The 144179-nt window shown below is 41.7% G+C and overlaps 7 protein-coding genes across 7 annotated transcripts; 2 read left to right on the top strand and 5 right to left on the bottom strand.

Annotated features, from left to right (window-relative positions):
* Positions 1 to 63294: 63294 nt before the first annotated feature.
* Positions 63295 to 69393, bottom strand: wnt11 (wingless-type MMTV integration site family, member 11; the record flags this gene model as incomplete). The annotated part of the gene is made up of 5 exons (XM_083910256.1): positions 63295 to 63469; positions 65058 to 65350; positions 65815 to 66092; positions 67396 to 67640; positions 69311 to 69393. 5 exons carry the CDS (start codon positions 69391 to 69393, stop codon positions 63295 to 63297), a joined length of 1074 nt encoding a protein of 357 aa, XP_083766382.1.
* Positions 69394 to 93778: 24385 nt separating this feature from the next.
* LOC310944743 (52 kDa repressor of the inhibitor of the protein kinase-like) lies at positions 93779 to 97425 on the bottom strand (the record flags this gene model as incomplete). Its single annotated transcript, XM_083910552.1, has 5 exons — positions 97330 to 97425; positions 96523 to 96640; positions 96232 to 96330; positions 96102 to 96138; positions 93779 to 95598 (listed from the first exon to the last, which is right to left on the bottom strand). Exons 1-5 carry the CDS (start codon positions 97413 to 97415, stop codon positions 93779 to 93781), a joined length of 2160 nt encoding a protein of 719 aa, XP_083766678.1. The 5' UTR covers positions 97416 to 97425.
* A 1654-nt stretch (positions 97426 to 99079) lies between these two features.
* Positions 99080 to 101400, top strand: LOC310944742 (uncharacterized protein; the record flags this gene model as incomplete). The annotated part of the gene is made up of 6 exons (XM_083910551.1): positions 99080 to 99121; positions 99200 to 99990; positions 100091 to 100412; positions 100500 to 100560; positions 100687 to 100942; positions 101044 to 101400. 6 exons carry the CDS (start codon positions 99080 to 99082, stop codon positions 101300 to 101302), a joined length of 1731 nt encoding a protein of 576 aa, XP_083766677.1. The 3' UTR covers positions 101303 to 101400.
* An 813-nt stretch (positions 101401 to 102213) lies between these two features.
* On the bottom strand, positions 102214 to 110420 carry stt3a (STT3 oligosaccharyltransferase complex catalytic subunit A). Its single transcript, XM_083910833.1, has 18 exons — positions 110359 to 110420; positions 109292 to 109412; positions 109144 to 109204; positions 108928 to 109049; positions 108667 to 108812; positions 107284 to 107374; positions 107083 to 107189; positions 106841 to 107005; positions 106518 to 106698; positions 106288 to 106443; positions 106104 to 106195; positions 105863 to 106018; positions 105051 to 105239; positions 104817 to 104933; positions 104639 to 104741; positions 103845 to 104033; positions 103430 to 103545; positions 102214 to 102747 (listed from the first exon to the last, which is right to left on the bottom strand). Exons 2-18 carry the CDS (start codon positions 109377 to 109379, stop codon positions 102709 to 102711), a joined length of 2118 nt encoding a protein of 705 aa, XP_083766959.1. The 5' UTR covers positions 109380 to 109412; positions 110359 to 110420; the 3' UTR covers positions 102214 to 102708.
* A 328-nt stretch (positions 110421 to 110748) lies between these two features.
* Positions 110749 to 116646, bottom strand: ei24 (EI24 autophagy associated transmembrane protein). The gene is made up of 11 exons (XM_083909875.1): positions 116535 to 116646; positions 115045 to 115181; positions 114040 to 114185; positions 113522 to 113582; positions 113323 to 113389; positions 113101 to 113225; positions 112863 to 112982; positions 112654 to 112765; positions 112449 to 112560; positions 112059 to 112133; positions 110749 to 111975 (listed from the first exon to the last, which is right to left on the bottom strand). Exons 2-11 carry the CDS (start codon positions 115084 to 115086, stop codon positions 111810 to 111812), a joined length of 1026 nt encoding a protein of 341 aa, XP_083766001.1. The 5' UTR covers positions 115087 to 115181; positions 116535 to 116646; the 3' UTR covers positions 110749 to 111809.
* Positions 116647 to 118710: 2064 nt separating this feature from the next.
* LOC310944139 (beta-galactosidase-1-like protein 2) lies at positions 118711 to 125301 on the top strand (the record flags this gene model as incomplete). Its single annotated transcript, XM_083909834.1, has 19 exons — positions 118711 to 118805; positions 119088 to 119273; positions 119358 to 119426; positions 119846 to 119941; positions 120570 to 120678; positions 120764 to 120856; positions 120938 to 121019; positions 121089 to 121153; positions 121261 to 121345; positions 121551 to 121688; positions 121858 to 121938; positions 122016 to 122125; positions 122206 to 122352; positions 123740 to 123811; positions 123925 to 124003; positions 124107 to 124194; positions 124285 to 124396; positions 124466 to 124582; positions 124691 to 125301. 19 exons carry the CDS (start codon positions 118711 to 118713, stop codon positions 124775 to 124777), a joined length of 1911 nt encoding a protein of 636 aa, XP_083765960.1. The 3' UTR covers positions 124778 to 125301.
* A 118-nt stretch (positions 125302 to 125419) lies between these two features.
* Positions 125420 to 142202, bottom strand: b3gat1b (beta-1,3-glucuronyltransferase 1 (glucuronosyltransferase P) b). Its single transcript, XM_083909835.1, has 7 exons — positions 142007 to 142202; positions 134554 to 134770; positions 130932 to 131040; positions 128740 to 128878; positions 128131 to 128642; positions 127371 to 127667; positions 125420 to 127180 (listed from the first exon to the last, which is right to left on the bottom strand). Exons 4-7 carry the CDS (start codon positions 128849 to 128851, stop codon positions 127094 to 127096), a joined length of 1008 nt encoding a protein of 335 aa, XP_083765961.1. The 5' UTR covers positions 128852 to 128878; positions 130932 to 131040; positions 134554 to 134770; positions 142007 to 142202; the 3' UTR covers positions 125420 to 127093.
* Positions 142203 to 144179: the final 1977 nt, after the last annotated feature.

Here is a 144179-nt window from a genome sequence, read left to right as displayed (position 1 = left end):
ATTCTCTTGGGAAAGGTCCAGCGCATAAGAATTAGTGACATCCACTGGTGAGACTGCGACAAATGACAGACTTTTTTTTTCATTTGGGCCGTGCAGTTCTACTTCAGAATGTCAAATTTCGGTTGAACTCGATGCTGTAGAAACATGGAGGAAAGTAGGTGGTTCCTACATGAAGCCAGGCCTTGTCTTAAGTACTATGAAAGGTTTATTCTCAAACTTATTATGCACTTATACGAACATAGTTGTGGGTTTTCTATTCATTTCCTGCCAATGTTACACACTGGACAGCTGAAACAGGTTGGCGTAATACAAAAAGTGCCCAGAAAAGGTTTTTTGCCAGTCAATTTTGGGAAGATTGGCTTCAGACGAACATTGGGTGTCACTCACTGTTGAATTATCAAGTGCTCGTGTTCTCGCAACGGGCTCATTGGGACATTATTGGAGAGTTTGACTACACAGATGTTCTGGAAAATGTCCTTTGCGTCTTTTACATCGACATTTACATTCCATTTCCTCCAGACAAGTCTGTAGTTAAGTGCATGTCTAAAGGCACCTCGTGTAACAACAGCAAGAAAAATTGGATTTGATTGCCGTGACAGAGGCAGAAAGGAGGACAGGATTCAAGTATCAGCTCTCAACTCACAATGTGCTTTCTCATTCATTATTCAGCTGAGACCTCATACAGCATCTATAACCCTTTACTGCTCGATTTACTGACTTATTCCCTTTACATGCTCTAGTTGCACAATCTAATGAAACGCAGTGCTGTCCGGCTGATTTCATTGCCACAATATCAATAATACGATTAATGTACTGTGAGTGCAGAATTATGGGTAAAAAAAAAGCACAATGCCGTGACGGTTTTATTATGAACCTCGTGAAAGTAAAACCAATTTCTAAAAACTGATGTCATCGTGTTCATTCAAGGATTTCACGGCAAATTCGTGCTCGGGGACATTGTGGTTTTCTATAATTACCTTTAGAAGGTTTGAATGACGTAACTGACACCTGACATACTGTACACACGAAGAGGGAATACTCCCCAAACACACAATGAGCCTCAACAACAGCTAACAATGGGAAAGAAAGGGCACGTCACGGCAACAAGGGAAAGATTAGATTTTTGCCGGATGATCATTTTTGCCCTCGTGCTGTATATGATGTACATGTTTTGAAGTAGATGTACGACATCATGTTTTTGCCTCTCTAATTTCTCAGATTGATTCCGTCTCTGTTTGTGCCCTTTGGGGGTGACCTCATGACAAATAGACAACAAACAACGATAACGCCTCGCTGAGACAAGGATTACACACCATTACATGGAGAAAGTGCACAGATTTAGCAGAAATATAGTTGTTTGCAGATATTAAAGTGTTGTTGATTGAAAAAAAGTGCTTGAAAAAAATGCTTACTATCTTTAGTTAAGAAAATGGAACCATTGCCACAAGGAGTCCACCATTCGGTAGATTCTCTTAATGGTGTTTAGTTTGCTATCAAAACCTAACATGAGCAACAGACAGTGAGGTCAGACAGCTGCACTGACTTTGTTCCCATAGAAACAAACACAAGTCACATGCACTCCATACACTTCTCTACTACATCTGTGTGTCGTCAACAGGACTGTCCACACCACTTGATTAGAAGCTATGAATAACATATGCTTTGTTCGATGTATGAAAAGTAACTGTTTTGGACAATAATAACAATTTCACCTTCTGCAATTTGGCTTCGACACCAGACGTTTACAGACATCAACTGCAACCAGGCTGATGTCGGACGATGTCAGCTCAGGTGTGCACTCATTATGTGCCGTGATTTATCGTCTATTTTCCTCTAAATGAGAAAGTGATTTACAAACATGACATCATGTTCCATTGAAGAAGACCTGAAACTAGCATTTGAGACCATTAACTCTTCAGGAAAATTTTATATTTACCCATAGACTTCCATTCAATATAGTCTTACTTCCAGGTTGTCTTCATCCAGCAAACATCTCGGCTTGACTCGACTCTGCATTTTTGCTTTTCCATTAGGTACAGCTACCTGGTACCTGTTGCTTTTTTTTGGCACCTGCTGAGTGATGTGATGTCATCAGACTGCCAGCCACCGATTAGTCAGAGGAGTGTCGTCACTGGAAGGGTCATGAGCGCGTGAGGACCCTGCCCACGTTGAAGAGGTACTATAGTAATAGACGTGTCTGATACCGAGTAGAGGAGAGACGAGTAGTGCTCAAACTGTGTTATGGAAAAGTGCCATACGTCCACTTTTATCATATGGCTGATTTGACCATTCAGGCTCCTGTAGAAACATGGTGGTTCAAGGTGGCATTTAGCAAACGTTTAAGTCCTGTGCCTTAAGAACTTCAAAAAAAATGGAATAAATCAAACAGATTTTATATTGAAATGATTATACACTTGTACAATCTTATGGGTAGTATATATACTAAAAACATCATCCCTTAACAAATCCACATATCCTTTAAATGTGCACCATGCAGCCTGGAAAAGAAAAATTCTGTTTTGATTTTCGACCAAAGCCACGTCTTTGTTGCGCAACCTCATCGTCTGGTAATGGGACACACATGGACCACTGTCACTGATAATCACTGCGTTATTGGTATTTTACGAGGAAATCCTCAAGGTTGTTCAATTGACACAATGTTCTTCTTCTCGCTAATTACCTCGTCATGCGTGTAATTCTCCTGTCCTATAGATCACAGGTGCATCCAGGCCTTTAATCCGGGCTGCAATTACGCACATCTGATGCTCATTGTCTACCAGTGAGAACAGTTACACAAAAGAGTGAGAGGAAGTGAAAGAGGGAATGAAAAGTGTGTGCTTTGCATGCAAGGAGAGCCACTTAAGTGCTAAGGAGTGGAGGTGAGATTCTCAGGAAGGGGTTTGAGGCCAAATGCTCTTTTCTAAGAATCCCCTCTGCAGGTATAGGACACTCCTGCCTAAGGATTTACTAAAGCTTGGCTGTCTGTGTCCAGGAATGAAGGACCTCTTTAGTGGAAGAAGAAGAATGTCCTCCTGGCTGCTGCAGCAGCTTTAATGCACCTGAAAAGTGTGACTGATTTGCCCAGAACAGTCTGAGATCTTTTTCTTCCTGCCTGGCTGCTTTACACTCAATTACACGCTCTGAAATGTTAAATCTGTGTTCACAGACAATATTATCCGCCATTTATCCCACCTCCATCACTTCCCAAAGCTGAGAGCTGCTGGTCTAAGATGTGTATCTGGCTGTTCATCAAACCATTCGTCAACTTTGTCAAGTTAATTTTTTGACAAATTGTCTCTGATCTCGCTCTCAGGCTTGCCAAAGCTTTTGTGTGGAAACACGCTGCAGTGTTTTAAGTCATCGTGGGAGAGCTCAGTATTTCACCTTGGCCTGGAAACTCCTCCAAGAGTTCAGGGAGCAAGTAGGGAATATAAATACCTACTGGTGATGAATCTTTATCACCAGAGCCAAAACTGCTGAACGCCCTCTCCACATTTTCACTGCGCTCAAAGGCATTCGAGCTCTGTTTACTTCACTGTTCATTTATAGCTCACAGTCAGTGGAAAATGATCATTGTGCACCAAAAGGGTTGTTTTTATCAGCTCGGTTCACTTTATATCTGTTGTTTATAATGCTCTTCTCATAATTCCCATTGTCAGATAGCAGATGCTTCCCCTTTGTAGAGGCCATGTGTTCACCAGTTTGGAAAGGAATTTGCCGTATGAGTGAAAAATCATAATTTAAATCTTAAGTATTCTGAGAGGGAACTAGACTTCTGCGACTCCTGGTACGTGACAAGAGAAATTAACCCATCACTGAGGGGGGAAAAGGTCACTGTACTGTCCCAGCATTAGCAGCAACTACCTACCTTTACTCTTAGAAATAAGGGTTCCAAAAGGGTTCTTCTACAAGGACTGAGGTTCTACCTGGAACCATTTGCTTCTGGTTTTTCAAGGGTTCTTGATAAAGCTAATGGTTCCAGTAAGAACCATTTTGATCCAGAGAACCCTTTAAACCCCTTTCCTGAATAAAGGGTTTAAAAAGGGTTCTTGGTTCTCCTATGAGGACAAGCCGAAGAACCTTATATGGTTCTACTTTTATTTCTAAGAGTGCACACTGTAAAGAAACCTAACAAACACATTTGGCAGAGCTTTTTTAGAAATGGAGAGATTGCCTCAGGTCATCTTTCACATATAAACCAAGTGTTTGTCTGTGTTTATTTGGTAGGAGGAGCTCAGTAAAGAGAGCTGTGATCCAAAAAAGTGATGATTTTAACGACCTGGGGACAGTCCTACTTACTGCAGCTTTAGGCATTATTGCTGCGTTTTAAATTTTGCTGTCATTACCAATAGAAAAATGGCAAAAAAAAACTTTTGGAAAATCTTTTGCAATTACATAAATGTCATGAGCTTTTTCAGATTCATTGTGTGCCAAAACAAGAGTTTGTACGAAAATCATTTTCCTGGGTTTAAGCAGAGAACAGGTTTCACATCGTGGGTTAGAATAACATCAGTCCCCCATCATGCAACAGTCTCCAGCAGCCACAGTTTGACCGACCCAGAGAAACATGCTGCTAATTGATGCCATTGGCCAACTCCTGTTGTGCTCAGCCTCTCGTTGGCCTGCTTCACATCCGTCTTGGCATTCCCCTCGCTCCCCATTTGTCATGTTAGAGGTGGATTCAGTCTGCTTATTTTCTCCCTCTGAAAATTTCGCTTCACTTTTAATGAATGCATAAAAAATCTTGGAACCAATTTGGATTCTATAAAGACATCAGAAAAAGTGCCACAGACTATTCATTTTACATAGTTAGAGGGGGAAATACATTACACAAAGTGTTCCAGATGAATCATTTGGTTTCGAGTGAAATGAATAACGATAAATCACAAGTTTGCGTTTTTGCAGACAATAAAACAGACTGTCGTGTTTCATGACTCTACAAGTTTGTCTGTTTGGGTATATAATGGAATAAGTCTCATTATTCTCTCGCATTAGTTCAGCAAACAGTAAAATCACTCTGCTTAAATTGTTTCTCACAAACACACAATTTTACAGCCCAGTCAAGCAGTGCGGCGTCTGCTGCCAGCTTCACTTTCGCTTAATTGCGCTGATAAGTTTCAGGAGATTTGGGAATCGTTCCATCACCTGTCGCCCTCGGGCGCACATCTCTACCTCAGCGCTCCCATGCTCCCACAGTCAGATGTAGAAAACTTGGCATGGTTACAGTGCACATATGTGTGTGTGTGTGTGTGTACCCACTGCTGCACCAAACACACACACAGTATATGCCGTGTCCAAGATATCAAAGTAATGTCAAACCCAGCCCGTAAATTTTTTTTTTTTGTAATTCCACGACTTTGACGACAAGCTCCGTCCAAATCTTGAGTTTCCCGTGCAGCCCTGTAAGTGGTCACTTTCATACATGTGTTACGTATTAATATAAGGTATATGAAACATGAACGGTCTCCTCACAAAACAATGCAGTCTGTGAAAGATCACTTCGAACAGTAAGGAGCTACACTCTCCATACCTTCTCACGCACTGGAACAAAAAACACCTTACTGTAGATGCATTCTGAATTTGAAGCTCCAGTGTGTAACATTTAAAAGAGTTTATTGGCAGAAATTGAAGGTTTTACCCATGTGTTTGTTGTCGAAGTGTATAATCTCTTGCTTTTTGTAGCTTTAATCGCCCAATGTCACCTGAGATAGGAACAGCACCCCCCGCGACCCTCTGGTGGAGGATAAAGCGGTAGATAATGGATGTATGGATGGACCTATTACGTGTCCATTAGGCGAGGGTCTTGCTTTACAGAGGCTGCCATTTTACACCACCATGTTTCTACAGCAGAAACTACAGCGTTAATAAGAAAGAGAAGAGACGACATATGGTCAAATTTCACGAAACCATTTTTAAACCATACGGAGCCAAACTCGAAGGAAAAACACAACAAACCTGAAGCCACATTTTGATATTTGGATCCAGAAATCCATGCAAAGGTTCTATCTTATGAGCTCAGCCGTTGTGTGGTCGCTGAAGTTAAAGTGTTGTATTTTAGTCTATGACTAAAACCAAATCAAAATTTGCTGTCAATATTAACACTTCTTCCTCAGATGGTTGGTGAGACGAGACAAAACAGTGACATTGTTGTATTAGTTGCTCCTCTTTGTCTGCAGACAAACGGTGGCTGCAGGCGACTGCAAGTTTACACCTTTTGGCAAAAATCCAGCTTGTGTCTTCAAAACATTATTTTCTAACGAGCATTACACAATGTTCACATCGTGAATGCAGTGACACAAGTGCAGCTCCTGCTCTGACACACTTTTACCTTAAACCCTAACCCTTAAAACCAGATCTTAACTTTGAAAAAGCCTTTACACACTCACGATCCATGTCCACAATCAACGTTTCATGTTTCAATAACGTCATTTTAACTCGTCCTACTTTAATGTTGACTTCAACATCACGTCCAGCAACATCATGTAACTGATACTGGATGTACAGTATAGTCACAATGAAGATGCACATACACTATGTAGAAGTGTTTTTGCTTCGATTTGCTTTGACTTGCCCTCAACCTTTCATTACAAACAAATAAAAGCCTTACAAACAGTGCCACATGCTTTGCAACTTTCTGGGAAAGCCGCCACGAAATCAGGCATTTTTGATTGCAACAATCACAACAATCACATCCTGGACGGCCAGATTAGATGTCATTAAATCTCACTGGTGGGAACATTTTGGGATTATGATGTGAGATAAAGTGTTATATACAGTTTATTATTAACTGTATATCTACCTATTGTCTACCACTTTATCCTCCACATGAGGGTTGTGGGGCTGCTAATGCCAATCCCAGCTGACGTAAATGAAAGGCAAACCATTCACTCACACTTACGGGCAATTTAGAGAGTCCAATTAACCTCGGCATGTTTTTGGACATGTGGGAGGTAACAAAGAACCTGGAGAAAACCCACGCACACACACAGAGAACATGGACACCTGATGTTCGTGCTGTGAATGTACTGTATATATTAAACAACAGGAAGTATACCATCTGGGTTCACAATCAAAACCAATACAAAACAATAAAAAACACAAATAACAGAAACATTATACCCTCCAATAACGTACAGTACAATACAATATAGACTTGTGTATTACGCCAAAGGAACGACAAATGTGTTTCATGTGCTCTAGATCCTTTAAAGCTTCTGTCAGTGATGTTGTTTTTTGGTTAACGTCCTGCGAGTGTTGGTTTCCAGCCGTCGACTGTGGGAGCTGTGGTGTTGTGCATTAGTGACGCACGTCCTCCTGTCTGTTTTGGGTCAGTCGTGTTCACTGTACTCAAGCCCAGAAGACAAAGAACACTGTTCTTGCTAAACAATGAGGGTTCACCACAGGGGCAAGTATGACTGTAAGTTTAACAAGGCGGGAAAGTCCTCTGTGGGGCAATAAAGTTACCGGGGGCGGAGTCACGGCATGTACGTCATGGGGCGTTTTATGTTAATTGGAGAGTTTGTGCCGCTACATATGAACAGAACTAAAGGTGGAACAGTTGGAGGAAGGACAACAATCTGAATCTCCTGGTTCCTTTCAGACAATAAGCATATTTTCATTCAACATCAACAGCAGGTTACTGAAGTCACCGCTGCTCTTTTGTTCCAGGGCCAGTTGCTTGTTTTAATCACCCAAATATGTTATATTTTCTTTGTGGGCTGGCTTCCATGAAAGTAATGAAAATATAATCCAGACAATGGCGACCTTCCAAAAACCTGATGGCAACATTAGTCAATGACTGTTTTCTCACTTACATTTTCACTTCTTGATTAGTTAAACTAAAAGTGTTTGTCACTGTGCTGAGAGATGCATTGGTTTCTGCTCCACGTCTTATTGATTAATGTCATAAAAGGAGAGAACCTTGAAACTGGGGGTAGATTAACAGCCCAGCATATCATAGACACGCAAGAATACCACAAGGACAAACCATCTGTTCTGCTTATTTAAGTATTTCTTAACGAGAGTTACTGCCCGGGAGTTGAACGCCTCCACTGACCAACACTTTCTGTCAACACCGTTTCTCCAGACTCGCATGACAATGTCCATGTTGCCTTGAAAGGATTTTAATGTTTTACGCTTTGACCTTTTGGCCACGAGAAATCTAAGCTGTTATCCTGTGAGTCCACAGTACACATTTTTGCCACTTTTGAAAGATTCCCTCAAGATGATCTTGACGTATTGCAGTCGTAAAAAGCAGAAAGACGGACGCACAACTCAAACATGTAATGTTTGCAGCGGCATAAGAATGTCGGTGTTTGTGTGTTACTAACATTACGTTGCATCACATTGTTGTACATGGTTACAATTAGAGTTCATGCACATTTATCAGCCTGCAGGACAATAGGACACTGTGCCTGGTGCCTTTATTCACCTCAGCATGGTCTCAGTTACCTCCTCACATGTGATAAATGCAGCAGAAGTCACGATTGCCAGGAAGGTAAATGCGCAGCTTGGTATGTCTGCTTACTAAAAACCTGCGTCCTTGTTGTTTTATGATAAAGAGGGCAGCGTTCTTATCAATCAGCACATTTTTCTGAGCTGCTCTGGAAACAAAATCCACATACTCCCCTATTGTGTGATATGGGGAGGATTATTTTTGCTCCAGGCAATCCCTGTTATTTCAGAGGGCCTCATGGTCTAGTTTTTCAATTTCAACGGGGGGAAAGAAACATGGCAGACCTCTGTTTTGAAGACACCTCCAGAAATGTGTTCCAGGGCCACGGCTCAGCAGCCACACTGACAAACAGCCGTAACCACCCTGACCTTCCCCACCAACTTCCCCTGGAGAGGAACCCAAACAAATGTTGTTATTCAAAGAGCTAATAATATTCTGGTATAAATAGGGAAAAAGCCGGTTTGCGTCAGGGGAATGACTCAATCTCGGTAATTCGGAATAAAACGAAGACCAAAGAGAAGCAGTGGAACTGTACAGCACCTAATAAGTCAACTTGGATTCTTAAAGCACGAGGATGAAACCACAAATGCCACAGTTTTTTTTATTTTTAATCAAATCCTTTCTTTTTGCACATATGACTTAATTTTTTACTTAAATGAAGCGGTTAATTCAAGGAATTTCCTCGGAAACTCGAACTAATATGGCTGTCATTAAACTCAAATATTATATTACTATACTCAATTTTTCTACATCATACCAGATTTTATTTCCTGTGAATTTCCTGGGAATTGTAGCCTTGCCAAAATGTCTAGGAAATAAATTCTGCTGCAGAAATACAGCAGACGTTAATATGTTTATGTTAAAAGCGCTCGTTTCAATGCACCAAGTCTAGTTGGTCTATTAGTGATCAGACTAAAAAAAAGACCCACCATGTTTTCAGCTTCAGAACGGCTGCGATCTCCACTTTAACTTTCCAGAGAAAACACAAAAGGTCAAGACGCAAGTGGTCGCAGGTCCGACACTAAATTGGATTTTATTCTTCTAATCTTGACAAGAATCAGAATACCTCCCACGTTTCTGGCAGCCCACGCTGTGTTTAGATGCTCGTCGGCCAAAAATATCTCATAAAATATAAAGGTTGAACAAATGTAATAGCTTCAGATGGACCATAATTTAGTCCAAGACATTTCCAAACCACCCTGCGCACAAGTTCACCGTGCTGTGAAAACCCAAAAGAGAATAATGTATGACTCAGCACGGACAGTTAGAGAAGACAGAATAGTGAATCTTCATCACACACAGCAGAGCAAAGAGCTCAAACCTGTTTCAAATTCCTATCAAGCCTGCGCAGGACCACAATGCATGTGGATCGTCTTTAACCGTGGAACAGCACTGTTTTATTTTTCTATTACAGACCGCAGCGGTCAGTACTGTGTATTGATTGTTCAGTGGCTGCATATGCATGTGTTGTGTTTGTAAAACGAGATCCAGAACATTCCACAGTTTCTTCTGTCACACCAGTAGTCCATTAGCGGCCTCCTGAAATGGAGCCTGAGCATAATACACCACCACCATAAGAAGGTGGTGCATTACGCCATTAACATAACTCTTGTTACTGTTTCGACACTGAAATCAAAGTCTCCCGCAAGGTGAAGAATGATGGACAATATCATCCTGACTCTGAGGTCATAACAAGTCCTTTTAGGGTGCTATTATGTTGTTGTCGTTAAAGATGTCTGATAGTGGTTCTTTAATCTGCGCGATAATCTGATCCTCAGGGGGAACGCAATGTATTTTTTGGACACTGCTGTGTTCTGGAAATGTTTTGCATTTACCCCGTGGTGTTTGTTATTGTTGGCTCTGTCCTTTGACAACGTAGAGTTTTGTTCAAGTCGATTAGGAGTTTGGTTTCCAGTGTCTGGCTGGATAACCCTTGCTTGTAGCCTGGTTATTATAGGCCAGAAATCATCCACATCAGCCACAGCTCTACTTAAGTTTAGCAGGCACAAGTGTTTCTATGAATTTGTGTCCATTCATTCTGTAGAGCATTTATGAGGTCAGACACCGTTGTTGGACGAGAAGACCTGGCTCACAATCTCTGTTCCTGTTCATCTCAAAGTTGCTCGACGGGGTTGAGGTCAGGTCTCTGTGTGGGCCAATCAAGTTCTTCCACATCAAACTCGTCAAACCATGTCTTTATAGTCCTTGCTTTGCATGATGGAATAGAAAAGGGCCTTCCTCAAACTGTTGCCACAAAGTTGGAAGCATAGCATTGTCCAAAATGTCTTGGTATGCTGAAGTGCTAAGATTGTTCGTTGGAGATAAGGGGCCTTTAATTTAAACCTCTGAATTCAATACTTAACAGGTGTACTGTCCACTGTACTTTTGTCCATATTGTGTATATACATAGATACTGCATTGACTGCTGGAGAATGTGTCATTGTCATCGCTATCTTGGGAGTGGCATTGACAGTGAGAAGGATGCATTAGACGTGTGCTACTTTGGGCTGCTTTTTTACAATGGAATGTTATTCTACTATAAAATAACGTTCTATAATAACGGTCATGGAGTATGAAATGAATATAAGTCAGGAAATATAAAAACAATTGATCAAAGACAGTTAAATGTCAACGTGTCAAATGACTAGTCTGGTCATTCAGGGTAACCCAGGTCCATTTTACCTGGGGTTTTACCTCCCCTATAGTCCCTTACAAATTTTAAGGGCACGCTACTATTCTCTTTTTGTGAGCATGTTGGCTAAAGTTAGCATTTAGCTCAGGACTCCATGAGCTTCGAGCATGGCTGTGGATACACATGGCGCTGAAATGGGTGAAGTAATGCAACATGCATATGCATCTCTTTGTCATGATTAATATGCATTTTAAATCTTTTATATCATGAGCTCCAAATATAGGAAAGAAGTCTTTCTTTTTCCACATTCTAATTTCATATAACTATGGTGAACATAAACACACTGAGAGACATTAGAGCTTTGATAAGGGACCTTCTGAGGAGCATGTGAAAACACGATTAGTATTGTCGCTTGGCTTACACACTACTGTTTTAATAGAATGATGCAGAACAGAGCAGACTGGTACGTTGCCAATCACCGGCAGCAGGGAGGGAAGGAGGTGGAGATAAACTGCGTGAGGAAATGCCAACAGGCAGTATTGTACTTTCGGTGTAGCTGGCTTCTGTATCAGGAATTTCCAACACAATATCGAGTCTGAACCCCAAGAAAAGCAGAGATGATAGCGGACTTTAACCAGCAGCATATGCCCAGACAGCGTGTGTCGACGAATGGGTACATTTAACAGACAGCGTGCGACGTCAGAAAGTGCGCTGAGAAAACATGCGTTGCCTGTGGCTAACCCAAAGGTATACTTTTCAGTTATAAATGTCCAGATCAGAAATAGTGCACAGCGTGCCATGCAGCTGTTACAAAGCTCTTATTCAGTGGTGATGAACTGGAGTTCATGTAACACGTAGTGAACGAGCTGGCAGACGGATAACATTTTGCAAAGCTTGACATTCACTCATACTCCCCCATAAATATTCTAAGCATCTTATTCCAGTGACACAAAGGTCGGTTCCAGTGATACGCTGGATAAACGTCACTGTAATTTGTCCCAGCAGTGCAGTATGAATTCACTCCACATCAGACCTCCTAATAGAGATTGATACATTTAATCAAATGTTCCCTCAGCCTTTGCCATCTCAAAGATTTTTGTCCTGGTTATCATAACAATAACGTCTAATGACGCTGAAATGGCGAGCAGCAGAGCAAGGAGTGAAATCGCTCCAATCTATCAAGACAACATTAAAGTGAGTGTACGCTGATTAAGTGACTAGTCGCAAATAAGTCACACATGCACTGTAAAACAACACTGAGCCATATTAAAGTCTGATTGGAGTCTAATGAGGAGAGCGATTCGAGCGGTTGGGTGCAGATCGCTCATACGTTAGTCTACGTTCTGCACAGTTCACAGAGTGTTCGTGGTTTAGTAGCTGCATGACAAGTATACCACAGACACACAGTAATGCCGCAGTAACATTAGCACATGCATTTATTTGACGCTGCACAAGGTAACTCATTTTAGATTAAAGGAATAGTTAGGTCATTTCCAACTTCATTTCCATACGCCACAGTTACTGTACAGACGGATCGTGTTCCAGTAGATTTTTGGTGGATTGTTGCAGCCAGCTGTTGCTTGTTCACTTCTGCTCTCCACTGACATATTCTGACATCAGTGGACGGCAGAGTCATTACAATAAATGCGCTTCGATTAGGAAGTACAACAGGGAGCCTCGGGCAGCTGCTTTGACAGTGAAGAAGTGATGGCAGCTGGGATGATAACGGAATCCACAGAAGCCAACTTCACGTTCGACCAAGATAAAATCCTTTCTTGTACATTTTTTAAAATTATTTTGATTAAATATATCTGCCCCAGTTCAAAATGTATGATTTAACCCAGTTGCCACATAGGTTGCCATTGCATGTTTCTCAGATGTAGGCCTATCACATTTCTGAGCCAAAAGTACTTATTTAGTTACTTTGTTGCATGTCTACAGACTTCGATATCAATATGATAAAACAACCTGTGGTGCTTTTGGTCATAGGAAATAAAGGTGATGATGACCATTTTCTAGTTATGAATTTGGGCATAGTGATTAACCTGAAGTTAGACACAAAAAGCAGCAGGTTAGGCTAGAAAAAGTTCATTTTTCTCTTAATACTCATCAACTACCCGTCATGTATTGGTATGGTCTTTGGTGATCAGACCTTATATGACTCGGTATGTTCCAGTATCCAGGTGTAGACGATGGTTATCCTTTGCGTTACCGTGCCTCTTGAGAAGGTCTTCCTTCTCCACAGTGAAACCTTGACTGATGGTGCAGAACGTGGCAGCACACGTCAGGCCGCTGCTTCTCGACCTTCACACATAATTCCCACAATCAGATCTTGTAACTGAAGTGACTTATGTGTCTGCTACAACCTGCTCAATCATACTGGCTTGTGATCCTTCACAGCCACTGCATTCCTCCAAGAAACATTGCCTGTCATTGCTGCTTGTCAATGCTTGAAGAGTCACCACATACCTCTTGTGTTGTGTTTCCATCATGGTATGGTTCAGTTTGGTTTGGGATGGTTAAGCAATACAGGGGCCGCCTACTTCAAAGCATGTGGTCGACAAAAGTTTGGTGCTAACAACGAGCACCTGCGTTTGTTCATGTAGCACGGAGAGGCTGAATCGAAATGTCTGTTTTCTTCTTTGGTGTTTTGCGGCAGCGGACATCTGTGATATTGCATTACTGCCTTTGTTTCCCTTATATCCTTATGTCCTTGTGTTTGTGACAGTCTGCTCTGCCAAGATTTCTCCATCGGGTAACCGATTTTTTTTTGTGTTTGTTTGATCGTTTTAAAAATGTTTGATGTTCGCTACTCAGTTGCGTTGAAGCCAAGTACTTCTATGTCGTGAATTGTTGGTTCCCATTATCTCCTTTCAAAACATTTATCTCCAGAACGGATTGAATCCGTTTTGTCGGAGCTATGTTGCAGCGTCGTAACATCATCATCCTTCAAATGTAACCTCGGAAGGAAGCGGCCCCTGAATTGAGACACAGCTGTTGTGTTGCCCTTGCTCAAGCCTTTAACAGCACCGTATGTTTGTGATGTTTATGTTTGTGAGTCTCATTAAGTCTCGCAACAACATTTAAAGAACTACACCTTAAGCATAACCCAAAATGACAACCATAAGCACTGTGTCATTGCATGCTACAAGAAACCAGGAGTGTTTTTAAGGCTTAGAAGCAGTAGCTTTAATGGATTGCACAGACAAACTGGACACTCTGGACGTCCATAAGTTCAACTGTGAAATTTTATTTTCATTCGATGTTATTGCACATAAAACTGTTGCAGAGCAAGTGATTTTTCCAATGTCGTGACAAGATTTATGACAAAAGTCAGGTTTCTCTACCGACTTAATGTATGAAAGTGTTCAGTAGAAATGCTTTTTTCAAAACTTTCTATGCACTTCTTCACATTTCGAGACGTTGATATCATTTTAAATATTTATTCTAATGTTGCATATTTCGTTGACTACTGTAATTATATAAGCCAAAAACCTTTCCAACACTGTTTAAATCCATAGTAATTCATATTTCTCCTCAAGGTAATGGACCGCTTCATTATGGTTGCCTTCTGATGACGTCATAATGCTTTAAAATCCAGGACAAAGCCCCGATGAATTGTAAGTTAACCATTTTGTTGTCTTTTGTTTTTCCTTTTATTGTTTGTATTTGTCATCAATGGCTCACGAGCACAGCTCTCGCCGTAAAAGCATCATCAAAGTCGATGTTTTGTTTTGATGAAGATTAACTGTACGGCTGACTTAGTGTTTCAGCTATAATCAATACCTTGGATCTCAAAGTTTATGCGTTGCCAGTTTTTTCCATCATGATGTTAATGTGTTCCCCCCCTCCGCCCTGCCCTCCCCTCACCAATTGAGTTAAGCTGTCAGTAACAGTGCAGACAAGATGAAAGCTTCCGTCTTAGGTTTCACAGTGTGTCATCCATCAGCTGAGGTAAGTTATTTGTTGTTTGTGGACTGAATGGGGTTTGGCAGGAGTGGGGGGAGAAAAGGTGGTATTTGGATTCCTGAGCAGACAGCTGGCTGAGCGGGAGCAGCCTCACAGCACTGGGTGCAGATGAGATGGATGAGATAGAGGGCTGGAGTGCAGGCACAGTTAAAGAGAGGAGGGGATGAGGGTGGGGCAGGGTAGCAGGGTCCCGTTTGAAAGCCCTAAGGGCTGTAGCACTGATCTAGAGATGTCTCCTTCAAAGTCCTCATATCTCCTATCTGACTAATATTCACTTTACCAGATTTATATCTGCCTTCTGATGTTTTGTCAGTCCCAGTAATGTCAACTTTAACCTCTGTTTCCCACAACTTCTTATTGGAGGCATATGTGGATACATTATCAGTATTGGTATTCCTCCCTCATAGGAAGCAATGCAGCTGTTTTGGTTGTTTTCTTTGCCAGTTAATGTCAGCGTGAAGAAACAGGACATTGTGTTAAATGGTGCTTTAAATGAGCTGAAATTTTACCTGAATTTCTGTAATGTAAATTCAACAAGATCTGAGTAAAGACTCATTAGTTTACAAAGTTTATCCTTTGCATGTCCATATAAAGCGAAAACATGTCCTTTAACATACACCTAAGTTTCAACACTGTACATGCATTATAGACTGCAAAAAACTGTCATAATAAAGGCAGATTTGGCAATATAGAGCAAAAATGAAATACTCAATGTACTATAGAACTATTACACTACACGGACTTTACTGCACCGTCTTTGACAAAAACAGGAAGGATGAATGCCTCACTTGTTTGTTGGATGGAAGGATTATATTTCAGGTGAACAAATACACAGACAGTCCAGATGGCGTGCGGTGAGGGACACAGGGTCAAATTGCTCTGGCATATGTAAATATTCCACGTGATGAGGATCAGCGCAGTGAGGTAACACAGGGTTTGATTGACAGACTTGTGCTTTGCTTGCTGGATTTCCCACACTCCTTGTTAACGTTGCAAGGATTCTCCTCATCTGTTGTGTATACAACTTGGTGGGGTGTGCGACTTTGTGTGACAGCTGTCATTAAAAGAAAGTGGTGCAGTTTCACACTCACATTTACAGTTGACTTTTGAGTTTGCATATTATATGTACGTAGTAATTTGCTGTAGAGTGTTTTGGTGTTTCATGACTCTCCTCCATAAATGTGATATAGTTGGGCGGTAACTGAGAGGCTGTTATTGTGTTTTAAGTGCTAACTGACTCAAGCATCGTAAAAAACATGTTTCACGTTACCGTGGAATTAAAGCAGAAATCTCCAAGTCCAGGTGCACATACATACAGTACACAGTGTGTGTTTCTGTGTTTTCGTTGTTGGCCAGCAGCTTTGTATTGGATGTTCCGTAAAACACAGTGATCATCACATGATTACTGAGTTTTCCATGTTGAACTGACGTGTTTCTAGCAGCCCAGATCCAAACAGTGATTTCATATTTTCGATGTTGCGCTGTAATGTAACACGGTGGTGACATCACCATCTGGGTGAACTCCTGTTTTCAAGCCACGAGTTTAGTATTTTGGCCAGGAAACATGTTGGAGTTTTGACACCTGTGAGCTTGTCCACTGCACATCCACCTATACCTGCAACCAGGAACCTAGTGGATGGAACTAGCTGTAAATCGGTGTTCATGCTCCAGTACATGACATGCTTTCTGGTCTATTTGACTCCAAATGTGACTGAACTTTGCACATTAATAAAAAAAAAGTGGTGATGTGCATTTCATTCCCTTTCATCATTTTGCTTAAAGAAATAAATATGGCTTTGGGTTTCCTGATAAACTCTTTGCATGAAAACTATGAGCTAATGTTCATGTTTATTTTGAGCTAAGTCCCAGTTGTTTAAAGTTGAACTGTTCAAACACCACCCACCATTGTGAGCGAGCTTCTTCAAACCTAAATGTCACCTTACACCACTGCACAGACTCTGTGTAAAGACGACTGTAACTTGCCCCGGCTGATCTGGCTGTCCTCTAGCGACAGATGCTGTAACTGCTGTAAGAGCAACAATAGACAACAAGTCACCGTAATCCCAGCAACAATGGAGCTAAGAATAGAAGACAAGTGGATACAGGAGATGGGGAGGAATAATGGTGAAGGAGGGTGAAAATACTCCCTTCAATAGGAACAATGGTGTATTTTAAGCCTCGACAAGGCTCTGACATCCTGATTGCTAGCTTTTGCTGTTCACCTTCATGTAATGGCTTTTGCAGCTTTCAGGTTCTTATGTGATGTGACTGTGATGTGGCTCCTTGTTTTTAGTGTTAATATGGTTGTTTTGCATGTTCTGCCTGGGTGCTGGAATGGCTGTTAGGCTTGACAGCATGCCAGCTGTTGGCACTAGATTTGAACCCTCTTGATTGTAAAGCAGCAACACAAAGACCCTCTCAATGTTCAACGTGTACACCTACTGAGAAGTAAGCTTCGGTCTGCAGACCTGGTTGATTGTAGGGTCAAAAATTCTTCCTGACTGTGGTGGACCTTTAACAAATGACTCCCAAGACATCGGGGGGCAGCACTCATATCCGATGTGCAGCTCTGTCCATGCGAGACACATGTGCTACAACTTAAGTAAAAGGAATAAATCATCCTGTATGAGGGGAATAAGGAGGATTTCACATTAACCCCTGAATGCCTTGTACTCACGTGGGATCTCCCTCTGGCTACGGGGATAAATAACATCCAGGGAGCCCTATAAACTCTTCTACAGTCCAGTCCAAGATTTATTCTTCTTGAATTCCGCCTGTTGAATGGTAACGAGATCAGCCGTTTTTTTGCAGGGTATGAGGTGTAGGTATGAATGTCAGGTGACGTCAGTGCTGCAGCACAACAATGAAAACTGCGAGGGCCTGTGCTGTAACACCACGCTCCCGGCCACTCTCCAGTGCCGCACACATCCGTCAGTGTGGGATTCCCTTTTTCACACAGTGGATATAAATCATCTGTCAGGGTGGCAGCTCGGCGGTGTCAGATATTAGGAGGAGGAAGGAAGAAACAAAAGGGAGAGACAAATGGAGAGAGAGCAAGTGTGGCCAGTTCAAAACCCACGCAATGTGGTACAAGTACAATGTGGGAAAGCTATCCCACCCCTGGTTGCCCAGGAAGTGTTTGAATGGAAGATATATGTGACCTCCTGCTTATGCTGCTGCTGCTGCTGCACAAAGGCTGGGGACACGTTTCAAGTAGCCCTACACTACAGAGGCCCTGAAAAGCCTCTGTAGTGCTTTTCCATCTGCTGCTGTAACTTTAACTGTGTCCCATCAACAACAGCGCTCAGCAGCCTGTCACTGCACAAGGCAGGCAGGCAGCGTTTAAAGGCCGTCACACTGTGTCCACGGAGCTCAGGGTGCAACTGTAGTTCTGCTGTCGCTCTGTCAGACAAGTACAAGGACACGAAGCAAGTTAAGCTGTCTGAGACGCTCTGCAGGGAGGACTGAAGATGGAGAGAATAGACATAAGCAAATGTGGAAAGGAAGAAGAAAAAGAGTTAGAAAAATAGAATGGGGGGTTAAAATGTATAGAAGGAGGGGACATTTGGAAAGAAGTGGGTCATTAAGAGGGAGAAGAATTATTGAAGGATGGCAGAAAGAATGTATGAGAGAAAAACCATCAGAGAGAAAATGTGATAAAAGTTAAGATTTAATAAAAACAAAACTGGGGAAGCCAGGTGAAAGAAGGAAACTAGGAAGCTAAACATACAATATAGTGGGGGAAAAAGAAGGTATGAAAGAAAGGGGGATAAGAGCGTGCGAAGAGGGAATGAAGAACAGTTGTAGAAAGAATGGATGATTAAAAGAGAGAGGGAAACTTTGTCAGAAAGCGAGTATATCGCTGCGTTACCGAGCTCTGTTTACTTTTATCCATTTAATCAGCTTTTGGTCAATCAATCGCCTGCAGTCATGTCTGTTCTCTCCTGTGACTGCCGGTCTGACCGCAGCACTTCCTTGTTTAGAAAAGGCCTCTTCTTCCCTCCCTCCCGTTTAACTGGAGCGAGTGAGCGCTGCTGCTCAGACTAACAGCTTCTGGCATCTCCAGACAGGAATTCATTCTTGCCCTGTGATCGCAGCAGGCTGGGATTTCCACGCGGAGGGAGCTGCAAAGAAGCATGTTATTATTATTTTTGTGGACGCAGAGTTCTGGGCCTCCACATCCCCTCATCCCTCTGTGCAGCAGTTTAGGGCTGTACGCACAATATTTGACATTTCTCAGCCTTGTGCACCTTAGCGTCAAAGCGTCCAGCGAGTAAAAACGCACAGTACCAGCGTTAGGGGGGATCAACTATCCGAGCTCTTTATCCCTCCCTGTTGGAGCTTTACAGGTCATCTCTTCTGACCGCTAACACCAGATCCCAGCCGACTCTTCCTGTGCCTCTGACTGTAATCCATACAGCGGACGATGAAACCATGGGACATAAACATTGAAGCCACGTATGAGGTGTGTGTGGCCTGGCTCGCTTTCACACCCCACCCAGCCATCACTGGCTGCTAAGCCGGGAAGGTGACCATGAACTAATAACAGCATTCGCCCTCATGCAAACATACGCGCACACATTCATCCCAGGTGGGTCACAGCTGTTGAAGGAAACGCTCCACGTTTGCTCTAAAAATACCAGCCGTTGACATGGGGAGAAAAACAACAAAAAAAGCAAATTAATGAAGCCCCCTTCTGTCTTGATTTAGTGCTGCCAGCCTCCGCTGGACTTCTCACAGATTTAATTTCAGGAATATCTCACATTCTTTATTTAATTTTTTCCTCTCCTAAATCATTTCTGAACATTATGAGCTGAGGTTCTCCTGCTGAGAACAATAAGACGAAGCCCTCCTGTGCCGTGGCTCATATAGCAGCAGAACATCATCCACACTGTTTGTATCTCACCGTCCCAGAGAGTTCACACCGCTTTTTTATGAACATCAGGATATTGTGTGAGAATGAGAGCGAGAGAGTAAGAGAGAGTGAGAGGAGGGAGGTGGAATTAATGGTTTTTCAGCCATACCTTGAGAACAGCAGGATTTTCCACTGTGGGAACACATGGTGGGCTTAGTTGTAATACACTGTAATGAGATCTGAGCAGGACCCTTGAGTGTGAAGGGGCTGTCCACACTGCAGGCTGCATTTATGGGCTGATAGAAAGACGGGATCATGCTGGTACTGCAGGTCAGCGAGAGGATGGAGTGTGTGTGTGTGTGTGTGTGTGTGTGTGTGTGTGTGTGTGTGTGTGTGTGTGTGTGTGTGTGTGTGTGTGTGTGTGTGCACCCACAGCCAGTGTGTGGGAGGGCAAAACGCCATGTCTTCAGTTAAAATTGTGCTTTCACCTTTTTGATTACAGGTGGGAAAATGTTTTTCCCCCTCAATAATGCAGCCTTTAACTTTCATGTGCTGCTGTACACACACACACTTCGTGTTAGGCCACTGTGTTGACTGCCATTCATTTGGACAGCTGACCCAAAGATTTATTCCTAACCATACATCAAGAAATATAAAGATCTTACAAAGAATTTAAAACCTCGCATAGAGTATTGCAAACCAAACCAAGCCCTTAAACTCAGTCTTAAACCTTACATGACCGTTTGAGGTTTGGACTAGTGCGTTTCCATGCACAGTAAAGTAGCTTAAACATGCTGTTTAACTGGACAGTGCCCCCTTTCAGCTTGTTAGTATTTGTATTGTCCGGGTGACCTGTTTTATTGCATACTGTAATAGACAAACCCGACTTTTGCTATTGTCTTCTTCTGTGTAACGACGTCTTCTATTGTATCTGGGTCAAAGCACCAGTTAAAGTCCGACTTAACGTAAACATGCAACAGTAATTTGACTCCGAGTTGCATTATCCGAGTGCGTTAGTCTGACTTTGACAAATTTAGCACCATTTCAGTCGGACTTATATGTTTACATGTATTTGAAATGTACTCTTTCAGTTGGACGGACACTATCGTTGTTTTTTACTCTGACGTCATGTTAGGATTAGGTTGTCAAAGTTAGCTTGTCAATCTTGGCTGTATTAATCTCAAAAGATAGTAGCTGAAGTTGGAGAGAGGTGAGGGATTGTTGGGCGGAAGGTTTCATTTTAAGAAACTGAGCGACGGAACCATTGGTAAAGCATAAATTTAGCTGGGCGTCACTACACAATTTATTGACAATGACTTGAAGTTGCAATCCTTTGCCTTGACTGTCAAATAATTGCTGAGACCTGCGCAGAGGAATTCCTCGACATCGCCAACGAGTGGAAAGAAAGTGGCTAACTAACCACTCTAGGCACAGATAGTGTCCGTAATTTGCTGGCAGCTGCCTGGAGACTTCTATTTGGACACCTACCCTGCATGGCTGACTGTGCTAGATATAATTAAACAATGGTGTCTCCTTAATTAAGTCATTAGAAGATAAGCAAACTTTTAATTGTGTTTGATCTAGATCAGGGGTCACCAATGTGGTGCCCGCGGGCACCTGGTAGCCCGCGGGCAGCCAATACGGTGCCCGCGGGCTCACTTCACTTCACCTCACTTGCATGTATCCGTATGATCGCTCAGTAAAATATCTTTGATATTGTTTATAAAAAAAAAACTGGTAATCGTTGGAATGAATGTGTATGCAGTTGAATGCATAATATTAATCATTTAAATGGTAAACAAACAAAAAAATATTATATGGTAGCCCTCCATATTATTTTTTACCCTTAAGGTAGCTCTCTGTCTCAAAAAGGTTGGTGACCCCTGATCTAGATTAACAGATTTCTTAGTTAGGGCTGAATGACGACTTGCCAGAATGTCCCAGAACATCGTCACTACTTAAAGATTACTAATCAAACCAGTCACAAAGATAGAGTATTTATACAGACACACACACAAAGACATGCAAATGACGAATAAGCATGCGCACACACTCTCAAACACAAACAGCCAACAGCAGTGTTCCTTGATCATAATTGCCACTACATGCTGCAGGGTATTTACTCGGTAATGGAGAGAGTTGGAACACACACACACATATAAACACACACCCACTCACAAGGACATTAAAGCCTGCAGCCCGGCGATAATTAGAGGTCATTCCAGCGACAGCTGGCACAGGGAATGCCACAGGGTTGAAGCTCGAGGATGGGGATCAAACAAAAGTCTGAATGCAGAGAATGCTTCGAAAAGTAAGCACCTCGCCTTAACAAATGGCTTTCTAAACAGGACCCATGCTGTAAAACCCTCCTGTCACTATGCAACTTCATTTGAAAGGGTCCGGTGAGGGAGATGAACATTCCTCGATGCCTATCTGGGAGCTGGCTATCGCATTATTGTCTGGGTGTATTTGAACATGGAGGCTTTTGTCTGTGGGGATGTTCAAGTTCAAACACAGAATACTTAGAATAGAAATTACCTCTCATAGACAAGTTATTAAGAGCTGCTCCAAATCCACTAATGTTGATCATTAATTACACAAAGTATGAGCAGACTTTACTCAGCTCATCAAGGGGAGAAAAACAAAAGCCCTCTAAGTGGATTGTCAAAGCCTAAAAAAAGGTGAATGCCTTTTTGAACAGGTCATCCTTTGGCGTAATATTTTATAGTCTTCTTCCTGTTACGCATTTTCACAGTTTCTCTGCTGAAGCTTCCTTCTATTTAGTCCACTCAGCGAGGAAATGCGACGCCTCGCAGACCTGCTCAGGATTTGTGACGCATGCTGGGATTAGCAATATATTTAGATACTTTTAAGTGCGAGCGAGGGAAATGGAATATCCAGACTTTTGACCATCTGTGTGAACGCGCGCTGAACGCATGAAATACATATTGAGCAATAAAAATATCACAATAAAACCTGAGTTGCAGACTTTACATATTGTGAAGCTTTAATAACCAATTTTATATAATAAATCCATTTCTGGACGCTTTTACTCACAACTCAGAAAGTTTGTTTTCCTGTGGCAGTTTCCTCACATTTTTACCTCAGGTCCCACGACCCTTGTAAAATAAACAAGATTAATACGTCGTTAATGTAACATAAAAGAGTCATTCACGATCATCGTTTGCAAGCATAACGCGGCCGTTTGTCGCACGTCACATACTGGACAACACTGTCTGCGACTCAATTTGGCGTTGTGGTGTTGCTCCGTGTTAGTGTGTTTAAAGCTGCAGGCAGTTTAAGGGGGTTATAAAGGAATCCATTTCAGATGATTTGATTTTACTGTGGGATGATGACCCTTTTTTATTGAAAATATAAATTCCTATAGTCTCATTATTTTAGGTTTGACAAATAGCTATTTTTTTGGACAGGAAGGCCTCTGATCTGAAGCCTTTATACTGTCTTACTCAGTCAATGTGGGGATATATTTCCTTTCACTGTTAGAACTGAACTTAGTACCTCAAAGCAAGGCATTTTATCCGACTGCAGCTACGACTGCAGATGTATCGCTGTATGAATGTATGATGCATGTTCTCCCCGTGTTTGTGTGCGCGAGGAATTCCTCCGGATTCTACGGCTTCCTCCCACAGTCCAAAAACATGCAATATGGGGATTAGGTAAATTGGACACTAAAATTGACCGTAGGTAAGAGAGACTGGCGAGCTGTCCAGGGTGTGTCTCCGCCTATCGCCCTATGTCTGCTTAGATTGACGCAGCACCCCCCAGCCACCCTCATGGGGAGGATAAAGCGGTAGAAGATGGATGGATGAGCGTATGAATCGAGCCTCATTCTTTAGAAATGGGGGCAACGCGAATAAAGAGACTTCTTTCCAACTCCCAATAATCCCCCTGCAACACAGAAAACAAACAACTTTAAAGGTGATTTGCGACTGGTTCATGGGAAAGTTTACTGTAGCTGATAGAGTTTGGCTATTGTTCCGGGAGCGTCCGTTTGTTTACGACCATTTAGCTCCAAGGATCCACCTTAAACACTCGCACACACACAAATATGCACATCTGCATGTCGTAACAGGGAAAGATGAGTGTTCTTTAACACTTTCCCCTGATGTTGCACACCTGTACCTCTGTTATTTGTTAGATACGTTGCCCACCTGCTTTTCTCTCGCGCTTGTTTTCCTTAAAGTAGAACTAGAACAGTCGGAGTTGCAAAATCTCTTCCTTTTCAGCAATTTTCACAGCACGTTTGCAGCTAGAATAGTCGTTTACCACATTAACAATTTAAAGAGTGTTTTTTCCTTCTTTATTTCTGATTAATTTAATATTATATTCATTGGAAAAAAGTGCCTTTCTTTCAAAAAATAAGGACATTTCTAAGTAATCCCAAACTTTTGAATAGTAGTGTATACAGTAGATAGAATTAAACACAAGCATATAATGATTTAGTGTAAGCAGAAGAGCCGACTGAAAGATAATGTATTGTTACCATAGAGACGACTGAAAACATCATGTATAAAGATCAGAAGCAGGTTCAGGTCTTACCCAAACATACAAGCTGCCACTTTATTAATCTCGGTGCCTGAGATACATGAGAACATGCCATAGAAAGGTTAAAAAATGCATAGAAAAACATTTATACACTAAAAAATAAGAGCCAGGCATTTTCCACTTTTAAGCATCTCTGTTTTTTAATATAGTCCCACTGAGGCTTTCCCCGCCTCCCCACCACCACTTTTTGCATTTGTCTTTTCCTCTTCAGCAGAAAGAGGTATCAACTAACGCCTGACATGGTGTTTGGGAGAGCAGCACCAGGAAAGAGGAGAGGTCATGTCTGAATGTGACCTGCAGCAGTGGCTGAGATAGACCAGGTCTGCTGTTGTAGAGTCAGAGAGGGGTGTGGTGTCTCTCGCTCTCTTTGAAAACCCCTGGTGATTTCTGCATCGAGACGAGAAGTATGGAATGTTCAAGGTAGTGATGAAATCTGCCTCATATATCCCCTCGGTTATTAAAGTCCCCCTCCAGACATTTAAAGTTGCTCACCTGGCATTGATTAAACCCCTTAAACTCCCTCATCTCTCTCCCCCTCAAAATTCCATATTTAGACTTTTTCCTTCATGGCCTTGAGACGTCCTTACATGTAACTCTACACCTTTGGCTCAGTTAATATTCGCCGATTTGCGAAGATGTTAATTAGCCTAACCTCAATCTGCACCTCCTTAGCTACTGCTGCTTTTCTACTGTACACTACACAGTAACAAACGTGTAATTTACATATGCATAAAACAGACTCTGATAAGGTTTCCTATTACAGTAGGATCACCTGTTACTGTTACGGGACTCCATGTTATTATATTTGTAATGTGTACATTGTGTTCTTCTCTGTTTTTGGTGGCGCGTTCCAGTGCAGTTTGCAGTCATACATATACCGCAGTGTGCTGAGTCGTTTATCTCTGTCCCCTGTCCCCTCTAATGTGCTCATTTCTAGTTGTGTTCACTCTCGGCGTAAATCCCAGCATCTTCAGCTCCACCTCCTGTCTTTGAGACTTTGAGCCACTGTCTCCAAGCCATATATCACTCTCAGGTCTCACTACTGTCTTGTAGACCTTCCCTTTCACTTTTGCTGCTCTCCTTCTGTCACATATCACCCCCCCCCGACACTCGTCTCCACCCACTCCACCCTGCTCTTCTTTACCTCTCTTGTCCAGTGCTTTCATTTCTTCCCGCAATATCCTTCCACTGGAAAGCACTATATAAATACATTGCTTTGGATGGTTGACCTCTTCAAAAACTCCTCTTTGAAGAATATCAAGCATTAATTAAAACAATTTTGCATTTTTTTTCCATTGGCAAAGAAACATAAATCCTCAAAATAAATCTCATGAGGTGATGAAAGCTGAACCTCGTTCAGGAAAACGACAGCAGTTTGTCAAAGAAATGAAGAGGGAGAAAAAGGAAAAGCTATAACACAAATAGAGATTACCGGCAAGGACTGGTTGCGAAATATAAATGTTCAGTGCACGACCCGTGGACTTAAAAGCGACCCAAACTAAGCCCGGACACATGCGTCATCGTTTCCCATGACACTTCTGAAATTCATCTTTGTGGTTGAGACATATTAGTCAGCGGTTCCTCTTGGTGGAAAAATGTGAAATGTGTGACCCACATGGTCACTCGTGTGGCGTGAACTCACAGCAACTGGCTTTGGGTTTGACATTTTTGTTATTGTTCTGAGCCACTTTTGAAGATTTATACACCATTATCGAAAACCACCGACTTCCTGTCCAACTGTTTCCAGAGCGAAAAAAACCAACCCTTTTCAATCGTTTTAAATTTAGTTTCAGGCAAATCATTTTGTTAATTCGTCGCCGCCAAGTCAATACATTTCACTGTGAAATTTGGAATTAATGAGATTATTATTTCCATCCTTCCATCCACCCTAAATAGAGAAACATATATAAATATGAAAGATAGAATGCTCAGATATTAATATATAGAGAGTATAAGTATTAGAGATTAAGTTATCAACAGTTTTCTGTTGTACTGCCATACTAATACCACCACTGACCAGTAGAAGCATGATCATTTTTATTTAAAAGAACAATAATAGATAACAGTTGTTTTTTATGAGGTTATTTGAGTGAGTAGGCTTTGACCTGCTCAACAACATTTCACTTTCCAGATCAGTTCCTCATGTTTCAAGTCTTATGATGCATTCCGAATGATTACAACGAGCAAGATGCCAGATATTGTTCCCACTTAACCTTGAAACCAATGACTGTCGAGTCTATCAACACCATTAAGGTCATTTTGTTCAGTTTTTCTGTAGAGATGTTGAGATTCAACTGCAAGTGCATGTGTAACCTCTCTTCACAGCTATATATTTAGACAGGAATTGCAGGTAAATGTCCAGGGATTTGGCTCCCGGAGTTCTCAGGAGTTTGTCGTTGGACTTTGACTAACGCAGAGGGACAGTCTGGGTGAAATGCCTTCACGACATCGGGAGAATTTCCGGAGAATCCAGGCCAGTGTGTGTGTGTGGCTCCTGGCACTGGAGCATGCGGGAAGCAGAAGCAGTTCACTTGATGTGGATCCCGATTCTCTTGTGCCGTGTTGTCACATGGATTTCTGGAGTGAGCTCTGCAGATATCTGCGGTCACACATTCTCTCCAGAGTTTAGTGCATATCTGAACGCGGCTTTAAACATACTGGTCTTTATAACCTTCATAAAAGAGGATGTACTCCAGGAAGATAAACACCCTGAGCTTTAATTAATTATTTTGCATAGCCAGACTGATGTCACTCTCATATTTGTCTGTGAAATGTGAAGTTACAGCCATGGGGATGAGATAAGATGAGCTGAACATTTGAATCAGGTGTGTTGGAGCAAGGAAACCTCTAAAATATGCAGCACAGTGGGTCCTCAGGACCACGATTGAACAACCCTGCTTTAAATGATTTGTCCATAATAGATTAAAGTAATGGAGGCATTGGTTCACCTGTAAAATCAATCACTTTTGTTGGTTTCAGAGCAGACTGTAGCTGTTTTTTGGATAAGAGCTTTAGAAATTGTCCAGACACAGGAGATTGTCTGGGTCAGGTGTGGTCACAACAGCAGGGGAAAAGACACTCACCCACTCCCTTTCTTACTGTATTCTCACTCGCACATGTTTTAAAAATGTGTTCCTGGTGCCTTGTTCTGGAAAAATGTGTGACATTTGTGCTGCGTTGCCCCTCTGGACAGTTTCAGGAAAATATAACCGGATTTCAGTGCTTGTTTGAAAGCAGCTTCCTCTGTCCATATGCTGGAGTCACAAGAGTAAACTCATTTATACAGTATGTCATACTGACAGAATTAGTCAACATAAACACGGAACATTGGCACATAACATGAGCATTTGTTAGTCCAACAGGACACAACATGTCACATCTCATGTATGTTGTGTGACAGGAATGGTGACGGGGGTTTCTTCTCTTTCAGGAGGAAGCGGTGTGAGCTGCTCTCGGAGTCTGGGAGCTTTTAATCCCAGGAGGTTTTCTGGACTGTGCTGTGTGGTGCTGTGCTGTGTCGTCCTCCAGAGCAGACCAGGTACATTTGGACTAAGATGAATCAGACGTTGATTAATTATCCAGCTCGCAGGCTGGTGGCGCCATAAATAACCATCGACTGACAGACTGATTTTAACCGGAAAAACAGGCAGGGTTTGGGGTTGGGTGGGGAAACGGTGTGAACTTAATCAGAGGTGGATGTCAGGAAAGTGAGCTGCGAGACAAAATAAACGTCTTGTCCTGGGTTTTCAACTTTTTTTTTGTTGTTTAAACTGTGTGTTTATTTTCCATGTGGTTAAAAAAAAAAAAAAAACACTCCATACATCAGTAAATGGAAACATATATTTAAACATTTTTCCATTACTCATGATTTCAAAACTTCCACTTTAATTCAAATCTCAGGGCTGCATTTTATGGGGTCACTGCAAGTACACTGGAATACAGCGCTCTTTCAATATAGTTAAAAATACCAAACCACACCATTTACTGGTTATTATACATAAATGAAGGACTGTTTGTTTTGATATTTTTTTTTTTTTTTCCTTTTTTTAACCAGGAATTTGTGGCTGCCAGTGTGATCATACCCAATCCTGTGATTTTTAAAAAATTATGCATCAAAATATACCGGCTAAAAAGCACCCGTGAAATTTGATGACTAACAACGTCTTAGGGTTGTTGTTCCAAACCACGTTTGGGCTCGCTCTGGTTTTGTTTTTTCCACCTACCTAAGGCTAAGAGAAGGTGTGTGTGTGTGACATCAAAGCATCGAGATGCCTCCAGGGCCATCGGAGGCCGAAGAATATCTGAGCTCAGGCAACATTTCACTTTCTGTCCAGCTCTCCCAACTAAAGCCTTCACAAAAAATGATTGACATGACTGTGAGGTCAATGCATCCATATAGCATGAGGGTATTAGCTATAGTAACGGTATTCGAGTGCGCTACACAGTGAGATGCAAATAAACCCAGATATCCATTTGTTGACTTAGTTCAGGCCTGCTTATGGTTGCCACAAGTCAAATATGAGGTCAGTATATTTTCAATCTCCAACCTCCGTTTCAATCGCCCCTGAGCCGTGACACGGCTTTCCGCTGCACATTAAGAGCTCGCAGTCAAACAAACAAATAATTTCATCCCTTTTGCCTCAAGGTGCTCATCATTATACATATTTAGTGCTGGACGATTACAGGCGAAACAAGCATGAGAGGAGGAAAGCCTGCTGGCCTCCCTGTGTCAAAACATTTGTACAGCATGCAAAAAAAGGAGCCATGGTTTGAGCAGCGGTCGGTGGAGAAAGAGTTGACTTTTATTTCAGGCTTGAGCCACACTGCCTCAGTCCTTCCTCTGACAGAGCACAGTGGTGGCATTTAGTGGAGGAGCCTCATGGCTCAGTCATATGTCTGGTTGCATGCGTGTGTGTGGTGAGATGATTCATGCTTAGGTAGAGAGAAGATGAAACACCTGCACAATGTCATCCTTGTACCGTCTCACTCGCTGATAGTTTAACTCACTGTGTGCGTGTGCAGGTCAAGGTTGGTTAAAGTAGAGTAAAACTATATTTTTAGCTCAGATAGTTATGGAGAAAAGGTGACTTATGAAAAGATATTGGCAGCAGAATATTCTGCTGTTGTCTTTGCAGGGTTTGTGACCCCGTGAGTCTTTCTGGATGGACTCAGGGTTCTCTGGCTTCCCACAGTCTAAAAACATGCAGAGGTTAATTGGTCACTCTAAACTGACTGTATGTGTGAATGTGAGAGTGAATGGTTGTCTGTCTCTGTGTGGCCCTGTGATGGACTGAAGGCTGTACGCTGCCTTTCACCTTATGTCAGCTGCACAGGTTAAAATAAAAAACGTAGCTTGTTTAAAATTTACTCAGAGTAAAAGTTACTTAGTTACTTATTTTAACAATGTCGGGGTCGTGCAAAAAGGACAAGGAAGCACAAATCTCACATTAATTGTTTTAAATTAAAGTGCAGACAAAATAAAACATGTAAACACATAATGTATCAGTTAACATGGGTCAAAGGTCACAAATGCTTGAGCTTTTCTCACTCAGGGACCTTAATTAATGCTAATTCACCTTTCCTCATCGTTCACATGTCCTCATCATTCACATGTCCTCATCGTTCACCCGTCCTCATCATTCTCCTGTCCTCAATATTCACCTATCCTCATCGTTCACCTGTCCTCATCGTTCACCTGTCCTCATCGTTCTCCAGTCCTCATCGCTCACCTGTCCTCATCGTTCTCCAGTCCTCATCGCTCACCTGTCTTCATCATTCTCCTGTCCTCATCATTCTCCTGTCCTCATCATTCACCTGTCCTCATCATTCTCCTGTCCTCAACATTCACCTGTCCTCATCGTTCACCTGCCCTTATAGTTCACCTGTCCTCATCAGTCACCTGTCCTCATCATTCACTCACCTGTCCTCATCATTCACGTGTCCTCATCATTCACTCACCTGTCCTCATCGTTCACCTGTCTTCATCTTTCACCTGTCCTCATCATTCACCTGTCCTCATCATTCACCTGTCCTCACCGTTCACCTGTCCGCATCGGCCCTCATGTGGAGAATAAAGACGGTGAATGATGGATATTATTCTTATATCCACTTCTACTTGTGGTTATCTCTTTCTGAAACCATAAAGTCCTTCGAGAGACTTTTTTTCTTTCCTTTTCAAGTTTTTAACGATGGACCCAGTTTCATCAGTGTGTGACCATAGTCCAAGTATCCCATTGTTAGCAGAGTGTTGTGCTCTAAATCATGTGCTTTAATCTTGTCCCAGATCAGCCATTCCCAAACTGTTGAGGACCACTTTGAAATCTGAAAATCCTCTGATGTCCACTCAAACCTTCAATCACAACACTAGGATCATATATATATGTTATTGTTTTCATGTGGGATATGTAAATTCAGTGCAGAATAATAATCAGTCCACTTCATCATCTTTGAGCACATGCATGTGGTTATGATTTAGCTTTCAATGAGCAGAATTTAGGAATTAAAATTAACGAATTAGGCTGATTTCAGTTCGTTTTATTTCTTTTGGTTTCCCATTTGTCAGTTACCGTCACCTGTGTTCACTTCCGTTCCCACTCCTGCAGCAGGGATCGCATGCCACTCCCCAATTAGTTCCACCTGTTCCTCATTATCCCTCATCTCACAGTATTTACTCTCCACTCTGCCTTCTCATCCTGCCAGATCTTCTTGCTGTACCTGTAAGCTTTCCAGCCTTCTCCCTCGTGTTTTTCAACTGTGTTTCTCGACCATTTCCTGTAAGTGCTTAACTCTCTGTCTCTAACTCAGTGATTTCGGTACTTAAGCCTTTTTTTGAGAACCAAAACCCTGTATTGTTGCTGTTAATTTGGTGATTTCTGTGGTTTGCAAAAATCGGCAACATGCAGTATTACGTTCCTGGTGACTGTTTTGGAAATCAAGAGGTTGCTCACTCGTAGAAATCCACTTCTGAAACACACTTAAAGACAGTGTTAAGCTGTTTTCAGACATGAGGACTGGAGATTTGCGTCTGAGCATTGTTAAAACATTTGCCAATATTTATGACGTCATAGCGATGAGAAGGGTTCACAACAGAATCTCTGTCGGATTCAGACCCCTGGGTTGTAGAGGTTGTAATCACGATACCAATACTACAAAGATTCTGTGATAATCAATATATTGCAAGACAATCATACAGCGATACATCCGATATCTGACTAGCTGAAGAAAACAAAACGTTAATGTAAAAAGTTAAAAGTGCAGGATTTCTGTATTTATTCACAAGATGGAGAACACATTTTGCATGGAGCATCTCTTCACGTAGCTTTCTCCACCATTATCCCGCTGTAAACACCTAAGGTAACTTACCCCCAAGTTTCCCTTGCACAGCGAGTGGAACTGACAGGGCCTTTTAATTTTTAGAGAACCATAATTTGTTAATTTAAATACCAGTATTTGCCCTGGTGAATAGATTATCGTTTCGCTCAAGGAAGGACGGCGATATACTGTTTCACCAAATCAATATTTTGACCCATGCCGAGAGTTTCTCTCGCTGTGTTCTCACATGAACTAAAAATGGTCCTAGTGCAAGTCTGAAACTTTAATTTTATATTATTTTATCTGTTTCCTCCTGAATTAACTTTTGGCTTCCTCAGTCCTGTCGTGTTTCACCGTGTAAACACAGAAAACGAGCCTGTGATTATTACCTCTGTCCTAAATGATGTGTTCCTGATCAATGATCTGATCAGGCCGTGATGGGGAAAGGATACAGCCTCTTGTTTGAAGTAGGCTGAGCCACTAATTTGCACATTTGCACTTGTTGCACATTTGATTGACAGCTGTTTACAGGATGCAAACTCTACCCAAATTAGATTAGCTGTGTTCCAGCTGAGTGTGAAGTGCGCTACAGAACAGTCCTTTTGTGGGTTGGATCAAGCTAATTATGGAAGCCCTTGTTTAAACAGTGATCCATCAGTAGCCTGACAGCTCGTGCATACGTTTTTTGGACTAATGTTGAGTAGAGCTGGCAGCTTAATTGACAGTAAATGAAGACAAGATTGTTTTCATTGTGAAGTTGAGCTACAAGTTCTATTCATGCATCATTATTTCTTCAAAAAATCTAATACAGCGTCTCTGGAGATGCCTTTTCTTTTAAATAACTGTAATACGATGCACTGAGACAGTTCTGGAACCTTTGAGACGAAACGTATCCAAACAAAGATGTCGTGGCTGCTTTGGCAAAGTAAAGTTAAGATGGATGGCGTGGCAGACAAAGAACACACAAGCTCCGCTCTGGCGACCATTAGCCGAGGAGCGAGAACCGTTCACTCTGACAGGCTTTTATTTTAGTCGGCCAGAGAAAAGACAATGAGCATTGTCTGGAATTTAGCAGCACATGGAAGACGTGAATATGAACAGATAACAGGGACAGTTGGTTAATATACTGGTTGATATACCATTGCGACAGTCACCTCTTGAAAGTGTTGCATTTGTACATTTTGTCGAAGAAATACATGTTTAAAATGAATATTATGCCATGTCGACAATTTTTTATATAAAATATAAATCCAAATATCATCATGGGACAACCAGTCAGTGGACCAGTTTGAGACCAAACATGTTTAATGCCATTATGAGGACACTTGAGGACATCCTGGTGTTTTTAAACTGCTGTGACACGAGGAAAAAACACCCGTGACTGTTTCCTTACCCCATCGAGGTGATGTTTGCGCTCGAACAGGTCACCCACTTTACATAATCCCAAACACATTCGTAACCAGGATATGGTTATCATTACCATAATTTCCTTATTTTTGCACTTTTTTTCTGCCAAAAAGCATCACAAACAGTTTAAACTATATCCGAAGATAGAAAACATGCAAAAAAAAATAAGAAAGCAACAAAATTTTGGTTTTTAGAATAGTGAGGTCACGTGTATCTGAGGTTTGAGGAAACATAACGGCAACACATGAGCCTGGCAACTAGGTTGTGTGATTTGGCACAACAGGAATTAAATTAAATCCAATTGAACGCATGTGTGAAATGTCTAGTCCAGGACAAAGGGAAGTAGAATAGATAAAACCTTTTACCTTAACAATTGTGCATTTTTTATAGTCTTTGATTCATGGGACTGAACACTGACACCTCACTCGAGCAGATGAGCATTTGATCAGAGTTTATAATTTTAATGTCTGTTCTTCAAAGAGCTGACATCGCGGTATCACACACAGCATATTTTAAGCTTTTATTAGACTGTCTATGTCTTCATTGTGAGAGTCTTCGCTCTATAGATTAAAAACAGAGTCATAGGTTCAGGCCAAGAAGAAGATGTCAGAGCCAAATGTGCAGAAACGTCAGATTCAAGGCCGCAGAAAATCTGTGTTCGCTGCCATTTCGGGTTAAACTCCGAACCTGTCATAGTATGTAATAATCTTTAAAGTCTACATTTTTGTAATGCTAACAATTTCATATTTGGAAACCTACCAAAGGGAAAGCACAGAGATGTTAGTGGAGCTGTCTCCTCTTTGTCCACAGTTTGTTTAAATGTTTTCCAGCTGTGAGCAGCCCTTCCATTTCTGTTGCGCATTGCATTGTGGGACAAATCGGCGAACCGCTGAACCAACAATACTGGGATAATAAGTGAATTCAGAAAGCTTACTGACATCTTCCAGGATACTCGTTGTTTTTGTTGTCTATATTGTTTTATTTGTGCCATTTCCACATTCTCCCACAGTTTTATAGTTTCATTCTGATTTAGCACTTTAAAATTTTTTGTTTTTAACTTTTTTGTTTAGAGACAGATACGCATCAGAAACTGCTTTGTGAACATTATGAAATACGACTCCAGATGGGAGAGCGTGGGCACGCTCGCAGACTTCTCAGCTCGGCATGAGGCAGTGTATTTATTTTCCAACAATATGTGTTACTCATTCCAATGAGCCCCTGTATAAGTCATCTTCAAAGGAGACAATGAAAGCAGTTGAAGTGCTTTGCTTTGCTCCACTTTCACAGAACATCAAATCAAAGCCCCAATCATTGCAGTTAATCTGTTTCCTGTAAAGTCGCAGAATGAATAACACTTCACGGAGGTATGTCTCACTGAGAGCTTACAAACAACTACTGAATTTGGCCAGATAATCCCATGCAGCTCTCTCACTTGGCTTCATTGGAACCTATTGTGAAGACGCCTCTCTGGACTCTGCCTGTGAACGGCAGGGGATGTTTAACAGCAGCATGGGGGCACACAGGCAGACAGGAGTGGCTGCAAATGTAATCCACAGTAGTTGAGAGGCCCAGATTGAGTCTAAGCTGATAAGAGTGGCTTGGGGCTAACGACAGGCCACAGCAGGTACCTGACCCATCCATTTCCCTGCAGTAAAGCCCAATTTACAGCCCGATCCCCCGAGGCTTCAAAGAAAGAGTTGGCCCAAACCTTGACAACTACTGCCGAGGGTCACAGCCAGTCAGTACGTTTCCATGTACGGTTGAGTCGAGCTAGGGCTGTAGCTTGATTCAATTTAAATCAGGGGTTCCTGAGTGTCTAGTCTGGTCAGTAGAGACCGATGTAGTGGAAAAAGTGGAAAAAAACAACATAATATATAGCAACAATGATACTTGAGATGATATTTCATAGAATTTCAAAATAAAAGGGTTTGTTTTGATATGGAACAATGATTAGTTTACAATAAAACATGCATTAATGATGCAAAATGAATCTGTAACTTGTAAGGGACTTAAATGGAGAGCCGCAAGAAATTGATTGGGCTGCAAGTGGCCCTCAGGCCTCATGTTTAAGACCTCTGGTTTAAATGGACTACTGTCCTTGTCCTAGTATACAAGCACTAGAGCATGGATACTTGACCTGAGCCTGTCAAGACTATTGGATTGGACTAATTTCAAGGTCTTTTAATTAAATGTAGAGTAAAATAGGGTGAATTTAAATGTTTTTTTTTTAAATTGCAATCATTAAGTAGAAACAAACAAAAAAAGAATGTGTTTCTGCTTAGTACCAGGGTTAGCACTCAATGCAACAACTGAAAATAAACCACAATGGTTGGATTATGTACAGTTTTATCAGCAGTTACATTTCAACAGGAGTTAATAAAGAGGAATCGATCACGGTTGATGGCGAGCATAAAATTTTATTATACTCATTAGGGCTGGTGATAAATCATAAGGTGTGTGGCTTCCTCCTTGATGCAACGATAACTTCTGCTGTAACCATAAATAGCGGGCTGCACCCACTTATGTCATACACGTCAGCTTAAAAATCTGGGATATGTGTCTGGTTAAGGTCTAGTTCAGACAGGCAAGCTCAAGCTGCACTATGACAACGTCGAGTTAGAGGATCGATTTATTGAATGAAGAAGTCTGTCCGCCTCCTCAATAATGTCCCCTTTAAATTTGTTAGCCTTAGGCGGTATTTAGTCCGGCTAGCAGCTAGTTGTAAACATGTCAAACGCCATTCCGAGTCTTACTGCCCTGGATTTTGCCATGTTTTTCTCACTGTGGCCCTTGAGTCTGACTGAACGTAGTCATTTGACTCCCAATGATATTATCAGGGTCTGTGCTTTTCCGTTATGCAGTTTTTGCACGACTCTGTTTGACTCGACTCTGAGCGCGACGTCTGACACAGGAATGAAACTGAACAATGCCGAACTGCATAAATCACTTGAGCCTGTGTGTGTCAGCGATGACTGAGAGGGAGCAAAGTTGCAATCTGCGGAGATGTCCGCGTGTCTGGTCGTCTCTTTATCTCCCTGTGAATGACACCTGTAACATTCGCGGGCTTTGTTGGGTCACGTGACACTGATGGCCAAGGTACAGAGGAGACACGAGGTGCTCCAGAGGTCAAGAAGGGAGGTCAGGAAGGCTGTATTGATGTAGCTGGCCTCTGACCTCAGGTCTCTACAGGAGGGTGGGTTGCCATTCACCTCCTGGCAGCATGCGTCCACAGTCTGACCTGAAACCCAAGTCCTGCAAAGGCCCAAAGGTCTTCACCAGTGCATACAAGGACGGGGAGTCTCCTGATCGGGTTCCTTAGAACACGACTCCACATGGAACATGAATTAACAGCTCATCTGTAACAAAGCAAAGTAACAAATAGGGATAAGACCAGGGGCAGCTGGGAGAGAAAATACCAGAGACAATTTGCCGAAAATTAGCCGTTACCTCAGGAAGGTTCAGCCTTGTCTTTTCTAAAATATTTGTAAAGTAAATTATTCTCTTGCTGACTACTCTGTAACATTCAATCTCTCCCGTTGGGCTAAAATAAATCACAAAGTTGAAGCTTACATACATACAAATTATGATTTGTAGATGATAAGTAGGAGCAATGTTTCCAAGAAATATACACACACCATCACACTCCACACACGGAGTCCACTCAAAGCTTCTGCCGCTCTGAGACAGACCACATTCTCACTGAGGTGTGATTTATCACACTTCATTTATAGTGCACAATTAGGACCTGTTAATTAGCTCATAATACACATGGCTGACACTGTTGCCTCACAGCAAGGAGGTTTCAGATTTGCATCCCGGTTGTCTCCAGGTTCTGCGGTTTCTCCCTACATTCATCCACAAAAAACATTCATCATATGTCAGCTGGAATTTGCACCGGCAGCCTCACGACCCTCATGTGGAGGATAAAGCATGTACACGATGTATGGATACACTAAGTGCTTGTATCTCTGTGCAGTTTTGGTGACGCGGCCGAACCTCAGGGCAGCAGATCTCCCACAGAGACACTGGATCACACATCAGACCACAACGGCACTGCAGCCTCCCTGCTCCATCCATCAGGAGGATCAAGTCACAAATAGCTCCGGGGGTTTAGAGTCGCACTCGCCGTCTGAGGGAACGTCCGCTTCAGCGTTGCACAAGTGTCAGCCGAGCGAGCAAGTACAGCTCGCTAAGTTTGGATTTTTGCTATGATGGGAAACCAATTACTCATATTTTACGATTTCGGTTCATACTGGTTTGCAAGCATCTGTGATATTCATCCACAGGAGACCAGTAAAGTCTCTTTGTAAAAACTCCCACAGTTTATGTAGCCTAAATTCTAGTGGTCTCCCCTGACCAGGGAGGCCTCCTCCTCCTCTGTTTTTCCCAGACTCTACGTACAGTACACCTTGTATTGTAGAACATTAGATATGAGACGGATCCCAGTTCAGGTCTGAGTGCTTTCTTAGTTCTGATCACAGAAACCACAATCGGAGGTGGTTTGAGGACACATGTGACCGCATTCCTGAAAGCAATCGGAGAGACGGCCTCCTCAGCCAATTTCAGTTTTTCTGCACTTATCAGTTCTCAAACTAGAGCTGAAACTAACTATCAACTATTGTGATAATTGGTTTGAAGCTTTTTTAGCTTCTTAAAGAAGTTTTAACTTCTTAAATGTGAATATTTTCTTCATTTCTTTGCTCCACATAACAAAGAAATCATTAAAACTGAATCATTTTGGTTTGTGGACAAAACAAGACATCCAGGTTTTCTGACATTTTATGTACCAAACGATTAATCGAGAAAATAATCCACAGATTAATCGATTACAAAAATAAGCGTTAGTTGCAAATCCATTACCTTCATTTATTTGCTGCCACAGTCTCAACACTGATCGGCATATGGCGTAAAGGAGTAGAGGTTTGATTTGTCTGCTTTCTCTCTCTCTGTCACACAAACACACACACACTCTCACACGATACAATCAAACATGTAGAAAACATCATTTTGTTCGTGCAAACAGTTCTGATGTGTGTATTTGAATAAAGGATGTGGGAAACCAGATCTTATCTCATGTGGTCACAGGAGACACATCCAGGACACATGGTAATGCCAGGTGTAAACAGTTTCACTCCATGTGCGATCACATCACTCAGGACAGATGTTAATACCACTGTGATAGATACCTCCACATAAAAGTGCCAAAAAAGTAGGATGGAAAAGTTATTTTACAAGTTTTGATGGTTGAAATGCAAACAATTTTGTAACACACCAAACTAAACTGAAATGGACTGGTGAAACTGGGACACATACACCGTGTTGAATTGGGCGGATTTTGATTTGCCAGTTTGGCAACTTGAAGAAAACACAAACACACGAATGAAGAACAATGCGGAGGATGAAAGCTCGGTGAAATGTTTGAGCTTTCTTGTCTGATGTAGTTAAACACCTGCTGCTGAACTCGGTCCTGTGGCACATGCTTACAGCTCTAGTGCGTCGGACGGCGTGTGGTGAATGAAGGATCGCCGCCATGTGACCCTTCCCTCTGATTAGCCCAAGCTAAACAAATCATCTTTAAGCGTCAGCTCTATTTGTTCTGGCTCTCGAGGACCAACACCTTTCTCACTAATAAGTTATGTAACTGATGAAAAGTCATGAGAAGACTGAAAGCCACTTATTAAAGTTTTTGCAAGCTATGTGTTGAGATGAATTTATGATGTGGAAGTGGACATGTGCGTTAGGGATGTGATGTTAGGCGTGCACACTTCCATCTCCGCTCACTGACCGTGTCCAAATGAGCGAGAAATGGATCTCTGCAGGTGCTGCTCTTTTGTCTCTTGTCCTGTGAGCCGTGGTTATTATTGCTCATGCTAACTACACACTTCCTCTTATGGTTTTTTTCTTTTTCCTATAGAAAAATCTGCTGTTACAGCTGCGACTGGGAAAGTAAAACATCAATTCCTGTGAACCGTGGGAGCGTTTCCAGCGAAGACGGCGGCTCCAGCGCGTTTGACAGAACAAATGTGAAATGTGAGTTTGTGCTCGAGCCTCAACAGCTCTCTCCATCAGGATAAAAGAATCTCTAGAGGGATTTCTTAGATTTGCACACACACCATTCATTCATTCATTAATTAATTCATTCATTCATTCATTCATTCATTGTCTACGTCTTTATCCTCTAAATGAGGGTCAGAGGGTCTCTGGTGCCAATCCAAGCCAATATAGGGCGAAAGGCGGGGTACACACTGGATTTTTCATTAGTTTTGGTGTTTATTTAGTTTTAAAATGTGTTCGTTTTAATTCGTTTTTTTAGAGCAGCTTTGCTAGTTTTTATTAGTTTTTTTGCCAGATGCAAGATGCAAAAAGGTCATAATAAGTATTGTGTCTTAAAAACCCAACAAAAGATGCCATTTTAAGAACAACCATCTCTGAATCTAATATAAGCGTCTACAAGAAATTAACCTGAAGTGCTAAATGTGCATCATACTGCTGAGGTTGGATGCAGTTAGTGTGAAAAGGTAAAAAATCAAATAGCAAACAGAACTAAAGACACACCTGAACATAACATAAATAATATTAAATAACCCTCATGAGTCTAAATCTCTCAATCTGAGGAAACACATGAGCAGAATTTAAAAACCCGACAAACCCAATAAAAGACGAGAGGTTTGATTCACTTCAATGAACCAACTCAAGCAAATTAACTGCAGAAATTAATGTTAACATGGCCTTATGTCCAATACGGAAGCGTATTGCATTCACTTGAAAAAAAAAAAAAAAATCCAGTTTTTCTCACTAATTAATTTTCGGTTTGATTTGTTGAATAATCTTTTTTTTTTTTTCTGAGTAATATTTTTTTCCCCTGTTTTTCTGTCTAATTATTTTCCTGTTTTTCGGAGTAATTTTTTTTCTGTTTTACGGAGTAATTTTTTTCTGAGTTTAGAGAGCATTTGAAATAATAAACACATTCACTCCTTTATTGAGAGTTCGATTTATAACAACATGGATGGCTTGTTTAGTTTAATCAAGTTTTACTTTGATCTGGGTTTAAGACACTGGGAGATAGTCCTGTCTTTAAGTCACATAGATGGTATTATCATTAGTTTGTCGACTAGAGTATCATAGCCTGTGTGTAACTAATTACACGCCTAACCTTAATTGACCCGCTACGGTAGATCATTTATGAGGCATGTATGTGCGGGAAGGAGTCACCATATGTGTATGCATGGATGTATATCCATGGGTGTATGGGAGTCACTTGCAGGTTGGAGGTTCTCGCGAGAGTTCTCGATAATTCAGAAAAAAAATTACTCTGAAAAACAGGGAAAAAAGATTTGCACGAAAAACAGAAAAAAAAATTACTCCGAAAAACAGAAAAAAAATTACTCCGAAAAACAGAAAAAAAATTACTCCGAAAAACAGGAAAATAATTAGACAGAAAAACAGGGGGAAAAAACATTACTCAGAAAAACAGAAAAAAGATTATTCAAAAAATCAAACCGAAAATTAATTAGTGAGAAAAAATTTTTTTTTTTTTTTTTCAAGTGAATGCAATACGCTTCCGTAGTCCAACAATGTAAACTAAAACAAATTGAAAGCATTTTATTGTGAATTAATTGTCTCAAATACAGTCTTTCAAAATTGCCAGCAGAGTAAAAATAAAAAAAGGCTTATGTATGAAATTAATTTACAAAGATGAAACTCTTTTTTGAGATGAAAATTTTTTCTTTTTATTTCAGTTAATGAAAGTGGTTTTTTTTTGTTTTTTTTTAAATGTTAGGTTTCATTGACAATAATAACCTTGGTTGCCAGTTCCTCATAGGAGAGAACATACCGACCACAAACTCCATACCTTGTTCAGACTGGATCACCAACCTGGGTGTTTTTGCTGCAAGGCGACAGCGCTAACCACTACACTGCCCTGTGGCCACACACACACACCAATTAGTGATAATGAATTTTACTTCAGCATTCCACTCGTCCTGATGACTTACCTGTTACTCTGGGCCACCTCAGACCTCATCTGACCCGGAATTTAAACCAGTAACCCTATGGTTACAAGCCCAGTTGAACAGTGTGCACATTTTGAGCACAGAGAGATTCAATTTGTTAATTATTTAACTTTATTACTTTAATTCTTGTCTTTTTATAGTGTTCATATTTAAGGTTGCAGCTCAGTCGACTGATCATTTTCATGATTGATTAATCATCTTACATAGATCCTGTATTTTGTCGAGCTATTCTGTGCTTTAATCTAATGTCATAAAATGATTCCCAGAGCTTAATTACGTTAAGTTTCTCATTTATTAGATCATTTAAATCAATTTATGTTGATTTGTTTCTACTGCATGGGCACAAGTTATTTTCTTAAATTAATTCTCTAAATGCAGCTATGATCTTAGTTACACCACATGTCGTTTCATATACAGTTAAATCACCACTACATCCAACAATGGACTCAAAAAGACACAGTTATACACGGTGAAAGTGTTTTATTAACTAAGTTGTTCTCACAAAATACTGAAAACATGTATGCAGTTTTAAAATAACTGCATTTTCAGGAGAGAAAAAGTTTCTACAGGTTAAAGTAATGTTACTTGTAAAACCTGTGTTTGTAACTTCTGTTTTATGTCTGAATATCTGCACCAGGTTAATTCAAGACATACCCTAAGACCTTTGCACAGTACTACATGTATGTATATATATTTTATGGAAATATGCCCCTGATTTATTGCACATTCACCTGGATTCAGAGAGAAAGTCATATTTGCACGATGAACTCATATTCGCAAAGATGAAATATGTCTCGTGCAATCAACTCAGACCCGAAGCCGTAAAACAAGTCTCTGCTGACTCACTATAAATTCTCAACGCTCAACACTGTTATTTCACCTTTCCTGGGTTTTTTTTTTTTTGTTTTGTTTTTTTGTAGTTTTGCACAGCTCGCAGGTAGAAGAGTCAGTAATCACACCCTCTCATCGCCGATGTATGAAATAGTTTGTGATTACAGAGAATGGTCGCTCCTCCTGTCTGAGAGGCGGTGGGTTTGTTTGTTTCTGTGTTGCTATGTAGATAGATGAATACCAGAGGCCTGACCTTATCAGCTGCATAGTTTGGGAGACAACATGCTACAACCCTCTAATTAGCGCTGTCGTCTTCTGGAGGCACTTTGAAAACACTGAGAGGAGTTTGATTTGCGGCATGAATTATGATATTTGTCCCCCCCCCCCCCACTTTAAGGACGACGTGCAATCGTGCAACGATCCTCTGGATGTCAGACCTCTGAATCAGCCGTGAAAGAAACTCTCGTGTGGACCATCATTAGTCTGAAAACAAGAGCAATCAGCAAGCTCATGCTGGGTTAGACTATTACACCACACACGACTAAATACAGGGGGGGAAAAGGCCTTAGATGCTGCCAAAGCCTCTCTGTTAATGATTCTCCAGTTGAATCTGTTTACATCGATTGGATATCTCAGTGTGTGAGACAGGAGAGGCCACCAACAGAACAATGGAGAGAGTAAATATTTGATCCATCTTTCTTCTCTGCTGGGTCAAGCTGTCATTACGAATGGAGGATGACATGCGGAGGGTTTGCACGGCTCCAGCGCATAATGACTCATAAACAGCTTGTGCGTGAAATGAAATATGGTTTTAATTGATGTGTAAATGTTTATGGCCGTGTGCGAAGAATCAAAGCCCAGCGTCTGAAGCTCTGTGTATCGCTGCGGCCGCTATCAGAGACTGCTAATAATGTTTACCCGAGCCGTTGACCCGATTGTCATCCTTGTCTTTTTCTTTTCAAGCAAACAAACACGTCTTTTTGAACGTCCGTCTGTCACTGAAGATCATCACAACATCCACTTCTCATTATTCAGGCCAGTTTCCATGCGAGGGGAGTGGGGGGGGGAATACAATTAGAGAATCCAAGATGGCAGCTGACCTCAAGCCACAACCTCAGAGAAACACATTCACTGAAAGCAACAGTCAGCAGCAACGGTTTCAGGCCCCAACTCGCTGAATGTTTGCATCGAAACTCAGCAAAGCAGGGGAAAAACATGTCTGCAACATCACAAAAGGCCTTTTTGTTCTCGCCCTTTATTGGATATGACAAAATCTAAATTTTTAAGTCGCTATTTTCTTTTAAATATTGACTAATCATCTCAAACAGAGTTAATTTCTAATGTGTTTCTCTTTTGGATTTGAGTATTAGAGTCAGAGTCAGATTTAAAGAATAAAGTCTTCATTTTATGAGAATAAACTTGTAATATTAAAAAGTCATAATATTACAAGAATAAAGTTGTAATATTTTGAGAATAAAGTCATTATTAATCAAGCAAAGATGATCAGCTGCAACCTTCGACAAACATGAGAAGCGTGGAGTAATATAATTAAAGAATTCTATGAAATAATGAAAGAAAATCTCATAATATTACGACTTTATTCTCAAAATATTAGATTTTTTTTGGCCCTAATCGTAGTCGTAGTTTCGTGTCATATTAAATTTAAAAATATTTATTTGTTGTGCTGGTGTGAATATTAATCCCAAGCAGCAGATCGGTAGTAATGTAATCATTTGTAGGAATATTATCAATGAATCTGTAAAAAAAGTAAATACCATAGGGAAACACCAAGCTCCTATTTTTCCTGATTAAATTGTCCATTATTATTATTATTATTATTATTATTATTATTATTATTATTGTTATTGTTATTATTATTATTATTATTATTATTATTATTATTATTAATAATAATAATAATAATAATAATAATAATAACAACAACAATAATACAAATAATAATGATTCAGTGACCTACCCATTGAAATAACCATGACATATAAAGTAACAAATTTTGAATAATAAATGTATTTGCTGGGTTATAGATTATTTTACACATGAGGCCGTTTCCAGAATATTACAATATAACCACTTACATTTTTAGTCGTCACAAAAACATGGCAGGTTCCAAGATTTTATTAACGCCTATATGTAAATATAAAGAGCTTTGAACCTCCCACTCACCTCACTATCAAGACAAATGACATGATATTATCCAAAGAGACACATCTAAGCAGACACACACACATGTGCGGACACTGCGTCCAGATGTCAGCAGCTTCTTTGCATATGTATTCGTAGCTGTGTAGCTTCTGGCATGTACCAAACATGTTCCCAGAAGTGCCGAGGTTATTTCCATGAGTGAGTGGGGAACTGTGCGAACCACAGCAGCGCTCGGATTACTGTCAGTAATAACATCACAATTTGTTACTGCTTTTAATGGGAAATGTTAAAAGTGGCACGAAAGAAAGAAATTGTATTCTCACTTGTTTTTGTCCGAGTGTATATATATACATATATATGAGTCTGTCGTTTTTAAGACTCAAAATACACAATAGGTTATAGCCAGACTCCCTGTTTCTGTTGTCTCTCATTTAAACTCTTCTAATTTAGTTTTTTTAATTCAAGTGGGACTGTGACTCAGTAACTTTAGCTGGACTTAAATGATAAAACTGTGTTTTTCTGAGGAACTATAGTTAGGTTTAGGGCTAAGATTTGAATTATGGTTAATGTTAGGGTTAGACATTAACTGGTTATGTTCAAGATTAGGGATAAGGCTTTGTTCAGACCGTCCAAATGAATGGAAATCAATTCAGTCTCCTGAGAAGAAACGTGTGTGTGTGTGTGTGTGTGTGTTTGTGTGTGTGAGAGAGAGATATTGAGGTGTAGTCCACGGTTACTCTACAAACACAAGGTTCCAGAGTCGTAGGAAAAGTCTTTCAGACCATTTTTCCTTGACCTCAATGGAAAACATCATGATGTCATGGGAAAGATACACAGGCCACTCGAGTTATATCAAATGCATAAGTTCTCTTAATGCAGCAAAGTCATTTAGTGTTTAGTGTTGTAAGTACGTTTTCTCTATCGCTACTTTGACATGAGTATTAACAGGCATTTCCTCACGTTCAGTTAACTTCATTTGATCACTTGCCACGATGTTGTTGTTGCCTTTCACCTGTGTGAACTAGATCACCTCGCTCGTGTTGTCTCATCACCAGAGTTGCCAGGTTGTGCAAAAAGCATAAATCCAGTTTACTTTAAGCACTTATTTAACCAACGTCCTGCAATGGCCTTTTGTAATTGGACAATGTTTTACCATAAGTAAATGTTGTTCTGTTACCATGGAGACCAAGTCACTGATGCACAAATTTCACATGTTTTCCTCCAGCCTGCCAACATGACGTTCATTTAGTGTTTATAACGGTACACAGATCCACAACATTAAAAGTAGTTGTAAATGAACTTAAGGTATAGAGGATATGCTGAAATAAGATATGGGTTATTACACCACAGGTAAACATGTTGAAAATTATGCTTTACAGCAAAAAGAAAACTTGAACTGGAACTATTTACGCTCCAAATCTGTCCGAGATCCGTCACTGTCTTGGTTCTTGACACTTGTGTAAAAAAGACTCAACAAATTCAACTCATCAGTTCAATTCTGCAGGAAAAACCTCCTGCTGCTCACATGATTCTTATTGTTTTTGTCTTATGAACACAAAGACGGCAAAAAGCTCTTAAAAAGCCAGTATCATCATCATCATCATCATCCCCTCCGTTCCTGTCCAGGAACAATGTTTGGCAACGTAAAAGCTCCACTGATCTGTCAGATGTTGTGATCGTCAACTAATGCTCTATATATTAGAGACAGTAAAAAACAATTCACTGCAAACATTTTGACACAGTAAAGCAGGGGGTTTAGCAACTCCTTGTATTAAAGGAATTCATTTAGTGAAGTGAAGAAGTGTCATTTTCCATCATGCATGATCAGCAACAGACTAACTATCAGACTCCTATAATGTTTCTTCTTTTTCATCTTTTGCTAGTTTTTCATGGACAACGTCACCTGTTTTGTGTCTGCAGTCAACCCGAAACATACAACTGACTCATTCATTTTATTTACTCACATTTAATTGCACAGAATCAAAGACATGATTGTTCCCCAGTTGTTTATGGTTTTATTTAATTCTTGGAGATAAATGAAATATAAAAGATGTGCAATAATTTCCCCCTTTCTAAATGTAATCTTTACCACTTGTGACAGGCCACAGCCACAGGGACCACAGCCCACTGTCATCAAGTAAAAGGGGCAGGAAGTGATTTTTGCCCCGTGGAGGAAAGTCAGAGGCCAGGGCCGCTGGTTCAGCTGCTGCAGCCGAGTATGTGCAAGGTCAGTACACAGTTCGCAGAAAGAGAGAGGCTGAGCACAAAGAGCCAAAAGAGGAACAAGTCAGGGAGGCCCAACACGTGGAGAGAGGAAAAGAAGCGGAGAAAAGAAAACACTAATGTAAAAATACATAACCTCCCGAAACACACACACACACAAGAGCTTAAATGGCCAAGTGAACCATGTTGAGTTCTTATATTTACAGCGACTGGTTGGGATTTTGATTTGTTAGATCACTTTTTTCCCTCCTAAGGGCTGCACAGAGTCAGGCAGGGAGAGATCCATGCATAGATGCTCATAAATCATATGTCCACTGGTGACGGCTGCTCAAACACATTGCTCAGGCATGTGGAGAAGGAGGAAGTATGCTGGTTTGATTCCACGGCGCGCCGCTCCATGTAGAACCAAAGGTGTTTTCTGGCTCGTTGAGTTTGCATTGAAGGATGGTTAATTGATTCTGGCAGAAGAGCCCCGACATATTTAATGTAAACAAGTGCAACGCAGCTCATGTAGAGTTCCGTTTATGACCTGATACAGCGATTAGAAGGTTCAGTGCCAACCCAATCAGTGGAAATCAAGAGATGCTCTCCAGATCTGAGTCTCAACAGATCCAGTTACAGTTCTCTCATTTGATCACATCCAGACAGATGTAAGGAGGTGGCAGAAGAACTGACCAGCTGCAAGAATACCATCATCTATGAAAACAAAAGTGGAACAAAAAACCAAGAAAAGATGCAGCTTGAGACCCTAAAAACACAGACATGGAATGGTTTCCTCCCAGTCACGACTCGTGCTGATCAAAGCAAGAAGTCAGGCAGGGTCTTTCATGTTGGGACCATCTTCTGTGCCCTTCCTGCTTTCAAGGCCAAAACATTTCTTTCTTCTGACTCGCGGCAGCGCAGACAGATAATTTCTTCCGTTACACCCTCCAACCAACAGTCAAGACCAAAAGTGTCATTGCAAATAATTACTCTCCTTATGTTCCGGTGTTCGGCACGACTGAAACACCTTTAGTAACCCGACAGAAGGACAAATCTGAGATCAATTAAGGCTCTTTTAGAGAATTAGAACACATGAGAAAACTTCCTCTTTATGACTCGCTGTGAAGGAAGATTGCTTCCTTTACGGAGGGCAGATGTTTCAATTTTACAAATTGTAACAAACATGTATTGACATCACCACATCTGAGCGAGTAAAACAGAAGAATTCCAAATGAATAATAAAAACTTTGCTAAATTCATAAGGACGACATAATAGAGAGGCAGCATTGTGCATGAGTGGAGAGCAGGATTCCCAGTCTTTCTCTGGCATTTCAAATAGTCTCGTCCATATGTCCTCTGCTCATCAGCCTCTATTAAGGCCTTTTAAGGGGCATGTGTTCACTGACCTTCACCGCAATAGAAAGCAGCTGATTCAAAGTGTGTGCATGTGTAAGTGTGCATTCGTGTTCTTATATACGTTACCTCTTTAGGACTTTATCTGACATAAACACTGACTTTGTCAGGACCAGTAGTAGACCCAAACCTGGTCCTCATGAGGTAGAACCTTGTTTCTGAGGAACTGTTTAAAGCTCCCATAGAGCGGAAGTTCCAATTAACACTGTTTTTTGGTGTGTATCTGCACCATTACCTACTTTATGAAGCCCTAGTTTCGAAACAGTTCAGCCACTGCTGAGAACGCTGGGTTTTATTGTATTCTCTGGATCTTCAAGCGCTCTGAAAAAGCCTGGAATCGTTACGTAAGGATCCCGTCTCCTGAACAGCAGATCCTCCTGCTCCGGGCACATCCGGTTGCGTACATTGAACCGCAGGAGAAGAATAACGTCCGTTGTGGAGGTGTTTCAGGAGCGACAGTGTCTTCTGACTCTGTGTCTGACTCCGGGTCAAAGTCGTAAAAGGGACTGTGGCGGGGAGTCGTGACAAAGCCATTTTTAAACATTATTAAAACAATGTTTTGATAATGAGTAGCAGTGCATCCAACGTTCCAGAGGGGGAGCTGCACTGCTGAGAGCTGGCGTGCTAATTACGTCACTTCCAGGTACCTGGCCAATCAAAAGACAGTTGGGAAAGCTCTGGTTGGCTGGCCAATCACAGCACAGCTCTGTCTTCTGGTGGTGAGTTTTTCAGTCTGAAACAGCGCGGCTGAAGAGAGCTTCAATGAGGAGAGATTTCGAACGGCTGGTTTGCAGCAACAAGGAGGTTTTTGACCATAAAAACAAGTTAATGTATGTAAGTAGACCTCCATAACTCACATATATGTGCGATAGGACCACTCTACGTGAGCTTTAAATGGTTATGGTTTGGTATAATGCTTTGTTTAAGCTGTCTAAATGAATGGAGGACAAAGCAGTGTCCTAAGAAAAGCTATGCGAACCTGTGCATATGTGTGTATGTGTGTGTGAATGTTTAACATTTCTTTCAAACGCCTCTTACGCCACCGCACACCCAGAGTGCTGCCAAGGTCAGGCTGCAACGATTCAAAGTCTGACTTAAGTCACTGTGATAGGACCAGAGGCAAATCCAAGACATTCAGGCTCATACCACACTCCTCATCAAAGCCTCCTCACGCTGCCGAGCCAAAATAGAGCCGGACACGCAGCTGCACTTCGTTGAGGAGCCCGGGTCGATTTAATGTGTATTAAACATGATCTAATTTAAAGCTAATAAGGCCCCTGTGTGGTCGAAGTGCAGCACAACTTCAGACTATCAAACTGATAAGGAGAAGTGACCTCTGCTGGGAAAGACAACATTCTGCAGGCTCTTCAAGGCCTGTCAGCTCCTCTCTGCGCTCCGTGATAGGTCGTTAACCTGGCAGTTGCAGGTGCAAGCCTGTTTTCTCTGCTTGTCTGTTCAGATTTGTTGAGTCTTTGGCACTCTTGTGTAAACCAAATCCAATAAAACTAATTGTAAGCAAGCACTGAGTAAACAGCGTATAAAAGCTGTGTTTCCACCGAGCAAAACCAGTGCACTTCAGCTTGCCAGTGTACAGTTTGGAATAGTAAATCCTGATCTTATGGTGTGGGTTGGACAAATGGCGATAGCCACGTTAGTTATGAAATCATACCAGTGCAACACAATGTAGCGCTATCAGAAATAGTGTTTCTATTTTCGTACCCATTGTAGCCCAGAAGTGATAATTCTTTATCAACCAATAAATGGACTATGTGTCTACTTCCATCCATAGACCATATAAGTAAGAATATATCTTGTAGCTGTTTGCAAAAAGAACTCCATGTGAATCGAAGTGAAGTCTATGGTTCCACTTCTTACTTGATTTACACGTCAGTCAACATTTTCCTGAGGATTTAATGGCCTCAATCACTAGCTTTAGAATAGCACATGATATAGACACCAGTGTGAGTGGACGGGTCGTATTTCCTGGTTGAACTTTCAGTTGTAAAACCTCAACATGAGCTGGCCAAATCATGAATATTGAGGCTTCAGAATGACAATTCAGACTTTAATGGGTCACTTCATGTTGCCACTTGGCTCCACCCTTTTTGGGGCTAGCTACCCCAAAAAGAAGGGTGCCAAAAAGTGGGACTATACAGATCAGTTATTTTGGTACTATTCCCAACTTTTGACAATCAAAACCCAAATAATTGTGTAACGTATCAAACCGAGCCGAACTGTTCCACTTGGTGGAAACAGAGCTAAAGTGGAACCTTGAAACCAGAGCCAGGTGTCTGCTGGTATACACCCCCTATGTCCACCTGTCATATCCAGTGATTGTTGAGCAGCAGTAATAGTTCCACGCTGGCATGAAAGCCCACAGGAAATCCCTCCAACAAAGCACCCTCCAGGCCTGGAATGTTGGCACCAAGCTGGTACTCGAATCTCGGCCCAGGGCAGCACCGGCCTCGTAGACCATGTGACACAGCGAGGAATGCTGGAGGCCAACACTGGGTCAGAGGAGGGGGGTTTGGGTGGGAGGGTCAGCGGTTGTGAGGACAGTGGTGGGGAACCGTCGAGGTTAGTGGAGGATTTGGGGAAGGGATTTGGGGCCAGCAGCCGAGGCTGTAGCGCTAATCCCCAGTTGGCACGCTGAGGAGAAGTGTGAGGGACTGTGTGCTCTGGAGGCCATCTGTCACTGTGAAGTGCTCTGCATCCCTTCTGTCAAACACACTTAAAGTGGCAGGGTTGTTTCTGCCTTTAGACATGAGCACAACAAGATGCTGAAACTGATGGAGAGGTTCGGATGAATTTCATTTCATTTTGGATTCGCCGCTGAAATTTGCAGATGAAAAGAAACCCCAGAAAAGTGCCACGTTTTTGTGACATTACAACATAGATAATTGCACCTCCGGAAAGTTTCTTCTTTTACTTTTACTGTGGCAAGTACGTAACTATAAAAAACATTTTGGTGACACTTTAGATTAGGGAACACATAGTCACCATTAACTAGGTGCTTAATGATTACTAATAAAGGGCGAGTATGCTACTTATATGTTAGTAAGCACCTAGTTAATGGTGAATATGTGTTCCCTAATCTAAAGTGTCACCAAAATGTTTGACTTTTATACTCAGTGTGTTTACCTGACATTAGAAAAAAGTCATTATTCTGTTAGTTGGACCAAAACTGGACTTTTAAAATACATGTAAACTTGTTAGTTAATTGCACATATACAGTTTATACTATATTGAATTTCTCAAAGTCAGACTAACACACATAGTCAGACTCAAGCTGGCTTTTGTCACAGCAGTGCAGCCTAGAACTGTATAATGGAAAAGTGCCATAAATCGATTCTCCACCAGTGCTTATATACTGGGCAGTTGTCAAATTAAATGTCACAATCAAACTACAACATATAGCTCATCTTAACCGATTCTTATCCATAAAAACTACCATCAGGCGTCTGATCAATCACAAATACATTTTATAGCACAACAACAACAACCAAAAACACAAAGAGTCATCAGAATCATAGCTGCTGAACCAGATTAGCTGTCACTTGTGGTACACAGTTGAATGAAGATTGAGATGGAAATTCTCCAGGAAACATATTCACATAGGAATGCAATGTTATCTAACCGCCCGCTCAATAATCTGGTGCAGAGAGGGGAGAAAGTGGCACAGAGAGAGAGAGAGAGAGGGGAAGATCGAGATATGGAATGGAAAACGAGAGGAAGCGATCTTTCATTATACGTCGACATCTTAATTTGTTAAATGGCCTGTTGGGAGGAGGAAGTGCAAACTGCAATAATAAACACTACATGTGACAAGAAGACTGTACACCATTTATGACGAGTATGGACACTGACGTAAACACCCTCCGACTGAGAGGCGGCGTTGATCGGATGCCTCCGCACCACTCTCCTCTGCAGACGGTTGTTGTGTTCGCTGTATTTGTTCATAAGACGCCGGTGCTGACAGAGAGAAAAAAGTTTCCTTCATCATTTACTCTGCGTCGGATAAACTCCACCGCTGACCCGGCTCCACGCGGCGGTTGTGAAATTTCAATTCAGTTTAATGTTATTGTCATTCAACTGTGGAAAAAAGGTCATGATACAAACTTTACTGATACTAAATTAGCAGCAGCTCCCTCCCCCCCCCCCCAACACACACACACAAGACTGGTCCTGTCAGTCTTTGGCCACACCCCTCCACAAAGTCACACAAGGACCTGAAAGGACAAATGTTTGTTTCCCCCAGCAGAATTAATGAGGGCATCAGTTCCTTCCACCAACAGACTGCGAGCGGCTCCCACTCCCCTTACACAGGCTTGAAAGCGAGAAGTAAATATTAGGACTCGACTATTTAGAAAGAGCTGGAAATGTGCAGCCCACAGCAGGGCCATGAGGGGGGCAGCGGGACAAATGAGGAGTGAGCGGGTCCACTGGCAGAACATCTGAAAGCTGCTCCTCAGCAGGATGTGACAGAGAAGTGCACTAATTGCTTTAACCCTTTGCACCTACTTGCTCCTTGTAATGGCCCTGCAGTTATCCCTCTTCAAACAGGGATGGCTCTGGCCTCACTTGCACACAAATGTTGTTCGTTTCAGTTTAATAAGAATGTAATAGGGCAACGCTGCAAACTGAAAGGTAATGAGGGTCTTCTCATTACATCTGTTTAGACTCAAACAATTATAGACTATCTTACAGTGCACTGTAAATGCAGATTAAAGTTAGTTTAAAGGGCACATATTATGCTAAATCAATTTTTTTTATCATTTTAATACTTATATTTGGGACTCTGGAGGCCCTATGAGTCGGCAAAGTGTGAAAATAGATGACTCACTCATGCTTTTGTGGTAAGTACAGGAGATAAAACGCGATGTTGACTTCGAATGAATATTAGTGCAATGGAAATTCTTTGTGAATTTCTCTTCAATAAGAAAAACCAGTCATTTCCAAGCTTTTCTACTAAAAAAAAAGTAAAGTAAAACACATTTAGCAAATGTATTTAGTGAAATCTCTCGTGTTCCTTTTGTGGTGACTGCTTTAAAGATGTAACATCCAGCAGTGTTTATTTGAAGAAATTGAATATTCTACCCCTAAGTATGATTGTATAAGTAGTGTAATTTCTTCCAAATAAAAATAAATGAGCAGAATAAACCATGTACTTTAGACAAGGGCCTTGTTTATTAAGGCGGCACCACCGTGCCTGCGTTGTGTGTTTTGTTTTGAGGCAGAAGCTTACACACGCAAACGAAAGAACGTCTCTGCCGACACAAACCCGATACATACACCAACAAAAGAAGAATGAGGGAACGGCGGATGAAGTGTTTACATCCTTTTCTGGTATGTGAGTCTCAGTGTGTGAGACAGATCATGTGCAAATGTAAAGCAGGGCTTTTAAAGTGCGTAAGTAAAAAAGTAAAAAGTCGTGGATCTGCGTTGGGATTTTTTGATTGTGGCTTTTGGCAAAACATTTCTCTTCACACAGATGACATATGTGTGTCTAATGTGGGCAGGAAATCCTTTATGCCTCCAAGCTGCCGTAACAGTCTTTTGTGTCCATGCATGACCGACTTCACGTGTGATTTGTGGGGGCAAAATTCTCCCTGCATCTTGAATGTGTTCACACCTGTATTTTACCACCTCTGCGCGCTTGTCACCGTACACGGCCGCTGTTGCGTCGCTGTTGGTGCACGTTGTAAAAGACGGCCTCTCCAGGGGCGGGGTTTATTGATCGGTGCAGCAGGTTAGTGTGCAGGCAAGGTGGACGTATATGTGCACCACAGTGACTGCTCCCCTCCTGGCTACATAAATGCGTGGATTTTACAGCCCAGTCGAGGGCTGAGTCCATTCCAGCTCTAATACAGACCAGTAAATCAGGCTGGTGTCAGGCTGCAGGTATAATATAGTGGACCTATGGCTGAGGACTCTGGGTCAGACGCAGCATGGCAGATTTTTGTGTTCCTCAGAGCTCCACCTACTAGAAGTTGACAGTGGAGTCACATATACTGTATGTTATTATGTTTGTTTAGTCACTCAGTATGTTGAGTTATGTTTGGAGTTCAGCTGTGCAGTTCAGTTTTAGTAGTTTCGGCCCTTGTACCAGTACACAAGCACTGGTTTGGAATTGATTTATTGAAAGACGGGTGTCCACACTCTTAGAAATAAAAGTGCTAAGTAGAACCGTATAAGGTTCTTCGGCTTGTCCTCATAAGAGAACCCTTTTTGGCTCCAGGTAGAAGCTTTTTATAATACTCTTTTGGAGGGTTCCACCAAGAACCCTTTTAAAACCCTTTATTCTGGAAAGGGTTTTTCAGAAGTAAATAGTTCCAGGTAGAACCTCAGCCCTTGTAGAAGGACCCTATTGGAACCCTTATTTCTAAGAGTGCATCTTGAGGACACCTCACCCCCTTTCAACGGTTTCCCATTAAGCATGCGACAACCAACCATTGTTGAAAACTTGAAACTATCCAGTTCTTTAAAAGGCCACTTCACCCAAAAAATATACAGTTATGTATTCATTTCCAGAGATAAATGTGTTATTAGATCATCGGACAGTGGATCTGAGACACATGTCGGGAGGGATTGAAAAAAAAAAGAAAGAATGAAAGCTGATTTTCATTTTTGTAAGCCCCTCCCACCTACAATATTCCCAGAAGTGTTTTCAGACGTAAATTTTCACCAGGTCTGATGCAGTTGCAGAAATCCATGAGTTTTGGGATATGGGAAAGGCCTCAAAAACCTGATAAATTTGAGAGAAAAATAAGAAGAAGAATAACTACTTCAGTTTCAATAGCTATGCACCCTCGGTGCTCAAACCCTAATAAATTTGACAAAAAGTCGATGTCAAAGTCACTTCCTTCAAAGAAAAAAAAGTTGTACACTGTCAAGTTTTAAAGATCTGAAAAAATAACATAAATTAAAAAAGATCAGGTAAAAAGCATCAAAATTATTTAAAGTTTAATCTTCATTTGACCAATTGAGGGGAAAAATGGGTGAAACTGCCTTTTAAGCTGGCAGAGCATAACATTGCTCTTCCATCGTTTTTGTCACTGTTGTGTATCAGCGTCTTCGTTTAATTCCAGGGTTTAGCTTTAGCTTTAGCTTTCAGAGTGGGAACAGTGCCACATGTGCAGAGAACCCAGACTGTGTTAGTCCAACCCCTGGTCTGACTGAAGTTAAACATGCAGCAGTAGCTTGACTGCATTATCCGGATGTGTTAGTCCAGCTTTGAGAAATTTGATTCACAGTACAGCTTCACATGTTTTTTTGTTGACATGTCTGGTTTAAGTCAGACTAACACAGTCATTTGTTTTTGTTTTTCATCTTCTAACGCCGTGTAAAAAATGTTAAAACAATATTAGGAATATTACATTTAAGAAAATGGTTTCCAGTGTGGATTCTTTGATGCTGCATTACAACAGCATTTCTGTATAATATCATCAAACTGTCCTCAGTTTTAACAGTTTTATCCTGCCTTGTGTCTTTTATTGTCACAATAAACGTGTTCAGCAGTTAACCTGGAGAAGACTGATACCAGTCATAGTTTGTTATAAATGTTATTACATTTAACTAAACTAAATCAGATCAATTTCAAAGGTGCTACAGCCAGAATTTCCAGAAACAAATCTGCAAAATATTAATTCCAGCATTTTGGAATGGAAGCTTCTCTCCTCTTATTCAATAAGTGCTGACAGACACTTCTTTTATATATGACAGATGACCCTAAGCTATTTCTTCACGTCTGAAACACTTAGACAATATTGACCAAAGTTTTTATTTAAGGTTACTTTGAAGTAGACATTTGTTATCAATGCTGGAAGAGCAACCTTTCCTCTAAAGAGAGCTGTATGCAGATCAGATAAAGTGGCCACTACAGGTGACCTCTCGCTCTGTAAACTGCCCTGGGGTTTGTTCAAAGGCCAGATTTCACCATAACTGAACATGGAGTGCAGGAGATAACTTCATTTCCTGGTCCACCTTTAATTAAAAGTTAAATTACCTTACCTTATTCCAGGCCATCGCTGAGTATCACAAGACTGATGTCGGACGGATTTGAGACTTTGACAAGAAAACAGAAGCTGCTCTGATTGGCCGACATGCGTCTTTTAAAATTGGTGAAGCTCTTAATATTTCATCACCTGTTTCGCTTTCAGTAGCTGGCGATGATTCATGACTTTCCAGTTCTTGTGTGTGTATGTATTTTTTTTTTTACTCTTTTTCCACCAATCAGACAAGTCACAAATCAAATCAGTGCATCAAACCGTGCAAATCACACATAATGACTTTGCTCATTGTCCGTCTCACTCAGGCTCTGTTCGCCGAATAAACGCTGTTACCTCATTCAGGCTGAGAAATATGGAAGCAATTAAAGAGGGGTGAGGGGTAATCTGGCGACCAATCAAAATGACCTCTTTGTTAGAAAAAACGGCTGAGACAAATATGCATGTGCATAAAGTTGATTCCGTCTTACCCCTCCCCTGTAAAAAACAAAAATTGCTCTTTTAAATTAGAGCTGCAGTTGAAAGATTTGCGAGCGCGAGAGATTGATTTACTGCGCTGCGCTCGAGTTGCAGCGAAAAGGAGAAATGTCTGAATTCTGCGCCTCAGCCGTTCATTTCATCTGGATGACTTGAGGGAGCAGCAGCGTTTAAGCAGATCATGGATGATTTGAGCCGTGCACTGAGCTCATACGCCTGTGTCTGTTTCATCCACTCAGCGACTGCGGCTGTGTCTGTCAAAGGAAGCAGAGGAGCAATTTCAGCACTTAGGCCTGTCCTCGTGTTCTCGTGTTCAGCCTGAGCCTCGTGAAACAAAAACCTCAAAGAACAAGGCTTTTCACGTTCAACCTTTAGGCCACAATTGACTGTGACTGTGGATTATTTTTATTTTTTTTCTGGAGAAATAAACATCTGTTTTCAATGTGTCGCTATATAACAAACAAAGCCGTCCTCCTACAACATCCACTTGTGCACTGACTTTGTAAAAACGGACAATGAACCAAAAGAATGCGTTCGCTCCTCCGTGTTTCAAACAACGATCCACAAATCAGCGCGGCGCTGGACACTTTTATTGTTCTCTTCCAAAATGTCGCGGAATACTTTCTGATTTAACAGCGATCGAATAAAAACCCCTCCTCCGTCCCTTGCTTCACAGAAATATTTAAAATAGAATTAATGATTTAACCATGAACATCTGCAACGCATAAAAAAATCTGTAAATCTGGCGCAGGCTTCGAAAAAGTGCAAAAAAAAGTGAAACAACCTCCCTCGATGAAAAAGGAAAAGTCTTCCATGTTTGAACAGTAATAATCCTACGTCAAAGGCTTTGTTCGCCTGCTTTTTCTTCCTTTATCGTCGGCCATTAAGCAGCTGTCTTTGATGTGTGTGTGATGCGTGACACCAGAGCACCGGGCAGCTCGTGGCAGCTGACTGTGAGATCACGACGTTCAGAGTGAAAAGAACACTTCACGCAGAGTGATGAAATGCAAAAAGGCAATTGGCCTGACGCCTTAACTCATCTGCGGTCGGCGTGGGGGGGCCGGGGTCACTCCGTTTATCGGATCATCACAGCTGATCTTAATGCCTCTGGCGAGGTGAATGTTTTCCATCATTGGCCTTTTTTCACTCAGGCCTCCGACAGTGGGGAGGTTTCACGTCAGCGAATAAAATAGTCTCTCCCCAAATTCCTCACAAAACACACACAATGAGCAGAACCGAGTCTGCACCGTGACTGAAGTCGCTTTCACATTTCTGACCTGATTTCTTCTGAATTACATGGTGAAGTTGACTCAGTTTAACTCAGCCAGACAGCAGGCAAACATGGCGGTGTGTGCACTAATCTTCATGTGAATGAAGCCGTGCTGTTTCCCCTCTTTAACCCCTCTCAGTGATGGGAGTTAGTTAGCTATTTTTTCCCCTGGGTTTGTTGACTCCTTGACTGAGGGCGCAGCCTGCTCTGTCGGGCCCTTTTCGCTCGCAGATTTACTGTGATTACATGGAGCAGTGTTTGCTTTTCCCAGAGTGCTTAGCTCGCTGCATCTTTGATCCGTATTAATACGCTCTCACTCTTTTTTCATGCGTCTTTGCCTTTGAGAGTTAAACTGACGCTGCAGATAGGCGTCCATAGTGTTTAAAATGTGTTTTCTATATCACAAACAACATGACATTTTTAATTTTAAAACTTTAAAACTTGCTTTGTATTAAATCACAGATCTGTTATAATTACCTCGTGAGCCTCATCATGAATCATGACAGAAAAATAAAAATTGTATAGCTCCTATTTCAAATGGCTGATCCACTATTATATTATTATATAAATATACACTATCGTTCAAAAGTTTGGGGTCACCTATAAAAAAAATTTGTGTGTTTTCCATTAAAAGTCACACTTTTATTCATCAAAATAGTGGCAAAATAATTCGAAAATATAGTCAAGACATTGACAAGATTGTAAATAATGATTTTTGTTCAAAATAAAGAACCAGCAAAACTGTTTTCAGCTGTGCTAACATAATAGCACAATGGTTTTCAAGGGTTTTCTAATCATCCAATAGCCTTTTAACGCCATTAGCAAACACAATGTACCATTAGAACACTGGAAATGGGCCTCTATACACCTATTCCATTAAAAACCAGACGTTTACAGCTAGACTAGTAATTTACCACATTCTGATTCATTTAATATTATATTCATTGAAAAAAAAGTGCTTTTCCTTCAAAAATAAGAACATTTCTAAGTGAGCCCAAACTTTTGAATGGTAGTGTATATCTTACAAGTTTGCACAATTCTGCTCTCCCTTATATTTATTTTAAAAAATACATCAGATATAAGTGATTATTTCTTCTCTTTTATATCAGTATATTCAGTATTTTTTGTGATCTAAAACACTCACGTTGAGTTTTTCCAGTCGTTACCGACCGACCAACACGCATACAAACAATTTAGCCAAAACGAAAGACACATGGATCTGGATATGCTGGGACGAAAAGAATTACACAAGGAGAACGAAAAACAGAGCTATTAATAGCATAAAACCCAGTCAAGATGTCGGTTTAAAAAAATGAATAAAATAAGGATGGTGCATAATAAAAGCAGTGAAATCTTTGTATCATAAATCTTGATTTGAAATCACCTCAAGTAGTTTCCATCTAAACACCATAAAAAAAAACTCCCTGAGGTGTCACTGCTTGCTTTGTCTTTATCGGTGGCAGAGCTGCATGCTTTGCATGATCTGCTGTCTCCCAGCGACATGCACACACACACACACACACACATGAATACAGAAAATTGCCTTTAACAGCACGTACTGCTGGGTCCCTATTTAAAGGCCGGAGGGTGACGGTGGGGGTGAGGGTGAGGTTCACAAAAGTCGATTTACTGTACGGGTCAGTACATCTGAAAGCCTTTACCACTCCTGCCAAATTCTTTGTCTCGCTCGTTCACAGCCAGTTACCCTGACTGTGGCCTACGACAAAGGCAATTGGCTTTATATTGTCCCGACTGACATTAACCCCTGATATTTTCACTGCTCTCCATTAATATCCTCTTTTCCTTCTCTATTACTGGGCCAATTCCCACAGAGCGAGAGGTCACGGCGACCGCGGAGAGTTACTTAGACACTTTGTGACAAAGAGCAAAAGAAACAAACTGCAGAGGCGATTAGTTCCGTTTTCTTTGTTGCTGTTGACACAATTGGTCGTGAACAGCCTGAATGAAGGCCGCTCTAAAGCTTTTTTTTTTTTTTACCTGATCCTGTTCAAAATGGCAGCCCACACAGCGACTGCTCTGCTCCATGTGCCACAGCAGTTTTGTGTTGACAGAAGAATGTGGAGGAAATTCATGTTAACAGCAGTTTCGTGTCACTGGCGCATTCCTGGCGTAACGTCCTCGCGGCGCGTCCTAAGCGAGGGTTAGACGGGGGTCAGCTGAATAGTCGCACGGCTTAATGATAACAGTGGCCAGGTTCGCCATTTCCAGACTAAACAGGTCAAACTGAAGGCCATTTCTAATCTGCAGAGGCATGATGAAATTACAACTAATGTCATTATTTTGGTTTGGGTTTTAATGTGTGTGTGTGTTCCAGTGTGTTTCTCAATTTTAATTAAATATTAACCTTGGGAAAATGTTGTAACTTCAGTGAATTCCTGGCTGATTGAATTGAAAGAAGATGAAAAGTGTGATAATTCTGTGAGACACAGCACCGAGAGTTCAACTGACTCCTTTATTATCATTATTATTATTATTTAAAACAGCATTTTGATTTGTACATGATGACGTGATGAATACACTTATTCATCACGTCATCTGCTTCTAAGACAGTCGATAGGTTTACATGACGTTTGAAAAATAAAATAATGTAATACATTACTGTTCAAAAGTTTGGGGTCACCAATGCAATTTTGTTTGTGTTTTCCATTAAAAGTCACACTTTTATTATTATAAAATTAATAGAAAATATAGTCAACACATTAACAAGATTGGAAATAATGATTTTTATTCAAAATAATAATTTTGCCCTTCTGGCAAAACAGTTTTCAGCTGTGCTAACATCATTGCACAAGGGTTTTCAAGGTTTTTCTAATCATCCAATAGCCTTCCAAAGCAATTAGCAAACACAATGTACCATAAGAACACTGGAAATGGGCCTCTATACACCTGTGTACATATTCCATTAAAAACCAGACTTTTGCAGCTAGAATAGTTGTTTACCACATTAACAATGTATAGAGTGTATTTCTGATTCATTTAATGTTATATTCATTGAAAAAAAATGAGCCTAAACCTTTGAACGGTAGTGTATAAACATGTTCATGACGTGGACATAAAAGACCAAACCAGTAGAAAGGAAAAGACGACGACAACGAGGGAAAAACAGGGCGAAAATATAGACCGGAGCATTTTTGGAACCGAAAAGAAGGGCAACCGGGAAACACCGAATACTCATTCAGTCTATTTCCCTGTTAGTGTTTGTATACTGAGACGAGGACAGGAGTCCAACGAAACGGCAAAGTCGAGCTATAACCACAGCATGGCCTGACCACGCATGGAAACGTACTGACTATGCATGTTCTAAGTCGGCGAGGAGGCTTCTTGTGTCTTGTCGCAGTGAACTCAGTGACAGACAGCAGTGGGTGGACTGACTCACTCACACACATACAGACACTATTGTTGTCCTCAACTGCCACGCTGAGGAATGCCAGCGACTGAGGAATCCTTGAGGCTGTCGACGGACAGGGCCGTGTGCAGACAGAGCAGACCCCCTCTCACCTGCACTCTGTGTGCTTTTAAACTGATAGTAACGGTGCCATCACATGAACGGGGGAAGCTTTCCACACGCCGAGCGTGCTTGGTTGGCGTTCAGACTGTAATATCATGTCGTGAGAGCGCCGTTACCATGCGAGGAATGAAGGCAGACGCAAACAGAGTGTGTGGGGAAACGTTGCGTGAGACAGATTAAACAATATGTGGAGTCTGTATAAGTAGTCGTCAAACTGACAAATGAATTCTCGACTCTCAAAACCTCGGCAAAAAACTAAACAAACTCATGAAACCGGAACGCACAGAAAGTATCCATGTAGGCTAACAGATATGGAAATATGGACTATAAGCAACAATAACAACGACAACACTTCCCTTTTTTTCTTTTTATTTAGTTACTCCTCAAAAATCATCCATCCTTGATTCTAAGAACATTAAAGATTGTTTTTTTTAATATTCACCATCATTTTTGTAATGCATAAAGTGAATTAACTCTTCCTAACTTACATGTTTGTCCAAAAACTGTGAAATCAGCCTCATAAAATGTCTGCTCACATTTCCCTCAGCCCTGTTTTAGTATTGGCAGTTGTTTTGGTAGATTGTGCGTTTCTCTGTGTGTGTGTGTGTGTGTGTGTGTGTGTGTGTGTGTGTGTGTGTGTGTGTGTGTGTGTGTGTGTGTGTGTGTGTGTGTGTGTGTGTGTGTGTGTGTGTGTGTGTGTGTGTGTGTGTGTGTGTGTGTGTGTGTGTGTGTGTGTGTGTGTGTGTGTGTGTGCAGCTTTGGCATCATGTGAGCTCACAGCACGGGCGCTTATATCTCCCACAGCTATTTCTGTCGGCGTAAAATCATGAGAACCACTTTAGCCGACACAAGGCTGGTCAGAGGGTAAAAATCTGGGTTCCTCACAGTACCAGGTCTGTTCCCTGCTGACAGAACTACTCTCGCTTTATGTTCTAAATAAATTAGATTTTGGACCCCCTTTTTTTCTCTCTTTTTCTATTTCAATATTTGTTCATTGGAGGTCTGGCTCTGAGACAGATGAATGTTTGAGTGTTAAAGCTGGGGTAGGAGTGACAAAAACCCCTTTGTAATGGCCTTTGTGAGGAGGTGGAATGGCCAAACAAACACTTTCCCAGGGTTGGAGTGATTCACAGAGTGAACCTTACAACTGACATACAGTCACACTGAGCTAAAAGTAGTATTAAACTGTTATTTTTATCTTTATTTTTATTCTAAATAGCAAATTTTGGACAAAATTGTTATTAACAGAGCGGCACAAGGAGGACAAAACATGCAACATCCAATGTAAAGATCATGGTGAAGATCATTTAATTATTTTATAAATACTTCTTTCTTTATTTCAGTATACAAAATAGCAGTATGTACATCCACACAAAAGTGGTTTACAAAAATCAATGAGTTCAGCTCATATGCTCTAAAAAATAAAATATATATTTTTTGAACTGTCTGCACATAACGATAGAGATAATGCACCATTTCACCAAGCTCATTATTGTCCTCTGTCCAATCCACAGGGATGCAGGCACGTCGTGATCCACGCTGGACCCGTGGTGAGAGTCCAAAAAACATCAACCACAAAAAAATGTTTCCATGATTGAAAAGTACTTGAAGTTCCCTTTGTGTTCCCTTTTCCTCTATCATCCGTTGTCCCGCGCAGGAAAAAAGTTTCAATAGTACCTGAAAAAAGTACCACACGGTTCCGTTAGAACCCTTTAAATCCCGTGGAATAAAGTAATATGTAAAAGTCTCAAAAATCCTCTCCTCCAGCATAAAATCCAATATTATTTCTTTTTTAATAGACATATAATAAAATAGACTTTGAAAATCCCCGCTGTGGGGATTTTATAATCATTAAAATGACAAAGAAAAAAGAACCCATGAGGACGGCGGTCTTCTCATAAGACGACTGGAGCTGTTGTCCCGCGCTCCACATCCAGGTTTGTGACGCAAAATAACAGAAGCCTGACTGGCAGCACAGAGATTTGTTACAAAAAAAAAAAAAAATGATAGTGATACAAGGAAAAGACCACTTCTTCGTTGAGATACACATGCTAAAGCTTCAGGCGAGATTAAGCCTTCTTTGTACTGTAGTGCTTTGGTTAATCTGGAGCCTCGGGTTAGGCTGAGTACATGAAGAGAGCTGCTGATGTGGCCGGGAGCAGCAGCGGGCGGGCGGTTAGGTCGGGGGAGCACTCATTTGCACACGTATCTCTCGACAATCCGCTCGCACTTCTTGCAGGTGACGTAGCAGCACCAGTGGTACTTGCAGTGGCAGCGCTCCACCAGCTTCTCGGTGTACGGGTTGTAGCCGCGGCTGCAGCACATCAGCTCACAGCTGTCGCTGCCCAGGGACGTTTTGTTGCATTGCCTGAAAAGAAAACAAACAAACAAAAAAAAGATATTAAGTCAGACGGTCCGAGATGTGGAGGCTAACACATATTTCCGCTCTGGTTTCCTGCCGGACACAATGAAGTTTACGGCCTCATTCTGAAACATTTTCTCTCCATCTCGCCGCCTTAAAGAAAGGCCACAATAGTCCTTTAAAAGTGCTTGACCGACCGGTGTGCTTTAACCTTTTGTGCACTCCTTCTTCCAAACATGTTTTTCATTCATTCGCTTTTTTGTTTGGCCGTCTTTGGGCAGTGGATGCTTTCGGAGCCTCTCATTTCAGAAGCCCCGAGGCGTCTTGAATAGCCCCGTCATAAATCTGGCTGAATACACAGTGCTGCCCTCCCTCTCTTTAGCTCTGCCCTCTTCACATAATTGCATTGTTTTATGATGGCGGAGTGTTAATGACCAGTATGCTGAGAGCGATGCTGAGCCGATGGCTCCTCTGGGAGTGAAAGAGGAGGAGGGACTGAGTGTAAGACAGGTTTATTACATCGCTGAGAGCTGGGAAATAGACAGAAACCCCCACACAGTCGAGGGTTGTCAGGGGCGAGATCTTGTTCTATCACTGCTCTGCTCTGAGCCGAGCGAGAGGACAGCGCCGTACAATCTGCGGTTCACATCTGCAGCTTTAGGCACGAATGCAATAATGCAATTTCAGACAAAAGGACAGACTTAAGCAGTGTGTCTCTTCCCAAGGCCATGACAAGTGATAACACTTAGAGCCTTAGAAGCTGCTGCCAAAAGTCACTTTCCCTGCTGAACTGACTCCAGAAGGTTTCAAAACAGTCACATATTGCGCTAGTTCACATCACAATGGAAATAAAGTGGATCGCCACATCATTTGGCCTTATTAACGTTGCTGCTTCTGCATTATCAGGCACAGCGTCGGGCACAGTGAGTGTCTCTTGACATTGGGGACATGTCCTCTGCATATGTCTGCAAGAGTGGCATAAATACAAGCTGTAGCCACTCACACAGTGTGTGGCATTTAACAAAAACACCATGTCCATCATGAGCTTTTAGGCTTCGACGTGGCAGCAAATTCCACGAAGAGACTGGATGAAATTCTACATCATGGCATAGAAATCTGCCACCGCCTTCTTGTGCTACACAACTATACGTGCATGGGCTTACAGTGAGCATAACTCAGGCTTAACTTCTCACAGACCACACACTAGATCTGAGTCGCAGAAGTATGCGCACTTTATCTTTGGGGACCATTAACTATTTCCCCATTTGTGTGGCCCTCTTCAATCAATATCAGCTCCGGTGCACTCAGTCCCAAGAATAACTGCATTAGTCATTGTTTCAGATAGCAGAACAAACGCTCCAGTCACGGAGGGGCCTGTCCAGCGACACATGCTCAGACAAGCCACAGACAGAGCGCTCTCAGGGCCACTCGCTCTTATCAGCTCGGTCTCCAAAACCAAACGGTGCCAACACCTCCTGAGAGTCAACATCCTGGTTGAGCACACATCCATTTCCTGTTTGTCAGCTGTTTTGTCTGCCACTCACTCCAAACAACAGAGATCTATCATTAGCAAACACAGTCGTGACCCTCTCACCTGCCCTGTGTGCCGGCAGATCCCTGCTTTTCATTCTTGGCACAAAAGTCCGGGGAGCTCTGCAGGTAGACCAGCTCGTTCTCCCTCACAGGCCTGATGTCAATATCCTTAGGTACCAGCTGCTTACGTGTCCCCATGGGTCTGTGAACCACCTTAGTGGCAGACAAGTACTTAGTCTTCAGGTCCATGGCGATGTCCCTGAGGTCTTGCAGTCCTCTCCAGCAAGTTCTTATAGAGCAGGAGCCGGAGACGCCGTGACATTTACATTTCATCACCATCGCATTTCTCAGAGCCTGGGCATGAAGAGAGGAGACACTGAGGTTAGGAAGAGCTCAGAACATGCATGAAGCCTTATGTATCCAGGTTCAAACCCACAAGTTAAATTAAATAAAACTCTCCCAAGTGGTAAATAAAAGATTCACATGGCTCACAGCTATGGTAACAAAGCAGAGCATGAATGCACGTGGAAGCTTTGTGCCTGAAATGATGCCAGACTTTGCACTGCTGTCAGAAACGAAGCAGACGAAGAATAAATTAGCGTTAGTGTTCACCCAGGACCTGCGTTCTCACTAATGACAACTAGAGATGATGCCAACAAAAACATGTGTGAATCGCAGAGTCAGTCAACCTGGGACTGAATGCTGATTAAATACATTCCCGCTGGTCAAAAACCAGTGGGAATGTATGCTCAATGTGCTGTATTAAATACAGCTTTTTTACCCTTATAGGATAAGTGAAACATGTCCGTATGTCTTACCTGTCTGCCCACTTCACTGTTGTGCAGGTGCATGAGTTTGTTAGCGTGGGAGCCCGCGCGTTTCATCTTCATGGCGGCGTCAGAGAACTTTGAGCCCATGATCAAACCGTAGTGCAGGTTGTCAGCGCAGCCGCCCCACCGATACCCAGGCTCCGGGATCTCCGCCGGGATCGGACCACAGGAGCACAGGCGCAGGTCTCCAGAGGTGCACGCCCGCGCTATGGTGTGGCTGATGGTCGCGGCCGAGAGAGCGTAGACGAACGCAGACTCCCTCGTCCCTGTAAGGAGAATAGAAAGTGAAATTATGAAGCTGCAAAAGGGGAAGTTAAGAAGACAAGAAAATCATATTCAGTGCTGACTGTGGTTATTAGAGCTTTGTGGTTCGTAGTGCAAACATCTGGTCAGTATTGTTCAGTATTGGCCGTCACGTGAGCCAATCACAGTTGAATGGAGTTTCATTTCTTGGAAGGTGGACGTGAGGCCACAGAGGTAAAGTTGTAACAAAAAAATCCTCGCAATTTAGCAGCAGGAACTATGTTTGGAAGTGTTTTCAAAGAGAATTGACTGATAGTGTTGATTATATTTTTGTTGGATGGACTGGAGCCAAAAGGGGTTCTCCTGTGAGGACAAGCCGAAGAACCGAAGAAGAGTGTAGTTTCAGCACTACAGGCAGTAGAATATCTATAGATTTTTATGGTTATGACATTTTATTTCCTCAGTTCTGTGTGCACAAAATCAGTCAGTCCATCACTGAGGCCGCTATAATGCAGAGTGAGCGCTGATGTAATTGGCGGTGACGCTCATACACTGATAGCGCATATGTTAAAGGCCACAGAGTAACTGAGAGTAAGGGAACAAAATCCCGAATGACCGAGGGCTGCTTAGATCAAAGCTATGCCTGGACAGAGATGAGCCATTTCCTGTTCACTGCAAACTGTTCATTTGGCAGCGTCTTTCCGAGGGAGCTGTGCAAACCCTCTCTGTCCAACCCCCCTCCCCCAACCCCTGCCAAAAACGCAACTGCAACAGTCTCTGGCTGATTCAAAGACCTTCAGGCAAAAGAATCAGACTGCAGAGCAAACACATATGTGGTCGGACACAGTGCGACTGTAGAGTTCAGAAAAAAACAAGCCAATTATTAAATCATACAGAATATACACAGGCTGCGAAAGGAGGTATTCTCAAATTACAGCTTCAGCCTCAGCCTCCCACAATTGAATCGTTTGGCCGAGAGTTTAAAAGATGGAAAGATGAGGCCACATGTCATCATAAAACCAGGAACAATTTCTGAAAAGGAAATGATTCCGCAGGTATCGCTGTTCTCTAAAAATTCGTCATGTACATAGATTCTCAAAAATTTATAGTGGCATCCGAGCAAAGACACCATTAAAGGCCAGAAGATCATTTCACCAGTTACTGTAAACTGAACCACAGCACATGCACGACTCTGTGACCCCGCGTTTTTTGGATATTCATTGACAATAAACATTAGACTCTTGTGGGTTTAAAAAAAAAGTAGAAGAAGAAGTTTGGAGCGGCTCCTTGGAATCAACAGAGTCCAAACTTTTTTTATGACCGTACCTCGGTCGAGGTCTGGACGATACTTGGGGGAGTCGACGGGGATGTCGATGGACGAGCAGTTCCAGCGCATGTCGGCGAACGTCTTCTGACACGTCTTCTTGACCTCGCGGGCCGCCTGGATGATGGTCTGCATGAGCTCCAGGTTGCTGCGGCACAGCTGAGCCTGCGAGGACACCAGGCCGGGCAGCAGCTTACAGTGGTGGGTCTGGTTGACGTGTAGGGACGTGGGGACGTGGGACAGCGCTCTGCGAGAGGGGACAGAGAAAAATCATTTAATATATGCACTTAGAAATATGGGTTCCAAAAGGGTTCTTCTACAAGGGCTGAGGTTCTACCTGGAACCATTTGCTTCTGAAAAACCCTTTCCCAAAGAAATGGTTTTTCAAGGGTTCTTCATTTTGATCCAGGTTCTTGTGTCGCCACCACTGTTGTTAGCTCGTGTTTGAGATAAAGAAATGACCATTGCATCCTTCTCCTTAAATGGTAGGATATCACTGTAGCATTAACTTTTCATAGGGATATTCTTGTCAAACATCCCTAACTTTATATATTTTATTAGTAGCAGTGATATTGCCGACAATTGTGATAATTGTATGTTTCTTTTCACATTTTTTATGTGTTTGTGGACAACACAAAAGCAAAAGCATGCTCTTCAGTTTTTCTGGCTTTTATTCGCGGTTTTATTCCAAGCCTGTGCGACGCATCAGCTTTGAACTGAGCTGTTTGCAAAAGTCGAAACAGATAACGCTTCAGGCCGGGGAAATATTTTGGCCCGTGTCGCTGAATAGAACCATCTTATCAAAGTGAAAATCCCGGGAGGAGAAAGAGGGTCAGCTGTGGATTCATAAAGCACAAGTGACACGTTCTTGGCTTCCGAGGCTTTCTTTTGTTTAAAACACAGAAGTGGCCTTGACGTAAATAAATAAATAAGTCAATAAATACAATAAAAAACACGATCTGCTGTGTATTTGCAGCATCTTCCTCTGTGGCCTCAGTTCAACCTTTTACGCCCGACTAAAAGCTTTGAGTTGATTCAAACTGTTAAAATTGATTGAGGGTTAAATTGATCGAGAAACCACAGGCTGAGTTGGTCAGTTCGTGAGAACCGGTGCACCTTGGCCTGTTCTGCATTAGGGGGGGCCAAGGGGGGGCCCCGTCACTCTGTGCCCGGGCCATAGACTGTGACTGCGCTCGTCTTGAGGTAACCCAGCACTCGCAGGTGTTTACGGCCGCATCTGTTTCGCGTTGCCGTTTGCCGTTTTATCAACGCCGTGCGGCGTCTCGCTCAGATTTAGCACATGCCATCTCGCCGCCGCTCTCATGGCACATCTGCTTTAGTCATCTGATGTGACTCTGGTGACGAGGCGTTAAAAAAACCCAGATTACGAAATAAACAAAACTTCCAAAAAGAATATATACCGAACAGTCAGTTAAGACATAACATATATTGTCTGGGAATTTTCCAAAATTATTCATAAAAGCCTAGTTTACTTTAACAGTGCCATAAAAACAATGTGGTGTTCAGTATGAACCATCAACAGTGGCTGTGTTTAAACTGACGAGACTGCACACAGAGGGCAGTGGCGCTGTCTGCGGCGCCGTGACACCTCATCGTCTTATTTCCTGTTCTTATCGCGTTGTGTTTGTACAGCAGGAGTTACGGGAGTCGCCGCTTCAAGCTAAAACATGTCGTCTGCTTTCAGGGGAATAAACCAAAGAGGTTTCCATTCAGAACTGCCAGCTAATCCATGGACTCCTCCATCACACACACGTGGACAAGACACACTTGAGCAGGGGCTGCCTCAGGAATGCTGAGGCCCTGTTCAAAGCTGCTGTGGGGCCCTCGACGCCATAAAACACGCAGCAAAGAACCAACGTGGAAACAAACATTGTTGTCGATTGCGAGAATACTTACAGCCATTTGATGCCAGAGCAGACCTGAGACAGCAGCAGAGCCGTGAGCACACTGAGAGGAAGGACACGCGAGCTTCTCCTCATGGTTGGACTTCAGTGGTTCCGCTTCACACAGGACAACAGACACGAAGGAGCGTTGGAGCGGGTTTTTTTTGTTTGGGTTCAAACTCAGAAGTCGGTGCCTCCTCCTTCTAAATTCTGCAATCGACACAATAAACAACATCAGTGCCAAAAACGGACCGCCTCCGATTCTCCATATTCTTGTTGGATAGAGACTGTGTGCGAGAGCTGGGGTTTTTTCATTTCTTATACCGAAATATAGCACCAGGAAAACTCGTACTGTGTAAATGAAAAATATTGTTCAGTAGTTTGACAGTTTCAGTCGTTTAAAGTGAAATAAACACAAGAAACAAGTCGGTGAATGACACACGCTGAGATGTCACGTATATTACAGCTGAATTATAAATGGATATTACTATATCTATATATTCTATATAGAATCACACTTTTGAGACATTTGAATGAATGGTATGGCACCCTTATTTTAATGTATTCTCTTGTATTAGAATTAGAAGTCACCTCTGCTCCACTCAGGGAAAAAACTGTAAAGAACATGGGACAAGAGAGTGAAAGCAGAGGGACATCAGCTCAGATCAGACTTTTCGCTGAGCAACGGAAAGAAAAGGAGCGACAATGCTGATGCCAACATCCGTTAAAAAACACCAAAGAAGTAAAGTAAAGAAGTGGGACAGATGGGTCTGGGAGGATCAGTCAGATGAATGATAAGGAGATAAGTGAGAAGACAGATAAGAGGACAGATCGGGGTTTAGAAGACGGACAGACTGGGGGACAGGGCTGAAGACGGATGGGGGGGGGGGGGCACATTATTAGTCAGAAGACAAGAGATGAGTGAAATGACAGATGAGATGGACAGGACTTTATCAGATGTCCTCAGTGTTTGAAGCTAAATCTGTTAATTGGTCCCTTTTCAGAAAGTGTGTGAAATCACTGTTTGTCCTTATTTAAATGAGCTCAGTGAAACTTCTGTGTGTGTGTGTGTGTGTGTGTGTGTGTGTGTGTGTGTGTGTGTGTGTGTGTGTGTGTGTGTGTGTGTGTGTGTGTGTGTGTGTGTGTGTTGACACTCATTGACCAGTATCAGTGCTCTCTGGCCAGCGGGGGCTGTAAATAATAATAAAGTCATTATCATATCGACTTTCTGACTATTTTACAGTGTTTGCTCGCTGCTCGGGGAGTCTGATCTGTTTGACTAAGTCACGGTCGTGGATGTTTAAAAGTACATTTGGTCACGAGTGTTTATAGACTATAAACGGCAGATCTACTTTTCCCTGAAGAGGCCGAACACACACGGACTGACCAATGTGTGTGTGCGTATGGGTGGGTGCGCGCGTAAAGATAAAGTGGCCAACAATGGTTAGATTTGGTGATCATTGGAAAATACTAACAACTAATAATAATTTAATACAAACATATATAAATACACTTTTAATTCATTTTAAATAGATTCTTTCTGAGGTGAATTATCTGTCACCCTTTCTTTAAAAAAAAAAAAAAAAACGAGTGGAAAATCTAATTTAAACGCACTTTATTCACTCTTATCTCAGCTCGATCTGCACTTCTTTACAAATGCATGTCGCGCCTCGACATCCACACCGTGTCCTCGGACAAAGCAATCAGCTTTGCATTCACTGCGTAAAACCGCACTCTAAATTTATCCATTTTTACGCACGAATACGCACCGCGACACAACGACACAATACACACGCATAACATCACTGCAGCACCAGAGCCACTGGAGGAGCTGCAGCAGCAGATTGGAACCTTCTTCCTCCAGCTTAACAAGTTGAAACTCACCTTCACAGCAGCAGCAGCAGCAGGAGCGCCGGTCACTTTTCACCACAGGATCAAGTAAGGAAGAAAAAACAGAAGAAAAGTATTTCAAGTATCCTTTCAGAGTGTTGTCTCTGTGTTAAATCTTCATTGGTAAAATCCAGCACTGGGTGGTAGAGAGTAGCTCCGCGCAGGTACGCATGGTGTGTGTCACAGACAGAGAGAGAGTGAGTGTGTGTGTGTGAGTGTGTGTGTGTGCAGCTGTGAGCTGAGCCCGGTGAGTGAGAGAGAGAGTGTGAGTGTGAGTGGGGGCAGTCTCGGCTCTAAGTACCCCTGCCCTTCTTTGATCTCACTGCTGATGTCAGACCTGCATTTACATAAGAAAGCTCAGCCACTCGGAAACAGCCTATAATAATAATAATACATCAATAAATAAATAAAAAGTTGAGGGATTGATGGCTTTTGTCAAGGTGTTTTGGAAAAGGGATCTGAAGTGAGTTAGTGCTGCTGGTGATGAATAATGACCTTATTTTAAAGGAAATCAATGTTTTTTCTGCTATTATTATATTATTATTATTATTATTATTGATCTATAGATCACACTACAACAGGTTGCTCATCCCATGTGCAAGATACTGTAATTTTACAAATGTTTAATACAGAAGATCCTATATATATTATATATAATACAACTTTTTTATAGTCTTTTTACTGTCTTTGCTGCCGTGATAATGTACATTTCCCCACTGCAGGACAAATACAGGACTTGTCTTATTTTATCTTAGACTATAAAATGATCATTTAAATTAAGATGATACAAATCATCTTAATTTTAATTTTTAATGCAAACACCTTTGTTACATAAATCCTCTTTTTTACTGTATTTTTACACAATGTGTTGCTTCAACATTTAATCTAAAACAAAAACAAGAACACAAGTTGCACTTTAATTTAATAAATGTGGATTGGATTGAATTCAATTGATTTGTCATTGCACAGGAATACAACGAAATTCAAAGTAATGTGATCAAATATTAACCATAAATAATGTGCATGTTGCTTGTAAATGAGACATAGAGTAATTTAACATAAAAATTGATCGATTGTGTTTTAAACGCAAAACTGAAGCGGCTGAAAACCGGCTGAGGAACAAAAATGTGACACAAGGGTGAAACGTACAGTTTCTGCATCGACTCAAATGTAAATCAATGTCAGATTTGAGATGATACAAAGATAACACATTTGTGACATAAATCCTCAGCATTTTAATTGGTCTATCTGTTGTTTTATTTATTTTTTATCTTCATTTTCGTTTTTACACCATGTATTGTTCAAACTTTTCATGGTGTCTTAAAATGAATACGTTCTTTGTCACAGTAAAAAAAAACACTCAAAATAGTCAAACAAGTCGCGTCCAGACCAACTTATATTTTGTCACATTGTTTTAATTTGTTATCTCTGTGCACGCGAGGAAAACTCAAAGAAGAAATGCCAACTCTGAAAAGCTGTGGTGAATCTCTGCACAGCAAACTCACTCATCTACGCACACATTCCTTCCATAACGGAAAAAGCAAGGGCACGTTTCATGTCGTGAAATATGAATATGTTTAACTGGGAAATAGACTATTTGAAAGGTTAATGATTCTCTGGAATTACTCAAAAACACACATAACCTGGATACATTGTAGAACACACATAGAAATACTACATATATTCTTTAAAAATTATGATTTTTAAAGAACTGGCTGATTTCCTCACATTTGAACCACAGTGTAAGTGATATGTTAGAGAGGCAAGAGTGAGCTGTTGTCCAGACCTTGACCTTGTAACTGGTATAACATGGTGCAATGTAGCAGCAGCAGGTCAGGAGTTGTCATGTCGTCCCTGGAGCAACAGACACATTTACACATTATGACTTTTTTGACCAATTTTGGACGACATGCTAAATTATGACTTATTTGGTCAAATTTAGGACGACATGCTATTGTATGATTTTTTGAAATTTTGGATGACATGCTATAGAACTCTCTATGCATGCTATGACTTCTCTGACCATTTTTTGGACAACATAGCAAATAGCTCATGGGACTAAGAGAATGACTCAAGTTCCTGAGGCTCCTGTGGCCAAAGGGTCGACTCTTGGTTGGAGTGGCTTTTTAAGTACAATATTCAACCAAAAATAGTAAATAGGTGTTCGAAAACTGAAAGGAGAGTGTGGAGTTAGCTCAACTGGTTAAAGAATAGGCATCACAATGCTCAAGTCCAGAGGTTGAGAGTTCAATTCCCTTATACTGCAACTTTTTAAGGTCCCACATCCAAAGTGAACACTGAAAAGCACCAAGAGCTCCCAAATCTCCCAGGGATGTGTGATGTGGTGGATTTGTTCACAACTGCAAAGTTGTGCCAGTCCGATGGTGGCAGGTTCGGTTCCACTCGTGCTCCCAACAGATCACTCGGTGGTGCGGAACGGCAATCAAGTGGTGGAAGGGTGAACGAAACCACTACGCCACACATCCCTGAGAGATCTAGGAGCTCTTGGTGCTTTTCAGTGTTCACTTTGGATGTGGAAACTTAAATGTTGGAGTATAAGGGAGTTGAACCCACAACCTCAAGATCCTGATGACTGCTCCTTAACCAGTTGAGCTAACTCCACACTCTTCTTTCAATTTTCGAACTCTTATTTACTTTTTGTGGTTGACTATTGTCTTCAAAAATCAGCCCATTTAAGTTTCAAACTCCTGCTCACAGGAACCAAGGGTTGAACCCATAACCTGAGGGTCCTGATGACTGCTCCTTAACCAGTTGAGCTAAGTCTACACTCTTTCTTTCAATTTTCGAACTCTTATTTACTCTTTTTGGTTGAATATTATATTTAAAAGTCAGCCCATGCAAGATTTGAACCCATGCTCACAGGAACCTCAGGAACTTGAGTCATTCTCTTAGTCCCATGAGCCAGTCGTGTGATTTCGCCTAATATTTGGAAGCCTTTCAATAATAGAACCCATGACTTCAACGTACTGAAGTACTTGTTCACGTCCGGTACACACAGCCAAACAGTCAGTGTAATGGTTTACACACTTGTTTCTGAAGCAGGAGACTTTGGGTGTCCACATGTGTGGAAGGTCTGAATGGCCAACAGGAAGTGGATGATTCCAAATAGATTCATCTAAACTGCCCTCCGGTAGACAAACGAGATATTACACGTTGGTCAGCAAGAGGTTATGTCTGGTTGGTTGGTTTGAGCAACCACAAAGGGCTGTTCAGACACTCGCTTCTGGTTGGGAACATAGCCTCCATTCTCTGAGAGCTTTTGACTGTTTACTTTGAACATTGCCATCTGTAAGTCTTGGCTCCCTCTAGTGGATGGGTTGTGTTCCATACAAGTATTGAACGTGGACCTTAAGATCTCTGTTGACACCGTCGCACCTGACACACACGGCTCCCAAAAAAAGGTCATACTAAAGTATGTCGTCCAAAGTTGACCAAAACGTCATAGTATAGTATGTCAAAAAACATCATAGTATTGTATGTTGTACAAAAACGGGCAACAGATGCCCCAGAAACTGAAGGGACAGCACTGAACAACTGAACAACCACACAGTGCTGGAACAGAACTTTCCACCTTGCTTTTCTGACACTACTTCCTGGTTGGGAACATCACCACCAAGGCCACCTTCAGCTAGTAAGCAAGTAAAACGCGAAAGTCGCCACCATACAACAACACCTGAAATCTGTTTGCCAAACAGGGTTCACTGCAGTCTCCACACAAAGGTATGTACGTGTGTCTTATTTCCAGTGGGGCCGTGACCCTGCTTCCAGAGAGACTCCATGTGTTTTACATGGCAGTCAACTGTGAACGGGCACAGGTCGGCGCGTGTGTGGGAGTTGAGGAGCTTCCAGCAGGACCGGGCCCGTCTGCAGACAGAGTTTTCTCCAATCCCGAGCCAGGATCAACAGCCCCTTCATCCTCACGTCTCACCGTCTGAGCAACATGAAAAAAAGGGAGTTCATGATAATGAAATAACTCATGTCACACAAGAGCAGAATCACAGCTGAGGTATGATAGATCATCCACATGTAGGATCAAAAACAGCTTGACGTAGATACTGTTACACTGTCGCTGTAATCAGCTTTTCACATCATGGTGTTTTTATGGCTCAAAAAGCTACGAAAGACAACCTACTATATTTATTTGGAGAAAAATTATATTTTATATTTGGGAATTTCAAGAGCGTCACACTTTATTGTTCAGCCATAATCGAGTAGTTTTTGATCATTTTAAAATCCAAAATTAACATGTGGCAAGTTCTAAATCATCAATTATTCTGTATGTTGCAAAAAATACAACTTTTCCAAACTATCTCGGCTGTGTTCATATTTGGGAGGAGCGAGTCCTCGGGCTCGGAGCACAGGGCCATTGTTCTTCCAATCTCAAGGGGATTGAGCCATTATCATGGCGTGGAGGGGGGATAGGGACACTCAACTTTCACCCATGAGGATCAGAGGCTGAATGGGTGCAGGGTTACTATTATGCCCCTGGAAATTTATCCCATGGTCCGAGCAGGGTGCTGATAAACCCAGACGAGCACTGCTCCAGCGTACTCTGATGATCGTGTACATTTTTATGACTAGTTTGAACCTTTTGGGGTGATTTAAAAGAGAAATATAACACAATGAAGTACATGGTACGCTTTAAACCTTCGCCTCACAACTAGAAACATCATGGAAGAAATGTGAAATCCACAATTCATAAAAGGTTGAGTCCCTCATGGAATGTGTTTATTTCGGGCTGTTGGGCCTGTTCTCTATTACCAACTCGAGTCACTTGACCATAGATAATGCCCCCAATTGAAATTAAAACCAGGGCTTTGATTAGCAGCCATCATACATGCCATAAAGCAAGGACTTGAAAGGACACTTTTGAACGGAATCAATCACAGAACCTTATCCGTAACGGCGTGGTTCCATTTTGCCTCTTATCTGGGACTCTCACTGCCAGAGGATTATTGACAAATAACAAGAACATGATGTTGATCATAAACAGTATTCCAGCAGCAGGACTCAGAGCCGACAGGTTAGACAAGCAGAAGGACAGAGTCAGCTCTCGGAGGAGACATGTGAAAATCCCATCACCCTCTGATGTCTGCCTTGGCCGTAGCTCACAGCGGGGATCGACGCAGAAACAACAAGCTCCGTCCCGTGTTTTGTGCACCATTTGTTTATCGCCGCTGTCTCTATTGTGCTTGGAAGACTGAACTCTTTTAAGTGGCAGATGGGTGGCACCTTTGAACACGTCTTGTGGTCCAGGAGCCTCCACCATGAGGTTAAAACGCACCGCTCTCAAAGGGTCAACTCTTCACAGAAACACAATCTGAGTGCTTGGGGGTGAATTCTGGTCATGAAATGGACTAAGCACAATAAATTAACCATTAATGCCCATGATAAATTGCAGTGGGAATAATACGCAACTCCTTATATGGACATCCTGTGTGTGCGTTTATAGGTCACATATTCAGGCTTTACAAGAAGTGTGTTTTTTTGTCTTATGTGTTGTTGAGTCAAAGATATGATTCATTTTAAAGTTGTGACATAAAGTAGTGACTTCTGTGCAGAATAACTGTGCAAAAGTCACAAAATAAACTGTTTTTCTTTTCTTTTTGTTCAGAAGAACCAACTTTGAACTGTGAAGTGTTTCCAAATGTCCCGAATTAAATCTGATTTCAAACATTTTGAGCACTTTTTGTTCTGGTGTATCTCTGGAAGGGATATAATACACTCTATATTGCATGGTTTTCACGTTGCAGGCTGCTGTACAAACATGGCTCTGTAAACCACTGTTCTTGGCCAAAGTCCACATTAAAGGCTTATTCTAAAGCTACAAAAACACATGATCATTTTTTATTTTAAAGCAATGATTAAGGGTGGTCATAGTATGTCGTCCAAAAATGGTAAAAAATGTCATAGTATAGTATGTCGTCCAAAAACTTCATAGTGTAGTATTTCGTCCAAAAATGGTCAAAAACGTCATAGTATAGTATGTCGTCAAAAATGGTTAAAAACGTCATAATATAGCATGTTGTCCAAAAATGGTTAAACTAGTCATAGTATAGTATGTCGTCCAAAAATTGTTAATTTCTGCAGAGAAATCCTGACTGTAGTGACACCCCATAGGAATATTAGAAATTGAAGACACTGACTGATAATGTAATCAGGTGACAGATTCATTAGTAAATGGAGTAATTTCTTAGACTTGAGTTGTATTTGAATGCAGAGCAGCATTTTCTCTATGTCTGCGAATTAGATCATGTTTTTTATAATCCACTAAACTGTCCTGAGATTTGTTGTGTTATTTACTGTCCATGAAGCAGCTGCAGGACATCATCACTCTTTACTCTTTCAGCCAGACTAACACTGAGCTATAGATCATAGCTTTTTTTTTTCTTGTGTTTCTTGTGATTTCCTTTTGGATTTTCCCCCGTGGCATCACCATGGCGGCGATGGAGGTGGGGGAGCATCACACCACTTGGGTGGGGAGATGTCGATGGAGGCCATTGGTGATCCAGTTCTTCACAGGCTTCCCTCCATCCTCTCCGGTAAGCACTGAGGCTGAGGGAATGTATAGGAGTCACATGGTCAGGCAACAGCCCAGCTGCAGGCTTTTAAACACATACAATAGATAAAGTGTGCTCGATACATCTGGACCTCATGAATCCAGGTCTTTTTAGATTTTGGTTGGCAGAGGCGTGAGAGCACCAAAGCATCCTTAGAAATGATTAAAGCTCCCGTCTTTAAGGATTACAAAGGTATTTTTGAATGCGTGACCACGCTTGTGTGAAAGTGCAGGCCCAAAAACTGCAGTGCACCAAGATACATGTAAATACATTTGATTCATAAACACCTCACGTGTGGTTCTGGTTCATGTCTTTCACTTTTAAATTCAGAAGCTTTACAGTGTTGTTTTTAAGGCTACAATCAACAAGCTGACATCTAAATAATTCAAAGCGTACATACAGAGAGGATCTTAATTCAGGCCCTGAAAGCAAACCTTGAAATAAAATCCTCCTAAGCCCTCGGTCTTCCCCTCCAGAGTGTCGTTAAACTCTCGCTGTGTATGGACATGATTACTGAGTGCCACAGGTTTTACATCAGTGCACAACCTCCACTTCCAGCAGGAAACCTGCTGCACGGGTCAATTGGATCCATACCTCGTTTTTGCTTTAAGGCGGTGGATGTTGTCTGTGACGGCGCACCTGAGAGTCCAACTGTACCAGCCTCCAACGTCTCTGCAAGTGTAAATAAATAAAACACAGCGTTGTAGGAAGTTGTGTTAGTCTTGGCAGAGAGTTTTTTTTTCTTTTTTTCTGTGAGTCAGTGTTTTTGCATGTAGCCATGGCGAGGGGGGGGGGGGCCTGTGTGATGCCTATGGCCCACACAGCGGAGACAGATCCGTTTGCTCAGCAGCTGAGCGGGGACACGGAGATGCTCCTTTCACAGTGAGCTGAGCACCGACAATCGGGGGCTTTGTCATGCAGGCATCTGCTGTTACAGCTCACAGGAAGAATACATGTCTCTTTAAAAAAAGAAAAAAGAGAAAAAAGTGCACTCACACAGTGGGGTTATCAGTGTTAAAGATCAGGTGGCTTCAGATCGACAGGCACAATGTGCATGTACACGCTTTAGTGGCAACGTATGTTTTTGGGTTATTTAGTGCAAACAGGCACAAAAACTATACTAGAGAAGGCGTTTAAAGGGGCCATATTATACCCTATTTCCCTGGTGACCTAATGAACATGTCTGTGACAAAATACCATAAGGATGAAGCACCACAACAGTTCAATCACCCTGTCAAAACAGCCCTGTTCAGAACGCTCTGTTTAGTAGTATCTCTTTAGGTCCACCTTAAAGATCCACCTTAAAAAAAAAGGTAAGGGACATATATTGCTGTCATATATAACATGTATCCACTGGACAGATAAATCCTCTGAGGCTTGAAGTTTGTGTAGAACTCTGTGCTGCACTGTGGAGCCAAGAATACAACCTTTCGCGGACTTCGCAAACTTCCGGTTTTCAGATACCGTCGCCCTCGCCAGCATTCTCGCGTGTTTTACGGACAAATGTGTCAGTAGACTTTCAGTCACAACCAGTTTTACCAATTAGCTCCAGAGGAGAGTTGTAATAAAGCAGCAGGGATTCAAACGCACTTCTGTGTGCATTTTTAAAGTATCCACTTTAGTACATGCTTTAAAAGCAATACTATGTTAAACAAACTCCAGGTCAGCTATAAACAATTGGGCTTTATGATTTGCCAGCACAGTAGCTCTGTCTGTTATTGAAATTCCTTGTCATTCACCCGATTAAAATTCATGGCAAATGATTGACAAGAAAGTCAGACGCTATTCATCAGCACACACACAGAAAAAAACACTGAGAAATTACATATTAACCTCACCACATCAGAAACAATGGAAACCACCAAATGATTTAGCATCAGTGGCAAATACCAAGTCAAACCAGTCCATTCTCATATGGCAGTCAGGCAAAAAGGTATTGTAAAATAAATATTAATCTGGTGACCTCATATAAAGTGCTTTTCTAAACGACACCCTTGTTGCTCAGTGAGTGAATCGTGAAAGGAATTTTTCATCTCAAGCACAGAAGGTGAAATGAGTTAATAATCATTAACACAGGCAGCCTTTTGGAGAAAGTATGTCACAGTTCGTATGAAAAAATCTCCAATATCATGAAAATGTATCTACACACTTTGAGTAAGAGTATGTAAATACTGTATTTATAACTAATGCTAAACAACAGTGATTCAAAACGACCAGTGTACAAATTTTCAATTTTAGACGATCACTTCCCCATTCCTGGTCCACCCTCAAAGACAATTCACAGCCTCACTGCGCCATCTTGTGTTAACTCGCTGAAATGACCACACTCTTCCCAACACATATGTAGGAAAACAAAGAAAATCAAATCAAAAGCCAGGAGGGTTATTTTTGGAGCATTTTTATTACTTTTCTGACAAATATATACGAAGGGTTTCCTATGAAGGAAACATTCTTTCAAAGATACGTTTACAGCAAATTCATTCCTGCAAAGAGACAGGTAACGTGGGAAATCATCAGAGGACATGATTTTAACTAACTATTTCTATTTGTGCCCAGGAAAGATTAAGGGGGGGGTGTTTGTTTTTATGATTATAATGAAGTCATTTTTCAGAATGGTAAAAATATAGTTGTTTCACACGCCAATGGGACATCTTTCAACATATGTATTACCATAATACATGGGGTGAATTGTTAGTTTTTGCATCAAGGCACGCAAAGCATTGATAACCGTCAGTGGAGCATTGCTTTTGTTTTTGTTGCCAAGATATTGGTCCCACTGGGCAATTCAACTGTACAAACTACAGAGTAAACAAAAACCATTATATATAGGGATTGGTTTGCAAGGAAAACAAGAAAAGCAAATTTCAAAGATTTTTAGATCATAATGTACACAGAAATATTAAGTTCAGAACGTGGGATCTCAATCAGGGCTGAGACGGTCGTTCTTATGTATGGTGGCGATGACATCTCAAAGGCGTAACTCAAACTTGCTAACTGTGACGGAAGACCTTCAACTCTTACAGTGCGTGGAGCTCAGAGAGGGACTTCTTTCCTAGAACCATGAACTCCTGTAAGCTTCGTCTTCCTTGCCTGAAGCTGCTCTCTCTTCTCGAAAATGGCAAGATGACCTGGAGTCTGAGGAGAGTCTCAATGTTGATAAAACTTCTTATCTGCGACGTCTTCAGGGTATCGAGCACGGTCGTCGGAAGGTAGCCAGCCAGCGGATCAGACCACTTCTCCTTCCATGACTTTATCTCAGAGTGAAGGGAGGGCTGATCTGGCAAGTCCTCCTTGTACAGGCGGAACACAAGACCACTAAGAATGCTGGTTTCTACTTTGGACATTGCGTAAGGCACAATCTCCAGACACCTCAAAGTGTCCACTACCTTTTCTGAGAAGAGGTCGTCGATGTCTGCTATCGAGTGCTCGACCACTTTCATGCTCACGGACTCTTTGTAGAACTCGCTCAATGGCTCTAGAAGCACGGAATGCAACAACGGGACGTGAAGTCTGGAAGCCAGCGCGACCGCTTCGTCAAACCAGACCTTGTGATGCGTGTCAATATCACTCTTCAGTTTGCTGAGAGAAGCTTTGACATCGGGCATTTTTTTCACGGCGAGTAACAAATCCAAGGGTTTGCCCTGAAGAGACTGACTAAGCTCTTTAGTGACGACGAGGATGTTTTTCTGCACGACCGTTACCAGGATGAACTCAAACTTCCTGGCCTCGTTTAAGAACTGTGATGCTTGCTGCTGGTTTGAATCACTCCCCTCTCCTTTCAGCTCATTCAGGCAGAGTACGACTGCTTCTAAAATCTCCACCGTCACTTCATGCATGTCGTGACTTCTCTCCCAGTTCTTGATGAGTTTGTCGCGCAGCTCATTGCCCTTTCCTTCATCGTCCTGGAACACATGAAGGATCATGTCTTCCAGTTTGTTCTGGCGTTCTACATCCTCAGTAAGCCAGTGCAATATTTTTCCTATGAGAAGTGCTCCATCAGCTGCTTCTGGAGTGGGGGACGATTTAGCAAGCCATACATTAAGAGATAAAGCAGAGCTGACAGTTCTTACAGCCTGGGGATATTTTGTAGCTATAGCTAAACTCACAGCCCTCATCTGAGCTCCCACTTCACCAACACTTAGTGAGGCCTGTCCTCTGCAGTACTCCATATTGAGCCCCCACTTTTCAGACAGGATAGTCTCAATAGTTTCTGCAAGGGTAACTGCATCTTCAACAAAAGGGATGAACGCGAGCGTCTCCTCACTCTGGATGTCCTTTTTGTGTAGGTACCTGATACACAAGGGGATGTAGAGCTCTCCGTCGATTTCAACATCTCGCTCAGTTATAATTGTGAAGAACTGAGAGTCCCAGAGTTCCTTTATGATTTGTTCGCGTAGCTGCGGCTCATAGAAAGACACGGCGTTTCTTGGCCCGACAGGAACGACCTCCAGTATCACTTCAGTGTCGGCCAAATTTGCCTCCCCATCAGCAGGCCCGTCTTCTCCACTGGCAGCTTCTGATGGTTCATCTGCTTTTACCTCAAAGGCTCCTGATTTAAAGAAATTAATAAAATGTCAGACACACACAAACCTTCATACGCACACATAATTTGTTGCCTTTTTATAATCGCAGTTAAATCAAGATAAACTTACGTTTGTCTAACTTCAGTTCCTGCAAAGTTCCCATCACCTACAAAATATGTGAAAGAAATGCAATTATCTGTCAAAATGGCTTAATATTTACCAGAAAAACAATCAATTACAATTTGGTGGCGAATTTTCTGTTGGCGTAAAAACCAAAACATTATCATTACCTGGGACAGACACGGACTGCTCTCTGGATCCACCTCCACACACCTCTCAATCACCTCTGGTAGCCTCTGCAGCGTTGTGCAGTGAGAGAGGAGCATCACGTGATCGATTCTACTGCCTTTGCATAGCGTGGTTTTCAACAAATCCCTCATGGCGTTCAGCGTGGTCTTCATCAGGTCCCACTCCATACTGACACTGGGCAGAACGGCGACGAGCCTGAGCAGTAAGGTAACAGTTGGATGGCTCTTTGACTCTGGGTGAACTAACGTTTCAGCGATGGAAGTTGGAGGAGAAGAATCCTGATCCTTTTCTCTCCACGCAGCAGCCCACACATTGATTTCCTGCTCAGCTGCTTCTGGCTCGGGAAGGTCTGTAAGGTAGAGGCTGAATGGCTTTTCTGTGGTCTCCGACAGAATTGGCTGTGGGTTGCAGGATGGCAGCAGTGACAGGACTGACAGGGCCTTTAAGTGGCTGTCTGAGAAGCAGTACTTCATCTCATCAACGAGACTTCGGAGGAGAGGAACGCTCAGGTTTTCTCTGTAATACACCTCAGGCGATTCGTAGCTGTTGGCCTCCTCTGAAAAGCACACTTGCTCAGGAGCGACCTTGTTTGCTAGCTGGAAGGCCTGCTCAAACCAAGTGGAGTGCACGCTGCTCACGTTTTCCAACATCTTGTTAAGAGTCTCAATGATTGAAGGGATCTTTTCCACTTCGCAGAGAATATCAGCAGGGTTTCCACAGCGGAAGACAGTGCTACAGTTTCGGAGAGGCGCACAGGCATTCTTCAGAATCACAAGGGTGACGATGAAATCCACATTTCTGAGAGCAGTAGAGAGAACTTGCGCATGCATCGACTTGGCTCCTGTGGCACTTGAGCTAACAGCATCGAGACAGCTGAGGATACCCTCCAACGTGTCAGCAAGTATGTCAAAGAAGTCCTCTCTCTTTCTCCACCTCGAGCAACATGTTTCTGGGATTTCCTCCAGGGCCTCTCTTGGCATATTTAAAAGCCCATCAACGGCCTGCGCCATCTGACCCTCGAGACAAGGAGATTCATCGAAGAACAGCAGCAAGTCTTCTGTGATGTCCAACATTTTAGCGACTGAAGGGCAAGGCACACTTCCTGCCAGCCAATGGGCAAGGCCGCAAGACTCACTTGGCGTGACGACAGAGAGTGGATAACTCGTCAGAAAATCCAAAGACATTTTCTTCAGACTTTGGTAACCTGAGCCCAAGTGCATAAACGCTTGTCCGCGACACTGAGACATGGGCAGGCCCCAGTCTTCAGTAAGAATCTTTGCAAGGTTATTTGCTTGCGTGTCAACGTGACAGTTTTCGTCAAACGGTAAGAAACCCATGAGCTCAACTTTTGGGGCAGACTCTCCAACATACCTGACAAAAACAGGTAGATGTGTCTTGTCCGCGATTTTGACTGGTTTGTCTGTGATGAGTGAGAAGAAGGGAGATTCCTGTATTTCCTTGAGAATGGCATCTCTGATTGCATTTATGAGCAGGTTCACCATTTCGCCATCACCTATCGAGGGTATGCATTTATTCTCTCTTCCAAACCAGTGGCACATGGTGAGCTCCTGGGTGAAAAGCTCTCTATCTTCTTCTGAAAGATCAGACAGACCGCTATTCTTTTTCCCCAGTAGTGCAGCCATTTTGAATACTGTGGCCAAACTTTGGCGATTATCTCCTGCGTGCCCATTTTCATCTGCTGGTTTCATTTCCTGATCCTCAATCTTGTCAGGACATTGCTCAAGTTTGGGCTCAGCTTCCTCCTTGACAGGGTCAACTGGGATAGGGAGAATAAACAACAGCACTTTAATGCAAACACTCAATAAATAACATTAAATTGAATAGAATTTTCAATTTAGTGAAAATATGTAATCGAATACTGCCATTACCTTCCATGTTGTTTTCAGCGTTCCTGTTGAAACTTTTGGCTTCCTTGTCCTGTTGGGGATATAAAGGTAAAATAACATTATGTTAATTAATGAACAATAGCGAATACATTAAGAAACTTTAAATGAAAATGAATGCGCACCAGACAGATGCCCTCCAAGGCTTGTGGGGTAACCTTCAAACACTGGGTCACCATTCGGTCCAGGTCTCTGCTGAAGTCTGTGCTCACCTGCAGCATAGCCAAGCACGAGGACCTGTCTTGAGCGTTTGTATTTCTAACGTACTCTTGGAACTTTTTGTGGCGCATGACGGCGCCACAGTCTTCCAGCGCCGTGCTGGGCAGCACAGACATAATCCTCAGCAGTGCATTGATGTTCCCGAAGTACTGCATGAGTGGCAGGCGTAACGTGTGAAATATGGAGCCCGGGATGGTCACGGACGCCACTTTGGTCTTCCAGGTTACTCTCCAACAGCACAGCTCGGTGAAGAAATTTTCAGCGTCGGGGAGATCACTGCTGTAGAGAGGTGGCTTTGATTTCAATCTCTCAAACATGTAACTGACGGTGACTGAGCATGGGACCAGGGAGAGGAAGTTCAGAGCTTCGATGTGGTCCTCTGAAAAATGGTCCTTCACTGCATTGATTAGGTTATCTACCAGGGGCACACTTAAGCCATCTTTGTAAAACCCTATTGGCTTTATCATGCCATCCTTTGGCAAAGCGTTTTCAGGCACTTCAACCTGCACTCTTAGACTCTGTGCCACTGCACAGGCCTCATCAAACCAGTTCTGGTGAAACACCTTCATATTGGTCTTTACTCTGTTCAGAGATGCCATAATACCACTGATTTGGTAAAGCTGGGACGCAGCGCTAAAGTGGTCCTTCTGGAGACCTGCACTCAGCTCTCTGGTAAAAGAGGACGCATTCTTTAAGACCACCATGGCAATGATGAAATCAAAGTCCATTAACTTGCCGAGCAGGGCCCCAGCTTGCTCAGATAGAAAGGATGTCCATCTCTGTGGGTTGGTTTTGATCTTCTCTAGACATTCAACTAAGGGCTCCAGTATCTGCACAAACACTTCATACGAATCATGCTTCTCTTGCCAGAGGGTGCAGAACTTCCCTTGTAACTCTTGGGCCTTTTCATAGCTTTCTCTGAGACCAAAGGCTACGACATGGTCCAGCTGTTTTTCCAAAGTAACGCTGCTACCAAAAAACATCAGAACCTCTTCAAAAGTATCCAGAGCTCTTTTAACAGCAGGTACTGGGATGGATTTCGACCACCATGTGTTGAACGAGTAGGAAGAGCAGTGTGTGCTTATAGCAAGAGGATATTTCTCCTGCACTTTGCAGGCAAAGGCTTTCAGCTTGTATGAGACGTCGCCAGAGCCTAAGTATGCTTGACCTCTACAGTTACTCAAATCAAGACGCCACTCAACTGTAACCATTTCCAAGAGGCGCTGAACCATGGTATCACAACCAAGATCTGCCTCAAGGAATCCCATCAACTCCAACCGCATGACATCGAAACTGTCCACAAATCTAAGGAAAAGTGGGAGATAGTCTTTTTCCCCAAGTTTCACAACACGATCAATGAACAAGGAAAAGAACGAAGTCCCCACTTCTGTGAGGATTCCCTCCCTGACTGCTTTCTCACACACCGAGAGAACTTCTTTCATTTCAGACTTGGTCACGTACTCGACCTCTCCATCCTGAGCAGAAGTGTCATTGTTTACCCTGCTGTGACTGCTGTATGCAGCTGTCACTGCAGACTGCAGAGCAGCCTTAAGAGATTCTCTATCAGTCTCTGCACACTTCAACTCCACAAGCCTCTCCGCATCCATCTCAAGGTTTAAGATTTGCAATTCCTCTTCGGTGTCCTTTTCAGCATGGTTTCCACGGGGTGCCACTAAAATGACAAGTGGGAATAATTATGTAAATGAAGATAACTTCATCTTATTAGTTAGTGGGGGAGACAGTAATAAAAAAACAATCAAGAGTGTATACACTGACAATTGCGTTTCCAATATAATGAAATATGGCAGTAACAGAGGGACACAGAAAGTTCAATCTCATGCACAACATAGCTTAAGTGACAAGTACAAAAACAAGAGTGTCTGCATTGTCTGTAATAACGTAAACAATGAGAGTAGGGCTACAACAATTAATTCACCAACTATTTTCATCAATTTCTTTAAAAAAATAATTACAACAAACCCGATTTTTCAGCTTCTAAAATGTGAATATTTTCAGTTTATTTGCCCTATATAACAAAGAAATCATTAAGTACTATGATTTCATATAATTAACATTTGAAAAACAGAATTTTGTGGTTTGAGAACCACTCATGGATCAACCAAATAATTGCTAATCAGGAAAACAATCAACAGATTGTTGTTGCAGCCGTTTTTGATAGCACGCATCGGAGCATGCATCTGCATAATAGCACACACAGAGGAGCAAGCATGAGGTAAACAAGAACACTGGACATGTATCTAAAATGAAGCAACAGAGCAGAACAAGTAATTTTTCTATTGAATTAGTTAAATGTGAAAGAAATAAGGGCTGTACACAGCCTCACTGTTAATACATGTAAATGGCAAAACTGTTGTTTCATTATGAAAGTGGTATTAAACTATTAAATTCACTTGCCTTTGGGAAGTTTCTCTTTTGTGTCATCATCCTATAAACACACAGATACACAGGTTCAGACTCATACAAAAACAAATACACTGACAGTTTTACCATGAAATGGCAGAATTGAGCTTATGAAAGTCTACACACCGTTTGCAGCATCTGCAGGATGTCTGGATGCTTTTGGACGTAAGAATCCACCATTTGTTCGACACTGAAGTGCACATCTTGGTTAACATATATATATGCCATGCTGCACTGCCTTTGGTCCAGTGGTGTGGCCTTTAGGTACGAGTGGCACCGCTCCAGTACCATATGGTACTGGCCATACACATCTGCCTCAGCGTTTACACATGGAACTGTGCCCAACACTCGCAGCAAGCTCTGCACATTCGGGTAAAACCCAATATCGGGAATCTTGAGTGTAGCAAACACCGTCGTTGGCAGGATTCTGCGCTTGCTTGCGTGCCTCCATTTCACTTCCCAGCAACCCAGCTCTTCATAGAACGTGTCAGGCCTTGCGAGGTTGTTCAAGTTGGCGTCTGCTACTTTTTCTCTGCGAATGCTGAAATTGTGATCCGCCATATAAGACGGGACGAGCGAGAGCCATCGCAGAATCCTCACCATCTCAATGCTGAACACTCTCTTCACTTCTGCAACAAGATACTGCAAGATGGGTCGGCTCAGAGTTTCCCTGTAAAAGTCCTCCAGTGTTGTTTCACTTGCGTCTGCTTGGTCCATCTCTGGTCTAACGACTTCCACTCCCAGCTTCTTAGCTCGGCCGACTGCATCCGAAATCCATTTCCTGTGGAATATTGCAAGCTCCTGTTGGTATTTGTTTACCAGCTTTAAGGCATTGGAAATGGTGTACTGCAAGGTACTGCTGATGCTAACGATTCCCCTGAGACTTGAGTTGAGTATGCTCACACAGCAGAGCGTGTTCTTCAGAACAACAAGTGTAATAATGAAATTGAAATTCTTCAAAACTGGCTTGAGCTTGGCCATCTGCTCTGCAGCATCTTCATCTACCTTGGAAATCATCTCGTTGATGCAGTTCAGGAATGGCTCCAGAATTTCTAACATGGTCTGGTAGGCATCGGTGCTATGTTCCCAGTTCCCACTGACAGCTGTTTTGACCCTGTACGCCTCCCCTTTTATATGCCCATAGGTCGTCTGGATCTTTTCTTCCAATCTTTTGGACAGCTCTGGTGTTCTCCTGAGTAATGAGGCCACTTCCTCTACAGTATCTGCAGTCTTCTGGATGGAGGGCATGGGCATGCAGCGAATAATCCATATGTTGAAGGCATATGGGTCACTCGGTGAGAGAACCACTTGTGGAAACTCCTGGAGAATCTTACAGGTAAGGTCCCGCATTTTCTGACATATACTGCCTGTAACCAGATACGTGAGTCCTCTGCAGTGCTCCATCCTCAGCCCCCACTTGTTTCTCAACTCAGAAAGAAGCATGTAAAACAGATTCTCTGCATCAAGGTCACACGGCAGGAACCCAACGAGGTGCTTCTGCGGGAAACCGGTTATAGTGACCGACCTGATGAAAAGTGGGATTTGATCGGTTCCCTCGATGCTCGTCACATCCTGAAGCAGAATGGAGAAGAACCGTGCCTGTGTGAGGCTGTTCTGGATCTCCTCCCGCATGAGGTCTTCACTGAACTTCAGGATTTCTTGCTTGTCGATCTTCTCCACACAGATGGGGTTGAGACCTTGCTGACCCCGAGCACCTCCGATTGGTTCGTCGGTGTTGACGTTTGCATCGTTGATGCTGAATCCCGTCAGTGCCAGAATTTCTTTAAAATGCACTTTCAGAGTGTCTTTTGCTCTGGAGGTGGCCACATCCTCGTTAGATTCGTTTTGCAGGTCGGGCGTTTCACTGTTTTCACCGGGAAATTCTTTTGTCTCCTCTGTCAATTCTGTTGCTTCTGTGTCTTCTGGTAGAGAAGACAAAAAAATGTATTGAAAGGGGAGATGGTAGTAAAAGTGGCAATTATGTATGGGTGGACATTGTGTATCAAGGCCTGAATAAGAATCTTAACGCATTAACTTTACCTTTTGTCTTCTTAACAGACGTGGGCTGCTCTTCCGCCTAAAAGGATGAAAATGAAACTCATAAGTCTACACTTTTCCCAAGTGATCAAAAAAATGCCGTTATGTTAAACACAGAACACGTACAGGATCTCTATTTCGTTTCCTGTTGCAGGCAGGTTGATTATTCTCAGGTGCCATGGAGCCAAATATTGTTGGAACAGCATCTTCGCTTAAGACACAACCAGAGGCGCTCTGAAAAACAACAAGGAAGATCCCACTTTACTGTATAACTGTTATCTACAGTATCCTTTCTGACAGTTGAATGGGTTCATAGACATACTTTGATTCCAGGTCTCTTTCCTTAGTTTGGATTTTTAAACACCAAACATTTGCAGAACATTAATTAGGTGATGCGAACGTAAAAAGTCACTAACAAAATAATGGTTAAAAGGGTTTATTTGTCTTCTTCAACATAATATATTCTTCTTACCTGTTCAGAGATCAGAGAGGGCTCGAAATGCTTTGCACAGAGTTTGTAAAGCTTGTGCAGCTCTTCAGGAGGCTCCGATAACAAATCTTCACGATGACAGTTGATCAGCCATTGTTTGCAGCTGGAAAACACAGTGAATACACAAAGATTAAACCAATGAGTATATGTCACAATTGTGGTTTTCAATAATTGTCTTTCCCAAAATAAATTTAAATAATAGTAACAAAAAAAAGCATTTTGAGGACACTAAATTATTTAAGTAATCATTATTATTAGTAGCAATTATGCCTAAACTAAATTAACTGTCTAACTATTTTGAGAAATTATTCATCAGTTGTGTGATTTTTTTCTCAATAATGAAAAAACTTGTTTGTTTTACTTCAGCTTCTTAAATGTGAATATTTTCTGGTTTCTTAGCATCATATAACAAATTATTAAAACTGACTCATTTTGTGGCCAAACAAGACATTCAGGATGATCATCATGTCAAGGTTTGGTTAACACCCATCAACATTTTACACCTACCCGAATTACCTGATTAATCAAGAAAATAATAGACATATTAATCGATTATGAAAATAATCGTTAGTTGCAGCTCTTGTAGTAAATGAATAAAGACTATTTTTTTCATATTCCTGATTAATCAATTTGTTGTTTGGTCCACAAAATGTCAGAAAAATGTTGACTGATGTTTCCCAAACTTGGAAACAATGACAATCTCAAATGTCTTGGTTTGTCCACAAACCATAGATATTTTTAAAGATTTCTTTGTTATATGAAGCAAAGAAAACAGAACATGTTCAGATTAATGAAGCTGAAATTTTTGAGAATCAAACCAAACACTCAAATTATAAAAATAGATGGCAATTAATTTAGTAATTGATTAACATGTAATCAATTAGTCATTGCAGTCCTTGGTTGCATTGTTTGGATGCACTGAATATGTTTTATTTATATAGCAATAAACATGTCCACTTCAAAAAAAAAATCATAATTTTATGCATGGACTGAGCCAGGATCAAAAATGATCTTAATTCATAAATGGTGTTTTATAAACTCTGTGGAGCACCCAGGAGGCAGGAAGTCCCAAGAATGAATCAATGCAGGACCTAAAAATCAATGTGAATGTGAACGGAGAAGCCAAGTCACTCATAATTTCATTAAAATTGTGTGGAAGTAAGACAAACAAGAAGAAACAATGGAGATGACTTAAGACAAAATCCAACATCTATTTTGACCCTGGGCCAACTCATTTAGTAGATAATTATGAAAACATCACCAACTGATAAAGTGTGCCACCTAGAGGCCAAGAGTGTGGATGGGATTAGCAAGTCAACCATAAACAAACACTTTAAGGAAGGAAGGAGAAATAAAAGCTTATTATGACACATTAAATGAGAGATGCCTTCAGTGCATGTTGCGCAAGTTTTGTCAACTACAGTTGCATGGATTTGGCAGATGCACTTTGGTTAGTTGTATTTTTAACACAAAGAAATAATAAGAAATAAAGGACAAAATTGCAGATAAATGCTGGCGAACACCTTCACCCTTTACATCACTCATTTGCTTTCATTTCTGCCTGCATTGCCTCGCTCTCACAACTTATTTTAATAATCCACGTGGAGTATAGAGGTCCATGTAATGAACATTTTAGACAATATTAAGCAGGTGCTTTTTTAAAAGGGAGCACATGAAGAAGCAGAGGACAGAGCATTCAGTGACAGAGTCAGTGATGTATTCAGTAGATAGTCTTTCCTCTGACTCAGAGGTTTTGTTTCCTGTGAGTCAGGCTGCTGAGCTGCAGGTGACATTCAACTGTACATCTTTACATTATGTAGACTCGATTGAATATATTAAAATAAATATCACAACTATGTACAAGTGTATACATCTACCGCGATCTCGCGTTAGTTACAAGGTATCAACGAGATTAGGGGAGGCGTTTGATGTTTATTTATCCCTACGTACATCACCAATTAAAACGGCGTAAATACCAGATTCACTGTGAGATACACTACGACATGACTGTGTCTTTCTTTAAATGTTATTATTTTGTAAGTGCAATCAGAACAAACTCTAATTATTAATAATTGGTTTCCTTGAGCTGCAGCCAGCTCTACGAATGTTACACCACTGAGGCGATCGGTGTCGTGTACCGATGGCGATTTAAATAACAGCACAAAAAAGTTTCTAACTACGGTTTCCAGACGTCTGCGTAGCCACTGAACACAAACACATAATAATAGCACTTTCCGCGACCATTCGCACAAGTGAAATGAATGAACGGAGTGAATTTCATACATTTTCTTTTCTTTCAAGAGTAACTAGTCTGCGCCATTTTCCACAGAGTTGTGTCACTGTTAGCCAACATGCTGCTAAGCTAACGGCAATGCTAACGGTGGGTGGCCAACACTTTCATTGTGCACGCTCGCGGCTTATTATATATAACCGGAGTTACTGAAATAAACACAGCTCTTACCGATCTGGGTCTACGGGGAAGCTGAAGAGGGCAGTGGTCGAATCCCCTGGCTGGTAATCACAGCTCGCCGCGGCGCAGCAGTCAGTCATTTTGAACTGCAATAGCAAGCTAGTAAGTTAGCTAGCTTAGCAGGCGGTTGCAAGCTGGCTAGCCTACTCTGAGCAAACCTGCAGGAGAGTCTAAGGACTCATGCCGCGGGCACAACCTGCACCGGGCACAGTTGGGCTTCGGTCGTATGTTCGCTTAATGTCTCTTTGGAAAACTAAGAACCTTGTAATTCCATGCTTGGAAAAGTTGATATTGCGTGGTGAGGCAGGAGTCTCCGAAAGCGTGTTATGCCCTGAACCAGGAACTACAGCAAACAGTGCCGCATGTGAGCCAGCAGAGGGCAGAGTGGCTCCGCCAGGCCTGGCCACAAGAGTTAACCTGTGGTAACTACAGAACAAAGCTATGACCAAGGGCGTGCACAGACATTTGGAAGAGCAGGTGGGGGAAATGAAAAGGGCACCTACTGTGAAAAATTAAAAAGGCAGTTTGAATTACAATCTGAACTTGGGTCCCTACATCAACTGACATCAAACTAAAGGCCTGTAAGTACTCTGCAAGTTTCAGTTTAGATACATTCAAAAGTATAATTTTACAAATATTTGATATATAACAACGATAAGACCATTTTTGGTTGTGTGAAACTTCACCTTTAATTTTATTTTTTATTTAAAAAAAAAAAGAAAGAAATATATATTGTAATAGTGACACACTACACATAAACATATATTAGGCACTATTAGTTATTGTAATATTAGCAATTTATAAAATAGTAAATATTGTTAGTTATTTTATAACCTAAATCCCTATCTCACTAAAATTGTCCTTTATTTTTATTCTTATTTATCCAAAACCTAATCCCCTTGGAGGAAGCAATACATTGTGGCATAAAGTACCAGCTGAACTTTGGAGTACACTGTATATGGATTAGAACGGACAGACTGGCTCAAATATCTTTTTTTTAATTCAGGCAGTTCATTGTAATGCAAACATTGTACATGGATCAAGTGATGCGAGTCTTCGATCGCATCAGATTTAATCAAAACAAAGCACCACACTGGAAATCTGACCTTCAGAGCAGCTTGTGACTCAGCTGTTTACCCACAGGGCCCCACGCTGCATTCACAGATGCAGCTGCCAAAGAGAAAGATGGATGGTGAGACGCAGGGCAGTGGTGAAAAATTCAGGGCTATTTATTTACAGGAGAATTTCAGTGTCATGCTGCTTTACACTAGCATTAGCTTTGCACCAGCTACAGTTTTTGGATCTGAATGTAAACATTTGTTAGGATTATAACTTGTTTTAGAACAGGGTCGATTACAATCATGATAAAAGAGAGATTCATGGTCGATCTGTTCCCCCTTACCCGCTTTATTACATACTATTAAATGTCAGGAAATCCAAAGGTGATGCATACATGCACACACATTTTAAAATGTACACAATTTGTTTGAATGGAAACACAATAAACATTTTTGGTCCAGTTGTTAATTCATTTAGGGTCGACATTTTATCAAAGAAAATCAACATAATGACAAAAGACATACACAATCTGTACATTATGAGCAAAGACGTGGATTATCTATCCAGAAATTACAACATCACACCTGATTTTCTTCTCCTTCGGGGTATGCTTTCATGTAGCTCTCAACCATTGAATCCAGATCAAACTCGACATCATAGTTCATGTTCAAAAGTGCGAGACTTTTCGATTTAAATTGGTCAGGGGTGTTCTCCATGTACGTTTTGAAGCGCTTATATGCCACATTGCGGCCGTCCTGCAGAGCTAAGGTTGGCAGAATGCCGATTAGTCTCAGGACTGCAAGCATGTTCGGAAAGAACTTCACATCCGCCAGCTGCAGCGTTTCGTGAAGATTGGAAGGCATTGTTTCACCTTTGACCTTTTTGCTCCATTTAACCCACCAACAGTGGAGCTCAGCAGAGAGGGTTGCTGCATTTGGGATGTAATTTTTAAACTCCTGTATGCTCTCCTCTTCAGGTTCACTGGACTTTTGTTGCTCAATGAGGGCGGGGACGAGTGACAGACCTCTCAGGAACTTCAGGTGGTCCTCACTGAAGAGCTCATTGACTTCTTGGATGATGTGGTTCACCACCGGAACAGACAGGTGATTCTTGTAGTAAATATCGGGTTGGGTGGTTCCAAAGTCTGATGGATGCTTTCTCAAGTGTGACCGAGGAAGCTTTACTGGGATTTCCATGGCAGTCGCGAGATTAACTGCCTCGTCATTCCAGAACTCATGATATACATCGATGTTGTCTGACACCTCCTTCAGCGAGTGCAGCACCGCTTTTAAACTGGTCGCAGCGAAATGGACATCTGATTCTTTCCCTTGCATATTCTTCCCAAACGCCAGAGTCAGTGTCATTGTGTTTTTGAGCACGACCAGCGCCATGACAAACTCAAAATCAGTCAGTGCTTTCGAAATCTCGAGGGCGTCGTGTGCGACTAGATCGCTCCACTTTATGTCTTCGTTGTCATGCACGCTTTCCACGCAGAGCAGCAGTGCCTCGAGGATGTCCACGGCCACCTCAAATGCATCATGTTGCCTGGTCCAACTGGTACGACAGATCTCCTTCAGTTCATTGGCTCTGTCCTCTTTGTCCTGGTATAACATTGAAATGGCGTTTTCCAACTCTAGTTGAAGCAACTGGGACTGACTGAAGAACGACTCGATCTTCTTCAAGGTGGACATGACGAGCTGAACCCCTGACAAAGGCATACCATCGGCAAGTGACATGTTCAGTAAACTAGTAGATCTCAGTGTAAGTACTGCCATTGGATACTTCTCAATCAGTTTGGCTGAAAATGCTTTTATCTTTCTAGAATGTATCCCAGTGTAGGAATGGGCTTGGCCTCTGCACTGTTCCATATCCAGGCCCCATTTTTCAGTAATTTCAGACACAAGTGTCTCTGCCAGGGTATCTCCATCACCTTCAAAGCTCAGGAATCCAAAAAACCTCTCCCACTGGCAGTTGGACTGGTCCATAAACCGGACAAACACAGGGAGGTACCAGTCTCCTGAGATCTTCACCAAATCATCAGTAATGAATGAGAAACAGCCATGTTGCTTAACTTCTTCCACCAGCTTGCTGTGGATCCATTTCTCACTCACCTCAATCACCTGATTCAGCTGAGCTGGGGAGCAGCACTCCTTATTCTCCTCGTACTTCTTCTTGAGGACATCGTCCCCGCACGTCATGCGATATTCTAACAATGCCTGAAAGTTGCTCGACTTAAGACCATCCTGCTTTACGTCGCCAGGCCCCGAAGGAGGAATGTTTTGCTCTCCCAACAGAACAAGAACTTCAAATAATGACTTGAGATACTCTCTGTTTTTCTCTTCCTCTGAAACAGTCGGGACATCTTCCTTATCGGCGTCTGCTTGGGATTTCTTCACTTCTACAAGAAAAAAACAGTTGTAGGACAGGAAACGGCTCAATCATTCATCAGTTTACAAATGTGGCTGTGGGACTCATCTTTTTTTCATATTTATCTTGTCAATAAATACGTGTAATGGTGAATTTCCACTATACAGTCGTACCATGGCCCAACTCTACATGGTTGCACAAAAGGCTGTGATGTTGATTTATGCGTGACATACTAGACACACAAACTAGTGGCAAATAAAGCAGTTGATTTAATTAGAAGTTCAGTCAAAGGATTAGTTCAGTATTTCCTGCATTAACGGAGCGCAGGCTCCATCTGACACAGTCACTCATTTAAAATACTTCTATTAAATATTGAGATTTTAGAAATTTGGTGGAGATTTTTTGTGATTTTTACGTCTTTTAAACTGATGGCAGAGGACATTTTGCTAAAAAGTACCAGGTGCTATCACTAATGGAAAAGCAAAACTGTATAGTGGAAAAACGCCATAAACGTTTAGTAATATTGCAACATACTTTTTCTCCCCTTGACCTCCGTTTCATCGTTGTTGGTCTATAAAAATAAAGAGACACAAGATACAAATTAATAGTATGACTAAATCAAATTGTGCAAATAATTTTTCACGTTCGAAACCGTTTCACCCACCTTCTCTTTGGTGCGCTTCATCTGACCGGTTTGAGGTTGGCTCGCCACATTGAAGACAGTTGGTATGGCATCGTCCTTTAACGTTTTACTCTGAGCATCCTGAAAACAGCACAGCCCCAACAAAGATTCTTTAAACAGAACATATACACAGACTAAATCAAGCATAATGCCAAGCCTTATTATAATGTTAATTCAATTTGATTAAATAATTTGCTCTGCAAAAATGTACAAATTTAACTTGACAGATTATGTTTATTAAATCACATTATTATCTGAACAAACGTAACTCACACTGTCAATCAGAGATGAGTCGAAATGTTTCCCACACAGTCTGTAGTATCTGTGCAGCTGCTCTGGTGATTTGTCTATGAGGTCTTTCCTCTGACATTTCTCAGCCCATGTCTTGGACCTGAAACAGGTGTTCAAATCAAGTTCATAAAGGTCAAAGGTCACAGGAGATTTTAGTTTTGAGGTTCACAGAGGATGCACAATCCACTGCATGAGATGCATCTAGTGTGTGATCATTAAATGTGTGTATGCATGTCGCAATAGAGAACAAACTGAGCCATAAGTGAATAACACATCTATTAAAATGGCAGAGATTTCTCTCTACAACATGTATTTTTATAATACTTATGTAATATAATATATAAATACATGTTAATACTGTTTTATAAAACATAAATATTAGACAAAATAATTGCATTTTTATATTTTATATTTGAATAATAATGCATATCGTGTAGTTCTACAATTTCTCTAGTATATTTTACATTTAATTTCAAAAATATGTGCTTAAAAAAAATATCAAACACTTGCCTGATCATAATTTTCCATAAATCGTTCAGCTATGGTGTGTACATTTTGAAAACAGCCCTGTGAAGCTGTCAAACCTTTGAGTAACCAGCTTTAAATGGACTTGCAACATCTTGAATAAATGTGTAGATCGGTTATTACAATTCTCTTGAACCATATATGATACTTAAGTAAAGTGCAGCCTTGTTTACAAACACATACCGTGTACGCGCTACAATATCAACCACTCCGAGTGTGTAGCTACCAGTTTAGCTGTTTTAGCATTGCGTTAACATTAGTTACCTTTCTGCGTCACGAGGAAACCTGAAGAGTGGCTCAGGGTCGGACTTCCCATTAGTACATTTCGGTGCAGCACAGTGATTCTGCATTATAACTTCGTATCATATACTTTTATAAAACGGTGAGGTTTGTCTGAGAATGGCAAAGTGCTAACGTTAGCTATTAGCTACCAAGCTACTTGCCATTAGAAAAAAATGACTTCCGCTCCTGGATTTCAAAATAAAAAGAAATGTCCGAACGGGTTTCAGTGAGGATTGTAGGATGTGGAAGATGAAAACTATTGTTATTCATATCACATTTATCAGTAGATATTCTAACAAGACCCCGGTCCCTTTTAAGAATTATTACGTTATTACGTCTACAGCATATTCAGACATCCTGTCCATTAAAACCAATGTTAAAGGATTCCTGTCACTTCTGTTTTTCCTAAAATATATCTGTGTACACTCGAGTGAAAACAAATATTGCAGTGCTTACTTTAAGTGATAGTGTAAAACAGTCATTTTGTATTTTTATTTTGAAAGCAAACGGGTTTGCTTGGTCAATTTTGAAAAACGCGTTGTGCTCAACAGCCAATGTGTAAGCGCGCACTTAACATAACGTGCAACACTGACGGAAGCGCGCGCTCCGATTTGTTCCCATAATCCTTAGCGGCTTCTTCAAATCCTCCTGGAAACATGCCCTGACTAATTCCAGAACCCACATCACATACTGTATATAAAATATAATACAGAATTAATAGCAGCAGTAACAACAACAGAAATAATAATAGTAATAATAATGTTTATTCTGCATTGTGATTGAAGGATGTATTGTTTCTTCACAAATTTTATACAGTTCAATGAGGAAGTAAAGTTCTATTTCTAGATTATATCTATATTTATTTATCTATATATCTGAGATAGAAGCTACACAAACACTGACTGTGTGCAGTCAACCCATGATGTTACCTATACATTATATACATATATATGTGTTAATTTTTTTTTTTTTCATATATTAGTATTATTTCATATGAATATTAAATAAAACATTATTAAAAAAACAAACAAAACGATGAACATCATCTGTGTGTGTGTGAGTATGAACTTTGTGCAGCTGGGAATGTTTTGGGCGTAACTCCTCTGGGGAGGAGAACCGGTAATAGTGGAATTCATGAAGTTTCAAACGTTCCTAACAGAAAGAATGAATATTTCCCGGGATCATAATAAGAGAGCTGGTGTTCTCCAAGTCTCGTTGTTCATTTGAAGACACTCTATTGGTCATCCCTGTTCTCTCGCGATACTATCTCGACCAATTGGAGCTCAACAGCGCCAAGTCAAATTGAATGCAGTTTTCCGCAGTCACACAGAGGAGAGGCTTGTTTTTGCTACAGAGCTTCGGTCCTGAGGAGTTTCTGCCCGTGTTGTCATATAAACGTCTCCAGTCGGTAAGTCTGTAGTTTATACTTTACTTAAGATGTAAAAACAACGCTTAGCTTCGTCAAACCGCCAACATTAGTTAACCCGTATCCCAGTTAATCCTCCATTTTAGCTAACGTGAATGAACACGTTTATTTTTTTCCCCCACTTTCTAAATCGGTTAAATATGAAACTTGAAGATGGGAAAACACAAGTATTAATAATATTTGACTATGTTGCATCTATAACTGTAACGGGATCAATGATCGAGACACAGTTTCTTCATATTTGTCGTTATTTTTGTGCTTCTTCTAGAAAACTCAACTTGGTCAAGTGGGTTTTGACACGACACAATGGACAACGTCGCAGTTTTAAAACGAAATCGCACCAATAAAGTAAGTATTTAGCTGAATGTTACCATAGAGTTGAATATAAAGCAACATTAACACTAAACTGTTCATATTATGTTTCAGGTAAACAAGGAGAATGCCCAGCCTGCATATGGATGCAAGTCCTTTATTAAAAGAGATGTAAAATCTGTTCCATTCCATCTGAAAAGGAACGAAAAAGACACCGGGGCAAAGAATGGTTCTCTTAAAGCCAAGTTCAAAGAGACGGCAGGACGGTCCACGTCCAGTGAGCCTCCAAAAAAGGTCAAAACTGCCCAGAAAATTGAAAAAGGAGTTTCTGCCACAGCACAACGGACTCATAGTCAGGCCTTGATTGCAAAACAGGCCATCACGCAAAAGAAGATGGCTGCAGAAGCTCCAAAGCCACCAGCTGCTGTGCCGTCATCCAAGGCGGCCCCTGGTATGTACAAAGGCAAGATTGTCCAGTCCAAAATAGGATCCATTTGGAAGTCGAGCACCAGTTTGGACAGGCCAGATCCCAAAACAGAAAACCAAAGAGCTGGAAATGTTTCCAAACAAAGGTCCAAATCTGTTGACCTGCCTCCGTGTGGCACAAGAAGACCTGCACCCTCAATGTTAAAGTCTGCATCCAGTAGACCAGCTCAGGTAGCCAAGCCTGCTGTCACCAGTCTCCCTCCTGCCATATTCTACTCCGCTCGTCCTCCTGCTCGGACCGTGTCTGCAACACTAACCGGCATCAGCTCCAGAAACCGTGCTGTGGCTGTCACCAAGGGAAGTGGGACTTTGACCACAAAGCCAAAGGTTCCAGTGACGGACAAAAGGGTCAACAAGCCTCCTGTCACAAGCTCCCTCAGTCAGTACAGATTAACCATGGAGACTGAAGAGGAAAAAAGGTAACATTTTTTAACAGTTTTTCACTGACACATTCACTCACTGTTGACTGTGTACATCGGGAAAGTCCAAATATATTGTTTGTGTGTGTTTTGTCTGCAGAAAAAAACTGGCTGATTGGTTGGCTGCTAAGGGCAAGACGAGGAAGAGGCCAGCCATGACGGCAGCAGCACCTGCAAACACCAGAGTCTCTAAGCCTAGAGCTGATCTCAGATCTCAGTCTCGTGCCGAGGCTCTGCCCGCTTTGCAGTCCAAACCTGAACCAGAACCCAGACAGGAAGCATGCAAGGCTGAAGACTGTGCAGATACACAGGAAGCAGTATTAACAACAGGCATTCAAACTCCAGTGTTTAACAACACTACAGTAGAGCTGCTTGAAAGCTCTGGAGATGTGTTTGGTGATGACGAGGGCGGAGTGGATGATGTAAGTAAACTGGCAGAGTTTCTCTTGTTCATAAATCCATCACTGTCCAAATGTAAACACTGGGTTCTTTTCTTTGTTTTTTGACAGATTGTTGTGAACTTGTGTCAAGTTTTGGAGGCAATGGCGACGCCGTCCAATTGCAGCGACGGTAAGTTTAGCTTCGCTTGTTCTACAACTAACACGTTTTACTTGATTATTCAGGTATTGGTTAACTTGAAAATGGCACTTTTCTCAGATTTATAAGCTTACACATGTACTTTTTTTGGTCCTCAAGAAGTTACACAGGAGCCAGATGAGTGCAATGGTGTTGAAATGGAGGACAGCAAACCAAATGAAGTACAGAAAAAAGAGGAGGTGGCGAGTGACGCAGAGGAGAGTGATGAAAATGTGATGGAGTCGGATGATGATGATGAAAAAGAAAATGATGAGGAAGAAGAAAATGACAGTGATGATGTCACGGAGATCACACCAGAGGTGGATGACGCTTCGGTCGTGAAATACAGTGTGAAAACGACTCCATATCTGCAAAGGTGAGGACACTTGCCGGATTATTCTATTCCAAAATTCTGCCAAAATGTATTACTTTTCAAATTAAACTGTTTTTTTTATTCTTTAAATATTTTGCATTTAGCGTCAAGAAGACGATGGAAGGTGAAGTCAGCACGTCAAGGAGGAAGAGCAAAATCAAAGACCTGAAGTTTCTGACACCGGTGCGTCGCTCCACGCGCATCCACCGCAAATCGTCCCGTATGCCGACGATGCTGGTCGACCACGACCCGTGCGTGTCGTCGCTGGCCGAGCTGGTGAAGCTGGACGACGACCCCAACGCCTATATTTACAGAAAAAACCTGGCGCTTCTGGAAGATCTGCCGGATGAGCCGCGAGTGTAAGGAGCTCTGAATATCGGGTCATGTAAATAAATGAATAAATAACGGCTTCAGTGATACAAGCCGGAGGCTATTGGACACTTTACACAAAGATTAGATGTTTTTACTAATCTGCACCTCCTTAAATATTAACAATCATTTAAATGTTTGTTCTGGGGTGAAAATAAGTCTTGTCTGTTCTGAATGTATTTTAATGTTCCGTTCTGTATGTATTGACTTTTATGCGTTGTGAACATGTATTGCCTAATGCACTACAATAAAAGAAGGTTCTGATCTTAGATGATTGTGTTATTGGAGTCAATTATTTGAGTGTCGACTATATATGGTGCATATTAAATAAGTCAAAAAAAAAAAATCTGATTTCATACAGCAGCTGACAGTACCGACAGTATAAAATCCTTTATTTGCCACAAACTGCCGGTAGAATGTAAGTTGACCTTGATTTTTCTATAGTTTTTGACTGCAGATTTTATAATGTCCTCAGGGATTTAACAGGGTCTTATAGTCTCAATTTTAGGCCAAGTCTTAAACATTGAAATATTAAAATGTTTGGTAGCATGGGTAGTTTAAAAAATTAAAATAATAAATCTGATGTTATTGAATCACCCAGATATAAGCACACTGCTATAAACCTACAAATATGGAACTGACAACTGATCCCGCAACAGCCCAGTCACAGTTTACTGCAGCACACTGCTGGCTGTGGAAAACACAGTATGAAACTGCATCTGTAATTTTCAGTTTTGTGGACGTTTAAGTCATGACCTGATAAAAATAGAAGCTCATATCAGACTTGATATTGTTCCTACCAAATCTTCAAAATAAAGCTGGAATTAAAAACTAATGTGATTGCACCGATTGCACAGTTTAATGGTGATTTCAAGAAAAAAAAGACACCATCTACATTTGAGCATTGCTTTGATTTATAGTACAAAGGAACTCCATTATTTCATTTCCATAACAAAGAACAGGAAATCGATTGTATTTTCCACAAAGGGAATTGGATTATGACAACACAGCACTGGTTCTGACAGAGCCGCAGAATGAGAAGAAAAACAACTCACCATTTTCTTCCCGTTTCTTCCCACTTTATTTGAACAGACTGTAAAAATCTTCACTTCTCAAATGAACACTGGATTCTTTTGACCACCATGGAAAACTCCGGACATCAGACTGGATGTTTAGACACTTGCTTCCTCTGATCCCAGATGAGACATTTCATTATAACAAAATAAAAAAAGAAAATCATCCACAAAAAAAAAAAAATCTCTTTGATGCAACTTTCTTCCCCCCAAAACAAAAAGTATAAAAAGTACTCTTTTTTTTCCTTTCTCACTCATCTGCAGACCACAGGGGAAGGTGTTCAGTGCTGTGCGCTAAAAGGCTCTCGTTCACTGTCATCTGACCATTTATGTTCTTGAAAGACCTCGGTTATCCAGATCTTTCACCTGCAATGTGAAAGGAAGAAGTTAGAAAAGTCCAGAGATCTTTTTTTTAATGGAAGAATGTTTTTACAGATCCCAGCACTAGTTTGTGTCGGGTTGAAAATAACGTCACGGTAGTTTCATGCAGGTGTGATATGACGACGCAGACAACATTCGGAGCTTCTATAGTCATGAAAAACGAAGTGATACCAAACCGAGTAGAGAAGAGCCAAGTCCAGCTCGAACTGATATTGGAAAAGCGCCAAAAGCCTGAAGTAAGTCTGGATATGTGATCTCAAAACAGAAAACTCTAAGTCCGCCTTGATATTCTGTACATGACCGCAGAGAACGGGTGTACATGCTCGGCTACTTTATAAAATACGTATATTTATTCAGCCACTCTATATTTAGACACTTCCACCCGCTCCTTAATAGCTTTGAGATCTAAAAGCTGACCGCCATTTGTCAAAGTCAGTTTGTTAAGGAGGATCTTTTGTTGATAAATCCTGTGTATAGCATGAAATGCTGCCTACAACTGATGTTTTCTTTTGCCAAGATGTGCACATATGCGTTTTATCATCATTCATATATATATATATATATATATATATATATATACACACATTCATGTTTTTATATATATATATAAACATGAATGTTATTTCTATTGAATGAAAAACATTTGCCCCAAAACAATAGGGTTTACCTTGTATATCCTGACCAGCCAGTGCTCTGTTGTGTAGGCCTCCTCCAACACATCCAGCTCAAAGTCTTTGTTGCCAATCTCAGCATTTCTCACTCTGTCATAACCAGGTGGACGCTCTGCACAGAACAATTACAACACAGAATTGAGACTCACTTCAATAAAGGTCCATCATATAACATTTAGGCAGGTATTTTGCCAAATATAAAACCCTTATAAGTATGTCAGTATAATTATTAAAGAATTCAAATAAAAATTGTTTTTCATAGCCCTAAAAATTACTAATTTATGCGCACTTAATGCAAAGGCCTTAGGAGAGCCTGATGTATAACAAGCTGGCTAAAAGCAGATATTTGTGTCATTCTCTATAAATCTTAGACTTTGAGGAGAAAAAAAAAACCTGGTTCCAGTTACTTACTGGCCTCTGTGTAGACCTGGCCGAAGCGGTAGTAGCACATCTTGTACATGAGGCAGTTGAGCAGCACAGGGGAGCCTTCGCGATCCACTCTGAACTCCCCGGTGGGAGTGTAGTAGTCGTGCTCCTTGATGTGTTTGCCCGTGTCTGTGCTCCCTCCGATACGAACCATCCACAAAAACTTATTGATGTCTGCGATGAACAGAGATCGATTAAGGTTCTTTTGTGAAGAATTAAGGTAATAACAGTTTGGTCAACTTGCTTCTAAAGGAACAAAATCATTTGTAAGATGAATACATAGCAAGGTATATCAACAGAGTGGCAGAAATAATACACATTAGGCTTGGGCCAACAGTAGACATTATTGTGTATCGCAATAGTTGCTGTTATTTGTTTAATAACCTATATTGTATAGCTGCCACACATTTTATTTTGATTGAAAATCCATGTGGAACTGGATCACACACACAGAGACATGGTGGAGAAACTGTATTTAAGTATTTAAAGAAGGCCGTATGTCGCCATTAGAGTCTATAACCCAGCACAGTTTGCTCAACTCGACTCCGCATCATCTTGGGAGGCCACAGGTCATCACCAGCCAACAATTATATGAGCATCCCCAGCATGTTCAATAAAATAAGACAGGACAGCTCACAGTTCTTCTCACTCAACCGATTTATGAATTTTTTGACATTTTGACCAACACGTGCTCAAACTACTGGAACATTCAAGATAATGGTAGCAGATACCTGGTTTTAATATTATGGCTCTCTGACCTAATTACACTTGGTACTTACCATCTGAGGAATAACCCGTCAGACCTCCGAAGATAACCAGGACATAACTCACGTCCAGCTCCCTCATGATCTCATAGGCCCGCTCTTCTGTTGACGCCATGGCCTAAACAAACAGTTCTGTCAACACTGCCGCTATCACTTTATAAAATGCAAGTACCTTGAATGTTGCGCAGCTCACCTGTCCAACTCTGGAGATGTGAGTGTTGTTCCACGTGTTGTTGTCCACTAGAATGGTTCGATTGGCCATGGCTGTTATCTGATACCCATAATCCCACCATGACATGACTTTGGCATCCTGGGAACATAAAAACAGACTCGGGTAACTAAATGGAAGCAAACCCTAACCTACTAGCCCATAACTTTTGTAAATCATGACACAATTTAGTCCTTTGTTTGTGTGGCCATGACTGACCTCAGGTGTGTTGTGGCGGAGCCAGTAGTAAGCCTCTCTGAAGTCGTCGAAGATGATGCGGCTGCCGTCACCGCCACGGGCAGACAAGACGATTGAGGGAGAGGAGTAGGCCTCGCTGGTTACCCAGGTAGAGTGGAAGGTGTATGTGATGAGGAAAAAGGCCATGACCAGAATCATCCCACTGGCAACCTGGAGAGTACAGAACACAAGAAGTTATAAAAGTTAGGTCTGTCTGGCTCTTACAACGCAGAGGTAAAAGAAAAAGAGGACCAAATGAATATTTTTCATTTATTTTGTCAAATATATTCAGTCTGGGTGAAATTAGGGTTTATTTAAGTGTTCTGTTCTGTTATTTATTTGTTTTTTTGTGTGCCTTTAAGCCCTTAAGAAAGACTCTTTTCTTGATTATTGTTCAAGTTTTTTTTCCATAGTATTGCAAAAATGTTATTTGCAAAGATGTTATTTACTGACAGCAATAAAGACTAAATCTTTAATTATTTCTTCAATGTCTCCTGCCACCCAGTGGTCAAAAGATTAAGTGCTTCACTACGAGTATATTCAAAACTAATTACTTCTAGAAACAAGAGTTAATTTGTTGTTAAATTGTTAAATTAATATTGCACAGTAATATGTAATATAATATAATAAAATATAATGTAAATCCTGACTTGATACCATAAAAAAGAACAAGTAAAACACAGTGTAATACAGCTGTATTATTATCTCCTTGGCTAAATAGTAACATGAACACTGCATTCATCTTATACACAATCAATACACAAAAGTAAGAACCCGCCTCTTTGACCGCTTACCTCATTCTTGATGGGGTAGGTGGAGTCCTGCTGTTTCTTGCTCTTCTTGTCTGGTCGGCTCACGTCCAGATTCTTCATGTACGTGGTTAGTACCTGGGACACACCGATGCCTGACAGGATGCACATGACTGGGGCCAGCACCAACATCAGACGCACCTGACGAGGTGGGAAAAAAAATAAATAAATAAACAAATGTTCTCTGAGAAGCAATTTCACATATGCCATGTAATAAAGAACATACCATGACAGCTGAGAAGTACATGCTGGTCACTCCATACATGATGATAAAGATCCTGGCGTCAGATAAGTTGTTAAAACAGTAGTAGAGGCCAACTATATGGGGGAAAAAATGATGTGAATCAAAACCCAACAAGTATACAATAATATAAATGTGTATATAGTGTTTATGTGGAGTGCATGCTTGCCTGGGAACATGAAGACGAGCAGCTGGAGGTCAAAGTAGTACGAGGACCAGGTGGTGGGCTGATGCTCAGAGACGGAAGCAATAATGGGGATGTTGTTCTTGGCATAGGAGGGGTCCAGCAGGGAGTAGAAACGGCCAGTCCAGGGAGAGATCTTACCTGAGTGAACAGAGTTTGGGTCATCAGACACAGTCCAAAGCAAAAAAAATGAAATTCCTCGTTTCTCCTCTTACCTGTCAACATGAGAACAGTTCCCACAGACAGCAGGACGAAGCCCACCAGGGATATGACGCTCTTGAACAACACCTCAAACTGCTGGGCATTGAGTTTGCTGCGCAGGTAGTCCACAAAGGCATGAATCTGGCACAGGCCAAACATACCAAAGGCTGCCATGTGCTCTGATGACTGCACTGGCTAATGGACGAGAGGAGAGAAAGAGAGGCGAGCCGTCACGTGACAATGACATTCCTTTTCATTTCTTTGGGCTTGATGATGTTTAATTCAGGAATTTGTTCTGCAAGCTAAGGCACAAGAACCAAGCTAACTGGGAACTTACCTGGAAACCAACAAAAGAGATCTGCATGGAGAGGATGGTGCCCAGGCAATAGACTGTGCAGTAAGCTACATATATGCGGTGAGAGAATCGGCCTGTGAGCATCAACACCAGGACATGGAGAGGGATGAGGTTGATCAGGAAAACGTAGCCACCCCAAGAGGAAACCTACACACACACAAACACTTGGTCATTACCCTTCCTAACTCTGCATATTAAATAAGAAAACATGTTGGTGTCCTCACCATGTAGAAGTATGCCAGAGCACACATGGACGACCAGTAGACGGAGCCTGTTTTCACAGCCTTGATCCACATGTAATAGGTCAACAGCATGCAGAAGATGGCAATACCTAAGTAGGACAGCATCAACGGATTAGATTAAGACTCCTTGCCAGACATTTTCTATGAATAGCGTTGTTATGCACACCATGTATTTATGTGTACCTTCATTATCATATGAGCCAGCGACAGATCGAGAGATGTAACCAGGAACCACAGCGATCATGGCAGCAGCCAGGAGCCCAGCACCCGCATCCTACAGAGACAAACAACTACTGAGTACAAGCTCATTTGGAAACTAGCTGACATATGATGTCGTATAACATGTGCATCAGGTTTTTTGAAGCAAATCTGTGTAGCATTTGAGGGATGTAGTCAAGAGCCTGGTGTAAGACATTACTGAGTGGCATTGTGGGAATTTAAGGATTCAAATGAATGAGTCCAAACTGCTCCTGAACGCAAACCAACATCAGATCAAATTATATTATTTTGCAGTATATTTTGAAACACCTTGAGGTAACAATATATGATGGGATATTTTCTCTTGGGTATGTACATTTGCGCACTTCAGAGTTCTTTCTCCCCTTGCTCACGGACCTGGGCATACAACCTTTGATTAAGAGATTTAATCGTGGCCAGAATTACACTTCTATCCCCTAAATTTTAAGGGTTGGAAACCACGGTTGGAAACAAGTACAAGTCGAAGGTAAATGTTTGTCTTAATTTGAAATACAAATGTAAACACACATGTATATTAAATGGTGAAATTGCTTCCCTGATTAGATAATAAACAGGGGAAAACCTGACCATTTTCGCATACAGGGCAGCATAGAAATGCATAATAAGCTAAATGAAAGGCAATTTCAAGTCAGACCTTATTCAATAACTCTGTTTAAAATGTGAAACGACTATACTACAATGGTGTAGTACGGTCTAGTCGAGTGAGTATATTGTCTGTCAGTCACCCCACCTGCAATAGTGCAAACCGAGTCACTCATTGCAGAAAAATACTATGACATCGTTCTGAGCATTATCAATTAATAGTCTAATTTGCTGTGTGTGAAGAAAAGGGTCAAACAAATCAGCAGTTAGTCCGTGTGTGTGTGCGTGTGTGTGTGTGTGTGTGTGTGTGTGTGAGAGAGAGCTGCAGTTTCGGTGTGCTTTGTTGTGTCCCTCAATGTGGCGCTCTTTGCCCTTGAATCGCCCCTTGAGGATATAGAAAATCACTCTAGAAATGTAATTATTATTATTATTATTATTATTATTAATAATAATAATAATAATAATAATAATAATAAATAAAGTTTTCTGAATCAGGGATATAAATGAACGGAACAATATGTTGCGTTTCAAAAATTTTAGGTCTCAATTGCCATGCACTTGCTAACCTCAGCCATGAAAAAACCTTGCACCTTTAGTCTGGATGCAAGTGAAGGACGTCAACACACATTATTGTGTGGTTGGCCACTATAATAACTGCCCACCCCTATATTATGTTATATTATATTGAATAATATTGTACATGGAGGATTGCAAGCTGTGCTTTACCTTCAGCTCCTTGGTGAAGTGGTAGGTAACTAAGGCAGTGAAGGAGGAGAACAAAGGAGCCAGGAAGACGCAAACGTTACGGATGTCGATGGTGATGTGAAAAAAATGTAGGACATGATACAGGACGGCAGATGTGATCATCAGTCCTGGTGAGGGAAAAAATACAAATACATATGAGTATGCAGACTTTAAAAGGCCTATTGAATTGTCACATTTTTAACCAAATGTAACAACCATTACAAAAGTTCTTTAGATTCTTACCTGGATAGATGGTGCCACCAATGATCCTCCCCAGAGGATACCATGCCCTATCATCAAACCAGTTGTGAAACTTATAAAATCCTTCCTCTGCCAGGAAGCGGGTGGTACGGTAGTTGAAGTATCTGGAGATGAGACAAATGGCAAAATTAAAACATAACTTTGTGGATGGAAATCATCCAATATACTGTAGGTTATCGAGACTAGTGCAACACTTACGGATCAAACTCATGGATGACACTTTCAAACCTCAAGACAGAGAACAGTCGGGTGGAGAATGCTGAAAAAAATAAATCAAGGTGTTACATTTACTCTTATGAACCAGTTAGGATATACAGGTGTGTGTCATATGCAGAGATACACTTACAGAGGACAGCAGCCATGGACAGGATGAGCAGCTTCAGCAGCGTGTCCTGTTTCTCATAGGACAGCCGCAAAAAGCCCAGCTTGGTCATTTTGGTAAGGTTAGGGACAGCTCACCGTACTACCTGAAGAGAGGGAGAGAGACACTGAAGCTCCAATACATGCTTATATGCCCTTTAAAAACTATTTATGTTACCCACAAGATACAAAATAAGAAAATAATTTGGCCAACCATTGTGTGTGTGTTTTTTTGCTTTATGATTTTTTTTTGGACAAAAAAAATATAAGTGAATAATGATCAATATTTTATGGACCAAACAAGTACTTGATTAATCCAGAAAATAATAGATTCATCGATTATGAAGTTGCAGCCCTGCAACAGTTCGTTTTTTTTGGTGCATTTCTTAATTACATTGTCCCCTTTTCAACATGCTAAATTTGCAGAAGACAAACTAAAGCATTTCAGATCTGAAGAGTCAACTTCCATGTCCAGCCCAACCAGATAAGGCCACGCACTATGAAGTGGCGTCAGGAACCAGGAAGCTCCTACTACAGATAACTCCTGCATGGACCTGAGCCAGTCATCTTCAGTTTTAACCATTAAAAAAGTGTTTGCTCATTGAAAACAAAACCACTATATCTCGACACAGCCCACCACAACTCATTTGAATGCAGCACCTTTTAAGAGCGAACACTGACAGTATCAGCTTTGGTGTTTTTCCAACACCACAGAGCCAGAAAACAGCAGCTAGTTTATGTTAGCTATATACGACTTGACACACCACAGTTTACACAAAACACATTGTTCCACAGATTCAACAGCAGCATCTTTTAGCTCGTCAGCACCAGGCCGGTTTGTGGTGATGCTGCTTCCATCCAGCTAGAAGTGTGTAAGTAGCTAGTGAGGCTAACCTGCTAGCTGCTGTACAATGAACACCCTCGTCCCCGGCGTATTTTGTAAATACCGGTGTTAATTTAACACTCGCCGGCAGAACAACATCCCAAAATACAAAACCCGCTTGTTTCTGAGTACAAGCACATGTTTAAATGTTAATGTTCATTAAGACTCACCCGCTCTTCTCCTGTTAGTCATACACTTTTCACACACAACCTTCACCGTCAGCTAGTCCCGCCCCTGTCGCGCCAGCGCGCGCGTTTATTGGTCGAGCTTCAGTCAACAGCGACGCTACACAAATCTGATTGGTTCATTGGCTGCTCCTCAAATGTGGTCGTCTACCTTGCTGCTGTGGTGTAGTGACGTGTCCTTAGTGAGGAAGGAAAGCGTGTCGCCCCCTGTCGGTTGAAAACTCTCACTCCCAAGAAAAGTGCTTTGAGAAGCCCATTTCTGGCGGCTACGCAGCGCCACCAGCTGGACATCTCGTCAACTGGACTGGAAAGACTGTGTTAATGAAATAGTTGCAAATCCCTGAACACAGCCAAAAGCCAAGTCTCGATTACAGATCAACTTTATTGAAATTAGACGCATAACTTTTACAAAACCTCACTCACAAATATCAGTCTGCACAAACACTGTGTTTCTCATAGAATAATTGCACACCATTTCAAACTTAAGATCCCTCCCCTCCGATGAGTGAGTGAGTAAAAACTTGCTAAGTGGGCTGACACATAGTGGAGGGTTTCTGCTTCATTCAGAACGTTTGTGTTTATTTATCGACTACACATCTTAGCATTGCAAATGTTGAAGTGAACATAACAAAACATAAATATTGCAGTTTGGCAGTGTTATCTCACCTATCCCTTTCTAAAACACTGTTGCAGCTTGAACTTTGCTGGGTGTCACCTTGTCCTTTACAAAATGCACATCTCCTCAGACAGTGGAGCGACATCTGAATTTGGGACGAGGCACCAGACAAACCTTCCGTCAACACACAAACGGGTGGAACATTTGATTTCTAATACTAATGTCATCTGTCTGTATGATAGCAGCTCCTAAATATAAAAATAAAATAAACCCCCCTCCTCTTTATAACCATTTAAGATCATTCCTGGAACTGCTGGGGCACCGTCATTTATGAGAGACACCCATTAGGACACATGAGGAGGGGATATGACTTGTCAAGAAAAGAAATCATGTATTATGGGTAAAACAAGTGTGCGATGCTTTGGAAAGCAAAGAAAGCACATCGAAATCCTTTAGTCACAAGTTTGTCGAAGCATAATAAACCTCAACGATTTATTGTGCTGTGATTTACTAAAGGAGATCCACTCAAATGGCACATTGTCCAAGAAATAATGAACGTAAACCCACAGGACAAAAAAGCCTAGAGCTGAGTATATAATGTGTTTTTTGAGTGTGAGGCACAGGGCAGTCATTTTTTATTTTTTTTTTACAAATGAATGACCAGAGGGCCATAGATCAGATAAAAACACAGAGACCCTTCGTCCTAAGCCACATCGTCGTCTTCATTAAGGGGAATCCTTCTGGAAGAATCACTTCCTTTTCTTTTTTTTTCTTTCCACGTTGAGTGAAGCTACTCCTCATCTCCTTGGACGTGGATCCGTTACTGGGTGGGCACGAGGAGTCTCTGGCGGGTGGGGGATGTGTGGGGGGAGGAGAGCCTCTCTGAGGAGGTAGATGACGACAGCGAGGACTGCAGGTGGACCGTTTTATGGAAAAGCTTGTTGCTGATCAGCACGACCAGGGAGAAGAGACGCAGCTGGAAGTGGCTGCAGGAGTGAACGTGATAATCAGTGACTCGTGTGCTAAAATGACAGATTAAAAAATATGTATATCGTTTTGTTATACTCACTACAGCTTAGTTGGTGTCTTAGCCTCATTAGCGCTAATGATGAATAGAGGAAAGAGGATGGAGAACAAGCAGCCACTACACAAAAAAGGAAGATAAACAGGAGACGTAAGACGTTGTTAAAGGTGTATTTGTGTTGTGTGGTCATCTCTATTCAGTGGGGTTCTCTCACTTGTCAGATTTTGTTCTTTTAGCAGAAAATACTAATTATTGTCACAGACACATTTTATTTTAACAGAAAACTGTTATTAAATGGAAATATAGTAGTTTTGCTGTAGTCCGAAAAGTATTCCCGTTTCAAGGTTCTGAATATTGCTGCAACTAATGTTCCCTTATGATGTCAAATAACCGGACAGTGAAGTATTAGATGAGTGGAGATTATAACGGTGTTACCTGATGAAGTATGAGGAGGGCAGAGCGGTGAGCAGAGCCATTGGTAAACCAAAACCGAAGTAATAGGGCCAGTTCCTCTCAATGTTAGACAGCCGTTGGTGCATCTCGATTCCTTTAAAAACAACAGACAGACACTTTTTGTTGGCCTTGACCGTTCAATCCAGATTATTTATTTTGGGTTTAAGGTATAATGTCAGTGTCTCACCGTGGTTGAACCAGCGATACTCAAAGCAGTAGAGGGAGTAGAGCAGAGACATGTGCAGGAGGCTAACCATCTGTCCAATGGCATCAATGGGAAAGAGGCTAACAATCATACCCTGGAAGACCACAAGAATACATGCATTTAATTTAATTTACTTTGCTTATTTTCCTCTAAACAAATAACAGTGATCTTCTGGTCTTGTATGAATGTACCTGAATGAGAAAGAGTGCCTGGAGGAGGAGGTTAAAGAGCATGTCCGCAATGATCTTACTGACGCTGGGGAACGGCTGAGCTTTACAGCCGGACACTTCAAATGCTAGGTCGGCAATGTCCTGCAACACAGCAAAGCACACGAAAACATGATCAAATTGCATTTTGCTTTGCATTATAAGGACAGACTGTGTGTTTTAAGTCATTAAAACGCATCAGCATAGCAGAAGAGGGCCTAACCTGGAACCAGATGGCGTTGACTATCTTGCTGAGGACAAACAAAGGGAGAACCCAGAGAGCGCTGAAGACGGAGGTGAGGATGAACTCTAACCAGGACCACACACTGCCATGGAGGGAGGGGTCACCTGGACAAAAAAAAAAACACAGCTGATTTTCTGAATGCTTCCTACTACTAGAGAGAAAGAGAGAATCCACCCAAGGTTCAAGAGCATCAACACATACCGATGATCTTTGCTGTGAGAGTCTGCAGCAATGGGATAAACACTCGGTAGAAGAGAAACAGACTGAGCTGGAAAGCAGAAAGGGGCATAATACAAGGCATGAAAAACCAGTCATTACTGAAATTTAGCACACAGCTATATAGTTTTATATACTGTGAGAGAGATAAGGTTTTGCTTTAATAATAGGTTTAATATATCACCCAGAACACTCCTCCATTCCAGGCACAGCACTGAACAATCCTGCTGGCTACTTTGGGCTCACTGATGGAGGAAAAAAAGACAGTCACCATCGCTGTAGATTACTAAAGGAAAAGTGTGGTTTCACTTTAGTTTTACCTCATATATCTGCCCACACTCAAGCTATTTCACATTGTGAATATTAGTGGTATCGGCTACCAATTAGGTCTTTCAAATGTTCATGTCCTCGCACAAACTATGACTATGACTACAACAATATATTGTATTTTCCAAATGTATACAGTTTTCATCATCATATGATCTTCTGAAATGCAAACTTGACTGGTTAGTCAGAAACAAAAATATCCCTTATGTACCAATTGATACGCACACATCGAACAGAGAGTTTCTGGGACAGAAAGTTCTACCTGTGAGATTCGTATAAAGCCCTTCAGAAGACATTACTCTTAACAGTATACTATATGGACAATAAATATCAACATCACAACCAAAATATAGAGCTTGTTATTTTCAGGCATACTTGTCTGGTTTGCGCTCCTCGCTCTGCGCTCTTCTCTGAGCCAGAGCCCCGCTCGCCCTTCTCCTCCGCTGCTCTTCCCTTTTCTGCTGAATGCGGGTATCCAGTTTAGAGATTGTTCCGATCCCCAATATGGAGTCCTTGATCCCCTACGCAGCCCAGAGCAAGAGAGATACATTGATCAGGAAGTTAGCTGTCAGTGTTTTCAGGTCAACATTGGTATATTTTATCAATATCAGTGTGGACAATAATTTCTTCAGTTGAAAAATGTTTTTTTTGGGGGGGGAGGGGGGAATATTTCATGGCAGGTTTAACACAATGTTAAGCAACGGTTATTTAGCAAACTGCTCCCCCAAGTTCTCTCCATGCAACTGTCTACTATCATTGCCAGGTACATGAGCAATGCATCTATAATGGAGGCTGAATTGTGAGTTGTTGGACACCTACTATTTAATGGAAGAGCCCCACAAGCTCTACTCTCTTTTATGCTGGTAGCTGAGAGAGAAGCTCCATTATTGGGGTCAAAAAAGAGATAACTGTTCCAAAGTCAAATGTTATCTCTGGACTTATTTGGAGAACGGAAAGCTCACATTCAAAGCTGAGGCCACACAATGATAAGGTTTGACAGAATACTTAGAAAATCAGGTTTAGCCATCTTCATTTGTCCTTCACTAATAACTATCTGACCACTCTGATATCCGATTGTAATATTTGCCCTTATTCAAAGCACATACACTATGAAGAACTTTGAATCACTTTTATATTTAGATTAGATTCTTATCCAGCACTAAGTATGATCAGGGAGCCCTTGCTGAATAAGTGCAGACACAATGACACATACATACAGAGTCCTTAAAGGCAGCATTTAATTTAAAACTGCTGTACAAATGAAGAGGCTAAACAACAACAAATATTACAATTACATGTTAAGTTGAGAGTGAGTGTCCACTGATTAAATCCACTACTATAAATTAATGGATCAATTTTATTGTGAGCGCCTCTGCTGACCGTCGCAACATTGCGGAGGAAGGCCCTGACGCTGTCTGTCATCTCTGGACCAGCTGCAGATCCATCAACTGCAGAAGGAGGGGGGGGTGGTGATCTTGTGGTCAGCTCTCATGGCAGGGAGGGGCTCACCCAGTAACCTGCAAACACACAAATCCACACAGACAACATTGGGACAAGAGACTTTATCTAGCAATTTACATTTTTTTTTTTCAATTGAGATCCATAGTTACTCACTCTAGTGTGGTGAGGTACACAGCATCTAATTTGTGTCCAGCGTGATATAAAAACAGAATACAATGATTTGTATATTCTTTGACCTATATTCAATTGAATGCACTACAAATACAAGAACTTTAAGGTTGAAACGGATCAACTTTGTTGTTGTTTTTGCAAATATTAACTCTTTTTTTTGGTCTTATTGTCACTTTGTCATGCACAACACTACAGGCAGGCCAGTCTAGTACCCGCACTTTATTATTACGAAGCAACGCTGTTGTAACACGAGCAGAAGGTGGCTTGGCATTCATTGTCTTGCTGAAATAATCAGGGACGTCCCTGAAAAAGACGTTGCTTGGATGGCAGCATTATGTTGCAGCCATCGGTATTAATGGTGCCTTCACAAATGTGCAAGTTACTCCTGTCGTGGGCACTAACACATGCCCAAACCATCACAGATGCCCAGAGGACACGACACAGCCATGATTTCAATGGAATTGAGGTTTGTAGGTTAATTTCATTGCTCTACTATTACTCAATCTGTGAATGGCAGGAAAAATACAAAAACTACTACGTTAGGCACGCAATTGCTCTCAAAACAACTTATACTGTCAATCACATTACTATGGTTTGTTATTTTTCAAAAGTGAGCCAAAAAGTGAACATACACTAGTCCTTCAGGTTCATGAACACTGACAAGAGAAAATCGAACAGGATCTGGTGTAATTATTAGCAGTTATGAACTAACTGAGATAAGGGATGAACTGATAAGGTGCTGTCTGCTTTATTATTGCTGCTATTGTGAATTTTCTTACATGATAATGTCACACAATAACAGCATCAAACCTGACTATATGCAGTCTTATAACCTTTAAGCATGTTTCACAATGAGATGGAAGTAAAAAATATTCTTCTGTCAGTGTCTCTTTGTGACACATTAGCAAAGCTGACTCAGTGGCTAGCTCAAAGGGGTGACCTGTGTTCGCTGCCTCTCCCTGGCCACACAGAGAAATAGTAAGGCCTTTACAAATATGACGTGTGGACACCGTGAGTGTGGAGTGAGTCTGGTCAGCGTAGAGTCTCTGCTCCCACACGGCAAGACTTTCGCTAGGTTGTTCATGGCTCTGCTCTGGTAGCTTGTCAGCTAGTGTTGCTAGCTAACTGTTCTGTAACGCTCAGCAACACATTTTAGTTGTTGTTCCAACATGACAACACTGAGCCAAGTGACAGAAGTCAGAGAAACAGCACACAGCGACACGCGGCGTCTTCCTTACCTCATACGACAGGCTCGGGATATAATTAACTTCGTTATTTTTTTCCTTTCAGCCCCTTTAACGTTAAAACAACAACAACACAACAGCCAGCAGCCAGGGCCGTGGAAAACGTACTGCGCAAGCGCCAACTTCGACGTCTAACCGGAAGTGTAGTCCTCCTATTCTTAAAGAGACAGTTCAATGTTTTTGTTTGAGGGTGTTGACATTTTCAAACTGTGATTCTATTACTTGAAATGCTCAGTAATTCAGTAGTTTGATAGGATAATAATATTTGTTCCTGCCTGCACCTGCACTGCTGCTGTATACACACATATGCCACAAGTCAGGTCTGATAAAAAGTATAGAAACAGAATAAAAAAGACAAAAAAAACATTAAAGGTGCATTAATGTTATAAATCTAAAGCAACTGGCCATAAAATCCTCCTAATATGTCACAGAGACTCAGGAATAATGTTCATATAACAAACTGAACTCACCAACAACAACAGTACAGCCAAAATAATTGCATTAAATTTTTTTTTGCAGACTGCAAATCATGTTTATGTTTTGAAATCATGTTTTGGCATGTGGCGCCACCTACCCCCGTCTACCAATCATTGCAGTCAGTAGTCTCAGCTGCTGAGCAACCACGGGTTGCCAGTTACGTCAGAAAACAAAACCTAAAAGACCTCTGTATTTTGAATTTTAATGTAGTAACCGTTTTTGGCCACATTCTTACATATGACACCTTTAAGCAAAGTAAAATCAATCTGAGAAACAGGCAGAATAAATAACATAATTGACAACAAAAATCTATAAAAGTTACACACTCCCGTCTTGATTAAAGACTTAAAATCTTACCTGTTTCAGTTTACGGTGTCATAAGAATGTCCGTCACTCTATATTGTGACCAGGCAGCCCCCCTTTTTCAGTCCACAGAGAAAATCAACTATTGATCCAGTGCTGCCTCCACCAATACATTTGTATTTGTTCCTATTTGGCTTTGATGTTTGAAATCCTTTGTTCAGAGAAGTGAATTGCCAAAGACGACAGCGGTAGAGCAGCATGCTCCCTGATTATTTGCGGTACGGTAAGTGGTTTTCACTTTCCAGCTGGAAAAGGCTGTGTAACAGTGAGAAGAAATGGACATAATATGTGTAATATGTTATTCTAAAGCAGGGGTTCTCAAAGTTTTGATACCTGAGGGCCAATTTAGGAACCCAACGTTGGACTGAGGGCCACCAAATGAAAAAAAGAAATCCCATTTGTAATCATTTTAATGACCAGATTGCAGTTCTACCGTTTACACTTATTGGTCTGTATCCAGTAATGTCCAATAAACATTTAACAAGCTTAGTAGCTCCTGGATTAAAACTATCAACTGCAATTCATTGCGGGCCGCCAGAAATGTTTCTGCGGACCGCCATTGACCCGCAGGCCGCACTTTGAGAACCCCTCTTCTAAAGTTATCATGGACTTACACAGGTTAAGATTTTATTGGTTGAGCCTTTTGTAAAGCAGCTATAATGTTTTCGTCCAGACTGTGTGTGTGTCTATTATTGTGCCATCAAATATTATTTTATCTTCAAATAGTTGCTTTATATTCTTATATTCTTTGTTAATAAAAGAAAAGAAAGAGTGTGCAACATTTATCACAGCCTATAGGGTGCAATCTTAAAAAAAAAGTGTATTGTTTTGATTTTCCCAAACTGTTTAATATGTGTTAAAATGCTGCTTTGTTTTTTCACATAGGTTCATAATACATAATTGTACTTAGTTCTGTTTATTTAATGTGCATTATTTCTTTCCTCCACAAAAATAAACATAATGTCTTTACTTTGTGAACAATACAAAACATTTGAGGACATTTGGGCAACCCTGATATTCATTTTTATATTAAAAGCAATTAATGAATTCATTGAGAACACCATCTTTACTTGCAGCAGAGTTAATTATGTTTTAATAAACAAACACCTAAAATCAGGATAATCATTGTTTGTTTGTGTAGATCATTACTCCATCACCTTTACTATATCAGGAAACCTAAAGAGAGTGACACAGGCACACCGTGTTAATGAGCTGGATCAGATTTCTGTGGCTGTGCAAAGGCACTCCCACGAGGCGGTGCAATATTCATGCCCACTTCACGCATTCATCTGAGCTCAGACTGCTGCCTGTATGACACACACCGCCATCGATGGTTGTCCTGAGGATCAGAAATGTTCACAAACGGAAATATGCCCTTATCTGTCTGCTCATTATTGGCTTCATCATGTACTACAGCTATCTCAGGTGAGTTCTTCCTCTACTTTAAGACAGTTTGTGATCAGTGATTTGTTGATGTAGAACTGTCTCTGGCTGTAAAATGTGATGTAAATGTGATAGAACTACAGTAAACAGCAGCTCAATAAATAATGATTGAACAACGTTATAATATAAAAAGTAAAACATGAAGTCTGGATAGGTTCCTGCTGCCAACATGCGACATCTTCAAATTCCTGCACCAACAATGTCATGTGGTCAGTTATGATACAATAGCCTCTGTGCTTCAATGAAACAACCCTCTTGTTCCAGAGTCCCCGCACAGGGACGGGGGATAAGCAGGAAAGTGGGCCTGAGAGCCAATGTCTCCCAGTTCACCCTGGAGGGAGAGCCATTTCAAATCATCGGCGGATCCATCCACTATTTCCGTGTGCCTAGGGCCTACTGGAGAGACCGGCTGATCAAAATGAAGGCCTGTGGCATCAACACACTCACTACGTAGGGGAAACAGCCTCTCGTGTGTTTTTGCGTCACACGTCCTGGTCACCTCTTTTGACCATTAACATGAGAATATCTTTGCAGGCACGTGCCCTGGAGTCTGCACCAGCCAGAGAGAGGGGTTTTCAACTTTCACACACAGCTGGATTTGCAGTAAGGAGTCATTTGAACTTGTTGATGGTGACTAATCACCGCACCGTGTGCCGCTCTGGGGCTTTCCTAATGATGCCCAAATGTTCCGTTAAAAGACGATTGGAGGGAAAACACCCCACCTCTTTCTGTACTTACTAACAGCGTTACCTGCAATAAGGTGTGTTGGGAATACTCTGGTTTTTCTCCCCGTTATCTGCCCACACGCTCGAGGGAGTAGCTAGAGTCAGAGGACCACTTGAAAACAGCATTGTCTCCATGGCAACAGCAAAGTATCAAGCAATTAACCACACACCGAGAAGTGAAGAGGTACATGAGGAGCCTGTTGCTGTTGTCGCTCCCAGAACATTTTTAATGCGAGACAGACTCACAATGTAACACAATGATAAAAAACGAGCTTCTGCCTTCTGACTTTATTGCAGAGCCTACATCGGTCTTGCTGCTGAATTGGGATTGTGGGTGATTTTACGTCCAGGACCCTACATTTCCTCTGAGCTGGACCTCGGAGGACTGCCCAGGTAGGGCAAGTAAATGAGCAGATTAGTGCCCCTTCCCTTTTTTCTTTATGTTATCATTCTGTCTCTGTCCAGTTTTAAAAAAAGGTTCTTCACAATCTCCCTTTAACAGCTCAGTGTTGCTGTTGTCTCCGTCCGTCTTGACACAAAACAAACCAATCCCTGTGGGTGTCTTGGCCTAATTGTGAACTCTAATTAATCACTCCAGTTTTATTCTTTTTCTTTCCATTATCATAACCTCCTCTATTCCCTGTTGCCTCGTCGTTTCTGTTCCGGGCCGTTGAATGTTTGTTATTATACCTTGTGTTACTGCTGATAAAGCTGCAGTAGGCAAATTGTCAGCTGCTGAGCCTTGTTATTAAAAGGTTTTCGGATTGTGGCTCTCTGTTCTGACCTCCTCCCACCAGACAAACACTGACAGATAGATGCACAATCTATTTTAAGTTTCCAATGGTGCTACAGCAACGTTTAAACTCCAAATAAAGCATAATTTGTCTATGAAATAGTCACACCTGTACTGAAAGGGAAGACATGTCCAGTATGCAAAGTATATGTTGACTGTACCTCTGTTTGTCCTGCAGCTCTGTGGAGTGCGTCATACCTCAGCATGCTGTTGTCTGTCTCTTTGCAGCTGGCTGCTCCGCGACAGCAGCATGAGACTGAGGACGACTCACCCAGGCTTCACTCAGGCTGTCAACACCTTTTTTGACAAACTTATACCAAAACTGGTTCAGCTGCAGGTCAATGTTTTTTATTTATTAACTCAGTTGTGCTGGAAACAAACGTGTCATTCTTGAAATGAAATGTTTTCCTGTCTTTTTTTAGTTCAAGAAAGGAGGTCCCATTATCGCTGTGCAGGTCGAAAACGGGTATGGATCCTTTGCAAAGGATGACGGTTACATGTTTTTTATCAAAGAGGTAAAATGATTCACCTTTAGCACACAGACGGCACATATAAATGTTCATATCCTAAGACGTGAAACCCTTTTATTTTGAAAGGCTTTACAGTCCAGAGGGATCAGCGAGCTCTTGCTCACATCAGACAACCACAACACATTGAAGTCAGGGGGTGTAGATGGAGGTATGGTGTACATTACAATTTACACACATGATCACAATAACATACCTTGCTCATCTTGTGATCTTGTAGCCATCAGATCGTTGAAGCTGCAGAAGCTCAATCAGAGAGACATCCAGGATCTGAACTCTATCCAGGTGTGCATACTTCCCATTTCCACACGGATTCAATCGCTGTCACTGTGGATCTCAATCCATCAAACACTGATCTCTGCACTCACTCACTGTTGTTTCCTGTTCTTCAGCCAAACGGCCCCACCATGGTGATGGACTTCTGGACTGGCTGGTATGACATGTGGGGTGACCTTCACCACGTTCTCCCTCCAGAGGGTAGTGGAGTTTTCTTTTTTTTTTTAAATCAATGAACCTGTCGATGAATCTCTGTTTAATTCACACTCAAATCACCAGAATAACCTAGTTTGTAGTAGTTGGTTGATCCCACACCTCTTATCAAATGTCAGGTGGCATGATCGGCATTGTCCTGCTGCAGGAACCTCTGTGTTTTTACATGTGACCATGTGGATCTACTTGACAGACATGGTGTCCACCACGAGGGAGATCCTGAGACGAGGCATGTCCGTCAACCTCTACATGTTCCACGGAGGCTCCACGTTTGGCTTCATGAGCGGAGCGCTCGGCGACCCGTCCTACAAAGCTCTGGTCCCCAGCTACGGTGGGTTCCTCTGCGTCGTGTGGTCTACTGCAAACACACCAGTTGCGCCGCCAGACATGTAAATGTTTAAAAAAACAATGATGAAGCACTGCTGTGGCATACAGAACAGCACTGCTCTTAATACCCAGCAGGGGGCAATGGATGACTAGTGTGTCGCTCTGTTTTCCAGATTTTGATGCTCCCTTGACTGAAGCTGGGGAGTACACTCCAAAGTATCATCTCCTTAGAGATCTTTTCTCTCGCCACAACAGTGCGTTCTACAACAGTTTACATTGCTGAGATAGTGGTGATGCTGTCATGAATCTTAGAATATTTGACCTTTTTCAGGAGGTGTGGATCTCCCTGATATGCCAGCACTGCATTACAGGGAGGCTTACGAACCAGCAATCATGTACCACCACCTGTCCTTATGGGACGCTCTGAGCTTCACAGAGGGAGTATGTTTTACGTAAAATTATCAGTAAAGTAGAAGTGCTTCTCAGTCAAAAAGTACAACTATTTCAAATCTTTCCCACAGCCATTTAAGTCACACAGGCCAGTGAATATGGAGAGTCTGCCTGTGAACAATGGGAATGGCCAGTCTTACGGATACATGCTGTATGAGACGACCATCACCAGTGGAGGTTTACTGAGCTCTGGAGACAACGTCAGAGACAGAGCACTGGTGAGTCCTTACTGTACGTGGATGGTGATGATGGATAAAGTGGCTCACAAGTGAGTATGAGAAACTATAGTGGCCCATTCTAGTGTTTGATTTGTTGAGTTTACTTTATATGGTAACCACAAGGCGAACACAGAGGATGAGGACCAACTCCTCTAATAAAGGATAAATGATAACATAGCAGTTTATAATTTTGAAATACATAATGTACTGACCTGCTTTAGCCTTAAACCATCTGCAGGGAGTCAAACAGATCTTATAGTGTCCCTTTAGTGGCCTCCATTGACAAATCTATCTTCCACTGTACCTTCAGCCAACACACTAGCTACACTTCAATTATATTATATTGAATTATATTTACAAAAATATATTTATATATATAAATAAATACACCAAGAGTGGATTACATAGCCTAAGGGCCCCCAATAGAGACATCACATAATAACCAGTGTTATTTGGCTGAGGGGCTGCTTTCAGATATAAGGGGTGAATAGCATAAACCATGGTATATGATTGATGGAACCTATTAAGATATATCATATAACATAGTGTTATGTGGCTTCAGGGCCCCATTGAAATATTAAGATGCACAATAATAGTAGCAAAGAATTGGGCTCCGGCTGGTTTGTCCGTGCGAGCTGCCGTAGAACTGGCAGAAATGTCTCAAGTACATAGAAGAGGCTGATGCTGACATATTCAATTTGTACCAACAAACATTGCAACTTTAAAGTCAAAAAACATTTTATGCTGTATTACGCCTATTCTGACAGGATTTTACTTGGAGGGGTGGGGAAAAGTAATTATTACGAGAGCTTCTCAATGTCAGTGCCATGTCAGTAATCATTACCGGATGATGTCAGGAAAGATTATGGCAGTTGTTTTTTGTGGATTTTCAAACATGGAGGTGCTTGAAGAAGCATTTAGTTTCGCGCTCGGCAGTTTGACAAGTCTGTGGCAAACCATGGGTGTTTTTCAGCATACGACAAACACCATTCCGAACCGAAAGGTCAAAAGCACAAAGGACTTCTGATTGCATTAGTGAATACCTCAGCACCATGGTCTCAAACTGCCTCTGAAACCGCCAGTCTCCTCAAACTGAAGCGTTTCCTCCCTGGTTTTTTTTTTTGGTTTTTTTGTCCGTGCTTTTGATATGTGATATTTCTTATCCAAAAGTCCCCTGGTAAAATTGCATTACTCCATCTAGCCATGTAAAACTAATCCCGTTTGAATAGTGCTTTGAGTGCCACTGGGCTATTCCATTCTAGCAAAACTGCTTATGAAACAATGTCTGTGAAGGTTCTCATTTATCCCGGTCATGATCATCTTCTGTAGTTAAGTGTAGAACTGGTTTGAAACTACGTGTTACTCTGTGAAATACTTCCTCCTGCAGGTGTTTGTAGACAGAAGCTACATCGGACTTTTCAAGCGCCAGAATGTGGAGCTGGCGGTTCCTGATGGTAAGGTATGGCATCAAGTTGGACGATGGCTGCCAATAAATGTTATGAAGAGTGCTTTATCAAATGTGACGGAATGTTAAAACCTGTCAAAAACATAAAAGCGAAACAATCCCTGCAGGGTCGACGGACCTTGAGTTTACTGGTGGAAAACTGTGGGCGAGTTCACCAGGGAAGAGACCTTGACAAACAACATAAAGGTGATTGACTCACAATGAGTGGTTCATTGTTATTACATTCTATTAAAGCACTCGAGCACTCGGTGGATCGTACACAAGTCACTTTTGATTTCTGCTCTTTCAGGACTCGTGGGAGACATTTTATTAAACAAAGTTCCTTTGCGGGATTTTACAATATACAGTTTGGATATGAAACCCAGCTTCATTGATAGGTTTGTCGAACCCTATCACACTGCACGTCGCTTTCACTTCGTAGACTTCGACAGAATGCCGTTTGTCTAATTGGAAACGCCTTATTTCAGTCTTTACCAGGCACCGTGGAAAACTCTTCCTGAAAATCCCAGCTTCCCCGGATTTCTCATGGGAAGGATGTTTGCATATGGGTATCCAAGTGACACTTTTGTGAAGCTGCCAGTAAGTGAAAGAAAACATTTTTTTTTTTTACATCTGTACATGTTTGATTAAAACACATTTTGTCCACAGGGCTGGGAGAAAGGTGTTGTGTTCATCAACGGGCTGAATCTGGGACGATACTGGTCCATTGGTCCACAGCAGGCGTTGTACCTCCCTGGTCCGTTCCTTAACAGTGGAATTAACCAGGTACACTGAAAATGCGTGTTTTAGAATAAGTTTTCAATGCGTTTTAATAGGGAAAAATGTGCAAAAAACACTAAAGTACACTCACTTTTGTCTGTTAAAACAAATTAGGTCATTTTGTTTGAGGAGCAAGAGGGAGACTACAAGGTCCACTTTGAGGATACACCTGATCTTGGCATGGCTGCAGACATCCAGTGACTGAAGTTTGTCCAATTTAAACGCCTGATTTTGTATTTCTAATTTATTGCCTTTTGACCGTTTTTGAAGTAATAAAACTGTGATGCTGAGCAAGCGCAGTGCAGAATATTTTGTTTCTGGAGTTTCTACGTTCCAATGCAAATGCATCGAATTATGTGTGAATATATTTTTTTCTTCTTCAATAATTTAACACCTTAACATCTATATACACACACACAGCAAACACAGAGCGAGACATGTTTTTATGGGAGCAATTTCTAGCCATGTATGTACAGTACCTTCCGCTCAGTGACTCTTTACATATTGTTATGTTGTAGTGCAGTGGTTCTCAAACTTTGTAGGGTATACATATATATATATGTATATGATGTTGTTATTTTGATGGTGGTTGTGCCTGAGGCTTACTGCTGGAGGCTGGAGGCCATTTATTTCCCAATAAGGTGTAATTATTATAATTTATTGCTATTTATTTTAGCAGACCCCCCCAAGCTAGGTGGTGGACCCTCCCCTAGGAGTAATACTGTTTGTTTGTTAAGGGATGGTAGTTATGTGCCATAGTGTTAGATTTGTATTGCTTGTGTGAATATTGTGTAGCAGCCTGTAAAACAACACAACAAAAAAAGGTGTTTGTGGAGACAGAAATGGTGTGAATGCCCTTTAAATGAAACACAAGCAGCAACACCGTCACCATACAGTGACAGTTCAAGAGTCTGAGAGCACAATGAACATTTGTGAGCAGTGTCACTGCAAGTCAGTGGGGTATGAAATCATCTATTGCAAGCCAGCCATCCTCGGTGGGAGCAATTAGACTTTGTAATACAGTTATGTGAAGGCATGCACATCCATTTTTTTTTTTTTTTTTTTTTATGGTAATGGCTTCATATCCCATTGACTCTTCCAAACATAGCTCACGACTTACCCTGCTGAAACAATAAATAATTCTGCTGAGAAACGTTCAGTTCATTCACAAGCTTAATAAAGGCTGTAAACCTGATACGAACACTGAATCTTCTCTCATGAGCTCAGTAGTGGCACAGCATATTATTGAAAAAATAACAAAAAACACAATAGTGAGGAGTAAGTGACTGATGCGGATGGAACTTTTGTACAATAGTACAAAACACTGTCGTAAATCACTGCTCTGTGTGCTCATAATGTGCAGTGTACAAGTGTGTATTCATGTGTGCTGGGGAGTAACAGGAGTCCTAATTAGTTCTGGCTTTAACAGTGCTATCTAAAGAGCCCAGTGTTGTACAGTTCAAGTTGGGAGGGTCTGTTAGTCACTGCCGACTCTCTCATGACAAGAAACCCTTTTTATTCCTTTGTGCAGTCCTGTGCTCCGACAGCCAGCGTGCCTTGGAGCAAAAAAAAAAAGAGGGCCCTATTTAATGCAGATTTGCTGGTGTCGTCTGTGCTGAGATGGCTCTTTATTGCTCGCTGTGCCATCACTTCCTGTCGTTTACGTTACGTAACATCTGTCTTAGGGAGACCTCGCAATAGCCTCCTTCTGGCAAGATCCACGACTGTGTCACATCGGCCAGTGCTCCAGAACAGAACAGAACAGACAGGCTTGCTTTTGTGATATTTGTGCTTTCATGGTCTGGATGGTACACGCACATGGCTTTTGTGTCACCTCCTGCGGTGGACAGACTCCATTTCAGGCCTGTGATGCAGTTACTGTGCTGTTATAATGTCTTTGACTTGTAGGAGCTTCTGAGGTTGGTTTAATCCAAGTGGAATCCCGTTGGGAGAAGCCTCCTCTGAAACGAGAGGTTTACAATTAGGACAAGGACCAAAGAACAAGGCTACATGATGCTTTCGTGTCATATTAGACTTATCGTAATTGGAAGTTTTCCAACTGTAAATCAAGTTCTATTTCCATTGGTTTCCATTGGTTTCATTGGGTTGCAGGGCCACTTGTGCCACTCCCAGCTGATATAGGGCAAAATGGCGGGAAACGCCTTGGACAGGTTGCCAGTCCATCACAGAGAAAACACAGAGACAGACAACCATCCACGCTCACACTCACACTCACACCGATAGTCAGTTTACAGTGTCCAGTTAACCTCTGTATGTCACCTTGAATGTCTGTAAATCTAACCCTAACCCTAAGATTTTCATGGCAATCAATCCACTAAAGGCCTCAGGCTAAGTGATCCAACAGATAGAAACATACACCCACATATGCCCAATATGTCAACATACCTAATAGCAAACATATCCACTGACACTGCAGGAGGCTTTTAAATGTGCCATAAGGCTACAATTTACACATTTTCTAAATCTCTGTCATTACCCAGCGTGAGATGAAGGATGTCATATCTCCACGTTAGAGTCTGTAAATCCTTTCTTGCCCTCATTTACCAGCATAGGCTTCTCAGTCCGTGTGTGCCATACTAATACCTGTGGATAAGAAGACAGGGATGTTGGCAGTCAATGTGACGAGATAAGGTGAATTCAGGTAATGTGGGACAGAGTCAAAACAAAGGCTCGACTGAAATGCAGCATATTTCAAGACAGCCCGGTATCTTAAGACATACATAGATACAGCTTGTTTTAATAAATCACCAGTGTTCCGTGCAGAGAGACTCACTTTAGTACAGTTAGCAGCTTTAGGCTCCAAGTCTCCAAGAGTCACTAGGTCCTTCAACAGACTGCTCTCCTGGTATCCTCCCTTCACTCCACGCAACTTGAAATAAGCTTGAGGTTTGGACAGAATGAGGTGCAGGTTCACCGCGAACCCAGCCATGTCGATGGCAAACGGCCGATGGGGGTCGAACACGGTCTTCCAGCCGTAAACCTTGCCCAAAGCGTTGACTTTCGGCGACTCGTACCGGAGGCCTCCGACAAAAGCCACGGGCCACACAGACACCTTTTGGGTGTCGCGCATCTGGCATTGAGAAAAGCACAAACCAAGATAAAAGTCAGTCATCTCAACCTTTCTCCATATATCCCAAAATGTACAGTATTTGTGGGTAGTATATTTCATTTCTGATAATAAAGCCTCCTATGATGTGTTCGGCTTGCTTTGATTTCAGGCCAATATTGGGTCATTTGTCTGATTTGCAGCTGATCATTTTGTCTGCAAGTGGATCAGTTTGAAGAAAATAAAGTCTCTCGCTCCAACACACCTGACTCAAATAAATGGGTCGTTATCAGGATTCTGCAGAACTTGATGACGAGCTGACCGTTTGAGTGTGAGTTTTAATGGAAAACACCAAAAAATTGTCGATTTGACCCCAAACTTTTGAACGGTAGTGTATATTTAGCTCAAGACAAATATTCTGCACCCTTAAAAAGCACAATTCAGCTTGAGATTATGTTGGATTTTTGCACTGTGATTTGCTCCCTACCTCCTCAAACAGCTCCAAACTGTACGTGTTGTCGTCATCTGCAAAGTAGACAATCCCAGGGAGGCTGTTATTTATGCTGAGCGTCTCCCGGAGCCACCTCAGTGCCAGGTTCCTCTGGATGGTACCGCGTGGGATTTTGGGGAACTTTGTGTCCCCGCGTACCTTGTAGTTTCTGGGCGTCTCCACGTTGAGGTGTGTGTAGTTCAGCCTCGTCTCCTGGAGGAGACTGCTAACCAGAGGGGTTCTCCTGTGAGAGTCCTCCACCAAGATCCAGTGCAGGTTCGGAACGTGGAGCAAAGTGTTGGCCAGGCGTGTCAGCTCTGCCTTCTGTACTGGCCGGCTGTAGGTGGGAGTGATGACGTGGATGGTGGGCAAAGAGTCAGACCAGGGAGGAGGGCGACTGTAGATGTGCTCAGTGCGAATCATCTCCATGATGTCCTGCTTCTGCAGCGAGCAGGGCTGCTTCAGAGCAAAAGTGTTCCTCGAGTTGGAGCGTCCACCGTGTCTGTCATCTAAACAAGAAGGAAAGTGGTTACATTGGGCGTGTGAAAGAACATTCTGCTATGATGGATATTGGTGGGAAACAAACGGTTTTTTTTTAACCCTCACCCTTTCGAGTAGAAAGCAGAGGAGTGATGGCGCTCTGGTGCCAAACGGTAATCAGCAGAGTCCAAGGCAACACGATCAACACAAAGGCGACAATGTCTCGTCTTTTCGGCATCTCCAGGGTCAGGCCTGAGTCACGTCACTGTTAAGAGTTAAACATGTCATGTGATGCACAGTTCAAAGCCAACAAAAGCATGAGTACTTCTGTAGTGGCCAAAGTACACTTAATTCCAAAGCCACTGAAAGTCTCCAGCTATAGTAAGGTTCTAATGGGCTGACATAACTATTTATAAATCACAATGTAACAAGTAATCCTGTACCAACCACCCAAACTAAACCCAAACTAAACCCAAACTAAACCCCACATTGGCTCCTACAACTTCTAAGCCCTGACCCATGACAGGAGACTTCTGGGCACTCGTCCGGGCACATCCGATTGCGTACATTGAACCACAGAAGAAGAATAACGTCCGTTGTGGAGGTGTTTCACGAGCGACAGTGTCTTCTGACTCTGGGTCTGACTCCGGTTCAAAGTCATAAAAGGGACTGCAGCGGGGAGTCGTGAAGAAGCTATTTTTAAACACTGTTAAAACAATGTTTTGATAATGAGTAGCAGTGCATCCACCGTTCCAGAGGGGGGCGCTGCGCTTGTGAGGGCTGGTGTGCTAATTATGTCACTTCCGGGTATTGGCCAATCACAAGACAGTTGGGAAGGCTCTACGCTGGCTGGCCAATCACAACACACTCTATCTTCTGGGGGTGAGATTTCAGTCTGAAACACCGCGGCTGAGGACAGCGTCAGTAAAGAGAGATATCTATCGGCTCATTTACAGCAACTAGGAGGTTTTTGACCATAAAAACAATTTAATGTATGTAAGTAGACCTCCATAAGTAACATATATGTGCAACAGGACCACTCTATGTGAGCTTTAAACACGAGTGGACCAAACTCAATCCTGCCAACTACAGCTTCAAGTAAAATATTTAGCTTCCCATCATATCAGGAAGAGAGAGACATCACGGTTTCGGTTTAGGTTACAGTTCATACATTTTAACACTTATATGTGTTATGATTCCAGGTTTAGCTTAAGCTCAACACCAGGCAAAAAGATGTTCGTTATTTGGCTAAAAGACAAGAAGAGCATTCAGACCAGAAGATCTCTATGAGATGAGAAAGGATTCCAAATATGATTTCCCCAGACTCTTGAGTAACTTGATTCATAATGTTACATGACCGCCAAAAATAGGCATGATAGTTTTCTGCCATTAGCCGTCAAGATTTTGGTCTGACACGCATGCTCCACTGCAAAGACGAGTGGTGATCAAGTGTTTGAAGAACATTTCAAGGCATCATCTATAACTTAAGGCGACTGATTTAAAATGTGTGACTCATAGACTCATAGATTTTTTTTCCCCTTTCAGAAATTGAGATTAGAGAGTGATGATTTTCTGAGTGTCTTTCTCCAGACTCCATTCACTCTCATTTCTAAAGGGAATATTGGATGCTTTTATAGCAATTCCTCTTAAAGCCTGTAAATGAGGTAGTCACTATTTTTTCAGCCGTGCATTTTTACATCCGTACACAGTGGCCATCTATTGAGCAGCAGTATGCCGTGGTCTCAAGGCGCACGCACTATAAGGAACGAGGCATTTTGTTAAGATGCAGAGTCTGCTGGAGCTCCGTCAACACAAAATAGGTCAGAAGCTGCTTCCAGCTTTCCTTTTGTCTCCTTTGAAAGCAAACTAATGTACGACATAACATTTGAGCGAGCCCCCTTTTCTGCCTGGAAGCAGCTGACAAAAACACAAGCTCCATACATTCACTCCTTTGTTGAAGGAGTTGAAACAGCCTGCAACACAGTCCATGTGACCTTTGTGGTCAGTAGCAGAGAAACAGACCTTTATACACCTCGTAATGCTGCGGAATTCACATGCATTACTTCCACCAATACATTCTTGCTGCATACATATTTCTTCTTTTATAGGAGCAGAATATTTGTTTGGGCAGTAGCTTTTGAAATTGCTGGTTTATGGCCCAGTGGTTATTAACAGTTCAGGTGTTAAAGACCATACACATACAGTATGTATTTAATGTGATATTAATGTACCAGTTTAATCCACATCAGACAGAAAAAAGGGTCTCAGGATTGTGCCGATTGTGTTTAAAAACAGAATGTAAACACAATACTCCTTACCTAAGTTTATACCAAAGCAAACATGTCATTCCAGGATCAGATTCTTGGTACAAAGACACCAGGAGAAGAAGAAACTGCATCAGTGGGTTCAGTCCACAGTCAATTATCTCTGCAGAGAGAAAACATGTGATGAGTTTCCATTAGTCTTGGGGTGATGGCACAGAGATGTAAAGAATATTCTAATTTCTAATCGCGTGATCTGTCTGGTCATGAACATATGTAGTAATGTAGTGAGGTTATTTGGGGTGATGCTGAGTGTGAATGTGTTTTACATTCATTGAGGAAGAAACAGTGTGCAGGATTTACTCACTCTAGCATTTATTCACTGTGCAGTTCTGGCTCCTGATTGGATTATGTGTTGTGGGATACTGGAAACGTTTTTCTACATTTACTGTCAGAGATCCAAGAGAGTAAACATTGCACATTGCATCAGTGAATTTAACCACACTTTGAACTAAAGGACAGCAGTTTTAAAGTTCCTGGTTAATGCAAAGAAGAGGAAAAACTTCTGTGTGTTAAAGCATCATTGCACAGTGGAAACAACCAATTTTGGACGTAGAAGCCTTTTTCTGCTGTTGAGACAGATAAGAAGTCCTTTATTCGTCCCTTTATTTGTCCAGACTCGTCTAAAAGGAAAAAAATCTCGCATTGAAGAGATTTAGATCTACACTCTGCGAAATAAGGGTTCTAAAAGGGTCCTTCTACAAGGGCTGAGGTTCTACCTGGAACCATTTGCTTCTGAAAAACCCTTTCCCGCAGAAAGGGTTTTTCAAGGGTTCTTGGTAACACTAATGGTTCCAGTAAGAACCATTTTGATCCAGAGAACCATTTAAAACCCCTTTCCTGAATAAAGGGTTTTAAAAGGGTTCTTGGTGGAACCCTCGAAAAAGGATTCCAGGTGGAACCTTTACAAAAAGTTTCTACCTGGAGGCAAAAAGGGTTCTCCTATGAGGACAAGCAGAAGAACCTTATATGGTTCTACTTAGCACTTTTACTTCTAAGAGTGTAGACGAGACCTCTGTAAAGTTGTCTCTTCAGATAATGTGCGCACTTTCAAGGTCTCAGAGAGCTTTGGAAGACCCTCAAAGGGATGCAGAAAAGGGCATCACATCGCAGTTTAAAGCGATGCATGGTGGAGGGGATTCTGGGAAATTGGGGGAACCTCAACCTCTGACACCGGCCCAATTCTTGGTAGGGAAAAAGTATTTCCTCTTTGCCACCTAAATGCCACCTGTAATGCTGCCAACCAAACATTCATCTCCAGCCAAGAAGTAATGGCCCAAAGTGACATAAATATTTGCTGGAGCTCAAGTCCACTCTTGCAAGCAAGTCCACAAAACCCCAACCCTCCTCACTAAGAGACAGTGCCAGATAATCTAGGAACTGTTCACCGGAAGAGATGAACTTGTGAGATCTTGGGCCGTTCGCATTAACCTCTGTATTGTTCATCATTAATTTAGGATCAGTCACAGCTAAGTCCCCACATTTTACTCTAATACTTAATCACTGGTCTTTAGTCATAATTAATCCTTGATTAAAAAAAAAAAAAAAGATTAGGCCCAGTCCGAGATCAAAAGTTGTGCTCGATAATTAACGCATCGTGATGGGGTTTAATAGGGTCACGTTTGAGTAGCACGGCATCGGGGGAGACAAGCTAATTATCCGTGCACATGGTGTTGAAGAAAGCCATGGCTCTGCTTCCACCCACTCAACGTGTTGCATCATAATTTTCAGTGTTATGACTACAAACAAGCAAGAGCACAAAGTGGAAGAGAAAAGAATACAGATGTGTCAACAGATGATGATCAGTGTGACTTAGTTTTAACCAATTGTTAAATTGGTCTCTCTGTAGTGGCCAAAGTACACTTAATTCCAAAGCCACTGAAAGTCTCCAGCTATAGTAAGGTTCTAATGGGCTTGACTCGTAGGCACTGTTTTAATTCATCAATCACAAAGGCAAGAGAAAGTCATATGAAGGGTTTGCACATTTATTTCCACTTGCCGTACATCCAAGTTATATTCCTGTTCACATGTATCCAAGCCTGTCGACGATCCCCAAACTAAACCCAAACTAAACCCCACATTGGCTCCTACACTGCTGTATAAATCAACCTGTCCATCTCTAGTGGCCAAAGTACACTTAATTCCGTTTACAAATCACAATGTAACAAATAATCCTGTACCAACCACCCAAACCAACCCCATACTAAACCCCTCATTGGCTCCTACACCATCCATCCATCCATTTTCTACCGCTTTATCCTCCACATGAGGGCTGCGGGGGTTGCTGTGCCAATCTCAGTTGATGCGACAGGGTACATCCTGGACAGTTCGCCAGTTAAATCAACCCGTCATCCTACAAAATTGAAAGAATCCATGTAGAACTATATTCTGTGCAACAATTTAACAGCGATATAGCACTGTAGATGTATGTCAGGACAGTGCACAAGAGAGGTGAAGAAGAGAGTGCAAGCAGGGTGGAGTGGGTGTAGATTGGCGAGAGTCAGGGGTGATGTGTGACAGAAGGAGAGCAGCAACAGTCAAAGGGAAGGTCTACAAAACAGTAGTGAGACCTGATGCTATGACGCATGGCTTAAAGACAAGACCGAGAGCTGAAGACGCTGAGATGTTTCAGGCAAGCGAGGTAAGGTCGAGATGGTTTTGTCGCATGCAGAGGAGGGATACGTGATTATATTGGACAAAGGGCGTTGAAAAGAGGAAGACGCAGAGAGACGTTGTGAGCGAGGACAAGGGAGAGGGCAAGACGAAGGCAGGTGATCCGCTAAAAGGAGACGGGGAAGAAGAAGTAAAAGACTGTGGGTGCCAGACGGAGCTGCTGTTCTAATCATTCACGATCTCATTCACGTCATCACAGGCACACAAATGAAAGACAGGAAGAGTCATGTGGCGTAATCAGCATAGTGTCAACCTATCTGACAATGGTTTGAATGTAAGGGGGCCATGCCTTTATCACTGAGAGATTTGAAAGCTTCTTACTGCTTATTTAAAATACACAAAGGCTCACAAGGAGAATTATAAATAGGTCTCTCTTGATGTCGAGACACGTCTTTAAAATCCTGACTCAGTGGGAAATCTATACTAATGTTGTTAGTGCTAATGACAGTCCTCTCCTCCTTTTGGTTTTTGCAGACAAGACGCAACAAAGGCGTGTTAATGACAGTCAAATGTCGGGGGGGGGTGCTAGGGGCTATGAAAGTAGATAAAAGTGAGGGCAGGCTGATGAAAGATCCTCAATTTAAAGAGCAACAGGCCCGGAGAACAATGTGCAGAGCGAGATCTGACCCTGAGGTACTGTACGTAGCTTACACCTGACTCAATTTTTATCTTTGTGGTCATCCTCCAACCTTGGCTTTCACTCTGGAGACGTTGCCTAGTGACATCTCATGGTGAGCCTGAAACAAACTCCTCATTTCACTCGTAGAGGCCTTATTTCTTCCTCTCAGTGCTTCTAAAACGTAAATTGCTCTTGTTTTGGCCAAGGAAAAGTAATTCAACTTTAGATAAGAAATTCACATTGCAATGACAATAACAGCAATTACAGTGCAGTGTTAATATGATAGTTACTAATTAAAATCATCAAAAATAATCAAGTGTTACTCACGGAAACAAAAGATGCTCCATTTTCCCTGCAGAGAGAAATCCTGTTGTGCTGATCATGAAAAAGAGGCCTTGATGTGTCAGCCGTGATGAAGAGTCCTGGTGACGGAGGAGGACATGGTTGGTGCACAGCTGAGCGGCGGAGTTTAGGTGACAACTATTTGTTCACAGCATCCGGCGGGTTGCATTCCAATCCTTGGGTAGAGTCGTGGTGCCGGCCCCTGTTTAGAGACAAGGGAGGTCATCCCTCCAGAAGAATGCTGCTTCTCATTGCAAAAACAAAGGCTGGGTTTGTGAAAGCTGATGGCTTGGGGACGGGCGGAGGGGCAGCCATGGCCAGAGAACCCAGAACAATAGAATAAATCACATTCAAAAAAAAAAAAATGCCACAGGCTCATAAATGGAATTCTTACTTATGGATGAAAAGGGATTTGACCCATTGAGCATGCGGGGGTTGTTTATCTGAGGCATAAACAGTAAGTCACATGGTCCAATGGTCGGATAGTAGAGACACTTCTGTGAACTTTGCGGTCATTTCCTGCCAGGCATATGAAAGGAGGGCACTCTGAATGGACCTCTTTACTTGAGAAGTCTAATAAAGACAGAGTGTAAAAATATGCCTTTGACAAAGGAAATGTAAATAACATAAACGCCTTTAGAAATGGAACTTGCCTTTGAGTTTGAAAATCGAATAAGGATGGAAGTAGCAGTTAGCCACCAGGGGGTGACTCCACTGTTTGCAACAACATTTAAATTGTGTTCCCATTTAGAGGAAAACATATGATAAAATACTGCAAGTGCAGGGGCGCAGCTTGTGAACAGGCAAGGCAGGCAACTGCTTGGGGCCCCGAGCCGATAGGGGGCCCCCGGACACTCGGAGCCTGCAATGTGCAGTGACCAGCCGCATCCCCGTCCCCCTTAAACAACAATGGGCGATTTGCGATGACATCTCAGAAGTAAACCTCCCTAAAGGGGCCCCACACTCACAGCTATTTACAGTATTGAGAGAAAGAGGAACTTCATCTTTCAGCACGACACTGACCCAAAGCACACATCTAAATCAACAAAAGAATGGCTTCACCAGAATAAGATTAAGGCTTTGTAATGGCCCAGCCAGAGTCCAGACCTGAATCCAATCGAACATCTGTGGGCTGATCTGAAGAGGGCTGTGCACAGGAGATGCCCTCGCAATCTGTCAGATCTGGAGCGGTTTTGCAAAGAAGAGTGGGCAAATATTGCCACATCAAGATGTGCCACGCTGATAGGCTCCTACCCAAAAAGATTAAGTGCTGTAATAAAAGCCAAAGGTGCTGCAACAAAGTATTAGTTTAAGGGTGTGCATATTTATGCAACCAGGCTATTTTAAGTTTTTTATTTTATATTTTTCGCATTTGAAGGTGTCAGTTTGTCTTTCAATTGCAATGTACAGCTTATAGGTCACATTAAAGGTGGAAAAATTGTGAAATTATTTGTCTTGCTGTCATTTTTTTACATCATAAAAACCTGGAATTTGAACAGGGGTGTGTAGACTTTTTATATCCACTGGTATATAATATGCTAAATATGGCTCCAGTGCATTATTGAGTCATAGAGAAACAGTTTTCTAACATGGAGACTCTCTGTATTTGCTTCACACACGGCCTTTAATCACAGCCTCACATCTATATTCTGCCCGCGTCTCTTTATGTGTACGAGCAGAACAAAAAATGCCATTCACAGTTTGATAGACAGATATATTAATGGGATATTTCAAAGGCGGCACGTACAGATGTGTAGGTGTGCTATTAAAATGCAAATTGTCAAATTCAATTAATATTTTTGCCATGAAAACACTGTGGATCATAACGTCTGCTTCAAGTGTGATGTGTCCTGGTGATAATTGGTGGCTTCACAGCTCCAGCTCTGTCTCTGTCTGGATTTATAACACAGTCATAAGGATTATGTGTTGTACCATTGTATGTTTCTGCAAACCACACATTAGCGTGGTGTTATATCGTGTTCCGTGGTACTTTTGGCTGAGATAAGGCAATGAAGATGATGTTTGCCGCCACCACCACCAAGAAGAAGCATTACATTTTTGGGTGTTTAAGACGAACACATTCGGAAACAAAACATGGAAAGCACCTCTTCTACGTAGCATGGTTTCAAAACTGCCTCTGAAACCGACGTTCTCCCCAAACCCAAATGTCCTCCCTTGTCCAGTTTGTGGCAGTGTGGGCTGCTGTGGCCTTGTCCGTGATATACATAGCTTTATGCTGTACCAGTGCGCTCTCAGCGTTTGACGACGTTGAATGTGACACAACATACAACAAAGGAGGACATCCAGCAGCTCGTTTTTTGTTGTTGTTGCTGTTTGTCTCAACAAGACGTCAAGCTTTGTACGAGAATAGACTGCGGGCGTTGAAGAAAAGGTCGTGCCGCTTTTCTGTCGCCCAATCAGCTGACTGTCTTGGGTCAAGCTCGACCAGTACCGTATCGTGCTATTACTCTGGTACCCCCAAAAGAAGGGTACATGAAAATAGAACGGTTTTCCAAATGGGAACGCAAAAACATACGTACCATACCAGAACGGTTCCTTAAAGGTGCATTATGTAATAAATCTAAAGCAACTGTCCATAAAATCCTCCTAATATGTCACAGAGACTCAGGAATAATGTTCATATAACAAACTGAACTCACCAACAACAACAGTACAGACAAAATATTTGCATTAAAAAAAACATTTTTTGCAGACCGCAAATCATGTTTATGTTTTGAAATCATGTTTTGGCATGTGGCGCCACCTACCGCCATCTACCAATCATTGCAGTCAGTAGAGTCTCAGCTGCCGAGCAACCACGGGTTGCCAGTTAGGTCAGAAAACGAAACCTAAAAGACCTTGGTATTTTGAATTTGAATGCAATAACCGTTTTTGGCCATATTCTTACATATGGCACCTTTAAATAACATTTTCTTCCACCTCTAAATAGCTAAATACAGACAGTTTTGCATCACATTGTTCTTATGTTATCTTCATGCAAACTCTTAGTGTTATCTTAACACCACCTGAGCTAAATTTAACACAAATCCGCCTCGTCCTAATCAGAATTGGTGTTGATTTGACACTTTTACTGTTACTTTCACGCCGTGTTGAAAAAGGCAGTGAAACGATCGCCTCATCCCTCTGTGAGGTGTAACATTCGATGTCTCCACGTGTTAAATTTCACAGTCGCTCCTGGGTGATCGGTGTTCGGCTACCATGGAAAACGTCGGTTCAAGGACGCGCTGGAAGCCGCGCCCCTTATTCACGCAAGGTATCATGGGCCATGGGAATAAGGTGGATACAGAAAAACAAAGCTGGAGTTGTTTGCATTTTTCGGCAATGGATTGACTGTAACAGACATTCGTTTATATATTAAAAGTCAAACTTTTCTAATTGCTCTGAAACAGTGAACCGGTGCACCCTGGCTTTGGCTCTGGGCATGCTCTAATATAATTAACTCCATGCACTGGCAGAATATATTGACCCAGCTCCTCCTGTTTTGCATACTGAATTTGTTGATGGAGTAAATAATTATGTTCTTGTTTCCTTCGAGGCAATCAAGATGAAAATTCATGTCTCGCTGCTGAATCAATTCACTAAATGTGACCATAATCTAAGTAATAATTATGCTAAGATGCTTATACAACCGTTGTATAACTGGTGCATTCTTATGATAGAATCTAAAGCAGCCGCCAGAGGCAAATGACAATTAGGGGCCGTCAAAAATCATCGTACATACACAACTGCTGGGGACAAGTGTAATATTCTGCTGGGCATGTAATTAGTTTAATCCAATTTTTTCTCACGATCAAAGCCAGAAACAGCAATTCTGCGCAAGTTAGTTACAGCTTCTCATTTTGCCTTTAAGTCACAGCAGGAGATTATCGCCTTAACTGTTGGAGGAAATGTGGCAATATTATTAAATAGGAGTGATCCACGCAACTGTCAACCCACTGGGATGTCACCCAACGGCGACATTTTCCAAATAAAAAAAAACGGGTACTGATGCAGAAATAAAAGTATTGGGAAGGATTTGTGGTCTAATGAGTTTTCCAAACGTGGTTTTATTCTACAACAAGTGGCACTGGTGAGCAATATGTTAATTATCTTCTTTTTTAGGCTTCATTAAATATTTGCAAAGATAAGATGGCAATGATCTAGTATTACACCAAGAAAGAAAGAAAGAAAACTACACACTGTCTGTTGTTCCACTTCCTTTTCACACATTTTAATGAGAAATGTGACTCTGTGGGTTCTTGTGGTAGAAGTGAAAGATCAGGAGCGTTTAAATGGAGTAAATATTCAGACCTTGCAAATTTAACTTTATGCAGTGTTTTTTTTACGTTAATGGATCCAACAGTAAAATTAAGGTGAATACATTTTAAATGTGCTACTCTGTCCCTAACCCTGACCATGACACCAACAGGAAGTACCAAGGAGTACCTTAATATGGAGTTGGTCCCTCTTTTGCAGCTATAACAGCTTCCACACTTCTTGGAAGACTTCCTTCAAGATTTTAAATTGTTTCTCTGGTAATTTGTGTCCATACATTCAGTAGAACATTTATGACAGGGCTATTCAACTAAAATTTCCGGAGGGCCAGCTTTTGGGAAGTCTGTCAACCACTGTACTACTTTTTTGTGTTGCATGTACAGTAAACAAATACAAATAGATGCAAAATGTTATAAATTATTTAGCACTTAATGGCTGCTAGTTTTGTGCAAAAAGGTCACAGTTACAGTACCACCGACATTCGGGTATAACAATATAAACAACATTACGGTGCAATGGCCAAAATAGGCTATTTTTGCAGAAATATATGTAACAGCACCAATAATAAGTACGCGACACAAGGTACAATTGCTACAGTTGTCACGTAGTGCAAAATATTCTGGTACATACATAGGCTGCGTACAAGTACAGCTGTACTAGTATTTGCCAAAAAGGGACGCAAATTGTTGCAAAGTGCCAGAAATAGGCGAAGCTACGGTTTTATTCGCTTTTTAATAATACATTCATTATTTATGGGTTAATGGGCCGGGGGCCGGTCCAAATTGCTTGAAGGGCCGGTTCTGGCCCCCGGGCCTTATATTGAATAGCCTTGATTTATGAGGCCAAACGTTGCTCGATGGGGTTGAGGTCATCATAGCAACTGGCCATAAAATCCTCCTAATATGTCACAGAGACTCAGGAATAATGTTCATATAACAAACTGAACTCACCAACAACAACAGTACAGACAAAATATTTGCATTAAAAATGTTTTTTTGCAGACTGCAAAACATGTTTATGTTTTGAAATCATGTTTTGGCATGTGGCGCCACCTACCGCCATCTACCAATCGTTACAGTCAGTAGAGTCTCAGCTGCCGAGCAACCACGGGTTGCCAGTTACGTCAGAAAACGAAACGAAAAAGACCTTGGTATTTTTAATTTGAATGTAGTAACCATTTTGGCCACATTCTTACATATGGCACCTTTAAAACACAGTAAATTCAGCTACGGACTTTTCACAGGACTCAGATTTCTTCCAAAATAAGATAATTTGCTTTTTTTCTCATCATCTTCCTCATTTGTTCCATTTTTCCAAGTTCCACCAGACGAAGTTCACGTACCACAGTTTGAGAACCATGGGCTTAATGAGTTCTTCTAACACAGGGTGATTGTTATATCCGTCTATCTGCTTGTTGCTCTTTTCAATAATGTGGGAACGAGCACAGGCGTTCTTCAAACTAAATCCTGTTTATTTCTAGTTTATTGCTTCTAGTGGGGCTGTTGTTTTTATGCTTAGACAAGCAGACGTGGCGCTGGAATTCTCTTCTATCTAAATCAAATAATGCAGTAGGGGGAGAGTGAGATGTGTTTTCTCTCACGACCTGCATGCATCTTCATTCGTGTCAGTTGGGGGTGGGAAAACATGCCAGACATAGCTCTCGAACATCATCCAAAGTCTAATTAATAGACTTGGATCTCAGTAATGCGGAGCCAAGAGTGACAGCAACGTGCTAATAAAGTCTCAGGACACCACCAGCTTTGTTTGTTTGTTTGTTTGTTTGTATTTAACTCGGCGATCATTGGCATTTGGATTGGAATGATGTGGGTGAAAGTGGTTTTTACAGCAGATACTTGGAATAACAGAACCGGTTTTTTACCACTGACATTGGAAATTGTTCGACTCGAGGTTTAAAAGAGCCGTGCTATTGTTCAAATGTAAGCGTAGATGACGCTAAATACTTTGCACTGTATACACATTTCCCATATTTTCTGTATGTGTTCCAATAAAGTGTTTCTGTACACTGTTAGAAATAAAAGTGCTACGTAGAACCATATAAGGTTTTTCGGCTTGTCCTCATAGGAGAACCCTTTTTGGGGTCCATCGTTGGAGATCATTTTCAATCGTTTTAAGTAGGGGTGTATAATTTAGTTGAGTCAGGTCTGAGATCCTAGAGGATATACTAATTCCCAGGTATTTAATGATGCCTGATTTCAGGGGAGTCGGTATAGATGTTTTGAAGTCGGAGTTGATTGGTATCATAGTTGATTTTGTCCAATTAATTGAGTAATCTGAGACTGCTGAGCATTTATTGATGAGTGAAATAGTACCAGAGATAGTGTTTTGTGAGTTTTGAATGAAGAGTGATACATCATCCGCATATAGGCTTATCTTGTGGTGCAGATTTTCTGTTTGAATACCGTTTGATATATTCCATTTTCTCGAATAGCGGCTGCAAGCGGTTCTATAAATATGGCAAACAGTGAAGGGGGAGAGTGGACACAACCTTGTCTGGTGCCCCTCTGGAGCTTGAAGCTTGGAGATGTTTGAGCGTTTGTCCTGACCGAGGCTCTGGGTGAACTATAAAGAAATGGGTTTTAAAGGGTTCCCTGGATCAAAATGGCTCTTACTGGAACCATTAGTGTTACCAAGAACCCTTGAAAAACCATTTCTTCAGAAGCAAATGGTTCCAGGTAGAACCTCAGCCCTTGTAGAAGAACCCTAAGAGTGTATGGTCATTACTGCATTGTTAAAACCCCAAATCCTTTGGCATGGTGCTGTACCTCACAGCAAACTCAGCTCTGACAGTGACATTTCAATGCTTCACTTATCACGTGTCAGTCTTTTCAACTCGATGGATGAGCGGTTACAGTTTCCCCCGAGCAGATTTCATGCAGTGACACAACAAAGGAAGAGTCAGAGACAAACATAGTTCTTCAACATTTCTGTCGCGGTGGCTCTGATTCCTCCTTCTGTAAATAATCACTTGTATCAGCATCAAAGTTCTCCATAGTTGAACCACAACAAGACACCAGAAGGTTGGAACAAACTCCTCTATTTCGTGGTTTAGTCCACGGCGGGGTTTAATACACAACAAAAGCACAAACAAAATGCCTTATATGTCATTAGGCTGAGAGTAAAAAAAAAAAAAAGAGGTCCAGACCTTAACTGTGCTGCAGACTGTGTGATGTGCCTCTGCCTCCGAGCTCCACAGTCATCTCACAGAGAACAGGCTGAGAATCTGTCTTCACTCTCTTTTCGCCACTGTCAACGCCTCGTCTGTGCTGCTGCTGCCATTCATACATGATCGCCCCCTGTGTCCCTGCATGAATGAATGGAGCGTATACGGGCGTACATGTTGGAGCTCACACTGTGTGCTCCAACGCTCGCAGAATGAGATGCAGGAGGAGAGAGGAGAGAGCCTAACTGGCACTAAACCCTCCCTCTCTGCCTCCCTGCCTCTCTTATTTTCTACTCTCCTCCCCTTGTTTTCCCTTTCACTGTCACACTTTTCCATCCATCTTATTCTACTTTTTTGTTGTGGTCTTGTTTTGCACCAAATCCTCCCATCATTCCTTCTTATTAATGGTCTGATTCCAGCAGGAGTGTGTTTTTGTGTGTGTGTGAGAGAGAGAGAGGGAGAGGGAGAGGGGGGGATACAGAAAGAGCTTGAAGCGAGACACACTGTGAGTGTGTTTATATGGGACCGACATCGTCTCAACCCCCATCCTCTGTGAAACAGGCAGTGACTGACACTGGAGAGCGACTGACAGCCTGCAAGCTACAAAAGGATGAAGGGAAAAAGATTTTAGTGTGTGTAGAGCAGTGGTGTCAAAGTCATTTTTAGTTCAGAGGCCACATGCAGCACAGTTTGTGCACGATCAGTCAAATAATAGCAGAATAACAAGCACAAGCAACTGTTTCCCATCATGTTTTACATTACATTAAAGGTGCATTATGTAATAAATCTAAAGCAACTGGCCATAAAATCCTCCTAATATGTCACAGAGACTCAGGAATAATGTTCATATAACAAACTGAACTCACCAACAACAACAGTACAGACAAAATATTTGCATATTTTGAATTTTAATGTAACCACATTCTTGGCACAGGTGTCAAACTGGCGGCCCGCGGGCCATATGCGGCACGCCAATCGATTACATGCGGCACCTCCACTTAATATCTTTTAACCCTAGTAAAAATAAGGGTAAATGTATGTGATTTTCATGAAAACCAAGTTTTCATCGTCATTATTTTTATTTTTTAGATATTTTTTGTTCCCAAATTCCTAATTTTCCAGTCATTTTGGAGCATTTGTCCCCTCATGATGCCCTTCTTTCATTTTGTTAGACAAGACACAGTTTAAAATAAAAGAACATGACTTAAATTTGTCATGTATTGTCATGTTTTGATATATTTTGATGACAAGTACTTTTTAGTGGGTGTATTTATTATCTTGGGTAAAAATCAGCGGGCGTTAGTGATGGTGTTTTGAATTTTCGAGTTATGTTGCTAACAGACAAACAAATAAACCCTGGCAGAGGTCAATAAGCTTGTTGTCCACATTATTATTTACGTAATTTGAAATAAATGTCTCTAAATGTGTCTAAATGTATTATGAAGTATACGTGTGATATCAGGATATAATATTGTGAACAGTTGTTGTTTTTTACCACTTTTCGGCCCCCTCTTGACCACACTTGACGTTCATTGGGCCCCAGGTCATTTGACTTTGACACCACTGATTTACAGGTATCTGGGACCGAGGGCCACTGCAGTAGAGTGTGTATCTTAAATGGAAATTCAAACAAGCACAAAATGAACATGTGCACAGTTTGACACTGAGCGATCACCTCGTACAAACCGTTAAGTGCCGTTTCTCCTCTCTTTTTTTTAAATGTGACATTTAGAAGAAAATGCTTAGCTGTTGAGGGTGACACACCAAACGTGTGCCTAAAAATAATATTCATAATTGATCGTGGCTACATAGTCATGTGACACCTCAGTGATTAAAAAAAACCGCAACAGTCGTAAAGCCAGGATGGCGTGCACATTAGGAGACTCTCTGTCTAATGGACTACGCTGATTAATGATGAAGAAAAAGTGTGTTGTTTCAAGTGAGACGTGCAACTCTCATGCCACAAAGTAATGAAGTGAAATCACCGTCCTGAAGCCATCAATCATACACACGCTGAAATCTGTCTGCTCCGGTTCTGAGGACACTGAGACTATAAACCAGAGTGTTCTACGCTTCTCTTTAAAAGCCCAGGTCATTATCTTCATCCATTTTCATATCACACTAAGAGCTTACTTCAGTTATCATGACATGGTTA

This window comes from Microchirus variegatus (genome assembly GCF_963457635.1).
Source record: "Microchirus variegatus genome assembly, chromosome: 2".
In the NCBI taxonomy this organism is placed as follows: Eukaryota; Metazoa; Chordata; class Actinopteri; order Pleuronectiformes; family Soleidae; genus Microchirus; species Microchirus variegatus.
The sequence above is the reverse complement of the archived record's forward strand: the minus strand, read 5'-3'. Positions and strand labels throughout refer to the sequence as shown.

Excerpts from the sequence above, each read along its gene's own strand:
- stt3a (XM_083910833.1), bottom strand. The coding sequence starts at position 109,379 with ATGACCAAGCTGGGCTTTTTGCGGCTGTCCTATGAGAAACAGGACACG. Across the intron at positions 106,196-106,287 it reads GCTCGTCTTCATGTTCCCAG|TTGGCCTCTACTACTGTTTT; the intron begins GCAAGCATGCAC and ends TCCCCCATATAG. Across the intron at positions 104,034-104,638 it reads GACGGGTTATTCCTCAGATG|ACATCAATAAGTTTTTGTGG; the intron begins GTAAGTACCAAG and ends TGTTCATCGCAG.
- b3gat1b (XM_083909835.1), bottom strand. The coding sequence starts at position 128,851 with ATGCCGAAAAGACGAGACATTGTCGCCTTTGTGTTGATCGTGTTGCCT. Across the intron at positions 128,643-128,739 it reads TCTGCTTTCTACTCGAAAGG|ATGACAGACACGGTGGACGC; the intron begins GTGAGGGTTAAA and ends CTTCTTGTTTAG. Across the intron at positions 127,668-128,130 it reads GTTTGGAGCTGTTTGAGGAG|ATGCGCGACACCCAAAAGGT; the intron begins GTAGGGAGCAAA and ends TCTCAATGCCAG.
- ei24 (XM_083909875.1), bottom strand. The coding sequence starts at position 115,086 with ATGACAGACAGCGTCAGGGCCTTCCTCCGCAATGTTGCGACG. Across the intron at positions 113,390-113,521 it reads GGAATGGAGGAGTGTTCTGG|CTCAGTCTGTTTCTCTTCTA; the intron begins GTGATATATTAA and ends TCTGCTTTCCAG. Across the intron at positions 112,983-113,100 it reads TCAACGCCATCTGGTTCCAG|GACATTGCCGACCTAGCATT; the intron begins GTTAGGCCCTCT and ends GCTGTGTTGCAG.